At 40.6% G+C, this 125,722-nt stretch overlaps 9 protein-coding genes across 18 annotated transcripts; 4 read left to right on the top strand and 5 right to left on the bottom strand.

Moving 5' to 3' along the window:
* The first annotated feature begins 5,186 nt into the window (after positions 1-5,186).
* Positions 5,187-8,781, top strand: srp14 (signal recognition particle 14). Its single transcript, XM_039786804.1, has 5 exons — positions 5,187-5,323; positions 6,676-6,748; positions 6,864-6,976; positions 7,088-7,120; positions 7,729-8,781. The coding sequence occupies exons 1-5, from the start codon at positions 5,300-5,302 to the stop codon at positions 7,816-7,818; spliced, it is 333 nt and encodes a 110-aa protein (XP_039642738.1). The 5' UTR covers positions 5,187-5,299; the 3' UTR covers positions 7,819-8,781.
* On the bottom strand, positions 8,564-17,547 carry xgb (x globin). The gene is made up of 5 exons (XM_039786802.1): positions 17,189-17,547; positions 14,428-14,535; positions 12,604-12,724; positions 12,288-12,368; positions 8,564-9,053 (listed from the first exon to the last, which is right to left on the bottom strand). The coding sequence occupies exons 1-5, from the start codon at positions 17,356-17,358 to the stop codon at positions 8,934-8,936; spliced, it is 600 nt and encodes a 199-aa protein (XP_039642736.1). The 5' UTR covers positions 17,359-17,547; the 3' UTR covers positions 8,564-8,933.
* Positions 17,548-18,220: 673 nt separating this feature from the next.
* On the bottom strand, positions 18,221-54,522 carry LOC120549361 (pleckstrin homology domain-containing family G member 3). Of its 4 annotated transcripts, none has more exons than XM_039786229.1 (19): positions 54,308-54,522; positions 44,525-44,592; positions 33,055-33,590; positions 30,079-30,179; positions 28,152-28,221; positions 28,009-28,055; positions 27,756-27,906; positions 27,376-27,507; positions 26,597-26,779; positions 25,697-25,789; positions 25,350-25,436; positions 25,226-25,256; positions 24,894-24,995; positions 24,734-24,766; positions 23,937-23,947; positions 23,209-23,580; positions 22,323-22,439; positions 19,871-21,296; positions 18,221-19,760 (listed from the first exon to the last, which is right to left on the bottom strand). In XM_039786229.1, exons 2-19 carry the CDS (start codon positions 44,571-44,573, stop codon positions 19,078-19,080), a joined length of 4,224 nt encoding a protein of 1,407 aa, XP_039642163.1. In that variant the 5' UTR covers positions 44,574-44,592; positions 54,308-54,522; the 3' UTR covers positions 18,221-19,077. The 4 variants fall into 4 exon arrangements, with proteins under 4 accessions (XP_039642163.1, XP_039642164.1, XP_039642165.1 ...); XM_039786230.1 differs by having other exon boundaries at positions 18,227-19,760; positions 23,296-23,580; XM_039786231.1 differs by lacking the exon at positions 23,209-23,580 and having other exon boundaries at positions 18,227-19,760.
* A 2,278-nt stretch (positions 54,523-56,800) lies between these two features.
* Positions 56,801-64,962, bottom strand: spint1a (serine peptidase inhibitor, Kunitz type 1 a). Its single transcript, XM_039785533.1, has 10 exons — positions 64,165-64,962; positions 63,406-63,563; positions 63,068-63,209; positions 60,820-60,987; positions 60,126-60,173; positions 59,887-60,015; positions 59,700-59,750; positions 59,395-59,565; positions 58,203-58,262; positions 56,801-57,926 (listed from the first exon to the last, which is right to left on the bottom strand). The coding sequence occupies exons 1-10, from the start codon at positions 64,574-64,576 to the stop codon at positions 57,742-57,744; spliced, it is 1,524 nt and encodes a 507-aa protein (XP_039641467.1). The 5' UTR covers positions 64,577-64,962; the 3' UTR covers positions 56,801-57,741.
* Positions 64,963-67,480: 2,518 nt separating this feature from the next.
* On the top strand, positions 67,481-74,306 carry zgc:162989 (uncharacterized protein LOC100037351 homolog). The gene is made up of 4 exons (XM_039785540.1): positions 67,481-67,969; positions 73,279-73,359; positions 73,618-73,650; positions 73,823-74,306. Exons 1-4 carry the CDS (start codon positions 67,790-67,792, stop codon positions 73,889-73,891), a joined length of 363 nt encoding a protein of 120 aa, XP_039641474.1. The 5' UTR covers positions 67,481-67,789; the 3' UTR covers positions 73,892-74,306.
* zfyve19 (zinc finger, FYVE domain containing 19) lies at positions 69,231-80,287 on the bottom strand. Of its 4 annotated transcripts, none has more exons than XM_039785537.1 (12): positions 80,097-80,287; positions 79,879-80,000; positions 79,734-79,787; positions 79,489-79,655; positions 79,235-79,377; positions 78,867-78,975; positions 78,513-78,731; positions 78,278-78,354; positions 76,336-76,437; positions 76,075-76,238; positions 75,761-75,841; positions 69,231-70,421 (listed from the first exon to the last, which is right to left on the bottom strand). In XM_039785537.1, the coding sequence occupies exons 1-11, from the start codon at positions 80,148-80,150 to the stop codon at positions 75,763-75,765; spliced, it is 1,290 nt and encodes a 429-aa protein (XP_039641471.1). In that variant the 5' UTR covers positions 80,151-80,287; the 3' UTR covers positions 69,231-70,421; positions 75,761-75,762. The 4 variants fall into 4 exon arrangements, with proteins under 4 accessions (XP_039641471.1, XP_039641469.1, XP_039641470.1 ...); XM_039785535.1 differs by lacking the exon at positions 69,231-70,421 and adding an exon at positions 74,021-74,528; XM_039785536.1 differs by lacking the exon at positions 69,231-70,421 and adding an exon at positions 74,021-74,528 and having other exon boundaries at positions 75,728-75,841.
* An 81-nt stretch (positions 80,288-80,368) lies between these two features.
* bub1bb (BUB1 mitotic checkpoint serine/threonine kinase Bb) lies at positions 80,369-84,480 on the top strand. Of its 2 annotated transcripts, none has more exons than XM_039785538.1 (9): positions 80,369-80,490; positions 81,356-81,519; positions 81,643-81,702; positions 81,795-81,939; positions 82,025-82,221; positions 82,319-82,485; positions 82,621-82,814; positions 82,901-83,001; positions 83,539-84,480. In XM_039785538.1, the coding sequence occupies exons 2-9, from the start codon at positions 81,377-81,379 to the stop codon at positions 83,807-83,809; spliced, it is 1,278 nt and encodes a 425-aa protein (XP_039641472.1). In that variant the 5' UTR covers positions 80,369-80,490; positions 81,356-81,376; the 3' UTR covers positions 83,810-84,480. The 2 variants fall into 2 exon arrangements, with proteins under 2 accessions (XP_039641472.1, XP_039641473.1); XM_039785539.1 differs by having other exon boundaries at positions 80,384-80,490; positions 81,360-81,519.
* A 4,037-nt stretch (positions 84,481-88,517) lies between these two features.
* Positions 88,518-108,008, top strand: LOC120549002 (serine/threonine-protein kinase PAK 6). Of its 3 annotated transcripts, none has more exons than XM_039785541.1 (9): positions 88,518-88,975; positions 99,322-99,569; positions 100,978-101,640; positions 102,184-102,717; positions 103,503-103,636; positions 105,259-105,385; positions 105,470-105,595; positions 105,753-105,887; positions 106,481-106,648. In XM_039785541.1, the coding sequence occupies exons 2-9, from the start codon at positions 99,366-99,368 to the stop codon at positions 106,646-106,648; spliced, it is 2,091 nt and encodes a 696-aa protein (XP_039641475.1). In that variant the 5' UTR covers positions 88,518-88,975; positions 99,322-99,365. The 3 variants fall into 3 exon arrangements, with proteins under 3 accessions (XP_039641475.1, XP_039641476.1, XP_039641477.1); XM_039785542.1 differs by having other exon boundaries at positions 88,518-88,773; XM_039785543.1 differs by lacking the exon at positions 88,518-88,975 and having other exon boundaries at positions 99,366-99,569; positions 106,481-108,008.
* Positions 108,009-108,367: 359 nt separating this feature from the next.
* On the bottom strand, positions 108,368-110,387 carry LOC120548817 (ankyrin repeat domain-containing protein 50). Its single transcript, XM_039785310.1, has one exon. The coding sequence runs from the start codon at positions 110,271-110,273 to the stop codon at positions 108,663-108,665; it is 1,611 nt and encodes a 536-aa protein (XP_039641244.1). The 5' UTR covers positions 110,274-110,387; the 3' UTR covers positions 108,368-108,662.
* Between the last annotated feature and the right edge of the window lie 15,335 nt (positions 110,388-125,722).

Genomic DNA, 125,722 nt, shown 5'->3' on the forward strand with positions numbered 1-125,722 from the left:
AGGGATCTTTGTGAGTAGACCTGAAAGAGATGGAACTAAGAATAAGGTACAGCAGTCACTCAAAGAAATATGGAAAGTGGTAGTTGTATTTGAGCAACAGGGAGGGCCACATTTACACCCAATCCATATCACTAAAGCAATTGAGGAAGAAATAGGGAAAATTAAGCATGCACGATTCATGGGAAATGGGAGGCTAATGATTTTTGCAGCGTCTGAGGAACAAAGGGAGATGATCTTAAAGAAAGACACATTGAATAAGGTCAAAGTTACGTCGCACATTCCAGGAATAATGTCAAAACAGAGAGGAGTTATAACTGGAATTCCAATTTCAGTTTCTGTTGATGAAATTAAAGGTAGTTTGAAAGGGGGAGAGCTTATTGATGCAAAACGATTGACTAAAGGAAAAGAGAAAATAGAAAGCCTGTCTATATTGTTATGGTTTAAGAATGCCATGCCTTCGAAAGTTCAAATGGGCTACATGTGCTATCCAGTAAGAGAGTACATTCCACAACCATTGAGATGTTTTAAATGTCAGAGGTTCGGACATGTAGCTGCTCAATGTCGAGGAAAAATTAGATGTTCTAAGTGTGGAAGTGAGCATGAATATGGGCAATGTGGGGATAATACAGAGTTAAAATGCTGCAATTGTGGAGGTCGACACAGTGCTGCTTACGGAGGATGTGTGAAGCAAAAGGAAGCTAAGGAAGTTCAGAAATATAAGATAACCCATAAAGTTTCGTATGCTGAGGCAATCAAACACATTGTGAAAAATAAAAAAAAAGAAGAAGAAAAATCAGCACCTATCTATTTACCTGAGCAAAGGAGTACAGATAACAACAGGACAAACCCACTCAGAGAGAGTAATAGGACTCCTATAGGGAATATAGATCAACAGAACAAGACACTCAGGTCTCCTGTTCCAACCTGTTGTGAATGTAAGAAGAGAATTTCAGACGAGACACTTTTGATAAAGAAAAATGATTTTATTGCTTTCATATGTTCAGTGGTTAATGTTACTATGCTACATGTTAAGAAAAGTGATAAAATCAAATCAGTTGTGGAAGCTGCTAATGATATTTTGGGGTTAATAACGAAGGCAGATGATATTCATGAAATACTAAATCAGAGGTATGGAGGGTCTCAAATTGGTTAAAACGTTAATAATGTTTTTCATTCTCCAGTGGAATGCGCGGAGTCTGATAGCGAATGGTCAGGAATTTAAGAGGTATGTTCAAGAAATGGCAAATCAACCAGATGTTATATGTATCCAAGAAACATGGTTAAAACCGCATTTAGAGTTTGTATTGAAAGGATATTATAGTATAAGATTTGATAGAGGTAAAGAAAGAGGAGGAGGTTGCATTACATTTGTCAAAGAAGGGATAGCATTCAGACACATTAATACAGTGTCTGAACATGAAAATGTGGTTGTTGAAATCTTTAATGGTGACAAAGGTAAATTTACTGTTATAAATTATTACAACCCATGTAAAGCATTAACGAATGATTTGTTGAGAAGTATAGCTAAAAGAAGTCATAGAGAAATATGGTGTGGGGATTTTAATGCTCATAATAGTTTATGGGGAAGTAGACATACAGATTTGAATGGAGAAATATTAGAAGAAATGATAGCTGACAGGATGCTAGTATGTTTGAATGATGGTATCGGGACAAGGATAAATATTTTCAAAAATGAGACATCATGTATTGACCTCACTTTAGTTGATAGAACAATAGCCAGCAGGTGTGACTGGGAAGTAGATCAGAGCACAAGTATTGGAAGTGATCATTTTCCAATAATATGTAGTGTAGATATTGATTTTAAGAGGGAAGAATTTTATACCCATCATACATGGTGTTTTAAGAAGGCAAATTGGAAGAAATTTTCTAAATGGTGTATAGATGGATTAAATGACATGCCTGAAGAAATAGAACAAAGTATTGATGACATGAATCGAAGGTTGAGTATGGTTATCATTGCAGCAGCAAGTCAGAGTATTCCTAAAAATATGAGCCAAAGAGGAAAAACGGCTGTTCCATGGTGGAATAATAAATGTACAGAAGTTGTTAAGGAAAGAAATAGAGTTTTTAAAATGCTGCGTAAAACGCTTAATATGGATACTCTTATGGAATATCAAAGGAAAAAGGCAATGGCTAGGAAAGTTATTAAAGAAGCTAAAAAAGAATCTTGGAGACAATTTTGTTCGACAATTGGAAGAGAAACAACACTGAATAAGATGTGGATGATGGTTAAAAAGATGATAGGTAAATATAAGCCCCCATATATTCCTGTCCTAATTGACGGACAAAATACAGCAATATCAGATATGGACAAAGCTAATTTGCTTGGAGGCAAATTTGCAGAGATTCATCGAGGTAACCATTTGGATGAGTGTGTTAAGAAAAGAAAGGAAGATATTATGAATGCTAACACAGACATTCTTAATACTAGAGAGGGAAATATGTCTGTCTTAGATGTTGAATTTAGTTTATCGGAACTTAAAATGGCTTTAGGTAATACAGGATATTCTTCTCCAGGATGTGATGATATATGCTATGCAATGATTAGAAATCTGCCTGATAAACTTTTGGAAAAAATTCTTGAATTATTTAACAAGATCTGGAATGAGGGCAAAATACCAAAAGTATGGAAAGATGCAATCATTCTTCCATTTCCTAAACCAGGAAAGGATTCTAGCAATCCAGAGAATTATAGACCCATTGCTTTGACATCCCATTTAGGAAAATTAATGGAAAAAATAGTAGTGGCGCGTTTGAATTATTATCTTGAATATAAATGTCCTTTAAAAAAGTATCAGACAGGGTTCCGAAAAGGTAAATCAACTACTGATGCTTTAGTTAAGCTCAGTAATGAGATAGAGAAGACTCTAGTTATGAAAGAGGTCATGGTGGCAGTGTTTTTAGATATTGAAAAAGCGTATGACACTATGTGGAGAGAGGGACTATTAATTAAATTAGATATAATGGGAATCAGTGGGAGAATGTATAATTATATATTAGACTTTCTGTCACAACGTACAATTAGGGTCAGAGTTGGTAAAGGCATAAGTGAAGAGTTTACGGTTGACAGCGGAATTCCTCAAGGAAGTGTTATTAGTCCCATATTATTCAATATTATGGTAAATGATATATTTGAAAAATTAGGGGAAAGGAATGAAGGGTTACTGTATGCAGATGATGCTGTAATTTGGAAACGGGGACGCAATATATCATACATAACAAGAGTTGTTCAGAGGGATATACAAGCACTAGAACAATGGGGTAATGATTGGGGATTTAAGTTTTCCATACCTAAAACAAAGATTATGTTCTTTACCAGAAAGAAGGTCCCAGATAGGTATACAGTTATGTTGTACAATCAATCAATTGAAAGAGAGAAGAAATTTAAATATTTGGGCATGTGGTTGGATGAACGTCTTACATGGAAACATCATATAGACCATATTGAAACCAAATGTAAAAAGGTTCTAAATCTAATGAGGATGATAACTGGACAGTGTTGGGGAGCAGATAAACAGTCTTTGATGTATATATATAAAGCTTTAATAAGATCTACCATAGACTATGGATGTATAGTTTATAGTTCAGCATGCAAAACTTCTTTAAGGAAAATTGAGAGGATTCAATTCAAAGCTATAAGACTTGCTTTAGGAGCTATAAAAACAACCCCTACGTGTGCTTTATTAGTAGAATCGGAGGAATCTCCTCTTAGTTTGAGGTATGATAAATTGTCTTTGACATACTGGGTTAGGTTGCTGGGAAGTATTAATAATCCAGCAAGTTCAGTTCTTAATGTTTGCTGGGAATATCAAACAAAATCACAAGGGTTTGGGTGGAACATCAACAGTATAGCAGAACAGTATGGAATTAAAGATCTGAAATTTAGTCCATCACTGGCTCTGAGTGCTATTCCCCCATGGATTCTTCCATCACCACAGGTTAACAGTGAACTGTTGGAAGAAAAGAGAGAGTATCCTAATGAACAACGTTTTGCAGCATACTGCCAGGGTTATATAAAATCGACATTCTATGGATATGTTAAAATCTATACAGACGGTTCAAAAGATCCACAAAATGGTCATTGTGGGATTGGGTTGTTTATTCCGGAATTTAATAAAAGAGATGGCTATAGGTTAAATAATTTTCTTTCAGTATACTCTATTGAGATGACTGGGATAATAACAGCTCTAAGGTGGATTGAAGAGGTTAAGCCAGTGAGAGCTGTGATCTGTACAGATTCCATGGCAGCTATTCATAGCCTAGATACAGGTCATTCATCAAGAGAAGATTTGATTATAGAAATTAAACATTTACTATTGCATTTCAGGAACCTTGGAATCAATATTCAGTTTTGTTGGGTTCCAGCTCATATAGGCATAACAGGAAACGAAGAGGCTGATAAAATTGCGAAAAAGATGCTGAAAAACGAATGTATAGGAATTAATGTCCCACTGGGGAAGGGTGAAGCTAAATCTCTAATTAAGTCTGAAAATATGCAAAGATGGCAAACTGAATGGGAGGCTGAGGTTAATGCTAGACATTATCATAAATCACAGAAGACTGTGACCGGGAAAAGGGTTACTTCACTGAGTTTATACAGACGGGAAGAAGTGGTCTATACCAGACTTAGATTAGGTCACACAGGATTGAATGCTACCTTACAAATAATAGGTTCTAGCAATGGCTTATGCATAGAATGTCAAGATAAAGAAGATGTAGAACATGTGCTTTTTGTGTGTAAGAAGTATGATGATAGTAGAATACACTGGCAGGAAATGGAAGGAGAGAATGCAATACGTGATATTCTTGAAGAACAGGGTATGGCAAGGGAAAGACTTGAAGCTTTATTTATTTTTCTTCATAATACTGGTTTAGTAAAAAGAATATAGTTTATTTATTTTTTTATTTTTTTATTTTATTTTATTTTATTTTATTTATTTATTTATTTTTTTATTTTTTGTTTGTTTGTTTGTTTGTTTTGAATTAATTCAAGCCTAGACTCTATGACGTTTCTATGAAGTTCATGGTATACACTCCTGTACAGTTGGTGGCGGTATAATACAAAAGTAGTAATCTGCCAAAAAACTAAAAGAAGAAGAAGAAGAAGAAGGGATCTTTGTGTGGTATTCCCCTCCCTGACAATAGGCGGCCCTGTGACTTAACGCTTGCCTTGTTCCTGCAGTGAAGGCGCAGGGCGGGGCTCCGGCTTGTGTAGCTAGTACGTGTGCTTCACAGCAGTTAGGGCCAGTAAGCCAACGCTAAAGCCGAAGTCAGAATCATGGTGCTTCTTGAAAACGATTCGGTAAGAACAAAAAGTATATTGTTAATAATTTGGTTTGTCGACGTTATTGATGGTAAAGTAGACATTGACACGGTATGCTTTAGCTAGCTGTCTAGCTAGTTAACAGATAGCGTTTGCCACACGTTAGACTGACTCATTAGCCAGCCTGCTAACGTTTGGTTGTAGCTAACACTGGTTTCGCGTTAATCTGACGAATGTGTTACATTTTTGTACTTTCTAGAATTTTAAGAGCCATAAACTGGCTTTTCTAACGTGCAGTCTGTAGAAGTGGTTATCATTTCGTTCATAGACACCAATATAGTCAAACTTGGACTAGCTAGCTAGCTAGCACCAGGGTTATTAACTATAAGTTAACTAGCTAGTTAAACTATAAATGTAACGTTACTATAACGATACATTTTTATAAACTAAAACAAATCCGCAGTGAAAATGATTGCTAGTTAACTAGCTACAACTACTGCTAAATATAAACTAAACTGAACTCTGAAACTAAACTACAACTAGCTAGCAAACTCACTCAGAAAACGAACTAAAAAAAATTAAAAATTCTAATCTATTAGCTAGCTAACGTTGGTTAGCACTCAGTAGCGTATCAATATAACTAGCTGACTAAAGTAACGTTAACGTAAAGTAACAAATTAGTTCAGTTAGTCTGGCTGATTAGACAACTGCTCAGGTTGAAGGTGGGCGAGAGCTTTGATGCGAGTGTATTGGGTAACATATCTTCATCTACCAATAATAGTGATACATGTGTTATTTCTACACCTGCACTACCAGGCGCAGCAAAGCTAACCGGAGACTCAGGAAGATGGCAATCAGTCTATACACACAGGCCTGGGAAAAAGTCTAATCCGCCAAATTAATTCAAAACACCTGTGTGGGTGTTCGGAGACTTTTTGAACACTATGGTTTAGCTAGTTAAGCTAACCTAAATGTTAGCTACCTAAAACTAATGCAGTCTAATAGAGTAGGCTGAAATGTTTCTGATATGCTCTCCCCACATTAATGAGGGCAGACTAAAATTTCCATAAATGTTAGTAAACTCATATATCTCATTATACCCTTCATGGAGTTTGTTTTTCCCGGTTGTTGTATGAAGCCACCTACACGTAATATGCGATAAAACTGCTCTGCGCTGGCCGTTCCATTGGAACGTGTAGGTGACTTAAAACTACATTAGTTTAGGCAAGGTGTACCTAATACACTGACAACTAAGTGTATAATCAGTCCAAAACTGTGGAAAGCATAAGGATAAGTCTCTGTGTTGTGACTGCAGCCCCAAACACTAATGATCATTTTGGCAGGTCTGTTAGTTGTTGGGGCAATGATGTTTGATTTGCTCTGTTGACCAGTTTCTCACAGAGCTCACACGGCTGTTCCAGAAGTGCAGAACATCTGGCAGTGTTGTGATCACGCTAAAGAAATGTAAGCAGATCCCTCCTGAGTTTTGACATTCATCATAAAATTTTAGTCCGTAAGTAAAGCTGCTTTCCCATTTTCAACATCTAATTATCTGGAATGATGATAATTATCTTTCCAGATGACGGGAGGACCAAGCCAGCGCCCCGGAAGGGCCACACAGAGTCATTTGAACCAGCAGACAACAAATGTCTCATCAGAGCATCTGAGGGCAAAAAGAAAATTAGCACAGTGGTGAGCTTACTGTGTTTCCTGTGTTTTTGTTTGATCTAACAGATCTGATATTTAGCTGGAAATGTTTTTCACAAGCTGTTAATGCTTAATTCTCATTTCTTGCTATTTCAGGTCAGCACCAAAGAAGTAATCAAGTTTCAAATGGTGGGTTGAGCTAGTTTTGTGTGTTGAATGTCAGTGTTGTATGGAAGCTATTACCCTGGGTCACTGTATGCATACTTTCTTGATTAGGTCTCCTTGATGTTATCAAAATTATCTTTTGTTTAGAGATGTTCCGATACCGATACCAGTATCGGTATCGGCTCCGATACTGCCTAAAACGCTGGTATCGGTATCGGGAAGTACTGGAGTTTATGCACCGATCCGATACCACGTAATGAAGCCCTAAAGAAAATCTACGTTAAAGTAGTTTATTTATGTTCTTTTTCATTATAACTATAAAAGAAAGTTCTGGGGCATTCCTTGTTTGCGTTTGTTCATGTTTCACAAAGAGTTTAATCTGAGCCAGACCGACAACAAAGAAAGAAATCATATCACATCCATACAGAGATAGTAGTATACAGATGTTAAAACATAATGAAATATATGACTCACTGGTATCGGTACTCGGTATCGGCCGATACGCAAGTTCAGGTATCGGAATCGGTATCGGGAAGCAAAAAAGTGGTATCGGACCATCTCTACTTTTGTTTCATAGTAGTCTCTTTAATAAATGAGAGAACTTACTCATGCTTTTAAATCCTCTTTTACAGGCATACTCTAACCTCCTTAGAGCTCACATGGATGGACTTAAGAAGAAAGATAAGAAAAGCAAAAGCAAGAAAACCAAAGCCACCCAATGAGCAACAGACTCTTTAACATAACCATGGGTACCTAAACTGGCCTGTATGATTTGAGGCAACGGGAAAGGCCTCCACTAGGTCTGTCACCCCAATCGGCTTTCTTCCCATTCACCTGAGGCCTCCGAATCACTGTTCATTCACCCGGTGACTACTTTGATATTATGCCATTGTTTGCATGATAATGTCTCATCTCTGGCTGTTTGGTGCCACTGGCCATCTAGAACAGAAAACCTGAGGATTTCTCGCAACTCGTGCAGGACAAAGCAAGTCAACTTAATTCAATCTCCGCTATTTCTGCTTTGGAACCAGGTCGTCAACAGCTGTGTCACCTCTGGAACCACATACATGGAGCCCAATGATTATTACCTGCCTTTCATTCTATTTAATTGTTAGAGTCCATATTTATGTTATATTTACAGCTGACCTGTGAGCTGTGCATTTTTTAAAAAAATTTTTTATAATCAAATAAGCATTGAATTTACTGCTACGTTGCTTTGAAACACCGAACTAAACCAGATGTTGGAGGATTTCTTTAAACCAGTTTTACTGTTAGCTTGATGAAAATTTACTTTATTCTGTTTTTAGTTTAACTCCTGCTGTACAATAATTTGTATTTTAAACCAATTTCTACCAAGCTGATTAAACTGGCCATCTAAAATTTGTAAACACCAATTACATTTTGTAGTTTCAGTTACTGTGGTTAATTGAAAGGTGAATATGATTCTGAATGATGACATGACAAATGTTAAAAGTTGTAGATTTTACTGAAAGGCATGTTTGAGTTATGAATACATAGACGTTATTGGTTGTAATTCTAATAATGTCACACAAAGCAGGTTTAACTACAGCCGGTATATTTTGACCGCCATTTGTGCTGTCTCTTCGTGCTCCCGCGTCCTGATCTCATGAAAGAGGACTGCAGCAGAATTAAAGTTCAGAAATAAAGTATGTTGTTGAAAGTCACTGCAAGTTTTTATTTGTGATAAAATGGCAAACAATGACTGCAGTAAACATGAGCGATGTAGAAAAGGAGACCGTAAATACACTATATACATGAACACATTTCTGTGCTGTACTGATAAAAACAGTGAGTTTAAGTTGAGAAAAGACGCATCTCATAGCGCTGTGTTCTTCTTGTCTGGTCTTTCCTTCGGGGAGAGTGCTAGGTGGCGCTGTCGGTTGCTCTCTTCCTCATATCCCTTCTTCATCAGGCTGGTCACAAACTGGAACATGGTCTGGATCACAAACGACACACGTTGAACTGGGCCAGGGTCCCCACAGGGGAAGGACATTCATTCTTTTAGACAAAGTTTTGAATTGCTAGCCAGGGTTTTCAGAAAGCGCATGTGTGAATTAGTACAAAACGGTGCTATTAGACATTGTTTGTCCACTAATGTGCACCAAGGTTTGCTGGAGGTTGTATGTAGCTTAGTTATGGAATATAATCATTTTCCTTGATCAATATGAAACATTTAAATTAACCAGTTACTTGAAGAAAGTGTGGTAGACAAGAAAAAGCTCTTTATTGGGATAAACTTTAGGCTTGTAGCAGGTGTACAATTTATTAGAAAATGTTCACATCAATATGTTATTTGAAAGACTACAAGTGCCCATAATGTTGTATATAATGTTTTGGATTTGTGTATGTTATATAATTTTGAAAAAGTCACAGTATAGTATGTCAAAAAATAAGATAGTCATAGTATAGTTTGTCAAAAAAAAGTCAGTATAATATGTCAGAGTGATAAAAAAGTCAAAATATGTCGAAAAATTCATAAAAAAGTCATAGTACAGCATGTCAAAAAAGTGATTTAAAAGTCAGATGGTAGATCAAAGAAAGTGATAGTCATAGTATAGAATGTCGATAAAAAGTCAGTATAGTATGTCGAAAAAACGTATATTATGTCTCAATAAAAATTGAAAAAAAAAGTCAGTATAGTATGTCGAAAAAACGTATATTATGTCTCAATAAAAATTGAAAAAAAAAGTCAGTATATTATAAAAAGTCATGGTATACTATGTCGAAAAAAGTAATAGATGTTGAAAAAACACAATAGAAAAGTCACAATGTCGAAGTCAGTATAGTCTGTCGAAGAAATTGATTAAAAAAAGTCATAGTATAGTATGTCGAAAAAGTCATACTATAGTATGTTGAATAAAGTCATAAAAAAGTCATAGTATAGCATGTAAAAAAACTCATAATATTGTATGTGGACAAAAAGTCAGTATAGTTTGTTAAAAAAAGTGATTATTGTATTCTTTATTCCTATAAAAGTAGGTCTTGAAACTAATTGCACACTACAGGGTTTGAACACTCAACCTTCTATCCATTTGCTTATCACACTAAGCTATCTGACTTGACACATATTTATGGTTTCATCATTTTTGTCTCTTTCACTTAGTATATTGGCCCTCCATACTTAATGAAAGTAAGTATGTAAGATTGAAACACTCAACCTTCTGTCTTTCAATCATTCTCTTATCAGTCCAAGCTTTCGGACTATGTTTTTGGCATATTTGTCTCTTTCACTTAGTATATTGGACCTCAAAACTTACCAAAACATTTAAGATTTGAACACTCAACCTTCTGTCTGTGAAAAAAGTCACAGTATAATTATCGAAAAAAAAAGTGATAAAAAATCATAGTATAGTATGATGAAAAAAGTGATAAAAAAGTCTTAGTATAGCATGTCGAAAAAAGCAATAAGAAAGACAATTTTTGTCTTCATTATTTGTATTTTTTTTTCAAGATTATTTTTGGGCATTTCTGCCTTTATTGGATAGGAAAGCTGAGATATGAAAGGGGAGAGAGAGGGGGAAGACATGCAGGAAACTGTCACAGGTCAGACTTGAACCCTGGACCTTCTGGGTCGAGGAACAAACCTATACATATGTGCGCCCACTCTACCGGCCACGCATTGTTTGTATTCTTCATTCCTGATAAAAAGTCATAATATAATATTTGGAAAAAAAATTATAAAAAAAAGTCATATTATAGCATGCAAAAAAAACTGATAAAGAAGTCAGCATAGTATGTAGAAAAAAGTGATAAAAGGGACTACAACACTACTTTTCTCTTCATCTATTTGTATTCTTTATTCCTGTAAAGTAGGTCTTCAAACTACTTGCACCCTACAGGATTTGAACACTCAACCGTCTGTCTTCCAAGCATTTTCTTATCACCCTAAGCTAAGCAACCTGACACAAAGTTTATGTTTTTGTAAAAAAGTCATAGTATAGTATGTCTGAAAAAGGAATTAAAAAAATCATAGTATAGTTTGTCGAAAAAAGTGATAAAAAAATCATAGTATTGTATGTTGAAAAAGTCATAGTATAGTATGTCGAAAAAAGTGATAAAAAGTCATAGTATAATATATTGAACAAAGTTATAGTATAGTATGTTGGGGCAATTCGGGGCCTGATCACCCCCGACTGGGTCTCCCAGGTGAGGGTGTCTGATTTTTAAGACCCTGGGTTAATCACTGACGATGTGCCCAGGTTGCACCACAGTGTATTTTAAGAACTCTCATTGAAAGCGTGGAAGAACATGTAAACTCCTCAGCCCGGACTGGGAAAAAAAAAGTGATATAAAAGTCATAGTATAGTATGTTAAAAAAAAAAGTGATAAAAAAGTCATAGCATAATATGTTGAAAAAAGCCATTAAAAACTCAAAGTATAGTTTGTTGAAAAAAATTCATAGTATAGTATGTCAAAAAAAGTCATACTATAATATGACAAAAAGAGTCATAAAAAAGTTATAGTATAGTTTGTCGAAGGAAAGTCATAGTACATAGTGTCGAAAAAAGTCATTGTATTGTATATCGAAAAGTCATAGTATACAGTGGTATGACGAAAAAATCCATAGTGTACCATGTCAAAAAAAGTGATAAAAAGTCATAGTATAGTATGTTAGCATTATATACTCCTAATTGTGTAAATGCTGATTCTGCTGATTATTTGATCTTAGATATGTGTTTTGCCAAACATGTATTATGTCTTAAACCCCTTGAATTTTGTGATGCCATTGTTGTGGTCAATGGCCAGAAAGCTTTACACTAAAACTAAATTCCCTGGAGTAAAGAGACATATCTATTGTGTAATACGGAGTAGCAACACATTATTCAAGCGTCTAATAATCCAAGGGATCTGTAAGTGACATAACATGATGTGACAGAGCCATGTTCCATTTTCTTAATATGCTCATGTATGGTTCAGTGAGATGTGAATTCCTCATCAGTCAAGCCTGTGTTGCACTGGTTTCCATCTTGACATGTTGCATAGTGCATTAAAGAGACATGCAGAATTCTGACGCAAGCTGGAAACAAACCGTCACTACTGCTGACATGCTGATTGCACACATCAAGCCTATTTCATAAGGCATTTACCCAGAATTAGTCGCTAAAAAGCAAAGGTCTCTGATTAACGCCCACATAAGGAGACACACAGGTCACACAATGGCACTCCTTACCTTCCACGCCTCCTCCAGCTCAGCCGTCCACCTCTCCTTCAGGATGGGCTGCACGGCACAGATGAATTCTGCTCCGACGTACTGGAAAATAATTATGTAAGATACTTACTGATGTGCGTATGCCTTGTTAACAAGGATGATATCCAGTTGGTGTGTCACAGCATTCTTGTTATGTGCAAGAGTAGGTGTGTTTTCATTTTGCAGTTTTGGGTCAATTCATTCAGCCGCTGTGATTTTAGGAGCCTCACAGTATAATGGTGAGTCTGATAAAGAGCTACAGCTGAAAGTAGAACAAGTTGGATCATTGGGGTCTTACACTGTAGTACTTAGGTGGGGCGTTGTAATGATAATGGCTTTTTCCCAGCTCCAGAGCCAGAGCTTCCAGTCTCTCCAGCTGGTCCAGTCTAGCCACGCTTTTCTCGATAAAAGACATCACCCTGAAAAAGATGGAGAAAAAAAAGACACCCAGCCCGATTGATCCACCAGTCAATTGTGAATTAGCAGTAGGCGACTATCAACTGAGACATCTCCACTGTAGATAAGTGTGTGACACTCTTCTCTGTTGAAAGGCTGTATGGTGAGAGATGCAGTTTCACAAACTCAAATGTCCAGAAAGATATACACAATTGATTCTTATCACTCTAGCTCACACTCGACACTGCAAAATTGCACGACACTTTATCCCTTTATGTCCTGCACAAAACACCACGGAATTAATTTCCTTTGTTGCTTTTGCAGGTGTGTCTGTCACCACTGCAGAGTGTGTGGGTGACAGTTTTGAAGATGAATATGGAACAAAGGGTTAGAGTTGGTTTAGCTCTCTCTTTCCTCTGTCTCGCTGCCACCGAGGACATTTTGTACTAATGTCCCTGAGTGTGGTTGAAGGACCATTTGGCCTTATCACAGAATTTGAGAGCAGCCGGTTCACGCTGGGATGGGTCTGTGTGTCTCTGCTGCAATGCCACGCTAGCCTCTGTACCTTCAGGTCCTCAGGCAGTAATTGGCTGCTTTGGCCTTGTGCATAGAGGAACACAGAGAAGCCTGATGCACCCTGGAAACCACAGACAAGTGGCTGTGATAGATGCTACAAGCTCTATCTGCAGCAGAGTGGTAAGTAACCTTATAATGACACCACTACCTGAGGTGCCACTTATCTTATGATTTCATTCACTGTACTGTGTGCAACGTGGTTTCATTATGTACTGGTAAAAAGATGAGTCCGATGATATTCTTGATTTTTCCGATGAAAAGACCAAAACAACTACAGAATGTATTGATTCCACTAACGAGTATTGCCTGTAGCCAACGGCTGATATTCCTCAGTTGCCACGTAGCTCCGTCGTTGTCCAAAAGCTATTGAAAACACATCGAGGACACACTGTCCTGCTGCCGCACATGCTCACTGGAGCTGTGATTCCCAACCAGGGGTACTTCTACTTCTCCCAAGGGGTACCTAGAATATTTGTGGAGTGGCTCTGATCATTTCAAAAGGCAGAAATTATATTTCGGTAAAAGACAATCCACATATTTGTATTTAGAAGGAAAATACAATTGCTAACTACAGTACTTACAAATTAGTCTGATAAAATAAGAACACCACACGTGTATTCATCTGTGAAATAAATAGTCCTCCAAAAATTCACAATTCACACCTGTTTGAGGATTGTTTGCTACAAGCTACAGTGCTCAGATAGAGCTGTTTAAGGAAATTACTGAGCCTTATTTAAACATGAAACTATATATTTGTGAGTTGTTTTTAAAATGTACTTCTTCAGTAGGAACCAATGGGTGACTTGGGGCCACAGACACAGTAAGGAAGTAGATATTAAGAGAAGGACTAATGCATTGTTGGTTTTGGTCTTTTCATGGGATTTGTTTAAAACAAGAAAATATAGAACTAAGCCTGCCCTGTCCTTTTTTGCATAAAAACTAGGACAAGGTCATCATAATGACAGAAGCCAATGAATGGATGTCACACTTTGATCGTTAAGTGTTAGCAATACTAGAGTGTGTTGGATATCAATATGCTCTCCTGACCAGTGTATATCGAGCTGCAGTACTATGCTATGCTATCATTGGCTGGTCTGTTCAGTTTGGCTAAAGCGTTGCTGTGTTATGAGTTACAGAGTCGGTGACTGACCGTAGACCGTGTGCCCTGAGCTCCCGGCTGGTCCGCAACCTCTCCAGGTCCTCCACGTCTCGGAACAGGAAGAAGACATCCTTGCATTCCGGATGGGTCTCAAACAACCTGTTACCAAGACAACAAAAGCGCACGCCTCTGAGAGCTGCCTGTCACATTCATTCCCAGACCAAAACAAACCTATCTATCTATATAAATATAAATATATATAATCCAGCACATACAACCTGGACATTTGTGGTGCTGAACTGTAACACCGAGCTAGGCATTAATGATACATACAATATAGTTTCAAAGACGTGTGGGCGTGGCAGGTCAAACAGAAGCTTATTCTATTTTGTTTATTTTTTTTGTGCTTCTAACCTGAAAAAGATGACAGAGTCCTCATGAATAAATCCATTAGATGTCTGCAACATGTGCCCTCCTTGATAGATAAACTGATGAATAGAGGTGGTGGGTGAGGTGTTACAGAAGCGATGGTGTCTCTAATGGCTACAGTGCAAAACATGAGTAGCTCAGTGCACTTTGACAAGCAGATGATAATACAGAGAGAGGTCTATTGAAATGCTTGTTTTATATTTGTCTAACCCCCTAGTTTGGCTCATTAGTTTAAAAGTGTAATTTAACTATGTTACAACTGGCAGTGGAACAGTTCTGTGCTTATAGTTTCATTTAATGAGAAATTGTAAGGCTCTATTTATTTAGAAGAATCCTGAATTTGCACTCGATTGAATGACAAACTCAACGTGTAAGCCTACAACGTTTGCACTCTGGTGTAAGTGGCTGTGAAATTAGCTTTCTCAATATTCATACCTCCTGCTCACCAGCTTCATTGATTTGAGAAAAGGGGAAATTGGCTGCTCTTTATTTTTCCAGTCGCTGTCAACACAGCAGCAACCTGTAAAGAGCTGGTTATTTTATTCCATTGTGTGTTCTCTCGTTGCGTAGTACGTGCAAGTATGCATACATGCAGACAATGAAGCACTGCACTATATCGCTCAAGTGGAATTTTAATTGGCCCTGTTCAGAGGTTGTATTCATCACTATCGTGGCACTCAGGAATAGAGCCCATCTGAGTCTTTAGAGTCTCTTATTTTGTATAAATTGGACAGAAGAAACCTTGCAAACCCTTGCAAAGGAATAAGGTCTGTTAAATAAAAATAAAAAAGAACACAATTGAAAACAGGTGATTCATATTTGCTGTTTTACTGTAACAATTACTGTTCAGTTATGAGATACAAGCCCCGACACCCAGGGGGCCCCTGGGGTGGCCCTGACCCAGAAGAGGCCCATTAATATCCAGACTAAAATATAAAGGACTATCTTTTCAACTGCTGAGGTCACCCAGGGGACGCATGGCATGAAATGGGCTTCTAGCCATGTGCCTGGTAGTCTCTTTACTTTAGATGCTGCAGCCTGTCCACGACTCTTTATCACCATACACGTTCATTTGTTTTATTTCCCTCCCAAAGATGAAGATGTTTTCCTGGACGCTGGTCATCATGCTAATTGATAAAATAAATTTTCCTGATGGCTATAATGCCTTCAATTTTATGGAAGGCCCGGTGGCTGTGTATTATTTTGTAATGTTGTTAAGATGTTATAGGAAGTGATAAGAGGGGATGAGGGGTATTCCGCTCTGATCTCTAAATGAAAAGCTGTGGGTCAGAGGGCAGAGCACAGGAATACTGGATGTTCACTTTTCCGGCTTGTATGGAAAGGTCAGGCATCATCGCCGCAGCAGATCAGAAGAACTTCTGTACACCTTTTGTGCCAAAAGGTCAGAACACGATGCAGAGGTTTCACTGAGTTGTTTGATAAGGTTAAACTTAAGTTTGTCCTTCACTGTGCGTTATAATCAGGAATATTGGTCATTTAAACATATGATATGGGAAGAAAAAGTTGGACCGATTTTATGTCTTTTGGCTACAAAATTCACAATATTTAGGCTACATTTAACAAATTATTACATCCACAGATATATATGTATATATATATATATATATATATACACACACACACACACACACACACACACATACAGTACAGGCCAAAAGTTTGGACACCCCTTCTCATTCAATGTGTTTCCTTTTTATTTTCATGACTATTTACATTGTAGATTCTCACTGAAGGCATCAAAACTATGAATGAACACATATGGAATCATGTACTTAACAAAAAAGTGTGAAATAACTGAAAACATATCTTATATTTTAATTCCTCAAAGTAGCCACCCTTTGCTTTTTTTGATAACTCTGCAAACCCTTGGTGTTCTCTCAGTGAGCTTCATGAGATAGTCACCTGAAATGGTTTTCACTTCACAGGTGTGCTTTGTCAGGGTTAATTAGTGGAATTGTTTTCCCTTATTAATAATTATTTGTTAAGTACATAATTCCATATGTGTTCATTCATAGTTTTGATGCCTTCAGTGAGAATCTACAATGTAAATAGTCATGAAAATAAATAAAAAAACAAATTAAATGAGGTGTGTCCAAACGTTTGGCCTGTACTGTATATATACACATATATATATATACACACATATATATATATATACACACATATATATATATATACACACATATATATATATATATATATATATATATATATATATATATATGTCTCAGTGTGACTTGATAAAACTTTGAAATGTAGTGATAGCTTTACATTATCTACTCCCCTTCTAATTAGCCAACTAGACAAATTAATTTGAAGTTATTTAACCTGGAAAAGCACAGAAAAGGCTTAAGCATCCTACCTGACAAACATAATAATCCCAACTTTGGCTATATCGTCCTGGATAACTTTCCATGACTCCTTGATCATCTGAATCTGATCCTCGCTGGGATACGCAGCACCAGCAGCCTCCTCTGTAGTCCTGTCTCCAAACTCAGCTTTTGCTGCCAGACCTGATATTGCGCAGCCCATTCTTCATTAAAAAAAAAAAATAGAAAATTATGTTTTTGCGGCAATCCAGGAAGAAAGATCGAGGGTTAGTTGATTTTGTGTGACAGGACATCTAATGTTGCTGGCATCTGGTGTAAGTGAGCGACTGCTCCGCGTCTTAAACTACACGCCTCTGGTCGGCATCACCGATTGGTGTCAAGTCAGTAAATAGACAGACAATATGCAAGTTCTGGTCAATGGTTCAAAATAAAAATAAACCTTCGTTGATGACAACACATTACAGGGAGTGCTGAGCAGTATCCGCTTTTATGTTGAAGGATTTTAGGTTGACTTCCGGTGTGAGTCATGCCTGACTTGATGCAGCGTTTTCAGTTGAGGGAAATTGACAGCGCGCACAAAGCACAGTTACCAATGCTGGGCTCTGCAGTCATTTTAAATAAAATACAGATTACACAAATTAATAAAAGACATACACACGTGCCCACCTTATTATATTGCCACTAGCTGTTCCAGTCGGATTCTGGTAGCAAATTTAGATGAAAGTGCACTGAGCAAAGCTTTTAAGTGTCAATTCTATTTCAATTCAACATTTTAACCCTTGTTTCGTTGACATTGGGGTCCCATAGAGCTCAATTCAGTAGACCTATGTACTAATATTATTAATGATTAAAGTGGTAACGCTTCCGTTTGCCACAAACTTTCCTATTTGATAAAAGGTGACAAAATACAGAAAACAGCATAAAACAAAGTTATTAACCAAGGAAGACATATTTCATGTAGGCTACTACATGTTATACAGGCTACGCATGGGCAAATAATATTGTGTACTTTTCTGTAGCAGAATTCTGAAACATGTCATTAAGTTAGGCACATTTTAAAGCAATTCTCATAAAATTAGGAAAAGTAAAGGACCTACAGTATGTGGACCCTTACCACCATTTTTATTGAAAATATGGGAAACTTCAAGTATGAAACAATATATTTTCTGGAATGGGAAAGTAAAAAGGGTTGCTACTGGTCAGTATTTACATGAGGCCAATCTCCCAAATATACAGTTTTATAAATAATATTAAAAGAAAATATACAACTTATTGAGAAAAATAAAGCTCCAGTGATACAGTATGTGAAAACAGTTTTAGAAGCAGCTACAGTAAACGTGGAATTAATTACACAAATAACTGCTGTGACCACATGCATGAAAGTCAACAAATGTTAAAAAGGAAACCCTCTTTGGTGTACAGTCAGTCAGAGACACAGCTCTCTCGTCAATGACACTTTAGCTCCTTTTTGCTTTCCCCTAAAAATACATCGGACAGTTTACATGGTTAAATGGTAACATTGCTATAGTGGTTACACTGTAGCAAGAAGCATCAAAACAATGTGTGGGGGGGGACCAAATACATGCATATAACAATTGAGTTGAACCTAATCTTGAATTCATACAGGAGACTATATACAAATTTTTACATACACTTGTGCAGTCAAATACCCAATGTACAAATATTGCAACCCACCTTTTTAAAGACAATATACTTTCCCCTCATGGTCCTCACCGACGATCAATAATATCCCTTTGTGTTACACTGGTGCCAAACATCATCACTATGTCCTACAGTGAAAACAATGTGCAGACAAAAAGTTGCATTCTTTTCCTTGTTATTGTGTTTTTTTTGGGGGGAGGAGGAGATAGTGTTTCCACATGATAGTCCCTGATAATAAAAATGTACATAATTCACATGTTCATGAACTTGTGGTTAAGCTCTGGAATTTCTCTCGTAAGCTTTTCACAAGATTACTTTCTGTCAACTTCCCTGAAACCGGGGCAGCAGACTTTGTGGCACAGTCTAGGCCCCCATGGAAAACGCTGTCCCCATCTTGTAGTTTGTCAGTTTCTTTTGTTATCAGAGACACCTGACTGTCGTAGCAGCTTCTCACAGGTTCCTGAAGGTTCTGTACTTCATGGAGGGGAAGAGACCCAAGCATGTGGTCCAAGGAGCTCCACCTGCACAGCAGAGGCGGAAGCTGGGGCTGGGTCCAGTCCTCTACCACAGGACACCTTTCTTTGTATACCGTCTCAGACTGTGTCCTCGGACAGTCTGTCAGAGCTTTGTGAAGATCAGAGGCACTATTGTACTTGTGTGAGCAGCCATTACACCTGTTTGCACAGCACCCCAGTATCCCGTTTGGGACTGTGCAGCTACGGGTTACTTTTGAGGAGTGGGAGGTGTCTGTGTATTTGATGCGCAACTCCTGTACGTCAGGCCAGTGGAAGGTATCTGTCTCTGGCGGTGGGCTTTGTGGGAAGCTAACTGTGCTCTGGGAGCTAGCTTCAGAGCTGGGGGTCTGGCCCGGGCTCGGAGAACGCTCTTCGTGGATGACCGCCTGATCGCAAGTCTTTAAGGGCAACCTCAGGTTGGGTTTACCTGCACACATACACAAAAAACAGTCAGTTTTCAGTTTTCTCCATACATGAGCTAAAGAGGTAGGTTACTGCATAAGAAAGCAACATGGCAATCATTTGCATCCTATTTACCCTTTTTCCGTAATTGCATCTTCTCCTCGTGGACAGCAGGCATAGTCTTCAAGCCCTGTTGATTTGTTCTTTCTCGGTTCCTCTGCCAGACCATTGGTCTGTTATTTTTGATGCGCTGACTGTACTGACGTGCCAGCTGGAACACCTTGCTTTTCATCTTTCCCATGTCTTGTAGGATCTGGTCCTCGTCAATACTCGTTCGGAAGCTAATAATCTTGGGTAGTTGGCCATGGTTTACATGGCTCTCGTCTTCAGATGAGTCCTGACAGGATCCTCCCACTGCTGGAAAGGTGGTGGTGGGGGATGAGATGGAAGAGCCATCTGAGACAGTGCTTAATTCAGACTCTTCTAAAGTAGGAGGTGGTTGCTTACTGGTTGTAACATCTGAAGTGTCTGAGCTGATATCCTGCATCTCTTCTAATCTTGAGTCATTAAGTTGCTCCTCCGCAAAATGCAGGACTTCCTGGCTCTCCTCCTCCATTTCCATGTCTTGCAGAACCTTGTGCATGTCTGATGAGAGTCTGACCTCTTCTTCTGTGGTAGAGGAATCTGTGATGCTCTGAGATCTAGCCTTGACCTCCACTGGTCTCTGTGGTTCAGCCTTTTGAATCTTTTCCAAGCCAGGAAGGTCAAACACAGACCAGGAAGTGGGGCGGTTCCGAGAGAGGCCTTTCTTGTGGACTGGGACAGCCTGCTCCTGAGGAACACTGTTAAGCTGTCGGCTCAGGTGCCGGACCAGACCTGCTGGGATATAGGAGAGACTCTCCCTGCGCTTGATGCTAAAGTTAGCATCTTGGTGCTCAGCGTGCTCGTAGTATCTTCTGATCTTGCGGATGAGGAGGCGATCTTGTTTAGAGAGAGTGGACCTGAGTTCCCCTTCAATGAGGGCGTTCAGTGCAGGATCGTGTGCTGGCGTTGAAAGGTAAGCCTCTGAGGTCACCTGTGGCTCTGGGGAAGAGCTGGCCAACATTTGGGTCTGTTCCTCAAAGTCCATGCAAGCTGAGGGGCTTTTGAAGACGTCATTATCTATTGAGGGTGAGGGGCAGGCGAGGGAACCCAAGTCCTCTGAGACCAGACTGCTCCGTCTGGAGAGGCTGCTGATGAAGCGCTCGGCTATCATACTTGCCTGGTCCAACACAGAGGAAGGTAGGATGCTTTTATTGTCTAAAAGCGCCTCTTCTTCCTCCTCTGAGAGCTCCCCGTTCGTCAGTACACTTGTCTCCTCCACTTGGAGAACAGAGGAATCACTCTCGCCTTCATCTTCCTCTCCAGTTTCTCTTGAGGTATCCTGAGGTTCTGGTGTGTCGGCTTCTTCTTGCAAAGGGTAGACAGGAGACTCGTGGCACTGGGAGTAATGCATCTCCAGCTGATCGCTCTTCCTTGCTTGAGGGACACAGTCTAGAGGGCACAGCTCCTCCGCATTGACCTGAAACATGATAAGAGTGTTTGCAAAGTGGGATGTAATGAGTAAAAGAGATATTAGGATGGCAAGCACTCTCTGTTACCCATTAACGTAATGGACCTAGGCGGTTTAATCTAAAGCATCCACAATTTATGATGCATGTCTTTTGTCTAATGAGGCCCACTTGAGCTTTATTACAGTGATCTATTTCTATGCACAATATGAAACTGTAGTAAAAACGAAGGCGACATTGTGATTGTATTTGCAGCTTGGTTTCTAATGCCTCCTTGTTGGACCATTTCTATTACCCGTAGCGAATTAAACGGTGAACACTGCGATGTCTGCGGCTCCAACAGCGTTCATAGTGCTGATGTCACCCTAGTCTGTCATTAATCTAAATTTGTTTCCAAGTGTTGTCTGCCTCTTTGGGAGTGCCAGCAATTGCAAAAAAGTACAGCTTGGAACTGTGTGGTGGAGATAAGGTTAGGAAGAGCAACAACCTACACTCTGCTCACATGCAGGAGCAATTTCGCAAAGTTACTGTGAGAATCAGGTAAGAACTGCTCCAAAATACAATGTTGCCTTTCTCAGTGGGAGTGCTGACCACAGAACAGCAGAGAGTGAGTGTGTGAGTGTGAGTGTGTGTGTGTGTGTGTGTGTGTCATTTTAATTTCCAGGACTGAAAAATAAACATCGGGCACTACTATAGCTCCAGGCATGTTTTCAAATAGGCCTTACAGAAATGCTGTGCTCTGTGGGCAAAGGGCACTTATTAGGTAGGAACTTACTGAAATGTCTAATGCAGTATACATTCAGCTTGCTCTCATTCACAGATATACTTTATAACAACAGCAAATAGACTGAAAGTTTGTCATTCAAAATATACAATGGTTAGAAAATATACTTAACAAACCAAGCGATACCAGGGGCATGAGTATAGACGGGTATTCTTTAACACAGGAAATAAATGTCACAGGTGGCCTGAGAGACACGTGTGGAAATTAATGGATGAGTGTATAAACAAAAAATTAAAAAGGCTTTATTAAGTACCTGTGTGGCGACAGTTTCTTTCACAGCCACATCCACATGTTTTTCCTCCTGCCTGTGTGTTTCTACCTCCTCTCTCTGTATAGTTTTCAGTTCAGCCGTATCTCTGATCTGATCATCCTGAAGAGCAAAACAAAGCATTAAACCATGGGGGTTTATTCTAAATCATCCTAAAGGTCAGCCTTGACAAATCCACTACAATGGTTATATATGTATTAATTCATGTTCAGAAACATAACAATTTACCTTAACAAAGACTTTCTAATTATAAATATTCAGAGGGGAAATGCAATTAGGAAATATGATCATCAAAGAGCAAAGCTTTTGCTATTATAATGGTCATTTAATTAGATGGCGACATTAACCTTTGAAGTCAAATTATATTTAACAGGGCATTCCGCCTCTGGTTCTTCTGATAATGCAGGCATGGTTTCAACAGCGTAAGCTTCGACATCAATCATGTCCCAAAAAAAACACAATCATGAAAAAAAAGCACACTTTAGCTACATGGATGAGGGAAACATATAATCAGAGGATAACAGTGCATGCACAGTGGGAAGACCTCCAATCCCAGATACAACAATGAACAATAAAAGCAAAGGCATGCACCAAGTTTGACTTTAAGGGTTCGCCCATACGTATGTTTCAGAGTTCAGAGTTTGTAGTTTGGGAGAACTTCAGTCCATGCACTTTAATAGAAGGAATTCAACCTGAGGCATTCAATGTGCACAGTGCAAATGGTAGCAGGTGTTAGTTGGTTCTATCTATGAAAAAGAAAAAAGAGGGAGAAGGGCGAGAGCCAGCGTGGGAGAAAGAGTGGCAGGGAGTGTTGTAAAGCCAGTGGAATGGAGCAGGAAACGGGAAAGCCGTGGGTGGCAGAAACCCTCACCGTTGTGAAGTGAGTAGAAAGCAAAGCCCTGGCTCTATAGTGCCAGCAGGAGATGGCTGCCAGCACTGAGCTGGCAAAGTCGGCTACCTGGTCGTCTCCCATAAGTATATCTTCCTTGTAACTCTCCTCCTCCTCCTCCTCTTCCTCCTCTTCCTTCTCCAGCTCCTGCCCCCCCTCACTGGGTGAAGAGCCCAGTTTCAGGTCACTGTCAGTAGGACTTAGCTGCTCCAGAGAGTCCCTTCTGGAAATTACATCCTCCACACATGGACTCTCAGCCTGGGGCTCGCATAGAGTGGAGGCCAGTGTACTGACACTAGTAGCTGGCTGAAGGGAGCATCTCTCCCCCAGCAGTGCACCCTCACTGTCTGCATGCTGTAGCGTGAAGTCATAGACATGTGGTTTGTTATTGCAAGGCCAGTGCTAGAGCCATGATGTGATTGAAGGCTGTACATGGGATGGAATTATCATAAAGCTGCTTTAGCTCTGGGTGAGATATGATTTGTGTAATCCAGGGCAAGTCAAAGTATGTTCTGTGAAGATAAGGTCTGTACTTTGTCATTTTTGGATGAAGTTATTTTGCAATTAGAATAGAAAGTTTGAATTGCTGAGTCAAAACTGGGTAAACCATATCTCACCCCAGCCCACTGACCTAAAAACGGCATTCATACAACAGAATTAAAAAGCTTATCAAGGTTAATAAAAGACTACATTTGGATTTCAGCACTTACCTTTAAAACAGCTGCAAGGAGAACAAAGATAAAGAAGAGAAGGAGAGATAAACAAAAGAGAAAATCAATAACTGACAAAAAGCATGCTCAATACACAATATTACATGAAAAAATAACCTCAATACCACGTGCATCTTGTACAATTATGGTCAGGACACAATCTCTGCCTCCGCAAGCAGAGACTGAGTGAGGCAGTAGTTAGTCTGGCCCAGACTTAAGGGAGGCCTTGTGATTAGATAAATACCAATTAGAAACATCTTCCTCTCTGAAGCTCAAACTGGACATGATGCAATTAGCCAGGATGTGATGACCTACTCCCTCACTGAGATGGGAAGGGTGACATGAAAATTGCTTCTTCATTACATTGGTTCGAAAAAATTGATCCGTACTGGGAGCAAAGAAGAACTGGGTTCAAGAATACGGAGGTTTTCTCGTTCATAATGGCCAATTAGAATAGATGAGGGCAGGGAGATGCCATCTGAAGGGAAGGCTGAAATTGACTATTGAAAAGAGCTTGTGTATGACAAAGCTTTCCACCAATGTGGCATAGGCCAGTGGAGTGGGAGTGAGTCTTTTGATCTGGTTTTCCAGGTGTCTTTGACAGCGAACAAAGCAGAAGTGCAACAGAGAAGTGGTTAATAACCTTAGCATTGTAGGGGGCTGCGGGGCTGCTGGGCCACTGGACAGCACCCCGAACGTGGCTCAAAATGACCCACCATTGATGAATCTGCCCTTTTGGCTGCCAAAATCTTTCTGAACATCCAGTGATATAAATAAACTCCCCACAATGTACCAACCTCTTGTGCTCCTTATGATTTGTTTTGCAGGCTCTAAAAACGTAAAAAAAATAACAGTGTAAGTGGCAATTAATCATCAGCAATTCTATTCTATTAATTACAAATATTAATACATAATAAATAGACACAAATAGCTGTTAGATAGTTGTTTTTTTTTAACCTGATCTCCTTCTCCCATTTTGACCTTTAAGATGGAAGTCGTCAGCTTGGCAGGACTCTGCTTTCTTCAGCCTCTCAGGACTATAGTGGTACTTCCCTGGATCTGAGCAGCGGAGGGATATGTCATCACACTCAGAGCCGCAATTACAAAAACCATTCACCCGTCACAGAGATAGATAGGTTATGGGCTACGCCTTCCTGGTAAATTCGACAGCATTCCACATTTTCCAATGAAATTTAGCCATCCTCTTTTGTGAGCAGCATCTTTGGTTGCTATGGAAACAGTAACATTGGCCCTAGCATAACAAAAGTTACTCTATTTGTAACACTTACAGTTAGAATTGTCCAGGATGGCGTCTTTTGCCTTTAATGAAAAAGACAGAGTGTTTAAAATATGAGGCAACTCTTCATTAGCTGAGAAGAATAAAACTCCTGTAGGAGGGACTGTGTTGTTTACCTTCAGTGGGACGATGGTGTTGTGGTTCTCAAGAATCAGTCTCTTAATGTGATGGGCCCAGAGACGCTTCTCTTCTACTGACTTGGTCTGGAATAACAAGAACTTGCCATTTAGAAAAGTAATTGACGTTAATAAACACACACCAGATACACGCATGCTTACAGGATAGAGTCAAACTACAGTGTGAAACACCAGCTCCTAAGTTTTTGAGAAAAAAGGTTTTATTAACACAGAAATTATTCTAAAATGTCTAAGGTGTTTTGTGATATTGCTGCACAATTGATACAATACCTTGTAATTGTGCTACAGAAGGAAACAGGTTGACAGTTACTGGTGTTCCCATTTACCTGCACTGTATGGGGTTGCTTGGGATGCTTGAAATGGATGACACTGAAGAGCAGGGGATCCTTGGCACTGTCAAGTAGCATTAGGGTGGAGCACTGCAACCACAAAGAATGTAGTGATGTAGCTTAACCCAATTGAGTTGGCTTCAATTTGCTTCCTTATTAAAACTATGTTAAAGGTGCCATGACATGGTGCTCTTTGGATGCTTTTCTATAGACCTTAGTGGTCCCCTAATACTGTATCTGAAGTCTCTTTCCCGAAATTCAGCCTTGGTGCAGAATTACAGCCTCTAGAGTTGGGGCTTTGTAAATTATAGAGTGTGGTCTAGACCTACTCTATCTGTAAAGTGTCTCGAGATAACTTATGTTATGATTTGATACTATAAATAAAATTGAATTGAATTAGAGCCAGTCTCACAATGAGCTTTCCTTAGGATGTGCCATTTCTGTGCCTGTAGCTATTGAGGAGGAGAGAGGGAGGGGCAAGGTGGAGGGTGGGGGTGTGGCCTTGACCAACTGCCACTTTGCTCATTTGAAAGCCATGATGCCTCTCTCTCATGGGTGGGCCAAATTCTCTGGGCGGGCAAAGCAGAGAAAGGGGAGGTAACCTCCAGAACGGCCCATCTGAGCTTTCATTTTCTCAAAGGCAGAGCAGGATACCCAGGGCTCGGTTTACACCTATCACCATTTCAAGCCAATTGGGGACCATAGGCAGGCTGGGGGAACGCATATTAATGTTAAAAAACCTCATAAAGTGACATTTTCATGCCATGGGACCTTTAAATATTGGGTAATTTAACAGAAAATATGATATTTCTGTTGTACACCAATATAATTAGCTTCACCTACATTTCTTAAACTTTTAAATCACTAATCAATAAAAAGAAATGTCAAAAGACATACTAAGATGTGGGTCTTGTAGACATAGTGTTCCCCTCTTTTCTTGGTAATAAGGAGCATCTTTTCGAAGAGGAAGAGTGTCCGGGTGTTCTTGGCCCGCAGGACATGAAAGGTGCCCTCCAGCACCAGCTCTCCATTGGTGGTCAGGTCAGGACCCTTCCAGTTGATCAGAAGAGACTGTATCTCCTGCAAGATGCACATGAGAGAACACACACACACACACACACACACACACACACACACACACAGTCAGCCATGTTCCTTCAGTATGAAAGAAAATAAATGCCAGCCACGTTTCAGCTTTTATTTGTAATCCTTATAAAAACAAATGTACAAAAAAAAAAGAAAGAAAGTGAACCGGCCACTCGGTCAACGGCTCAAACGGAGGGAATCGTTTTAAAGCTGTAGCCCTCACTTTAGCACTCAATTAGACTTGAGAAAAGGTCAATACCAAATTGTGAAGGTTCATGGGTTGTTTCGGACAATATCTGCTCGGAAATACTTTATAATACATCTTATGCAAGAGATGAAAGCAAATATGTGGAATAAATTAATGAAAGAAATGAATTTGGGCCCTCCAGACTCTGCAAGAGCAGAAAGAGTTACAGCAGCGCTGGACAACAGAGGTACATCAGAAAGAGAGGGGGGGAAAAAGACAAACAGGGTGCAACAGAGCATCTTGCAAATGCACCTGAGTACATTTTGTACTGTCTGTATGGCAATGGGCATTAATACGCCTTTTAAGAGGGTGTTGGCATACATGCATGTTAATTGAATCTGACCTGCACTCTGACAGCATGTTCGTGTTTCCTCTTCATATCATTGATGTACCAGGCCACTCCGGTCATGGTGTCTATGGCCTCCTGAACAACCTCATAGCCTTCCTCGTCTGAGTCAAAGTGCCTTGCAATTTCCTTTAAAAGAGATCAGGGACAGGTACAATTTCTGACAAGTTCCCCCCTACAGGGAATTAGTTAAATCCTTCCCCAAACAAAGAAAGATGTGTGCCTGAATCAATCTTGCCTGTAACAGTTACAAAATGACAAAAGGTTTGAGAACTACTCGTTAATGGTTGATAAATAACCAGAAATCTACCAAAGCCTGCAGGCTGCATTTTGAAGAAATGTTGTGAAACAAAATGACCACTGAGGACATTCCGTACCTGAAGTAGCAGGTGATACTTCAGGATCCGCTGGACTGGCTTTAGCAGATAGGATCCCAAAGGCAGGGAGCGCTTCAGAGCAGCTTGTCGATCGCTAAAGAACTTGGCCAAAGTTTTACTCCTCATGCAGTCAGTCAGTGCTGCCACCGAGCTGGAGGACAGCAGAGAATTATATTAATCGTGAAAGATTTGACTCTCAAAGAAAATACTACAGCAAAAGTCCAATTAAAATGAATATTTTCTTGCCACTTACTTGGGATAGTTGGTGCAATACTGAGTGTATATTTCAAAGTATTCACTCTAAAGAAAACACAAAGACAAACACATCACTGGTATTTATTTTCATGAGGAACTGATATCCCTGTAAATCAGCATGAGCAAGACAGTTCCTCTCACCTTATTTACAAAACATTGAGCGATGGCCACAGGGTCGTTCTCACACATGTCTAAGGACTGCAGCAGTTCACTGAAACGCAGAACACAACAAAGAAAGAAAGGTGAGTATTAATGGACTTGCTAACCTAATTTCTTTGTCTAGGTCAGAATACAAAAGCAGAGGGAAAACACAAAAGAAAGAATAATAATGAGTGGCGAAGTAAATCCATTCTTAAACTTTTTCTTTGAGATTTGAACGTAGTTATGAAAGATCTCCACAAGATGGCAGCATACACCATTAAACATGAACCTTGTTGCATGATCAGACTGAGCGTGAAAGGACATGGATTTGACTTTGAATTCCCCATGCCCACAGTCCCATCAAAAACAAGCTTTATTAAGAGCTTGAGAAAACAAAACCAGAGAGCTGTACAGCATTTTAATACTTGACATAACCTCAATAACATGTGCATGGCTGAAGGAGGATACAAGAAGGAAAAACACAACTGCACAAAAAAAACAATCACCACAAGTGCCCTGCACGAAAGCTGCTCAGTTTACATAACACATGAAATTACGAGAATCAAAACACAATTCATCACACTGCATTCCACAACTTAGATTAGATCAAAGACAATGGGGCTTTACATAAAACCCTACAAGCAAATGTGTCAACATGTTCATGGTACAATGAGAGAATCTTGAATGTTGAAATTTGTTTCAGACAAAATGTAAATTTTGTTCATACTGCATGATTACTTTGTCAATATTTAAGGACGGGAAGAGGATTAAGTGTTAAAAAGAAATACAAATTCCTGGATAAAAGAAAGGCTGTTTATCAATTAATGTGCATGCCAAATGTGAGTTCATGACACTCCTAGATTACAAAGCCAGGCAAAGCCAACCAAGGGTTTGAATGACAGCAAAGTAAGTAACTGTTATAAAGACATTTACTGCGCATACTGTACAGTATGTGTAGAAAATAGTTTGTCCGTGTCAGTGTGTGGTCCCTGGACAGTGAATAAACAGGCATTGGGATTTTTGTTTTTTAAATTCCCCTAAAGAGACACTGTAGAAAAAAACGAATCCCTCTAACTTGTTTCCCCTGGGCAGCCTCCTGCAAATTGGTACAACTCTGTTGCAATATTAAGTAAATACGTGGCACGTGTTCACAGGCTGACACAAGCATTTCTCCACCTTAACAATGCTGTGATAAAAGACTAACACAATCTTCATTGCTAACATAAAATAAAACATCGGCCTCCTAGTGCAAGGTGACAAGAAGAAAAGCCAAATCTATTAAAAAAAGGGCAACACATGGCCCTTTGGATCCAAAATTTGTCAGAATCGGTCGTACAGCTGGATAGAATTTCATTAGAAAGCAATAAGAATCGAATCATCCCCATTTGTGGTTCAGAGCTGTAAGATAGCCTTGGCATTACCGGGGAGGCTCCTCGCTGTGAGAGCAGAGAGGAATGTTAATGTGTGTTTTGGCAAGCAGTGTGGTCAGCAATGAGTACATGTGGCCATTTCCCTGGCTTTCTGATATTTGAAAAAGTGTGTTTAGTGTAGTTGTAGAATGTGCCGCTCTTTTGTTTGTCATTGCATCCGTTTTGTGTCAGTGAAATAAATATCAACGGCAAGGGAAATAAAAGTAGTCATTCTTCCGTTACCTTACAATATAGTATCATATACATATAGTATCATATACATATGAAAGTATGTGAAAGAATTCCTCAATTAAAGGAAGTGGACACGAATGCAGTAATTTCAATGACTGTTGCATACTATTACTGCGTACTTTTGACTGTTGTGACCATTTTTAGTAAGATATACTTTCATTAATCATAAAAAAGAAACTTGGATGTGGATTTTAGTTTTGGTTAGAGCGTTATTTAGAACAGAAATATTGCTTCTCAGTGTGTTTGTATTTGTCGGTTTGACTTACCTGTTGAACTCATAGATGTCCTCTATGTTTCCAAACAGGGCACACACTTGCTCTGGCCGTATGGGAAGGTTACTCATATCAATAATGTGAGCCAAGTAATCCTGGAAAGACATAAGAGATGGAGTTATACATAAAAAGGTCATATTCGGTGACATATTAAGTCATACAGGCACTTTTAAATTCTTACCAATAGAGGGAGCATGTATGTAGAAAAACTATTTTGTGTTCCTGTTAAATCCTCTATGTTTTCATCTGACCTTTGGTTTGACCCAAGTGATTCCTACAGTTGTTGGGCTTACGCTGTATTGTACCTATACAGAGAAGTGCTGTATCATCATGATTTCGAGGCTTTTCAGTTAAAAGAAAATGGCAGGATCATCACAGTAATTCACATACAATTAATGAGATCTTTAGAGGATCCTTTTAAGGATTTGTTCCATTGACTGGAAGTCAGTGTGACTGTCTGGAAGAGGTTCTGTGGTACCCAGAGCATAAACATCAGCACAGCCTGTTCCCCTCCGACTCCCCCCGGACCTCAGGAGTATTCAGAAGTAGATAAAAATATCTAAAAAACACAGTAGCCAAATATGCCAACATCTGGATGATTATCCTCCCTCTTGGTCAATTACACACTCAAGTGGCATACAAACAACTCCAAACAAGTGGGGAGTAAGTTGACGAGAGACAACCACGCACACATGCAGCAACTATATAAAGAGCATACCGGTAAACAGCTTGTACATACACAGCCTCCCAGACAATGTGGTGTAGACACACAGACACACACACACACACACACACAAACACACACACACACACACACACACACACACACACACACACACACACACACACACACACACACAGACACACACACACACACACACAAAGACACACACACACACACAGACACACACACACTTAGCAAGCCTGCATGCAGTCCAGATTAAGAGTAGAGTCATCACATCGCAGTACTGAATGAACTGCAGCCGGTCATGGATGGAGAATTCCAGTGCAGTGAGAGCAATGCTGACTCGTAGTCAGCAGGGCGTCTCATAGTCTCCTATAGAAAGCTCGACCCCAGTGTTAATACCATAAACACGTGACCCTAGCATAGTGTGAGAGATTTAATACTATGCAGTCTAGTCTAGTCTGCTAGTTTCAGCTGTGCTTTATTGTAGAACAGGAACAGCTGTTTTGTCCTTGTAATACTGTTATTGGTCAAATCAACAATCATCATCAAGTGTCAAACAAGAATAATATTGAGTCATACGTTGGACCAGGTCTTTCTGAATCCCATAAGCACTGACCATGTTCAAGTTTCAACAATGGTGAGTTTGATTTTTCAGGGTGTGTTCAGGCCAGGTGTTGTATTTAGATGTATTTAGACATGCGAGACCAGCTGGGTCAAACAGCTGTTCTCAAAACTTTATTTCATGGACAGACAGTTGAGAGTGAGATTTGAGAGTGAGTGATAGATGAGATCTGAAGTTAGCAGTTGACATAGCTTCAACAGCTGCTTGAGAGTTCAGTGTCAATGTGGAAGCTTTGAATTAGTTTGCTGAGGAAACACTGCCGATATGAAGGACGAGTTTCACACGTCTCTGTCAGATTCAGGGCCTGGTGTGAAATTAACATGAGCTGCATGGGATCAATTTGATGGAAGCCATACTGTAATCATACAAGGATAGAGGATACATCTGTACTAGACTGGCTTCCCACACTGTAGCCTATAGAAAAAACAATTTCTCTCCTTTCATCTGTGATATTTCTACAGTTGGTGCAAAAATGGAGGCGTTTGTGTTGGCTGGGAGGGCCTGAGAGCTCAGGCTAGGCTTGAGCTCGCTGCAGGGCCTGTGTGACCGGGGCCAAAGGAGGCTGCTTGATGGGCTGCTGCTCCTGTCAACTGAAATAGTTTGAAGTCCTGGAAGTGTTTGTCCAGAGCAAGTCGTTACTCAAGCTGTGATGAGGGCTGCACTCCCTCCCACGGCAACTGCCAGACGCCAGCACAGTCTGAGACAAGGTGAGGTGCTGGTTTACTGCCAGTCAGTCTCAGAAATGCCTCACGTGTTAAAGACACCACCATAAGTGCAGTGGAGATTGTTTGGCAGCAGAGTGCTCCTGTTTCTATGCAGGACCCAGGAAGAAGAAGAGGACCAAAGAGGTTTCTTGGTCTGGAAGTTGTTTCCAGACTACAAAAGGTAAAAAATGTGATAAGATGTTAAGTTGCCTGTTGAGTGGAGAAATCATTCCTGGCCCATTTTCCATGCTTCACATCTCTGAGATAGACTTTCTGCTATCTTTGGCTATGATCATAAAGCCCATGATTTCTGTCATGAAAGACCTGCACTGTGTCCCAGTTTTGACACTGTTTGAACTCCAGATATGAGCGGAGTCCATAATCCCAGGCTACAGGCTGTAAACTTTCACTGCACTGTAAATATACAGAATGGTTTATATACAACACTATGACCAGATCATAAACTGCTCCACAGCCTTCATCTCTATGAACTACAAATCTATAAACAGAGCACACATAGTTGCCAGATGTCAGGCATGCATTTTTTGTCAACTGACCGATTTGTTTAGAAAGCAGGAAATCAGAATGAATCCTGGTAATGAAAAGAAAAGGAGAAATCCACTGAATATTACACATTTGTCACCACAAACAGCTGCTTGGAACAAAGCAGACATTATTTGTTCTCAATAGCCACTGAGTGTAATTTCCCTATTTTGGCTCCTAGCTGGCCAAATATAGTAAATCCCCTCCAAAAAGTGCTGCAGACATGAAGTCATTGCTGCACAATAATCCAAGTTAAACATGTGCTTTAAGTACACAGAATACTGATGATTTAGTCTCTATAATATCAAATGGTTGGCTCACAGTGAATACTTGGCTGAAAGTACAAGAAAAACACTAACCGTAACGGAAAATTAAATTTCAGTACAGTCAGCATAACCCTGACATCCACTCACCTCCACGATGCTGCGCAGGTCCTTGACGTACATGCGCTCTGTCTCAATGATCTCCATGACAACACGATCCACATAGGTCAGCTTCGGGTTGGGCGCCATGGCGTGAGTGACGACAGGCGGGGCGGAGATGTGAAGTGTTTCACCACTTGCCTTCCTGTTGGAGGTGGCGTTGTTCCACTGGTTGCTGATCACCCTGGGCTCCAGCCGTTCCTGCCAGCGGCCCCTGGTGCATGTGAGGGTGGGACTTCGGTCCCCTGCCTGCTCTCCGGTGCTTTCGGCTGGGCTTAACTCCAAGTCTATGTCCTCCTCGCTCTGTATGGGTGGGGTGGTGGAGGAAGGAAGGGCTACGGTGCTCCCAAAAAGGCTGCGACTATCATGGGATGAACCGGAAGACAGGGTGGACGCCAGGCTCACTGGACGTTCACCCTCTCCGTCCAATGGCTCCACACGTAGCCGGGTGTAACAGTCTGAGCCCAAGTCAATGTTTGCCTGGTCATGTTCACTGGTGGAGAGGGGCGAGGACAACTGAGGAGATTCTGGGACAGGTAAGAGGAACACAGACAGAAGGTAGGTGTCAGGATTTGAGAGATAGACCTTAAAACTGTCTATTTTAAGGGAGTTTGATCAGCACACTTGGATAGTCATCTCACTTTGACATCTTTAAAGAGACTATTCAAACTACAAGACATATAAAAGGTCTCTTTTTAAGCCTTAAAAGGTTGAGTGTTTCATATTTCAAAGACACATTTTGGTTTGAGAATAACTTTAAAACACCTGCTATTTTATGGGTCAGATATCAGTTTTATACTTTATTGTAGGAAACTCACCATGGCTGTTCTCTTGCAGCAATGTATTTAATCATATTTCCACTATTGCATACCTGGCAGCCGCCATGTAACCAGGTTTCTGTGCAACTGCACTAAGTTAACTTAAGAAGCTGATATGACACCACCAATAGTAAACATAGTCACATTGCTCATTTATTTAAAAAATAAAAATAAAAAATAAATAAATAAATAAATAAATATATATATAAATAAATTATATATATATAAAGAAAAAAAATATATATATATATATATATATATATAAATATATATATATATATATATATAAATAAATAATAATAATAAATAAAAATAATATATATTAATAATAATAATAATATATATATCTCAACAATGAAGTATTAGAAATGCTATCAAGGTTTATTCAATTTTCTGTTAACATTAAGTAGTGTAATGCTGTTATAAACCAGATGCACTCTCAAATTGTCTTTAGTGATGACTTTTCTCACCAAGTGGATAAATAACAGCAACTGCATTAAAACACCATCTGGGGACAACTTCAGATAAATATAATTATAACTACAATGAACAGACTACTATCCACAAATCAATAAAAGACAGCTCAGAGCTCTGTGTTTTTACTCCCAGACCGAGACACAGGGGAGTGGTTTACAATAAAAGGACTCGCTCAAATCATTAATGACATGGCCTAATTTCAACACTGCATATTCTATGGAAAACCCAGCCATTTCCTCTTGTTCTCCTGACTGCTGAAGGCTGAACCTTGGAAAAACAGAGAGGGGGGAAAACTGATGGGAAGAAGAAAAAAAAGGGAAGGCGACCAGCAGCTTTGTTTATATATCTTTATTGAGCTACGTTTGAATTTAGAAAAAAAAATATGGAATTCATATTCAGTTTCACATCCTTCCTGGCCAAATGGGGAATTTTCCTCACAAACGTTTCCTAAATAGGCTATATGAAGTCATGGCGGTGTGAGAATGGAGCACTGAGCACCACTGTGCAGAGAGCTCCATTTCCTTAGATATTTGCAGGGCAAAGGGGTCAAAACCGTTTTGCCAAGCTAAAGAAATGACACTTTGTCATGTAATTAGACTTCAGGCTAATAAATGAAAATCTACTAGGCACACTTCCATCATTAAGCAAATTGTTAAAGCTGGGGTAGGCAGTTTTTTTTTTTAGCGTCACAGATAAAAATTCCATTAACTTTTCAGCATATTGTAATTCAAGTGAACTGAAAGGAAACTAGACTTCTGCACCCGCTCTTGGCTCGGTTTTCAAGTTTTAGAAAATCTAGCCTGTGACAGGAGACCGTGGCCAATCACAAGTTATTTCAGAGAGAGGACGTTCCTATTGGCTGTTCTGCAAACACACGTTCATGTTCCTTCAGATGGTAAAAAAATCCTGCAGAAAAAGTTATTTTTTTAGCATTCGCAACAACTGCCCACACTGCAAAGGTAACTGGTAATCGTATCCAAAGGCTCACGGCTGCGGCTAATTCAAGTTCATGTTTATGTAGCTAGCTAGAGCCTGGAATCTCAGTATGTCATCTCAAAGGGCTTTACAGGAACAACAAGCTCGCAAAGAAAACATGACGGTAATTCTCATAGAATTGATACTATATAACACCATTGGGATCACAATCAAGATTGGGAGGATTGAAAGGTTACGTACAGGTTACTGTATGAAAGCGCATGCACATTTGCTCATGCTCGTCTGGTGAAAAGGGAGAGCTTCAGGAGGAGGGCTGTATAAATTCTGGTGGCATTTTTGGCCCTTTCCAGAAAACTGCCTACCCCAGCTTTAAGCGATATTGCGGGAATGGAGAACATAATTTGTTGATAGCCTACAGATGTAGCGTATGTCATGAGCCTGAAATACACTACTTTCACCAGTGTTGACAAGCTTATAACCTAAATATGTTCATCATTACATTTGCATCATTGGTCAGCAGCCCACAGGCTGGTAACACAAAACTGATGTTGTAGAAAAAAGGTATTTTGTCAATCTGTAAGAGGCTGCAACCAAACTGATCTTCTGGCATCCTCAAAACTTTCCATGACTCAGTACTGAGCTCATGAGAGTCTTGATCACGCTGAACAACTTGCACCACAATCCACACCAAGCCGCCCCAACAACACAGTTCCCATGCAAAACCTCACTGGGAGAAACGGATGAGCTGGCAAGCAGTAGCCGACAGTGACAAATCACAGGATTGATGGTTTAAAGGGAGTGTATTGCTGAGCTATTAGACTCACTACACCACTACGAATCAGAACGAGGCATCTGCTTCCTTTCTGTCTTTACATTTGGTTTTTAGCTTTACCGTGTCTGGCATGTGAAACTCTCTTCCTCCTTCCTTCTCTTCCTCACACTAAATACCCCCCTAAAATAAAGCTACTATGCTGCAGACTGCAGTCAATGCCAAGGGGGGATGGAACAGCACAAATCAACACCATGTTTGCACAGTTTCACACTTGTTTAGTTAATATATTAATGCTCAGAATCATAACCTATATCTCCTTAAGCACATCCTAAGAGCCAAAACAAGACAAGTCTGACTGAACTGTACTAAAAAGACAGTGGTAGAGTAGAAATACTATCTGACATATCTTAAGACTTGAGCACACACTTGACTCCAGCAACAGCTTAGCTTCAGACACAGATTCTACAGGCAGGCATTATCTGTGGCTGATACCACACACCACAGGCTTAAGGGGAAAACCGCAGTTGTGGACCGTGCACTGACATTGTTGAAACCGGTCGTGCAAAGAAATGCAAATGATCTGGTCAACGTATAAGTTCAAGATAAGCAGAGGGCCTGTTCCTGTACGATATTACAAAGCGTTTCCATTCTGCCTGTCGACAATCAAAGTGTAGTCTGCTTCTCTGTGACTCCTACAATTCATCAAGCATGTATGGAGAGGGAAGAACAGGTATCTGTGTGTCGTTGTTTTTCACCAGTTATGATGTAGTTCTTTTTTAATATCCTAAATAATAGGCAACCATTATCGTACAGACAGTGTAGAAGCAGAGTGTCTGTTCTTGCTTGGTGCCACAGAGTCTCTTCAGCATCTGCAAACATTCATCACTAATCTCTGAAGGATCTTAAGCCACAGTGTGCCGTACTGCTGTCAGAAACATATACGTTTTCACTTAAAGCAAGCATGATTAGGCTGTTTTTTATGTTGTTTGTTAATGTCATCTAATATTTTAATGTGATGCATGTCCTGTATATATATAGTGTGCATTTCTATGTGTCAGCTGTGTTGTGGTTTGTTTGCATTTGTTGGCTGTACAATTGTTAAAGACTTTGCAGTGTTAAAGCCATTGCCTTAATGGTTAACAATGGGAAAATGAATATACATACTAAACTAAATGTCTTGTCATATTCAAGCATTTTTCCCTTCAGCAACTGAGACTGATCAAAGATGAGCACAGCTTTCTGACTGCTTTAAGACCACATTTGTTACAATTAACTTTATTGGTAGGAAAAATATTTCTTGGAATTCATCATATAAAGCCCAAATACCAACAATGTGTTGGCAATAACTGCAGAGAAAGGTCTATAAAAACAAAACCACTGTAGCAGAGGCAGTGAGCAGCGCAAGCTAGTTTAAACCATCTTTTTTCTACAAAACTACCAATTGGCTAAGGCAGTCAAATGCAACATCTGCAAAAAAAACTACACTTCACCGGTCAGCGTTAAATTAGTATTAACTGACACACTGAAAATACTTGAAAGAGTAGAAATTTGGACATTTACACAATATAGCACACTGATTACAGCAACAACAGCAGCTAAAACACGTGCAGCTAAAAGTCAGATTCACCTGCCAACCACGCCATAGATTTTTCACAGACCACTATTTCACAGTCCACCACCTCGACTAAACACTCTCCTTTGTTTCACTACTGCATCAATACAGTTGTTAACTCACAGACATAACCATTAACAAAGTCAAGGCTAGAGAGATAGTATAGTATTTGGACTACATTTCAGGCAACCTCAATAACTCACGGTAGTTTTTCAAAGGCCATTTAGACTCAACAAAGTCACCAGAAAGACTGCTAAGGGTGTAGACTGTGTGGTCATACATGGATTACATTACATCAGCTGCTTGTGTGTGAACAGATTACAAATGTTGTTGCTAAATGAAAAATGGTTGGAATTCCAGATAAAAAAAAAAATTTAAAAGAAATCCCAACCCCTCATTGTCATTTTTTGAATTCCAGTTTCCTGGCTGTTAAGCCAAGGTTAACATTTACAGACAAAGGTGTGTTGATGCTACAAGCATGACCTTCCCTTCTCATTTGTTGCTTCTATGAATCCAAATGGACAGTGGATCATTTTAATGCAGTGCTGAAGTAAGCTAATACAACAAGTAACCAAATAACCATGTAGGGTTAATGTAAAGTGATTCTGCATGTTAAGAAGAAGTCCCTTTACTTGATGATAAAACCAGTGAGTGTGAGGTGTATAAATGATAAAGAGAAATGAGCATCAGGTATCTGACAGGTGATTTAGGGTAAATTCCTAACTGAGGGGCTCCATGACTAATCAGTCTAGAACTAATAAAGTCTACACTTGTTTCCATTTCAGTCTGAGCTTATCATGCAGTTAACAAAGCAGACAAAAACTTGTCCGCCTCTGACATCATGGTTATATGAATGACATGCAGAGCCTAATAAGGTGGTGCAGAAGGTGAATAGAAACACTGACATGAATTCCCCAGCACCTGGTTATTAACTTTTCTAAAAGGCTACAGACTCATGTACGACAGAGATGATTTTGTGTCTGTCTGAAGTTATGGGATGACAAAGCATTCCTTTATAAAGAAAATGCTCTGGCTTGCGTGAAAACAATCTTAGCATGGTTGGCTAATGGCAGACATATCTAAGAAACTGTCACTAATGTTCCTAACATAACCTCCAGTGCCAGGATTATATCAGAGCACATTTTCCAGCTGAATATTACCTCCTTCTCTGGAAACATGATGAGACACAGCATGTAGCTATGACGTTAGTGGTTGGTTGCAAAACCCTGTCTGACGATGTGACTCCCATTTCATTCATGCAAAACCAGACTCCATTCAAATTCTACCCAAGGCTATAGTTCTATTTCCTCCAAAGTCTAAAACCCCGTCCACATACCTGGCTTATCCAACTTCAGTTTTACAGCAAAAAGATGTTTGTATACAGTACAGTCTACTTGACTTAAGGTATTAGGAAACAAACTAGGGCTGGGTGATAGGGAGATAATCAGATATCACGATATTCTTGACCAAATACCTCGATGTCGATATTGCGGCGATATTCTAGGGTTGATAATTGGTGCTTTAACAAAATATCTTCACACTTAGATTTTAGATAAATAATCATCAGTAATGTGGACATACTGTAATAGGCAAATAACAGAACAGCTAGAACAGTCCGGTAAGTTCAGAAAAGTACATCACTTTACTGTAATGCAGCCTTTAAAACCATTAAAAGACAACACTTATGTCATATCACGATATTACGATATCCAAAATCCAAGACGATATCTAGTCTCATATCACGATATCGATATAATATCGATATATTGCCCAGCCCTAAAACAAACTAGACACAAACAAGGGTAATAGCAACGTCAGTCAGAAGAAAATGATGGTGTGCGATGGAAAATGTTAGAAACATCAACAAAAACAGATAATAATAATTCCTATCAAGTTGAATACATTGTCAAAAAAAATCACTGATCAAAACTACATATAAATGTACTGATTACGGTAATTACCTACATGTTCTAATGTGTAAATCCTCGCATACCTTAAAGTGTATTAGTGATGAGATTCGCTCACTGAAGCAAGAAACTTGAAAGAGTAAGGTGTCAAAGCCCTGCTTGATTTATCACCTTCTCCAATCCCTCCATCTCCTGTGACCAAACTTTCAATATGATGAATGATGAGTGTGCACTGCAAAGTTAAAGAGGGACTGTCTCCGAGAAAGACACACCTTTATGACTATTTCAGATGAACTTACTGAGACCACAAGTCAAACTTCTTCTAGATTTGCCTATCAGACTCCAAAAATAACCCAGAGCATGTGCTCAAGTTCCTCCTGTGCTGTTTGGTCTAGCTTGTGTCCTTTAGTTTTCTAACCAAATCAGTAGCAAAGAAACAGGAACAACATAGACTATATCTATGTTGAGCATGCAAATGCTTACCCTAAAGCTGCAGGAGCACTTAGTATCAGAAAAGGACTTTCTCTTTCCACTGGAAAACTGATAGCAGAAGCCTGTTGACATTAGCATCAGTGTTAAGCCTTTTTCTGAGCATAGAAAACAATAAAAGAAACTTGGACAGAACATCCCACTGAGAGAAACAAGCCCCTGCCTGCTTAGTAATACTTCACACAGCCGCTCCTGCTCGATTCATACTGACTCATGTATGGAAGGGTGATGAATTTGAACAAAACGGACAATGAATCACATCTTAAGTCATCTTGCAATATTCCACAAGAAGACACTGGCTTGATCGTACCTGCAACTGCATGATCAATAACTGTGAAATTTTGGTCATTTTAGTGCTCAGTTTCATCATGTTGAGTCATCTGGGACGAGCATTCCTTGTTTCCTGGGTGCCTGGCACTGTTTTGGCAGCGTCATACATTCCTTCAATCCCCTTAGGATAAAAGGTGTTTTTTTTCTTTCTCCAACATAAGTCTCATGAGTTAGTTTACAACTTTTTGTACAACATCATAGACTAAAAATATACAGTCTATGTACAACATACACAGATTTCTTTTTGCTAGCAGATTTTGTGGAGATTCCCAATGGCCATAAAGAGAACTCCCACACACACACACACACACATTAAAGCATGTAACAAGTTGGAAAAACCTAGTTCCTAATTGGCTGATTAGTATGTTCACTCACAAGCAACGACAAAAACCAACAACTTCAAACCAACTCTTGAGGCGACTGCTAATCTGCTAACTCTATTAGAGCCAAGTGCACAGTGTGTGACCCTGTTTCCCCTCGGGAAATAAAGATGGAAGGGAATTGTGTTTTGCAATACATCCCAATAAAGCCCTTCCGCCCCTCAAGATCCACTCTGAACTTCCATCTTCCACACCCCTCCACAACCTCCGGCACTCAATTCCTCCCCCGGCGGCTGTTGGGACACAGGGAGGTAGTTTTACACTGATCCCCTTGGGAAAAACTCCTCCCCACCTGGCAACGGTGAATGGCTGCCCCTCAGGAGGGCAGGAGGCACAAGCACAAGCACACAAGGTGTCTCCGAGGATTAGGCCCCGAGTTTCACAGACCATTATCAAAACAGCATGAGTCAGAACAGTGGTGATTAGTCACTGAGACCGATGGCCTGGATTGATTTCTTATCCCTTGATGGAGGAAAGAATTTAGGACACGTCAAGGGTTTTCTGCTTTAAAGAGTCCTTTATATGTACAAGATGGTTTGATTTTCACCTGCCTTTGGCCTTAAAAAAGGTGCTTTTAATGCTCTGTTAATAATTAGCCTGAAGGTTGGTAAATAAACCGCGTGGACAACAGAGGCTGAGTACACACATGCAAACTGAACCTGCATTCCACACAGACAGTCAAGGTCAAAACGTTATGCTGGGAAGCTTTGGGGGAATTCTGATGTTTAAAAGTGAAACTAACTGTGTTTTGTGTAGTCTACACATTTCACTCCTTTATTAAACATCAGGATGCTTTTGTTAAAACGTTTTATATTCCTGAAATGCTTGTGTAAAATATTTACTCTTGGATTAGACAAGGCTACTATAGCCAAATACTCAGAAAAGCTAATACAAAATGAAAGTTTGTGGATTAAACATTTCAACATACACCAATTTAAAACAGGAAGGGTAAAAGGACAAAATCCCTTCACCAGCATTAAAGGATGACATATTTCAGAAAGGCGTCTTGAAGTACCAAAAGGACAAAACTCCTCAAAAAGTTCAAATGTAATCCTGTATACCTTGCCTTCGCTGGGCCCTGGCCCTTAAAGGATCCAGCTGTGCCAGCTAACCTCAGTGCATAGGCATGTGGATGATCCACTTAGGAAACTCCTCCATAAACAAGTCCCCCTTAAAGAGCCCTTTAGGCACTTGCGCACAGCCAGCTTTGGATCCAATCAAAACTCACATTTCCTCTGGACAACACACACCATCTGTGCCCCGAGGTGCGAGTCCATTGTAAACTTCACCACCAATTTGACAGTCTACAACCAAACTATCCTCCTGTTAGCGCCTCTCTGCAGAGTCCACACAGGCTGGTGGCAGGACAGCTGTGTGAAGTGTGGAAGGTCAGGGTGGAACACTTAATTTACTTCACATTTAGCCGTTTATCACATGCAGTGCAATAAAGGGTGTGATGTTGTCTCTCCTGTAGTTTAGACCTTTATTAACACTTACTGTACACAGCAGTCAAATGAGGAATTTGACAGCTTGCTTTGGCACTTACTTCCTTGTTTGTTGTGTGCATTTACCAAATAGAGAATGGATAGGATTTTGTTATCGTATAATAAACAGCATTAATGACATATACCATCTACAATAACATGTAATTAACATTATTAAGCCAGCATTGTGTTTAGCATTACATCTGCAGCGTCACTCAAATATTCTTATGCACTGCATGCCTGTTTACAAAACGTCAACTGAATGTTAAGTGTTATGAGGAAGCTGATAAAGAGTTTTATTGATTGGCCATCTAAAGGGAACACCCAAAGCAGAGAGCCTGTAACTAATGTAGGTAATCCACCGGAAGTCTCTATAGGAGGAATGCCATTGTACGAGGCTGTAAAATCATTTACGTTGAACTACATTCTTTTGTTCAGACTAGGGAAACTGAACCAAACAATGAAATTAAATACAATGAGTAGATGTGGAATTCTATCACAATAGAGGCTATGTTACATAATGATTTAAATTAATGTTCACAACACTAGTAAGATGTGGACATACAGGATGAGGGGGTGTCGGGAGTGGGACTTCAAAACTTGAACAGGAGTTGCTGCAGGCTAACCTGAGGCTGCCTGTGATTAACGCTACAGTCGATTAAGAAGAAAGAGAGTTCCAGTCCAGGAGCTCCATTGACAAGCCCACTCAGAGACGCAGCCATCACTGCCATCATACATCTATATCCACACAACCCTATGCCCACTGGTCTGGAAAAGCTGCAGTGAATGGAGATGATCCGTCCGTCCCCCAGAATCCCTTTAAAGCTGTATATTCTGCAGACACAGCTACATTCCTGCCTGGGGTTAAGTAGGTCAGAGGGAACCCTTATCTTTGAAAGAGATGCTTCATGCTGCCTCAGGTCTGTTGATGCCTGGCTGAGCTACTGTCATTGAATTGACAGGCTAGACTTTTTAAGCTAATATATTTCCCACGTGGTGTTGAAAGTTTAGCTTAGGTGGACATTATGATGGGTCTTATGTAAGTTCCTGTCATACAATTATTCTGGAAAAGGAATTAAAAGTGCAGAATAACAAAAGAAAGTATTGCATGATAAAGCTTAGCGCCATCCAAACCCTGCTGGTGGTGAAAATTATCAACATGGCTTCTTTTCACTTCAAAACTCTTTGAACCTTTAGAAGAATTGGAGCTGGATAGGCATCACAACCTTTTTATTGTTTACCTTGACCAGACGGGGGAGGGGGGCCTTTCCTTTCACCATGTGCATTCCTCCTGCCTGTTCACCACATCCACTCATCACCTCACACACAGATAGCGCATTACCAGCAGCCCTGCCCCTTAATTACCATCAACCCATCCACAGCAGGAGGGGGGGTAGGTCAGTCACACTGTAACTCAAACAAAACAAAAAAATAAAATGTTTCTACTGCAAGTGGGTGTTCTGTCATGCCAAAGTCATTTCACACTGCATATCTGAGCTGCAGAAGGAGCTTTGAGAACGTGTAGTCGGTGCAGAGTGGCCTTTTGAGGAAATAGAGACTCACATTTTCATGAAGGTGGCACACGTCTCCCCCAGCCAAAAACCTCCTCTGGCTAAAGCTCAACCAAAGGGACAGGCGCAGAGGAAAAAGGGAACAATTGACACACTGGTATTCTTCAGCCAAAGTGGAAGCCAAGCGCCAAATGTGTTCAGTAGAGAAGAGCGGAGGCGTGGGGGGCGGCGGGGCGATTGAGGGACAGAGCAGGCAAACAGATACAAAGAGGCCCTGTGTCAATGCTGTGGCTCTGTGACTGAAGATAATGAACACTAAAATAATATGCAATTTGAGTGGCCCCCAACATACAAGGTGAGCACCGCTGGCTAGACCAACCATCTTGGCTGTCGGGGATTCTGACACATTCTGGTTTGATGTGTGAGTGTTCAGGGGTTTCAGCTATATGAAATGGGTTGGCTGAGCTCCAAATCCACACAAAGAGCCTCTCTGCTAGTCTGGACTGTAGGTGGGGAGTTCACTGCTCTCTCAGCTCAAGCTTCTATATTTCCTCTATTTCTCCATTTTTCCATTTACCTCCGCTCTGATGTACTTCTGTGTTATGTTAGTACACTGTCCAGGGTAACAAGATATACCATTAGGAATAACCGTAATTATTAAAACTCCATGTTATAAGACTGGTCAATTCATAGGCAGCAATTACCAGAGCATGGGTCATGGTCAATATCATTGCATTGATCTTACCTTCCCCCATTGGGCCCTGGTGGAGAGCAGAATGGGACCCCTCTGGCATGGCACTCAGGCCTCTGAAGCTGACAAAACAAAACATGAAGGGTCAAACAGAATTCAGGCACTTCATGTCAGGGCTTACAGTACATATCACATGGCACTGTTTATCATTATTGTTGGGTTCTCATTCAAAAACACCCTGTGTTTCTTTAGGTTATGATAGTCTTTATGTGTTTTTCAAGTGTGCCATGCTTTCTCACAGAAGGCAAACAGTCTATTCGGGTCTTATATAAAAAGGAAATTCTTCCCATTCCCTTGCTCTGTGCTGGCTCATACCAGCCACTTGCAAATATACAGCAAAGCTGGGACTGAGGTATGTACAGTGGAGGCAACTGTGACATGAGTTAATGCTAATCGTAGAGAAAGGTCAGGAGGTTAGACGACAGCCTAACTTAACATAAATGGACACCCAAGAGACTTAGCAGCTACAAAGTAAATGTTAAGTTATTTGAGAACCTCAGAGACTGCCATTTGAGCTATATAAATATCAATTAGGCATCTTTAATTGATGTGTATTTCAAAAACAGAATTTGAAATTGCTTTACAAAAAGAAAGGTGACCACTATAAATATGAGTGTTTGCTACATAAAATTACTGAAGAATGAAACAGGTGAACCCAACAAAATATTATATGTCTTCCTTGTTTATTAGTGTTACAAATAAATCCATGTCACATCAAAACAAAACTCTCATTATCATAGTAACTGTCAAGTGGGATTACAGGTTCACCCCTGGTGGCATGTATTTTTCTAATCCCTCATGCCAGGCTGCGGTGCCGTTAATGATGAGGTGTGTCCCCTCAGAGCCACTGTGCTGCCAGCTTCTCACATCACTGCCTCACTCTGGCTCCTTATAACAAATTAACATGGAAGACATGCGTGCATGAGAACTCTTCTCCCTGTGATTCCTGGTGAGCCTCCAGCCTTTTAAACATTACATTCTTGGGCCAGCTAGATCAGAGGAGCAGGAATTCTTCAGGGATTAGGGTGGGCATTGTTCATAGTGCGTTTGCTGGCCACTGTGCCGAGCTGACAGCCAGGCCAGCCGAGGCAAAACCGAGACCACTGCCAGGAGGTTCACCAATTAAGATGTGCAGGAATGCAAGGAGGAAAGCCACAGCGCTGGATCCACACATTAAGATCACTGCTTCACTGTAGGGTCCTTGCAGCTGCAGCCTGGACTCAAGTAGAGCTTATTTACTGGACAAGAAAGTCAATAGCCAATACACTATTATTATTGTTTGTTCACTCTACAGCAAAGCACAAGGGAATATAGCAATACAATCTTTCCAATACATACACCTTATAAAAATGACATGTAGGTTCTTTTTTAGACTCATAAGCCAACTACGTTTGACTTATTTACTTAAAAATGTGGAGTTTTTGACCATTAGTAGCACTATGGTGCACTGTTTTGAGTGAGTGGTGCCCTTTTTGTATCTAATGAGCACGAACAAGGACACACATGCACGTGGTTAACAGGATACACATTTATTTTGATGGTTTTTATCATATTCCACTGATAAACAGTTCAGTGTTTCCTCTATGTTGATGGCATAGTGGCAGTGTGCCACTGTAAAATTTCCAGCGCCACGGTATCAGAAATAGGGCAGACACACAACAGGGTTTCTGCTATGTACACCACGCACCACCGTTCCTTCGGCTGTTTATGAAAAGTAAAAAGTCGTAGATCCGTCTGCTCTACTGAACTCAAGCGAACGGTCATTCGCTCTCTCTCCCCCTAGGGTGAGCAGAGCAACTGGAACAGTGACAGGTCGTCATCACTCGCGAAGTCATGGCAACCAAATAAACAGGGCGAGTACTACTTCACTCAATAAGTGATAAACAGCGACGAAAGCCGCGACATGAAATCCGCACTCACGCAGGTCCCGTGAAATTTGACAGCTACAGTTTATTGGAAAATAGTGTTGGGCACGCTGACTTTGATGAATTTACCATTTATCAGACCCCAGATGAGACAAGAAGCTAACGTTAGCTAACGCTGCTGTGACGGCCCCTCTGCCTCTGACTCACGTTGCAGGAGAACGCTGTATTCCTCCGACACGCTGCATTAATGTTACGGTTTTAAAGGGGTGATAGAACGCGAAACCGATTTTACCTTGTCATAGCTGAATAATGACAGTTTAGTGGGTAACTAAGACATACATAGAACCTCTAAATCCCATTGACACCTCATTCCTCAGCAAATCTCACAATTTCAAACTGCCTCTAAAAATAGGCAAATCTCAACAAGCCGCCTAGTTGACGTCAACTCGGCAGCTCCTCCTCATTTGGCTCTAGTCTCTCTCTTTGTCACGCCCCAACATTTGCATAGGCTACACAACTGACCTGAGATCATTTAGTCTTCTGACTCTAGGTCGGGCAGATCTCAGAAATTGTATACATTGTTCATCTGCTATTTTACCATTAAATTCACTTCTTTTATGCGAGAAATCAACTATGTAGAGGTCAAATATGGGCCGTTTTACGAAAATGTATGTCTAATTGCAATTTTTGTCCGACTGTGTGTCGGAGATCAGCGGCCGGTGCTGCCTGTGTAGCTGCCTCGCCTGCCTTCCTTCAAAGACCCCGGCCTGCTGTGAGCTCGTTTGAGCTCCGTCACGGCTGGCAGCCCACGGCAGCCCTCCATACCCGTGCAAAGTCACCGTTTTGTGGGTTAATGGACTACCAAACGCCGCTGCCTGGACAGAGCTCCAAGGCCTGCAGCTCCCCTCTTCCTGCTAGCTAAATGCCCGGTGTGTGTGAGTGAGAGCGCGGTCAGCGAGCTTGTTACACCAGCAATCTGTTACCACAGGTTCCAGTTAATCTTATAATGTGTGTATTCATAATGTGTTGAGTTATTTAAACAAACGATTCGGGAAATAAACGCTTGTTGTCCGCAAGTCTCATTGATAGAGCCCGCGGTGAGCTGGAGTCCATCAATAAGAGCTAGCTAGCCTCCTCCTAACGAGACCTCTGAAATTCACAAAAATGCATTAAAATTGAAATCGTGTGTTAGCTAAGCTTTATAAGACATTGGGGTAGATGTTATATAAGTGGTGTGACGAAATTCAAACTGTAAATATACTATAGTTATGCCGAAAGTGTAGCTAGCTAGCTGCAATCGTTTCCCATTGTATTGAATGGGACATATAGCTAGCTAGCTGCTCGTCCTAACAAGACGCCTGGCGTTCATAAAAATGCCTTAAAATCAAATCGGACACAACGGTTAGCTTTATAAGACATTGAGGTAGATGTTATATAAGTGGCGTGACAAAATTCAAACTGTAAATATACTATAGTTATGCCGAAAGTGTAGCTAGCTAGCTGCAATCGTTTCCCATTGTATTGAATGGGACATATAGTTAGCTAGCTACTCGTCCTAACAAGACGCCTTGCGTTCATAAAAATGCCTTAAAATCAAATCGGACACAACGGTTAGCTTTATAAGACATTGAGGTAGATGTTATATAAGTGGCGTGACGAAATTCAAACCGTATATATATTATAGTTATGCTGGCAGCCGGCCGCGGAGCCCCGGTAGTGCAGTATCCACAAAGGGTGACTTTGCCCTGGGTATGGAGCCCAGCAGGCTACCGCTTTCTCGTCAGACTGTGTGGAGCTCCTGAAGTCCGACACGTCTTACCAAATTTGCAATTAGCCATCCATTTTTGTAAAACGGGCCATATTTGAGCTTTATGTAGTTGATTTCTCACATAAAAAAGTCTCACAAGTGAATTTGGTAACGAAACATTGCAGTGTCTGGAATATGAGATTCTGTCGCGTCTCTAATGTGTGTGTTTTGGGGATTCGCTCAACCAATCAGCGCGTGTCTCTAATCTGTGTGTATGGCGATTTGCTCAACCAATCAGCGCGCAGCTCATCTAAATATTCATGAGCATACCATATTTGGAAGAAAAGCTCTTGTTACAAATAGGGCCAAAACACAGGGATGCATAAGGGCCAATAAAATATCAACCAGGCCATTTTCAGCCCAACCAATGTTACATACCCCATTAGGAGACCTTAAGGAACAGTGTGAAATACCATATATAATCATTCTATCACCCCTTTAAAACCTTTTTCCAGGTTAGTGGGGGTGCATACCGCTTAAAACCAACATGAAAACCGTAGCTAGCTAGTAATGTTCACTCAGCGTTTAGTTTTGTTGATAAACTGTGTGTAAAATGAGCGGTGACGTTAAATCACCCTACGGTACCGTCTATTTGCTGGATGGTTTCAAGGTAACGGTCGGCAGACCCCCCCCTCCCCCATGTCACTATTTTAATCTGTTGTGCCTTCAACGTGGATCTGACTGAAATTAATTTTGTTGCATTTTTTTTTAGAGTAAAGAAACAGATTTGAGCTTAGTCAATGCAGTGCTGCTACAGTGACATTCTTCAGTAATAAAGCCTCCTTAGCATGTGTACCCTGCAGGAGTAGTATTCATGTTGAGGGTCATGCTTTGAACTTGTCTCAGTAAACAGTGAATTTATAAAATCCTGTTAATCCCACCTACTATTACCTCTTAGCTAACCCCACTTAATGACCAGACCAAAACTATGCTAATCTGTCTTTGGTCAATGAGAGGCTAGACTAGGAATAATGGGCTCAAAACCTAGATATGCTGTAGATGTCTGGGTCTTAAAAGTGTTTTTCCTATGTCTTATCAAAGGCTGTCAATAGGTGTAGAAATAGTTTGAGTGGAGAGAGTGAAAATGTCTAGCAGGACATGGTAAAGCGGCCGTCTAACCCACAATCTTAACACATCTGGACAGAATTCAACAATCGTAACTCATTAACTTTCACCTCTTTGTTTGCTGACATTTGGCAATTACAAAATCTTGTTTTCCTAGGGAGGGGGCACGGCCAAATATATAACACTATACAGGACATATAATAATAACACTATACAGGCTTAACATTCATGCCAAGCTGGCCACCTGTGCTTGAACTAGCTGCCATTTCACACAAATGGAGAGCATTTGGTTCCCACAGCTGATGACTGCATTACCCGCAGCATGAACCTCCTGCATGGGAATCTGCAACTTGCCCCTTAATTGAAGACAGATGCTACCAGAGCCAATCTGAAGGTTATTAAAAGAAAGACCTGCCATAGATCACTTCTTCAGTCCTTGTTCATCTAATTGCCAGGCATGACACTGATCCAGGCAGCAAAAGCCTGAATTCCTCTCTCTAAAACACAGCAAACAAATAATTAAGGGGAGCAGATGCTGGCTAAGATACAGCACTCATGCAAATAAAGATAACATTTACACTGAGTCATCACCGCAAATGTGTTAAAAGCCTCGCTCTGAGAAAATACGCAGTGACAAACATATACCTTGAACCAAGGCCTCAGGCCTAACATGTCAAAAGAAAAGGGTCCTCGGGGGAGGTGTGACTATCTGGAGCATTTTTGTTTTTACTAGTAACAGTCTGTCAAGGTTATGAGAGAAGCGAAACCACTGAACATGTCTACAAAAGAAGCCAAAGGAAACCAAGACTTCTGCTCTGGGAGAGACAAGCCACTTTCTATGTTTCTTCAAGAGTTATAGGGGCGCAGACAAGTCAGTGAGGATGTGACATAATATTCAACCAAATAAAGCTTTATCAGATGCCAAGCTTGCTGCCAATTAATGGACTGTGCTTACATTCAAATCTCCAAAGAAAACTCCGATCCGCCACCAGCTGCCCTATTGCCAACTGATGATGCTCACCACTGATTATATACAGTTTTGATCCAGCATCTGAATCCAGAAAGAGAACTTTATCAACCTTTTGTGCAACAATTAACAGCACAAATAGATTTTTCCTTGTGCGGAGCAAATTGATGGGAGGAGAAGCTAAAAATAGTACAGAAAATTCCGGCTGCACTTCTCTCTCACAGTTGGAGACCTACCGGATCACGTTGCATGCACCGTCTGCCCCAACTAGGCCCACGGGAATCTGGAAGTATGACATACGCCCCCTAGGATGTCTGAAGTCAGACACTGTGGTACGGGTTTCAAGACACCATCAGTCACGGATGTTTACGTTCAGAACATATAAAACTCAAACCTGGCATGACAGGACAGAGGTCCAGGGTCCTACAGGCTGACTGAGACAGCCTTTACTTTTTCAGCACTGATGCTATGTTTATCTTGCAAGACCTCTCTCTTACCCTCTAACCCAGTCTACCCGGGCAGAAAATATCCCCTGATAAACAGCCTTTCCGTTAGTACCCTCTTTCCCACATTATTCCTGCCATTTGTCCCCTGACACAGAGTCCTTAAGACACTAACAGCTTTTCATTCACTGGGGGAAACAATAAACCCTTACGGTCTCTCTCTACCTCAATCAAATCCACAGATTTTACAAAAGCACTGCCCTAACCCGTGACTTCCCACAGACACACAACATATGAGCCTCTTATTTTAGTCTGCTGCATCTGTGAACATGCAGATGCGGGGATAAGTGATCCATCCCAATGAACACCCACAGAGCACTTGTGAGAAGATTTGCCCATATGGCGCACGTACATCCTGGCCAAAATAGCCCTTAATGGGAGAATAATCATTCCCTGCTGTGCTGAAAAAGGAGAAATAGCAATTTTCACCTTCCATCAATGACCTATAACCACAGAATGCGTACCTGGAAAGTGAAGTTGGCAAGTGCCATCTTAATTTGCAAATGACAAGTGAAGATTTCCAGTTCTTTAAAATTATAAATGGTCGACAACGAGAGGGAAAGCAGTCCTCCATAATGTCCCCCAGTGTTTGGAGGGAAGAGCAGAAGACTGCTGGGTAAAATAAGATGGCAAGTCTACAAATAGAATTGGAGAGTACCCATTTAAAGGTGCATTACACCACATCTGCAAGCAAACAGCTCCCGTGTGCCTTTGTCGAGGCTTGTGAACATTGTAATAACAAAAACAGTATCTGGCGTCCCTTAGGTGTCTGAAATGCTAAATCACTTATGGCACACACTCTTCAGTTTCAAACAAACACAAAGTTGTCAGGTCTTGTTTAAAGTAGACAGTCTCACAATGTTAGGGGCCATCCACACGGAAACGCTTTTTGTTTTGCATCATTTTGGCCGATCGTCGAAACGAATCCTGTTAACGCACTGCCTGAAGACGCACTTTATTGAAACCTGGTCCCAGGGTGAAAAAAAAATTCAAAAACGCCGCCCTCGCGGCTTTGTTTGGACGGTGAAGCCACATACTTGCGTATCGATGATGTCATCGCCACACCCCTCGACATCTAGCCTTCGACCTCTTACCCCACGACAACGTCTCACAACAACAACACCACCAACATAAACATGCATCTGTCCTAATGCCCACAATGACATGACACTGTAGCATATAGCTAGCTGGCTTGTGTTTGGTTTCTTCTTCTACGGTCTTATTGTATACAGCGCGCAAGCTTTATGCGCATGCTCTGCCTCTTCTTCTCCGTTTTTGGTGAATTTCTGTAGCAGAAACAGCGACCAAAATGGATCCATCTGGATGCTAATTTTCTTGGAACGATGCCAGGGAAGACGGGAAAAAAAAAAAAGATTGTTTTGGTACATGTGGACGTGGCCTTAGCTGTAAAGCAAGAACTTTATGGTCTTATAAGATCCAAATCAGAATCGCTTTATTCGCCATATGTACAACGTACACAGGAATTTGACTTGGTGATACAGTGCAGAAAAATAAGTTTAAATGTTAAGGTAAACAGTTGACATTAAAGACCCAGGTCTGTCCTAAGCTGCATCAAATAAGCGCTCAACCGGTAAATGACAAATAATGAATGTGACTTCTGAATAGGCCTGCACGATTCGGGGAAAAATATGAATCACGATTTTTAAACTTAGAATTGATATCACGATTCTCTACCACGATTTCTTTCTCACGAAGTATTGCACACATGAACCATGACAAAACAAATTGGCAGTACCAAACATATATTCTTTTTGGCACCTATGGCACATTGCACATCACCACAAGCCTGTAAACATAGAGGCTTCAATGAATAAAGAAAATAAAGTACATACTGACCATTTAAGTACAGTAGGCTACCAAAAATAGTGACATGTAACACATTGAACTAAATACGGCCCTGATACAGGCTCTATCTGAACTCCTTGAACATGTCTTAACATAATTAAAACATGTCAATGTCAAATGCTTTCAATAAATTAATTGAAGAAAAAAGTAAAATAAAAAAAATCGAAGTCATTTAAAAATTGAATCGCGAAGAGGGGTGAATCGAGATCGCGATTTATAACGATTTATCGTGCAGGCCTACTTCTGAAAAGCTCAGAAGCAGGTTTTCTTTTTTCTGTTCAACAATGTTTTTTTATTGATTTTTCACTGCAATTACAACCTTTGGGACACCCTGTCCCTGCACACAACTACATTTCTCTCTTAACCTCTGATGTACAGATGTGACAGTATCACATCCGCACACAGAATAATGGCACCTCCAGTAAATTGAAGCAGGTTTTTAAAGTAATGGTCTCCATAAATGAAACCACCTTTGCATTCTGCAGCTCTGGTCATTTTATCACAGCTGCAGCTGCACCAAGACTAGGGAAGAAGGAATAAAGTGCCAACTCTGAGATCCAAGATACACTTGGGCTGTTTCCTGTCTGGACCACCTGAAAGAGAGCGCTGTTCATCACATTAAGGCAACATTTATCTGAAATGATGTTGAGACTTATTGTCTGAAAGGTCAAGTGAGGTCAAAAGGAGTAAAAGATGGAACTTTTCACTGGCAACTGATTGATTATTGTGCCCCATTCTTCTTCAACAGCTGGTGGGGAAAGTCATTGACCTATGAACAGCCTGCATTTGAAACCTCACTATGTCTCACTGGGGTGCTCATTAGAAAAAAACAATTGGCTTTTGTTGGGGCCAAGTATGGGCTCCATAGGGGGGGAAATGGGATGCAGAGAAAGAGGAAATAAATGATTCAACGGCAGCATGGAAGTTGGTTTGTCTCACAAGTTAAATCTGACATCATTGCTAAGTGGAAAAATCTCATCCTCTATATATATATATATATATATATATATATATATATATATATATATATATATATAAAATTGTCTCCAGCAGCTGATCAAAGTTCACCCAACTGAGAGTGTTTTGTTTCAAAGACAAACACTACTTATCTGACAGAAACTGCCCCCCTCCAGGGCTACAGTATATCTTGGAGGTTGTGAAATTATATGAAGCACAAATGCCCTAAAATCTGTATGCAATACCTGCATCGATCTATCTATTAAAAAAAACTAAAAAATAACTTGAATTTCCCCTTGGGGATCAATAATGTATCTATCTATATATCCATCTATTTAATGCACGTCAAAAAGTTGAGGGGGTTCATCATAAGGAATGTGTTGAAGTGTAACATAACTCCAAAATGCTGCTTGGCTGAATCCATGAGCACAAATACACGCATGCAGATGTATAAGTTTATGTGGCAATTGTATTACGTTAGTTTTTTTTAGCTGAAATAGAGCAATGCTAAAATGGTCAACTCGATACACCCCTTGGTCATTTGTTTAAACGACAGCCCAAAACGCGCCTGACAAAGCTAATAACATGTTTAGTGTTTTTTATAACAGCCCTCAAAAACACAAAATCAATGACGACAGAATAACCACAGAAGAGGAATCCTTTGACATAACGTTAGCTTAACTGAAATCATAGCTAAATTAACGTTGAGCTAAGATTTGGTAAAGTTGTCAAAAGCAGTTCACGTACCGAATTCGACAACGTCTTTCCTCCCGTCGACTTTTGTCCTCAGCAAAACTTTTCTCTGCACTTTCTTGATGAAAATCTTAAAATTACTCCGGTAGTTTTTTTTTTCACATGTTAAAAGAGGCTCAGACAGACACACACGTCCCAGCGCAGGTCTTCAGCTTGTACTGCTGCAGTCCATCTACCAAACAAACACTGCGGCATGCATCTTTGAAGAACTGCAAGAACTGATGCTGCCTTCAAGACCTGTCGGAAATATAGCAACTACGATTTGGTAGTGAGCCGTGAACACAAGTGAACACCACAACAAGAAGACGTGAATTTTCTCTTTCTTCTTGTTCTAGCTTATCTCGACTGCAAATAGTAAAACATACAAGATATGTATGTGATTGCCTTATGTTACCGAATGACCCTCCAAGTTAATTAATAATATTGGTTACAGAATAGCTGATGCATTTCGTTGTTTTGTTCAGATTTCTCACTTCCCAACAAAAATACACGAATAGATACCTTAAAGTAAATCAAAACCTAAGTCGTTTTACATATTTTTTTTAAAGTTGTTTTTAAAAAAAAAAGCAAGAAAGTTGACCGGTTTTAAGAGAGTCTAATTTACGAGGGATACTTAAATGTAACAAAAGACAGCTTGTTTTTGACAGGCCAGTGTCTGTTGAGTGTCAGGGGTGCACCATAGTGTTCCCACATCTGAACATCTGGCCTACATAGTTCGGTAACTTTCAGTATGAGATCGTTTAAAAAGGGAGGGAAACAAACGTGTGAATGTTTTCTATTAAAGTATCGTTACTTCCACTCTTGGAAGAATACATGGAAACCAATGACAGGCTCCTGAAAGGACATAACAAATTGTAACCCTGCCAATTACATTTATGACCGTCAGGTCAGTTGACTGGGGGGCTCACAAAGGATGCCTTCAGTGAATCAATTGGGTGGGTGCTAATTTTTGTGTGGTTGATTAAATAGAGAGGGGCGCTTTTGCTTTGCACAACCCCCTCTATGCCCTTATTTAGGATGCATGTGAAGAACAACATGCTGGACGAGTTTACTGAAAGAGTCAACACAATACTTGAAAATGCAGCTCTTATTTTCATATACAAAGAAGTCTTATAGAATTAACTTTCTCCAGCACAATGTGCAGTTTTATTCTATTAATTCTTAATAAGAAACATATTTTAAAATCAAAGAAATAGTTTGTGTAACCCATATTAATCTGATTTAGCTGCACAAGTCTGCTTAGTTCAATATCTAATAAACCAATGTCGCCATCTGGTGGTAACAAAGAGCAATGTCTCTGTCCCATGTGTAGGTAACACTGGATTATTAATCTAGAGAAGGATAACAATGTAATTCCATTTATCTGATCAAATATTTGGAAAAATGTCGGTAACTGTATTGTCAAAAGGTCAGTGCAGGACTATTTCTTATTTAGAGATAACAAAACTCTATAGATGAATGTGTAATATAAGATCAGTTGCGGTGTCCTGTAGAGATCACCTAGATGTCACTGTATCTGAAGCTAAACTTTAACCTGCTGTGGCTGTGCTCTATATACAGTCATGGTGTTCAGTACAAAGGGGAGATTTCTGCAGCACAAATCCTTTGAATAATCTAATTAGTCACACATGGTGAATGTCCAGATACGGCAGGAGACTATAAATAGACAGAATTATTATTGTATGGACTAAATCAGGGATCTTCAACAGGGGGTCCTGGACCCCCAGGGGGTCCTCAGAGTCAATGCAGGGGGGCCTCCAAATTATAGTTAATTGTTGTGTTGTAATGTGTTGTCTTGTATTGTTAACATATTATTAGCAAATATAACTCCCCTCTGATGATAAGCTTACTGGCCTATTAGGTATAGTCACTAAGGTCATCCACGCCAACACGTATTAGGCTATTTTAATAGCTTAGTATTATATGCAAAAAAGGTATGTATAAAGGCTTTAAGCCGCCCTACACGTTACTGCAGGCCCAGTTTATTATGTAACTTAATTTTATACAATATATGTAGGGGGTCCCTGCTCTATCTTCCTCTCAGTTAAGGGGTCCTTGGCTTAAAAAACATTGAAGACCCCTGGACGAAATGTTCTATATTTTGATGTAAATTAGGTATAGTGTATAGACAAACAAAACGTGAGCAACTACACCAAAGATAAAACATGCAGTGCATATTGTTCCCATAGACTGTTCCAGCAGTATTTCTTAATTCTTTAAGTAGTGATTTGATATAGTGATATGATGTACATGTACTTTAGATTAGATTATTTTCATTGGTTAGTCACACCAGTGTTGGTGTAGAGGTTTGGAAAGAGTTGCATACTGGAAAAGCTACACCTGGAACTCCTGAAGTTCACCCTAAAGTTAAAACGACCAACCAGTAATTATTTGTCCTGTGAGAAGCTTGGATTGGATAGATGTGTTACAGTTAAAAAGGGGAATTGACTTCTGAGGGAGGTCGCTAGAAAGTAAAGACAAAAAAAGTTCATTTTGAGTTAGTACATTTATTTAGTCATGATACTGCTACAGTTCTAGAAACCTATAGAAAGGTCATATGTACAAAGAAGTGAAGTTGAATACAACAGCAAGGCTGCTTTATAAAAGGTATCGATAAGCATTATTTCATGTATGCATTATGCTTTCTGAAAACACTTAAAAAATCATTGAGGAAATAGCTTTAAGTAAAATATTTTCTCAAAATACTAAGATTATTTACAACATCACGCATGTATGTGTCATTTGATGTAACAATGGTTTTAGAAACAGGATAAAAACACATCTAACATGAGTGAAGAAGCTGGTGGACTTTGGGAAGTTGAAGGGATCTCCACATGACATTATGTATCCACAAAATTTCCCAGAGCTCAGTTTTAAGAGGACGTGAGGGGATCTTAGACTCTTACTATGAAGTAACGGACCAGTGTGGACCTGGTGACAATTGTGATCTAACTTTTTAACTGACTTTATTTTTATTTTTTTTAAAGAGCTATTCACTAAGAACTATCAGATTGTTTAATGGATGCAAATACAACAAAGTAGAAAACATTTAGGAATATAAGCTGATCCAATAATATCCATTGGTTATCTACCTCCACACTAATGAAAATCCTTCCCTGTTAACCTGAGTACACACGGATATCCAACAATTCATTTTAACAGGCCACTGCATTGAAAAAAAGCTAAAAATCTAAATACAATACATCACATTTCATCATTGAAGACATTCTAGTTCTGCCTTCTATGTACATTACCTCTAAATACATCAATATATGGACCAAATAAAAAGAGATCCCCTCCAGCATTCATACTTTGTCAATGGACATTGTTTCCTCTCTCATCAATGAGTTTGTTCAATGTACAACACAGCTCTGGCAACCGGTGTCATTCACCACCAGGACAGGGGTCAAAAGGTGAGGACCGAGGCGTCAGATGGGCTTGGTGGTGCTGTTGTAGACCAGACGCTCTCTGTCCTGCAAGCTGACTGGGGCGGTGTTGACGGGCACACGGTGGTGCTGTGAAGACTTCTTCTTTCCCTTCATGAGGCAGTACACCAGGATGACTAGTAGGACGAAGATAGCCACACCCAGGAGGGCAGCTATCGCTACAATACCTGTTAAAGAAAATAAAATGTGTTATTTTAGTCATTTTAAAGAGCCTACATGAAAGGCTGCAAAGCTGAAACAGCAGATCACAAAATCAAATACTGCTCTCAGCAACACAGGGAACTTGATAAGTGTGCTGGAAGAGAATGAAGCTTCGACAACATTACTGAACAGCAATAAACAGGAAGGCAATGCTGATGGAGCTAGCTAGCTACCTACCTACTTTTTTTTTTTCCCCAAATTGTAACTTTTTAGTCTAGACTGAAAAAATAAAGTTAACATACCTGTGTTGCCTTGAGACATTTTGTCTGCAAATGAACCCTTTCTTGAAAATAAGTCCGTTTCTGAAATAAAGAAAAATACAGGACATAGTTTTAGACTTAATGTGATATACAACATATATCTACCCTCTGCTATGAGGGGGGAATTAAACCTGCAAGAACAGAGTTTTTGGCCACTTGAGGGCAGCTGTGAACACAACACTTACATCACTTTTAAAAGAGTACTCCCATCAATTTAGCATTATATTACGAAACATTGTCAAACTCACGGTGGACAGTTTTCTTCTTTTTTTTTTAAATCAAAATCGATGCAGCAGAGCCAGAGATATTTTCTTTTATTTCTTCTTCCTTGTCAAAACCCGGCACCTACTTTACCCCCAGTGCAACGTGCCCGCCGTCAGTTTGTTTGGAGATTCAGGTATGTTTTTCGGCTCTAGCAGCTAAATATTTCGTTGGAATGTTTTCACTAACCAGTCGCTAAAATTGCCCGTTAGTGTCTGCCGTTGCTTTGACTTAAAAAGACACCGTGAGCGGTAAATCAAACAGTTCTGTCTGCTTTCCTATTACATGTAGTCATTTGTTCAATTAGATTTAAGCAGTTTAAACTTATTACTGCATATTTACATATCCTTTGCAATGTCATATCCTTGGAACAACATCACTTAAAAAAACAAAACAAGTAACTAACACATTACATTTGTTTGTAGTAGTTTCATATCCATTTTGGACATTAACAAAGAAGCAGAACTTCCTGATAGATTACATATTCAGAGTTTAGATTGACATTTCACCCTGTTCACAGTTTTTTGTCCCGAGTTGTCAACTGTTCCCCCTGGACCACCGCAGGTCATAGTTGATTAGGAAACAATGTGAGAAAACAGCCTGAGGCAATGGAAAGAGCTGGCACCACTTAGACAGCAGTAGAAAAGAATGACAACCTAAACGAAAACACTGTATCAACAAAAAACTAAATAACATTAAAAAAAGAATGTGTGGAAAAGGGACTGGCTGGAGAATGAGTGTGGGGAAAATGATACATTCTTAAGGTGCCTCATATGGGGCCTATCACCAGTGTGTCTGTCTGAAAGATGTCTGGGATGCGTGGTATTCTGCTTATTTTAGCAGCACAGATAGGATGTCAATTTACCAGGACTGGATATCTGTAAAATGACACTTAACATTGATAATAACCCACCTGTTACCCCATGGCAAACTATAGAACACTGCTCCTTCGATTCAAATCGGTTCTCATTTCCTTGGCAGCCACCGTAATTGAAACGGAAACAATCCTTTTGGAGGGGATTGTAGTACCACTTGGTAAAACTGTGCCTGCAGCTTCCTGTGTCGGGCACCTCTGTGCAGCGCACTGTGTATGACAGTAATATTATTAGTATTAAAAGAAGGCAATGGCGTGTTTTTTCAATCACAATAAATTCACAAATGATCATGCCCAAAGGTTTGAAAAGCACACAAAAAATAAAGAATAAACGTTCAAATCACCTTTTTGTTCATCAACTGGAATCTGCAGCAGAATCCGAAATTTGTCACCCACTAATAAGCACACAGGACATTATTGAAGTTAGCATATCTTTCAAGGAAACATTTTATCAGTGTCATACCATTGCTGCATTTATATTTCCATGGGCCTGTTTGAAAATGAAGCCCAGTTTGCATAGTCACTGCTCACAGTCCTCGCACTTCTGCTCATCTGAGCCGTCGCTACATTGTGGGGATTTGTCACACTCCAGGGCCCGATCCAAACAGCAGCCGTTCGCACAGGTGAATTCCTCCTTTGTACACGGAGCATTACATCTTTCTGTTGACACACACACACACACACACACACACACACACACACACTTGCAATGTCAATTGTTTAATGGAGTAGAGGAAATTGTCAGGAGCTACAATACATAGCATTTGTACCTTGAGGCTCGGTAACCGGCAAACCTCTACTACTTTTACTTGTTTTTTCTGAAAAGGAGAAAAAAGAATTTGATTAAAATTGAATCATTTTAAAAATGACACGTTTACCTGGCAAACATATTGTTTACCAGGAAACCACTGTAGACATCAGGAAATTACTGACCCAGTGAAGAGGTAGTCTGATAACACCACCCCCCACAAAACAAAAATATCTAATTTTTGCACTTTGGTTTTTGTACAGATTAAACAAACAGGATATACCATGTTCCTTAAAGAGTTTTAGAGGTGCCGATAGGCATTTTGTAACCTTCGGACATAGCCAGGCTTGTCGTTTCAGGTTCTCTCTGAATATTTGTGTTAGATAATTGCTGATGATATTAATGCCACCATTAGCAGGATTTGAACATTGGTGGCATTGGCAACCCCCAGTAGGATCGAAAAGACACTGTAGAAAACGGCAATGCATGTTGCCACCCCAGTGAGATCATTCTGAAAGCAACACCTAGCCCAAACCAATATTCACCATGATCATAACATTTTTCAAGAAAGAAATCCCCCTAGGCATCCACAAAAAGGGTGCTATAGTCAAATAGAAATTTGACATGCAGCCAGTTACCTTAATATGTAATGTCTGTGACCAAATAAAACATCACACCATAGAAAATTCAAGTATAAAAGCTCATAACACAGATACCTGAGCCAGCGCAGGCATTGGTGCACTCCTCCTCGGAGAGATAGTTGTTGCGATTCTCCCTGCAGCCCCCAAATTTGAACTCCTCACACTTCTCTGAGGCTGCATTGTAATGCCAGCGAGGGAAGGAACCGCGACACGGCCCAATTTTCATTGGAACCATACAGTGGTCTGGTGGGAAACAAAATAAAGGATTATGTTTGACAAGGACGTAAACATGAAGTGAACATTGGAAGTGAAGAGCACAAATCTGGCAACGCCACTTGAACAAACCAAGTAACGTTAGAACTGCAGTAGGCTACACATAATAGGCCAATAGAAATGGTTGTAATAATAATTGCCTATTTTAGTTATGATTATCATACAAATTTGCTAATGATTATTCCGGACAACAGTGCATAGTTGCCTGTCGTAGAATAGCAATATATTAGCCTATCAATATATTGGGGGGGGCGGGGGGGGGCGGGAAGTGTTCCCTCCAATATATATTATGATTTCTGCCTTGATGTGCCTTACTGTTTAACAATTAATAGTTGTTTGACTTACAGTCAGTAAAAACAGCTTCCACCACTTTAAGAATTCTTAACTTTGAAAGTTAATAATTTAATTTCCCCCCCTCACACAAACAATCAGTTCAGTGAAGTGAGAAATAGCACCAACACTCTCACCGAGGCTTACTGATGGTAAAATACAGTTAAAATTATCAAGGTTGTTTTATGTACTCAGCACACTTATCAGTTCAAAGGCTGGAAAATACTGCTTTTGTGGTTTGTCCTCACTTCCTGCTTTCGGTGTCTGGCTCATGAGTAGACAGACACATAATTGCACATGAAATTCAGAAAAATAGATGGTGTGTTGTGTAGATAGACAGTGAGGTAAGAACATGTGATGTAGGTTGTCTGCATGTGGTTGATGATAGATCACAGTACACTATAGCCATTTCAAGAAATTATTCAAGGAACTGAGAGCTGCACTTTCATTACCAAGTTCTCATGTTATCATGACCGATTGCCATTCCAGATTGTTTAGTTGGTATTCAATCCATTCATTGTGGTGGTGTAAAAGTGGCAGCATTGACATGTAGTCACTGCCATGCCCAGGCTTACTCCACTGAAGCACATTCTTCACACTATTCAGGACACAAGCTGTTAATCTCTAACTGAGCAGCTGAATGGTTAAAAGTCTTTACTTGTCCTTCAGTCTACAATCAACCCACAGGCTGCAAATACAGCCACAAGTTGAGAGTACTTTTAAATTATAAAACTTTAATCAATACAGAAGAAGATTGGTGGCTGAAATCTTGTTTGTGTAACCCACGCTGAAACCAGACTGACGTGTTTTGTTGAGTCAGGGGTGGAGAGAGTGGGATGGTACTAAGAGAGCAGTAAAAACCACACCAACTGCACTACGCACTTCCGTTTTTCTGAAGTAACAAAGCGTGCCAAGATAACTTTATTGCGGCTTTCTCTGAAGTGTTTCAAGGGAAGTGACGGGAATACTCCACGACAAAAAAAAAAAAAAGTTATAATTTACCAAACTGCTTTACCAAAGACCAGTTCCATATTTAAGTTTTATTTCTATCAACAGTTTCGCCGTTACAAGATCCAAATCTTGTCTAACCAACATGAGCTTTCTTTATCTCTCTATCTCCATGCTGTCATGTCATTCAGTCCACAGGAATTAGGCGAGCATGCCTCGACAGATTTGATCATCAACTAACACCGAACGACTCATGCATTTGACAGACGCCAAACAATGGGTTGAGTTCCTTGGAATTGAAAAACAAAAGAAAACTCAGCCGGTCCAGAAATTTAGATTTTGATATTTAATTTATACTGTTTATTGATCCCCAGTGGGTAAATTATAATTTACACTCGTTTTTTTTTTTTGTTAGAAATCACTACACACAGGCCTGAAACACACACACACACACACACACACACACACACACACACACACACACACACACACACACACACACACACACACACACACACACACACACACACACACACACACACACACACACACACACACACACACACACACACACACACACACGACTCCTGTTTATTACTGAAACTCCACCATTTCTTCAGCCAGGTCTATATTTGCAGAGAAACTAATGTTGTGCAAGTTTTGGCATACAGGACGAAAATGTTTTCCACGCATTCCAAGAAAACCTGAATGAGTAATGTCCTGTATAAACGTATACGTTCAGATGATGCTGAGGCTCAGTCTTGATACTCACGCTCAGACTGATCAGGAGTTAGGACCAGGACGGTGACCTTGGTTGAGTCTGACTGGCCGATGGTGTCTGTGACGGTCAGCTGGAACTTGTACACCCCAGATGTCAGATTGGACACAATAATCTGGTCAGGAAAGTTTGTTTTCTACAAGGCACGGAAAGATAGTGGTTGTATTTGTTATTATCCACAAATGTCACCAGTAGACTAAAAATAATACAACAGTGGACATTTGAAGGGAATATCAGACGCAGGATTACTAATGGTTCAGAATCAAGAGTGTTTCAAACTCTCAGAAAGATTTTAGGCGACATCAGTTTTGCTTTGCGGTCTCTTCACTCACCTGAATGACAGCGTACGGATATCCGGTGAGCATTTGCCAGTGGTAGGACTCAATCCCATTGTCATCTTTGCTCCCTATGCCGTTCAGTGTCAGGGTGTCCTGAGGCTGGACCACTCGGTCGTGGCCTCCGTTGGCCACCGGCGGATTGTCAGCTTCATCTGGAGAGAGACCATGGGATATAGGTGAGCAAAAATTACACATCCTCATACAGTTTGAGTCCTGCCTGAAGAAGCAGAGGAATTCTAAAATCTATACCAGGGGTCATAATGACCTGGAGATGTGAACATGCCGAATTGAGGGTTTCTACCCTCAGCCTGTGGCCTCACATTGCCTCATTACAAACTGTGTTTTAACACAAACCACTGGAAGGGTTTGAAAGAATTTATTTGAGCACTTGATTTTATTTTCCTAGGTAAATGAGCCAAAAAGATGTAGGCCTCTTTAACTGCTATGTCCACATATACCCTGTAGAGGGAAACTTACTGTTATTTCTTTCTGAAGAAATTAAAAATGTAGGTTACCATGACAGTTTTCATCATACTGAATGATCCAAACACATAACTATTCAGTTCTACAGAAAACATAACAAAAAGTATTACCACAGTGATCCTAAAGATAAAAGTTTGAGGGTCCCTCTTGATAATCTAAGCCACCCAAACTGCGACATGCATCTCTACATTGAGCTTTTTGATATAAAACACTTGCCATGCAAAGTATAGGCCTTTCTTAAGAATGGTGTTGTAAGAGTTTTGGTCTTACCTGGGGGGGCATCCACTTGAAGATAACTCTCATAAACGGAGCCCAGGATGTAACTCATGTATCCTGGCTTCCTGACAAAACGGCAGGCGTATTTCTTTTTGTACAGACAATCAAAAAGAAAGCAAGAGCTGATCAAGCCTTCACTGGCTCCTTTCTCCATGAAGGCGACATTGCAGTTGGGCTCTTTACAGCAGGCGTTCACGCAGTCCTTGTATCGATCCAGTTTCGGCGACGATAGAAACGTCGCTCCGTATTTCACAGAATCGTCGGCATCGAGCACAAAATCCTCCCGACCTTCCTTGAATCGGTCTAAGCATGCCTCGCCAGACTCCTGGCCAGAACTGGAGTCTAAAAGTAACACTAAGAGCACGAGCGCAGACGCTCCCAATTGTCCCATAAGGAATGAATTCATTTTGGAAGTCGTGTAAAGATTACCACACAAATGAAATCCAGATATCACCTGTTATGACAGTAGAGAATAAAAATAAAATACCACTTAGCCAACCAGGCTATTTAAAACGGGCAACTTCTTCGACGAGTGTTTAGGCCGCAAATGGGGCAACAACACTTTGCGTTTTCTCACAAATCAACCTTAAGCTCCCGACTTCCTGCTAGGACCCCAGAAATGGTTCAACCTCCACAAACGCTCTCCAGACGGATCTGATCCTCTGATCCTTTCCAACTCTGAAACTCTCAGGAAATATTCAACATTTTGATGTGGACAAAAACCTGCGAGATCGACGACATTGCCCAGGTGACTCACCTGAGAGATACAGGAAGTGAAATTCCACCCATGAGATGCCACTCCCTTCTGGTATGACTGGGGCGAACAAACAAAACAAAACAAGGACAGAGCGTGTGTGTGTGAATGTAAAGCATCATTGTTAACACTTGGAGACATTGTAATTTTTCATATTGTGACAGAAAGGGAACTGAACTGCTTTCACTGACAATTTCAGAACATGTAATCCATAGTAGGCTGTTTTTTCTTCTTCGTTTTTCTCTGGTATGATACATTTCATGCCCTTAAGAACACTGGTTTTGAAAAGTGCTATATAATTAGCTTACTTACTATTTATCCGTTCAAAAAATATATTATAAGAATATTATCTTTTTTTTATTTTGTCCATATTGTTGTTGGTTTGCCTTGTGCAAACTTTTTATTTGTGTGCCCGTAAAATTGGGACAACTTTAACCTTTTCAGGAAGTGAACTGAAAGTAATTTCCCAATTCTACAATGATCAATGAATTTTGATTTAGTCATAATGGATTTCACTCATGAAAAGGTAATCCTGAGGAAATAGTACAAATAACACAACAAAGGAGGACAATGGGAATGTTTTACCCAATAGGAAAGGTGATTAAAAACATAATGTACAAATAGCCTACAATGTAATAATGTTGAATATAAAGTGTAAATAAAAAGGATTTTTTTACTTTGGTATTCCTGATATATAAAATAAACTGTCTTCATATCATAAAACCTTTATTTTTTGAATGTTTAAAAATAATATAAATAATCATATGTGTGTTTGTGTAGCACTGTTAAAGTGCACAAATTGCTTGCTAGTATAAAACCATCAACAAGATAAAAAAACAACAACATTACAATACAAACCAATAGAAATCTGGCACATGAAAAACAAGAGCAACAAGAGAGAAAAAAAGAAACAAAACATGGTGGTAATATGAGCAAATAAATAGTCCCCGTGCTCAGAAAGTGTTTTAGGCTAGATTTACTTGTCACAGCTTTCCAAATTCCAAGCTTTAATCCAGAAGGTGGCAGTATGATCTCATCTGCAGCTCAAAAAGCAGCTGAGGGTGAACACTTTTTTTTTCCTCAAAGCATTGTAAAACATGCTTTTTGGCAGACTTTTCCTCACATACAGTGTAATCATTAACACGCCTTATCATTAAAACTCACAGGATCACCAATCGTCTTTTCGCAATTGTAGTGATACTGATGATTCATGCATTGAGTCATCCAATTAAGGTATGCGATGAGTCATGAAGTTATCAACGACTAGACGAAGCAGGAAGTGGTCGCTCAAATTATGAAATGTACTGTAGATTAATTGGTTTTATGATTTAGAATGAATCATAATTGCAGGCAAATTTAGCAAGAGGATAACAGATTTTTAGATAGTATCCACAAACTCTACAGCTTCCTGCCAAGTGGATCTTACATCTTCATCCAGCTCTGAAGATTTAACAGTAGAGGTCAAGCTTATTTAGGCTACTGCCCCTGCTGTCCTTCTCTCCCACCTAGAATGCATCACCTGGCCGGGGCCGAGGTAAGAAGGCCTTAGACAAGTCTCTGGTACACGTCCCCTTTTTTTTAGACAACCCTGATGGTGCAGAACCAAGCAGCAAAAGACAAGATGAATGAATTTGTTTATCTGGAAAGGTGAGCTGATAAAGGCACTCAATAATTCAGTGTTTGTAACAGACGGTGCATCAGTGGGTGAACACGCACAGCTATGGCTGATTGATAGTCCCTGCCAAAACAAAAAACTGAACCCCATTATTCATATCGTAATAGGATCTGTGGAAACTCTGCAGCCCGTTGTCCCTGTGTCTCAACTGTAATAGTTTGGCACTGGGAGGTACAGCTATGAATTTTTGACCTTGGGTTTATGTGCTACTGTTGATATTTGACTTCACAAACATTGAAGGTTTCAAGACTTTTATTTGACATTTGACTTCTAAACACCCATAAATAGTCCTCCCCTATGCATCCATTATTAATGGGTGCGTAACTGATGATGCCAATTTGACTTCAAGGCTTATTAAACGTACACCTGATAATGCCTGTTATAAAGGGCAAGGCAGCCATCACACTAGAGAAACCCTGGCTCACCTGTCAGGGGGACCCAGCTATTGTTGGGAGTGTTTGCGAACACAAGAGCCCGTAGCATGCCAAACCCTTTTGACTTTATGGGCAGACAAATACGTTAGACACTCCTGCTGAAAATGTGGGTGGTGTGCTGGTATGTAGATGTTTCTGATAATATAGGTCTACAAATCATTTGATCAGAGATAAAAAAGAACACACATTTCTATATTTTGTGATGTCAGTATCACATGTTGGCATATTTTCAGCCAGAGTAATATTCCTAATTTGATTGCTGTGGTTGCCCTCTCACCCTCTCTCCAGTTTTTATCACTGCAATTGAACTCTGCTCTCCCACCTGCTATAACACAGAGAAAGAGAGCATAAAGCAAACACACACTCTATGAAGTGCATGTGCGCGCGCACACACACACACACACACTCAAATGCATGCACAGACTCACATGCACGGAGGCATATCTCATTACCATCCTCCTGATAGTGCAGCCAGTGGGTGTTGCAAAAGGAGGGACGGAGAGCAAGACAGTGAGAGAGAGGGGAAAAGAGAGAGGACAGGCAAAGGAACATAGCCAGCGTTATAGAGAGGGAGAGCACGAACACTCAACAACATTACAGGAGATACGCGTGGGAACAGCAGCCCACTGGAAAAGCAGAAGCAGAGTAGAAGACAGAAGAGGGTGTGCAAAACGAACGTATCAGAGCCTGTTGGTCTGTCTCTGTGTGTGTGTGAGCTCATTGTGTTTCCACGGTTCTCCTGAGGCCGTGGCAGCCATGGCGTCAGAGCCTAGCACCCAGTCCAGGGTGATGTTCCAGGCAGCGGACAAAACACAGGAGCCGGCACACCGCAAGCTGGGCAAGCTGACAGTCAAATACAACCGCAAGGACCTGCAGAGGAGGCTGGATATCGAGGAATGGATCGACGGGCAGCTGCACCTGCTGTTTGACTGTGAGGTAGGGGTAGGGCTGGCTCACACAGACACACACTCATGATGCACACTGTGTCGGGTGCCTGAGGATGTGGTGAGGGAAAGGAGCAAGGGAGGCACTGAGCTGGTCATAAGTGCCTGTGGTGGGCTATCCATCATGTATGAGAGATTACAGCAACCTAAAAGAGGAGTGGGAGGCAAGTAGATTTGCTTCATGGCTGCAATTTTTGGCACACAAGCACTCATGTGTCATCAACATGACTGCAGTATCAGCTGTGTGGTGTGCTCCGTGGTGTTCTACCATAGTAATAAGATTATTTTCCCAATGATGTGATATGATGTCTGATTTAGTCAAGTCAAGTCAAGTCAAAGTTTATTTATACAGCACTATTTATACAGACAAGCTGACCAATGTGCTTTACAGAGCAATAGAATATCACACGACAGACAAAACAAGAAAAATTAAAAACAAATTAAACACTATTAAAAGCAATTGAATAGAAGTGTGTTTTCAAGAGTGACTTGAAAACTGACAAGTCAGAAGCAGAGCGAATACGAATGTAGGTCATTAGGTAGCATTTGCAAGCAGGTTGCGCAACATCTCGATCACTTCAAACCTATGGTTTCCATATGGCTACATTCACGATTAAGGCGTTTAGAAATTGGTTTTACGCAGAGGGAAGTTGAATTGATTCTAGGATCAGTTACATCAGAAGCAAACTATATCAAGGAGGAACAGAGTCAAAGCACCAAAACAATATCCCATGTAACTCTGTGATAAAGTAAGTGCCAGAGAAAGTTTTACAAAATAAAAGCTAAGGACCAGGATAGAGAGGGTATATTTTTTTATTTTTCATTATGTCATCATTTTAGTGTCATTTTGTGTGTGTCCTGCCTCTCTGTTTGCAGACACATTCCTGTTGACAGTCACTGAATAGCCATGCGTGATAGAAACTACACACTTAGATTGCCCCTATATGGATGATAATTAACGATGACAGTGATTAGACATTAGAGAAATTTGCTGTATAAATAAGCAGTTTTTTTCAAAACCATTCAGGATATGCAGTTTACATGAAAACAGTGCACATGTTGTGTAAAAACAAGAGTTATAGTGTGGAAATGTGTGCTCATTATTTCCATAGTGTGCCTAATTAGTGGCCTCATTGCATAGATGTTAATGTTTAATATCTGCATGGGATTATGTTGAATTATGTTGAATTATGTTGAATTATGTTGAATTATGTCTCATGCTCTCTCTCTCTCCCTCTCTCTCTCAATCTCCTCTCTCTCTCTCTCTCTCACACACACACACACACACACACACACACAACGCAACCTTCATAACTCCGCTCCTGTATGGTGGGATACAATCCAATTATGTCAGAGGCTCCATATTGATTTGCTTGGCATTCTCTGAGGGGGAACCATGGCAACAGATGTCTCAGCGCCCACATGAGGCAGCATGGTACAGCAGAATTAGAGCTGTCTGTTAAGGAGCATAACCTTTCTAATGACGATGCAGATAAGATGACAACACCGCCTTGGTTTCATGCCGGAGATGGCAGAGACAAAATGTTTCTCATTTAATTCTTGAACCACACAGCACTCCTTGGCTGCAGATGGCCTGTAGCCACCTCTCTGTCTGGCATCCCCTTTCACTGCCAGGGAGCCCTTTGCATATGGCATAAACTAATGCTGCAGATCAGCTGCAAATCTAGTGATAGACAACTAGCGTCTCCAGTTTTGATCATTTATATCTCTTTTTCTAGACCAGAAGATAATGAGGGTTAAGTCTGGTAGGGTTAATTCATTTTAATACATTTTAAATGCCAAGAATTTTTAATATTGTGCTACTATATTCCTCATCCCAATACTTTATTAGCTTTATTCCATTTACATCATCAAGCCTTCTTCCCTGTGGTAATATATGATAATATGCTTGTAAAGATGAGGGTGGAATAAATTACATTAGTGGAAACCAGGACATGTGAAAACAGATCTGAAGTCTTTCTCTGTGTTCTTTTGATCTTGTCCTAGAAACAGACTTTTATTATTTCACGTTTGCAGTACTCAGCCTTTCATGTTCTGGTTCTAACATAATCTAATGTGAAGATACATGTACAGCCAAGATAGTGGATGTGCATGTTCCCCAGCAAGCTGAATAATTGGATGATGAAAGATAGCAAAAACAATAGAGAGCGCCTGATGACGTCGTGAATTCAAGTTAACAGAAGTTCTTCTATTTGCATTAACCACTCGAGAATTAGTTGGGGCTCATCCATGTGCACTGGCCAGTGTAATGAATTTTGCATGGGCTCAGGGGAAGGTTACTCTGTTGGTTCTCAGAGTCTTCCGCGTGGAAGCATTTACCATCAGTCCCTTGTGTCACCACCTGAATTATTTAGCCACATCTCTAATTCACACAAGTGCTGCCCCAGTCTGGAGTGGCTGCCCTTCGTTGCAATCTTCACACCCTTTGAGAAATGATAAACAAAAAAAAACAAACAAAAGTGTGAAAAACTGCTCTCAGATAGACTTAAAAATGTTGAGCAAAGTTTATGCTTGTGTTACGCTTGTGTGTGCATATTAACCCAGATCAGTGTTTCCCTACCAGTGACTCTCAAACTATGAGGACTTTTCAGTGAAAGTTTGTAAAAAAAAAAGTTTGGGGAGATTAATCTCCAAGATGCCGCCAACCGCGGGGGATTCGGTAGTTTGGTGCTCGTTGTTTCGTCTTGTTTGTCATAAATTCAGTTTTCTGCTGCAATACCCGGAGCTCTTTCACCAGAAAAAACATCAGCGAACTTAATTCCCACTTATTAATTTAATATGTTTGTTTGTATGTATGCACCCAATCGCCAAGGCAAATTTCATGTAGTTCAACTACTGTGGCAATAAACTGCTTTCTGATTCTGATTACACAGAGGCAGGCAGTACAGTTTAACCACGATGTGGGAGCACCGTAAACATGTATGCTTAACCCAAATATGTCAGCACAAATGGATGGTGTTATGTGTTAACTTCCTCCATGACCTTGGCAGGATGAGGCAGCACTGTGTTATACAGCTGTTACGTCTCCCGTCATCTATGAGGGCACAGAGTTGAAGTACTCCTCTGCGTGGAAAGGTTATAAGATTATGTTGGACATTGACCTGAATGAGACCTGGGGTACAACTGTCTCAACTTACATAGCATGAGTTCTTTAGCTGGAAATTCCACCAAAGGGGGTCATCAAAATCATAAGGAACTATTCATTGATAAGGAACTCAATTTCATGACAGTCTTGCTAGTAGTTAGGAAAGTTTTGCATGGGATGAGTGAGAAGTTTTAGTAAACTTTGTTTACATAGCACCACCCTAAACAATGTAACAAAGTATTTCTTGATGAAATCAAACATATATAATGATAAATAAATACTTCATGTTAAGAAAAGAAAAATGAAAATGTATATCGGGCTGCTACTTACTAAAATTTGAGTTTCAAACCAAAGAACTCCAAGTCACTCCAACTTCCCCGATTCTGAATTATATATTCTACTGGAGGTCATCTTATCTTGACAAAATCCAACTGCTTATCCAGACTGCATCTGTATTGCCTGTCTAAAACTGCAATCCTCCAAGAACCACTTTGATATTCATGAATTCCAATATTAATGCCAACATTCATTTTAGCTTCAGTGCTTTTAAAATTCAAAAAGTGCTACTGAGACATTTCTGCCCAGAGGCCTCATTAAAATTCTGTTTTCCTCTGACAATGAAGGTAACTCTCAACAAGCTTAAATTTGCAACTGCGTAATATGACTGAATATGAAATACTAAAAGGGTACTGGAATGGTCATCGTAATTCTAAATGATAAATGCACAGGTTCCTCTTATTGACATTCAGTGGTGCTCTGCATGGCCTTGCTGTCACATGCAGACAGAGGGAAGTTTAACCTCCAAAAGGAATATAGGTTTGTTTATAAAATGATGTCCCTGTTCATGCTCATCGCTAATCTAGTACTTAGGTAGGTTTAACTTTCATTTTCATCCTTTACTTACTGAATGTGCCGTTCTAGACTCTAGATAGAGCCATTTAAGTGCAATTAATGTAAATATATTAATAATCCTTGTTTATTAAGAGTTAATGAGCAGTGACCTTTAAACAGGGTAACAATGAAGAAATCTGAACTATTATATTAACACCAAACCGTTTAAGTATTTGGCCACAACCATCCACAGCCTAACACAGTAGAACTTGAAAAACAAAGCCCGCACAGCACCGACATGTTCAGCATGGACAACAACAAAAAAAACAAGCGCTCAGTCCTGCATATGTCTTGCAGACATCAGCAGAATCACACAAGGTCCAAACCAGCAGCATGTATCAATTAGAGGGGGGCACAGGGGATTCTGAAGGTGGGCCCATCTATTCCGCTACTCAGCACTTCCGCACTGATTAGCTCTCTCCTCATGCAGAAAGCTGTATGAGCCCTATCCTCACCAGCCATGAAAAAATATTCCTCTTAACCCACTTGTCAAAATTGAGTGTACACCTGCTGACTCACTATGTCTTATGATTCATCCAGTGAACACTGTTCATTTCCTCTGAAAATGTAGTTAAAAGGTGAGGATAAAAGCTTGTGACATTAATTGATTTCTTTGCTGTATTTGCTTTTTATAACCGAAGACTATGTGCCCATGAGGTTGGCATTAATCTTTCAATGTACTGTCAGCCATTGGCTAACATTTTAGATATTACAGTTAATGTTGCTCTTGGATTTGTATTTTAACTCGTACTGTATGTGGGACAACCTAGTTGAGATGAATATATTCTTTTGAGAACATTTAAGCTGGAAGTAATCTCTTAGTAATGGCTGAGCTAAATGCTAGCTGGGTAAACCAACCATGAAATCTGATGGTGTCATGTGGCAAGTACGGCCCCCTGGAGCCTTTTTGGTTCTGCCTCAGTGCTCGTCAGCGTTGCTTATGTGTGCGACACATCAGCAATCATATTATTGTTATAAGAAATTATTATGGAATCAAAGCAGTGTTTTCTTATTACTACAATACAGCCAACACTATAACTCAGGTGATCAGCTACTGATAAAAGTGCAGTGCCAACTCTTTAAAAAGTATATTTAATTAAGCGTTTATAGCACTGTGCTGCTATGAAATTCTTGCCACGTTGCATCACATCCTGCATCACATCTTACGCTTTCTTTTCCTACTGAATGACTCCGCTCATTGGTATGGACACTGCGAGTAGAAGGGACAGCAAGAAGCCCAAATTATACTTTTATATAGGTTCAGGCAACGGAGTAATATTGTTTGTTTGTTTTTGCTTTTACAGGAGGAAGAGATTCCAGAGCTAGAGATTGACATAGATGAGCTCCTGGAGCTGACAGACGAGGGGCAGAGAACCCGTCTGCAGGTAAGATTGCGCAAATTGACATGTTTAGTCATTATGTGGCATCACTAGTTAGTTATATATTCAAATACTGCCATTTTTCAAATAAAGGACAACCCAACATTTCAACACCTTGACACCTGGGTACATACTTAACTATTTGCAATGTGGGGAAATAGCTTAACAAGTAGCTTTGCTGGAATCCAATGGTGCAATGTTTGCACAGAAAAAGCAATGCCCAATGTTGTAAGTGAGCCTATTTTTGTTATTTTTCTTTGTTAGGAGCTGTTGCAGGAATGTGGAAAGCCAAAAGAGGTGAGGCAAAAAAAAATTTTTATGAAAACATTTATGAAAACTACACACACATATATAAACATTTCAATGTTTAACAGAGAAAAAAAATATTACTTGTTTATGGTTACTGTTGTCTTGTCTGTTAAAGTTACATGCAGAAAAAAAAAAACTATTATCTCAATCTTTCCCATAGGATTTTATCAATGGGCTGCTCTACAGGATAAAGGGTCTACGCAAAATGTCCGGCCCCTTGAAGAAATAATTATTAGGTCAAATAACGAATGGAGACAATGTGGAGCCTCTTATCTTCCCATCTCCCATGCGTTAACTGTAACATGTCAGTGGGACTCTCTTCCTGCCCTCTGCCACTCCTTTTTGGGTCTTAACACCAGAGCAGACAAGTTTTGAATGGAATTTTTTTTTTCACTTTAATTTATGAACTGCTATAACATTTTGTCTTAAACATACATACCAATATTGCACATGTGATAAAAGCTGTACCGACTATCACTCAGACGGACTGTTTTTTTTTGTGGAAGACTGTCACTGTACATTTTCGGTTGCCTATTTATGTACATAAATATTTTTGCCCTGATAACAGTGTTGTATGTCGAAATAAAATTGAACATTTTCAATACAAGGCTGTTGATGACTCATCAAAAAAAAAAAAAAAAAAAGAAGTGAGTGACCAACAGTATTATCAGGTATTACTCATTTCACACAAATAAATATTGACATGTCCATTACACCCATCAATTTACAGTACCCGTTAAAACACATATTTGCATTAAAAGAATGATTATGTCCTGCTGTCTAGAGACGATGGTAAGATGTTACTGTAGCGCAGCTGTCAGCATATGGTTCCCAGAATATGAAGCTTCAGTTTTCTGGCGTTAAATCTTTCAACAGAGTGATGAAAACAAAGGAGACGTTGACATGTAAGTCTAGGAGTAAACACAGTGAAATCAGCAGCAGGAAGGTCCATTAAGTATGCATCCATTATCATCATCCATTTCCTGTCTGTGGTGCGTGTATGACACGGCCAGACAAGGCACAACACAGTAACAGCCTCCATACAACCCGTAATGGAGCAAGCCCCCAGAGGAAAGTGTAATTATGGTTTCTCCTCAGCTTGACAGTAATGCACACTGATGAAACTGCACACTGGCCTACTCTCTGTCATACACAGAGGGTCTTTTGGCTGAGGCCTCCATCATAGTAATTTGCTTGGTTTGCCCCCCACTTCCACTCTTGCTTCTCTGACACAGAGGCCATCCATACTGTAAGACTACACTTTAGACAAGGCCTGACAGCCAGTCAATGTTTGTCAAGTGATGATATCAGTGATCAAAAAAAAAAAGAGGCTTTAGTGTTAAAAATATGACTAAAAAGATGTGACATAGCACTTTTGCATCCTTTATAATGCAATTACACATAAGTACAAGAAAGGCAACACTCATGTGACACTTGCAGCCAAACGTTGATTACAAGAGTGACTACAGTGGCTGCCAAAAGAAAACAAAGCCCTCAGTAATCCTTTTATACTGACTCCTGTGTACTTCTTCAGTCCAGAGCTGACAGTGGTCTAGGTTTACACATCATCCCAGATGAGCTTGTGATGTGGTTGCTTTCTGTATGTGCTGTCTTTCTTTTTTAAATAATCAAATGGTGACAAGGGCAAGTGACATAAGAAAACACTTCAAGCTTCTTATTCAGCTGGACATTTTAAAACATTTAATGTGCAGAAGCTGTGCAGTTTGCTAAAATGCCACAGAAGAAATATATGTTTTTCATATATTGTACTACATTACAGTGTGAGTCTATTTCTAGGCTTTGCCAAACATGTTACCCATTGTTTTTGATTTGTTAAGTTAATTTAGATCCCTGTTAGCAATTACAGAAAGAATATGCTGCTCTTCCTGTGGTCTACACAGTAGCATGAATATAGCCACTTTGGACATATTAGATAAATTAGGGTTAAATTCTGGCTTGTTTTAAATATTAATAGATAGTGTATTAATCTTCTGAGACACTTACATTTATTAACAATAATAGGTCACTTTAAGTCTAAAGCACAAGTCTAACTGTGATGACTGACCAGAGCCTGATAGCACCAACAGCCCAGTCTCACCATCATGTCTTCCTCTTCTTCTTTGGTGCAGAGTAGTTAGTGGTGCGATGCTCCTTCCGGTCATATTTATCATGGCCTTCCCTGGAGGGGGGAGGGGGGGGAATAATGGCGAGTGGATTGAAAATTCATCACAATAAATACTTTATATTCATGCTGCTTAACAGTATGGCACCAGCCTGGCTCCAATCTATCTGGGTCATGGTATGCATTCCAAATCACAGCCATCTTTCTTGGGCATCAGAGCAAATATTTCCATGCAAAGCTCGACTGTGCGTTTCTATTGCACTTATTAGAATGAATGTATGTTAAGCTACCTGAAGCAGCGGTTGCAGTATAGGTCTCCATCACAGGTGTGACAGCGAATAGTGGCATCATGGTTACAGATGCAGCACCATGGAAGCTCCTCCTCATCACTGTCTGATGGCTGATGTGCAACAGCAGCTGGTGAAATCCTACTCTTGGATGCTGGAGCCTGGGTCTTTAAAAAAAGACATCAGGTCAACAAGGGATTAAATGTTATTCTCTTTAATAGCTTAAAAATGTTATGAATTTGTATTTTGGATGTGGTTTAGTACCGGATTCTTGGAAGTTGTTTTCTTTTCTACATTCCTTGGTCCACTGTGTTCTAAACGTATGTTGTAGCCGCTGGCCTCATCCAATGCAGCTTCTTCAGAGAGCTGGAGCAAAAATATAGGAATTTCAAAAAATTCACATTACAAATGACTAAAATGGCAAATAGCAGCCCCTTGTGGCCATCCAAACTGGTCTAGATTAGTTCACAATCATCTTTTAAAGGTGTGATAGGCACAGGTTTATCATGTAAAATGTGATATAATCTACAGTGCCTTGCGAAAGTATTCGCGCCCCTTTGAACGTTTCGACCTTTTGCCACATTTCAGGCCTCAAACATAAAGATATAAAACTGTAATTTTTGTGAAGAATCAACAACAAGTGGGTCCCAATTATGAAGTGGAACAAAATTCATTGGCTATTTCAAACTTTTTTAAAAAAAAAAAACTGAAAAAAAGTGGGTGCAAAATTATTCAGCCCCTTTACTTTCAGTGCAGCAAACTCTCTCCAGAAGTTCAGTGAGGATCTCTGAATGATCCAATGTTGACCTAAATGACTAATGATGATAAATAGAATCCAGCTGTGTGTAATCAAGTCTCCCTATAAATGCACCTGCTCTGTGATAGTCTCAGAGGTCCGTGTAAAGCGCAGAGAGCATCATGAAGAACAAGGAACACACCAGGCAGGTCCGAGATACTGTTGTGGAGAAGTTTAAAGCCGGATTTGGATACAAAAAGATTTCCCAAGCTTTAAACATCCCAAGGAGCACTGTGCAGAAGCTAATATTGAAATGGAAGGAGTATCAGACCACTACAAATCTACGAAGACGCCGCACGTCCCTCTAAACTTTCAGCTCATACAATGAGAAGACTGATCAGAGATGCAGCCAAGAGGCCCATGATCACTCTGGATGAACTGCAGAGATCTACAGCTGAGCTGGGAGACTCTGTCCGTAGGACAACAATCAGTCGTATACTGCACAAATCTGGCCTTTATGGAAGAGTGGCAAGAAGAAAGCCATTTCTTAAAGATATCCCCAAAAAAGTGTCGTTTAAAGTTTGCGCAAAAGCCACCTGGGAGACACACCAAACATGTGGAAGAAGGTGCTGTGGTCAGATGAAACCAAAATCGAACTTTTTGCGCAACAATGCAAAACGTTATGTTTTGAGTAAAAGCAACACAGCTCATCACCCTGAACACACCATCCCCACTGTCAAACATGGTGGTGGCAGCATCATGGTTTGGGTCTGCTTTTCTTCAGCAGGGACAGGGAAGATGGTTAAAATTGATGGGAAGATGGATGGAGCCAAATACAGGACCATTCTGGAAGAAAACCTGATGGAGTCTGCAAAAGACCTGAGACTGGGGGGGAAAACTTTGTGCCTTCCAACAAGACAATGATCCAAAACATAAAGCAAAATCTACAATGGAATGGTTCACAAATAAAACATATCCAGGTGTTAGAATGGCCAAGTCAAAGTCCAGACCTGAATCCAATCGAGAATCTGTGGAAAGAACTGAAAACTGCTGTTACACACGCTCTCCATCCAACCTCACTGAGCTCGAGCTGTTTTGCAAGGAGGAATGGGCAAAAATGCTCGTCTCCGATCTGCAAAACTGATAGAGACATACCCACGCGACTTACAGCTGTAATCGCGAGCAAAAGGTGGCGCTACAAAGTATTAACTTAAGGGGGCTGAATAATTTTGCACGCCCAATATTTCAGTCATTTTATTTGTTTAAAAAGGTTTGAAATATCCAATAAATTTCGTTCCAATTCATGATTGTGTCCCACTTGTTGTTGATTCTTCACAAAAAATTACAGTTTTATATCTTTATGTTTGAGGCCTGAAATGTGGCAAAAGGTCGAAAGGTTCAAGGGGCCGAATACTTTCGTAAGGCACTGTATATGACTGTATGAATATTATTTTTCCTTAAGTCTCACACCTGTTTTAACACTCTCATTACAGCTTCTTCTTCAGTTTCCTCCTCACTGTCAGGGTGCTGAAAGTCCTCCATAGTTACTAGAAGTGACATGACAAATACAATAATGAATTCACACTTGTGCCACAGTGTTTACAGCTAGAGCTCTTGTCATTATTTCCTGACATTCTGGTGTGAAAGTAAGGACAACCAATAAGGTTAAGAAAGTGGTACACCAAGATCTTTGTGTGGGACGCACCTTTGTCAGGGTCCTGCCCCTTCAGTGTCGCCATCCTCTTGGCCATGTGGAGAATCTGATCCTGGGAATGACGCTCCTTCCTCAGCTCCTCCATGGCCTCCTCCAGGACACGGGCCTTCTCAGTCTCCAGCTGCTTGTCCACCTCCTGGTTCTCCTCCAAATTCTCATCCAATGTCCCCCCCTCTCCCTTGTTGAGATCATTCATGCGGCCATCTTCACCTGCAGAGGGAACAATGGGTTTGAGCATGTTTATAGCAGCCGCGATATAATTATTATGACTGTGTAAGACCATGATATGACTGAATCATTCATTAGTAATTGAATGTGGTGGAAATCAATAAGACAAATAATTACTGCATTCAGGATTTGATTGCTGGTCGTCTATGGCAACTTCCTCTGTCATCTGAGTAATCAGATCATTGGCTTGTTCAGTCTGAGTCCGGTTATCTGGAGGCTGGTGCACCTGTACGAATTTGCACACAAGTACTGGTAAGCAATTATAGCAAACTATTTAGCATACAGGTCCTTCTAAATAGCCTCTTAGGCAAGTAAGTAAGTAAAACATATTTATAAAGTGCTTTACATAAGACATACAAGCTAATAAATACAAGTATTTAAAAAAAACAATACACAATTAAAATGACAAATTCTTTAATAATTTAAGCTGTCCTGTATTGTAAGGCCCAATATGTTAGAAACAAGTGGGAACAGGTTTAGCTCACAGGTGTAGGAGCTTGAGATGGTGGAGTCTGACCCCGTAGAACTGCCAGGCGGTCCTCCATCTCCCCTGCAGAAGGCACTGGCCGGCTGGGAGCCTTCAGAGCAGCAAGGCGCAACTCAAGTTCTTTCTCAGAGGGGATAGACTCTGAAGAAGAGGTAAAAAGCTTACAATGGCTTTTGCCAAGAGAAAAGATATTATTACTATATGTGTCCGATTCAATCAAAACGGTTAATGCTAAAAATCTAATTTAATTACTTGGCGCAGTGTCCTCCTTCAGCTTTTGAAGTCTTTCAGCAATAGCCTGATCTTCCTTACTCAGGCCTTTGGTTGGTAGATGGCCTACTTTACTGTTACTATTGGCCCTTTGTGCAAGAGGCTGTGTTAACTGTCCCTGCTGTTTGGCCTCAAGTGCAGCAACCCGTCTATAAAAGAAACATGAATATTAGAAATCATGAAACTGCCGTGTTGAAGTGTCAAATTCAACCATATAGCCTACTGACCTTTTGTAATTTTCAGGAGGAGACCATTTTCCAGCACTGTTTGAAGATTCTCCACTAAAAATGAAGAAATTAAGATGAGCAACAATGCTTATTAATACTAATTAATAACCACATGTGGTATTCGTTTGCGTGGTTTGACCTTTACCTTGTCAGATTACCATGGCACTGTTTGCAGACCTTCTGCTGGGTGTTGCCACAGCGAGGCACCACAGCACTGAAAGTCAAACAGCTGGAGCAGAAGGAGCGGCCGCAGCTCTTACAGCCCAGCTGTGAGGATATTACAACGTAAATTAAATAGTTTGCTTTCCTTAAAACGTTTAATGTGTATAACTATGTGATTTATATGAGTCAGCAAGGTCTTACCTCCTTCTTGAAGAGACTGAACTTTGATGCACAACAATAACAACGGTTGTCCATGGCGACACGTGTAGAGTCATGAGACAATTACAAGTTGACCGATATTGCTCTAGCGGGTAAAGATGTGAAGAAAACGAACTCTATTAACAATAATTTGGCAGCTAGCTACCTATTTCTCCTTTCAACGTTGCTATAATAACAGGAACCATCCCGGAAGCTGCGATGTGACGTTCATTTACGTTTTCCTGTTTCTGGTTCCTCCAATCAGCTTTCTCCAAAGTCTCTAGCGGTCTGTTCAAAACACAGAATCGACCGCTGAACAGCGTTCCTGTTACGACGGTGTAACGTTAGCTAGCTAGCTGTAACAATCTGGAAAAGATACGAAGGAAGCTTGTGAGCGGTATGAGAAACGACACTTTGTAGTTCACCAGTTTCGTTTTTATATGTGACTGGTAAATGTCGCCAATATTGCGGACAGCAACCAAAACGATCGAGCTAAAGCTAATTTTAGCTAGCTAGCTCGTTAGCCCCATGGATGTTAGATCCATAGACAGTATATAGACTTCACGTCATGCACTAGCTATCTAACTAGCTAACTTTACTAACGTTAGCTAGATAGCTAGCTAGTTGATAGGACACTGGAAACATCACAGGTGTCCTTCAGACGTGGATGTAAGATGATAGCTACAAATAGCTAGCTAGTCATTTGTTTCTGTCAGATATTGTGTTGCGTAAGATGATAACATTTTACTAACGATTGAAACGTTAATTATTAAATCATAATCATAACATTAGCTATATGATGACGTAAGATCATAGTCCGGTGTCGTTATATGATCAGCCCTAAATGCTGATCATAATTATACTATGGAGTATATGGTGCAGTTTAGACATGAACGTGTTGTATTATGTGGGGTTTTACATCCTCAACAATGCTATAAGAAGCTAAAAGTCAAATGGCAGGATTAAAATGCAAGATAAATTGTAAAAAAGAAAAGCTACAAATATTCACATGGGAGAGAATGTAATGTTAGGAATGTTTCCTTGATAAATGGCTTAAATTGTTAATATATTATCCTATTATCACAATTGGAAGTCAGAGAAAAATAAGCCTACACAAATTATATTCTGTGAAAAAAACCATCAGTCTAGACCAGAGCAGATGTAAGAAGAGATTTTAGAAATGATTAAGAGCACCTAAAATAAATTAACTTTAAGTGTGTGTGTGTGTGTGTGTGTGTGTGTGTGTGTGGGCCTGTGGGCAGCCAGTTGTTTTAATTTCCTCAATGGCAGAAGGAGGAGATATGGAATGGGAGCTAAGCAAAGAAAACATCCAACCACTGCGACGGGGCAGAGCCATATCAGCCTTACATGAGGCGCTCAGTCTACAACAGGATGGACTCAGCTCTGCTATCAACCAGCAGAGACAGTATGGATGATCTTTGAAACATTGTGCACAGTTTGGGTGACAGCAGTTTCTCTTAAATGCTTCTTCTTTTTTTCAGCAGTTTTTACATGATGATGGAGGTTCTGTGGCTTTTTGTTTCTCCAGGGCCTTTGAGTCTGAACTGCGTATGTATGACGGAGATGATCCACTTGATGTTTGGGATCGGTAAGTCAAATATGTAAACAATAGTGTATTTATATGTGTTGCTCTTAGTCTAATCTAAAATCTAATCCACATGTGGTTCTGTCTTTTTAAAGGTATATTAAGTGGACTGAGCAAACCTTCCCTCAGGGAGGAAAAGAGAGCAACCTTGCCACACTGTTGGAACGAGCTGCGACCAGATTCACAGAGGAAAAGAAATATCATGACGACCCTCGCTATGTTGAACTCTGGATCAAATTTGTACGTGTATTATTTTAACCTCTGATTATTTTTGCTACTTTAACACATGCAGTACTATTAACTTTTGCCATAAATGTGTATTTAGGCAGAAAACTGCCCGGAGCCCTTGGACATTTTCAGGTATATGCAAGCACAGGGAATTGGAGTGACACAGGCATCCCTCTACATCGCTTGGTCTGAAGAATACGAGAATCAGGGCAACTGTCGCAAAGCAGACCTGGTCTACCAGGAAGGATTCAAGAAGTGTGCGGAGCCGCATGATAAGCTCCTACAGTTTCACAAGTACGGATTTATCCAGTAAAGTTTGAGATATAGTTTCAAAATTCAAAATATTATAATACCATACCATAATCACAATTTTCCGTATTGTTATTTGTAGGGCTTTGCAGGCACGCGTGTCCCGACAGGTGATGATGAATGTGGAGGAGGAGGAGGATAGTGATGATGAGCCTAAACAACCTGAGAGAGTTTCACTTGCTGAGCTCAAACACAGAGGGAAGAAAAAGGCCATCGCCCCCATCAACAGAACTGGGTCTGCAATCAGAAGTAAGCTCAAGAATATTCAAATAAAATCTGTTGGGGATTTTTAAACTGATATTACCATCCATCCATCCATCATATTACTATCCATCACCTTTTAAATATCAGCATTATCATTAAAAAAGGTGTTCAATTGAACAGGTATTTCTGGAGGCATGCAGTCACACGGTGCCCCTGTCCTGGGCAATGCTTCAAACAGTCGGTTGGTGGTCTTTGATGAGAACAAGACTCAAAGTGCTGGCCCTTCAGAGCCCAAGTTAGAGGCGTGGGCAGCCCCTCCCACTTCCAGGGCAAAGGAGAATGAGCGGAATCCTGAAAAATGGTGTGGCGTCAAGGTATGAGACGAGGAGGTGTTGTCTTAGTTGATGTAAATGTGTGGAGTGTAACCCAGTGATGTCATTTTAATGTTTATGTACTACAGGTGCCCCAGAAGTCCAAATTCGGACATACCGTTATGGCCCCACCACCTCCCAAACCCACCTTCCAACCATTTGTTGAGGAGTCGGACCAGCCTCCAACAATGTGAGAGACCAGACATGACAAGAATTCTAGCTTTTCTCTTTTTGCTTTGTTGCTTTAATTTGCTGAACATTTATTTTACATCACACGTTCAGGTTCATGAAATAAGAAGCAACATATTCCTAAAATTGATGACTATCACTGAAATGAATGCTTCAACAATTTGGATTATTAAGTAAAGCACTTCCTGTTACAACCTCTCAATTGTGACAATTTTTGCTGTTTTTTTTCAGTTTCGTATCATTGCAAGTTAATTAATTAAAAATCTCATGTTTTATAGATGTTAAGAAAAAGCTATCACATTAAGGCTTGTGTTCATTGGGCAGTACATAGTTTTGGTCTTTTTTTAATTGACTGTACAATTCATTGAAAGAATAATACATAGAATAATAAAATTATAATAGAATATATTCAATACTTAAAACAAATGTAAGTTGAAGCACTATTCATGACTTATTTCCAAGTTCAGTCTGTGATCTAAGTTCATCTAAGTTAGTCAATTTTTTGATTTGATTTTGCATCTCCCTTCTACCCCCACAGGACTCCTTGTAAAATCAACCCGGCAGTGAACACCGTTTTATCAGCACGTAAGCCCCACCGAGAGGAAACTCCTCTAAAGAGACTACAGGAGCACCATCAGCAACAGAAGGAAGCAGAATCAGGAAAACTACAGGAGCAGAGCATGTACTGTAAAGAGCTTCTGCTCAGTGGTGCCACTGAATTCTGCTTTGAGGAACTGCGTGCTGAACGCTACTTCAAAAAAGTGACACCAGGTCAAATGGATCATGCTTGCGCCAGTGCTTCAAACTGATGCATCTAAAAGTTGACACTTTTTTTTAACGAATTTTTGCCTTCATTTATACACGATTTATCTGCAAGTATCATGTAGTTAGTGACTGTATTGTGTGTGTTATCCTGCTGTAAATATTTAGTTTTTTTTCCAGTTACTCAGAAAGGTAAAAAGACAAAAACGCTAGTATTTTAGTTGTTTGTTTCACTATAATACAGTGGGGAGACAAAGAACCTGTATGATGTAATTTAATCCAGTACAAAAAAAACAAACAACTGACGATAGCGTGGAACATTTACACAATTTCAACAAACAAATGAAAATAACAGTATTTAATGGCCTACTGGATTGTATTATATTATGTGTCTACTCCTTGTAAATACTAAACACGTTTGTTCACCACAGCTAGTCTCTGCTGCAGATATACTACTCACACGTATTCCTAATTTTCTGTTTACTCAATTTATCTATCTTTATTTTATTGTTCTTCAGAACAGTTTATAACCATATAACAGGTTTATATGTGTGCTGCCTTTTCAAGTTGATCTGTCTTGTTTAGTATTTTCTTGAGCAGACATTTCAGCACAATTCAAACACTTTCAAAAGAGGGTTTCAGTGAGGTTTAATGTCTGTCTGAGTGTAATGTCCCTCCTAGGCATATGTCACTAGTGTTCAATAAACTGGTGAAATTCTTTGTTTTGTTGTTTTTCAGACCGAGGGGGTTGTAGTAATGCACTGTCAGCAGGGGGCATTCGAGGGAAATTATGGATTGAATTCTGGTAATGGTATTTGGATTACTAATGGAGCTCAAGAACAATTTAGTGCTGACTGTGATCTGTTGCTGCAGTTTAAAGACTCAACACTGGTGTGCATACATAAAAAACAATCTGCATTTAAATAGTCATACATATCATTATTGCTGCTTATTCTAATGAAGTGACAAAATTTTACTTTCTCACTGCAAGATCTATCTTAAGGAATTCCAACACTGGGCATCAGACGTTTATGAGCAAATCATGCATTCGGCTGGTCAAATGTTAATCATTGACCAGGAGAGGTTACCCAGAAGCCCGCTGATTAAAGTGGTGGGAGTAAACCTAATCTACTGTGATGATGGGATGTACTTCACACGCAGGCAGCTCCCAGGGCAGAGTTTGATGAATGGCTGGAAGATAGGTCGTTGGCTCATTAGCAAGTGAAATCCAGCCTTTGCAGTTGTGGGCAGAGCAGGCCTTGGTTATCCCCAAGAGGTCACTACACTGATGTACTATGGAGTGTTGCTGCTTTTACATGCACATGGACCACTGGAGGAACAGACTTTAATCTCATTTTTGGAAATATGATGCTGTCAGCCAAGATCCTTTCAGCTGGTGAGTTCCCAAACTGTCTGCTTTATATTTTGGCTTAGCACTGAGAGCAGCTGAAATTCAGTGATAAATGATAAGCAACATGAAGCACTCCCATCATAACAGCATAATGCATCCTCTATGGCTCGCTATTTGGCAGGACTTATTAAAAGCTCATCCCATGAAAGCAAGCAGCCAGTGACTCCGATAGCGTCTCAGACAGAAAATCCATAGCTCTCCCTTACTGCAGTGGACAGATGGTACAAGCAAGCTACCTTTTCTTAATGCTCTTTGGACAGGCCCTCAGAGAAGACCTTTTGTCCAGCACTGTTACTTTGATGGACAAGAAAGCCAAAGACAAGATGAGCCATGTTTTAAAGTCCGAGCTCTTAACCTATTTGTTGTCTTTACACGCACCTGTTCACAGAAAGTTGTCTCAAGCCTCTACAGTACCTCACTTAGACATTTTGCATCAAGATGAACTGCACTTGGCCAGCCAGGCATGGAGAGGAAAGAGTCTCTAAAAGTGCATCAGTAAATCCTGAGAACAACTAAAAGTATGAAAGCCCATTCAAGCCAGGAAAAGAAAAAAATATGGAAATAACTTCACTCATAGTAGCTCATATTTCTTTTACTTAGTATTCCATAATGCTGACCTACTATATCATAACTTCGACTTGGGAAATCAAAATTATGACTTACCTCATAATTGTGACTTTTTTGTGTCACAATTGAGCATTTTTGTTTTTTTATTATAACTGCTTTCTCATCTACTTTTTTCTACTCTGGGCAGAAATGGGCTTGGTTGAAATACAGAAATGACATGGAAAATAAAATATTCAATAATATAAGATAAAAGAATTAATAAATAAGACATGATGAAAATAAAATAGTGTGGTCAGATTAGTAAAAGGCTCTTTTGCAAAAAAGTTTTGAGAGGTGATTAAAACCTGATTCTGCAATATATATCTGCATATATGACACTATTGGTGAGCAAGCAGGAGAATGACACAAGCTTTGTCTTAATTTCTCCTGTAGTTGCCTCACTCTTACAGAATTAAAATGAATTTATAGGTCATCTGGAAATGTCAATGGATTTTGACAAGAAATTACATTTGCTTTAGCTGTATAGACTGAACCCTTATAACCCATTGGTGTAATCCTTACATATTCATCCTAAACAATAGAATGAATTGAAATGCAAATAATTAAGGCAGTATCACTTATATGGCCCCTGGGCTTTCATTTTAATGACACAGTGGTTAAGACTGCTCATTGTAAGCCCTTTTTTACATTACAAGCTGTTTCCACTATTTATCCAAATGGGGGGTAAATGTATTCAGGAGAATAAAAGGCTTTAAAAGGTCCTTAAGTCTGACAGTGAAGCTGACAGATACATTTGAATTAACCTCTTTAGTCCCCTTTTAGTTTGAATCTAACAGACATCTTAGTTACCATTATAATGTCTCTCCATAGAGACATGCTTTAAAAAAAAAAATCAAATAATCCTGTCATTACAGAGACAATATACAACATATAACTCACATATCCTGCAGAAACAAAACAAAATCACATAATGATAGAAAATAATAGCAACATTTTTAAATATAAAAATATGTATATCTACTAGGGATTGACCAATACTGTTTTTTTAAGGCCGATACGATACCAATTATTAGTAGTTAATGAAACCGATAACCGATTTTTGGAACCGATATGCATTGACAGTGAATATGAAAATAAGATTTTGGAATGTTACATACTCCAACACAAAAGTTTGTTTAAATGCTCTAAGCAATTATTTTGAATAAATTAGCAACATTCAACACAATACACTCAGATAGTGTAGTGGGCGGTACATTAGTGAAACCGAAGCAGAGGGACAAAGCTGTAGCGGAGCCAAAGTAGCGCACTTTTTAATAGATTTACTTTATCGGTTATCAGGCAAATAAAATGCCAATACAGATTATCTGCAAACTGCCAAAAATATCTTTCCTTTCCTTTCAATCTTGTCGTTAAATAAAAAATGAATTTCTTAGCCAATTGTACAACAGTAGGCCTACTTATGTCAGGGACAAAAATATGTTCTTATTTTTCAGCAAAATTTACCCGAGTCATATATTTTTATAATGCATTTGCTGTATTTGTTGAAAGAAATGGTCAGGTTGAGTAAAAGCTATCATGAAAGCAGAGAGAAGTTTTTCATTAATTAACCTTTTGACTGCTTAAGTTTCCTTCATACGGGCCAAACAGAGATATGAGTTTGGGTACATAAATGGCTCATCAAACAGCACTATTTTTGTGACAACTGCCATTTTTTGCATATAAGACACTTATTACAAGACCATTTTATTGCTGTTCGCAGCTCTGAAGTCAAAAGAAATCAGGAAAATAAGTCATGCGAGGCAGTAAAATATTGCCAAGCCAATAAATATCTGTGACAATAATGCTGACAGGTAAGAGTGAAAGAGAGGGAGGGGTCGTGTCTGCTATACCCCCAGCAGGCAAATCTGTCATTGTTATGTATTGGTTCAGTGGAGCCTTTTTGATGTGTAAGGAGGAACATCATCATTTGAGCTTGTTATAGTGCCTTTGCAAGCGTCTCCTCATATCAAAACGCCATGTATAACATGTATGCCCCAAATCTGGCTCACTCTGCGGCGAGCAATTTCTGCACAACTTGACCCTAATACATTTTCCTGCTTTGTGTCTGGTCTTAGCTGCTGTATAAATTATTCAGGAAATGATTGTGGTGGAAAGAGAGGGGAATGCTTCAGTCAAATAATGAGGATGCTTAACTGGGGCAGTGTTGTAACTTCAGTTTCTTCACCTACAAAGAAGTCACATTGGATTCAAAAGAGATTGTGAGGATAAGGATTGCACCCTTTACAGAAATAGCCCCACACTGTCCACTGTCCACCCCCCCACCCCACTTTACACACACAAATACAACAACCCCTCCCGCCATCTGCCATCCCTGACCCTGTCATTCCATGGATAATGCATTTGACTGAACAGCAGCACACTGGGCGAACACAGCGCCCTCGCGTTCTCATGTCACCCATAAAATATGTGCAATAGAGACAGAGGGAGAGATGGAAGGCAGGGAGGTGGGTGAAAGGTATCCCAGGTGATGTAGCTGAGCTCTCCTCTTCTTACAGTCACTGGAAACCAGCTTAAACACACACATACACACACACACACACACACACACACACACACAAACACACACATGCACATGCTGCTATCAATTCTTTTGCAGCCCAATGAGGTAGTGGGAGGAGGCAGAGAAGGAGGGAAGTGATAAAGAGAGAGAGAGAGAGAGAGAGAGAGAGAGAGAGAGAGAGGTGGGAGGGAGTGTGTGTGTGAGAGAGAGACAGTGAGCCAGAGAAGAAGAGGGAGAGGGGGGGATGGAAGGAGCTGTATGGGGCTGTGATATTCTCTCCTCCTGGATGCTGCCTTTCCTCTTCATGGCTTTGTCCCTCCTTTGTACGGTCACCCTGTGTCCCCAGGAGCAGGCAGCGGTACACGGACCAGCACTCAGCCACGGAGCCGGGGTTGAATCAGCCCCAACAAAGAGCCTTTGAGATGGCAGTGTGTGCTTCTGCCTGGAGGGAGGAACGCATCAGGCTTTCCCAGGCAAGCGGCAGCCTGCAGTGTGCGCTTGCTTGAGAGCCAGCCCAGTGTATGAAAGAGAGAGAGAGAGAGCGTGTATGTACGTGTGTGAGTGTATGTGTGTGTGAATGTGAGTGTATAATAGTGTATGTGAGTGTGTATGTGCGCACTCTCGCTTCCAATCCTTCCTGGAGGAGAGAGGCTCTCCTCTTCACTAAACGGAAAGGTAAGGGGGGTGACTGATTTTTTTTCCCCCTCTTCTTACAATTATTATTATCCCCGTATCCTCTCTCCACGGTGAGGAGATTGGGGTAAAGAGGGGGAGGTGGTGGGGAAAAAAAAGGAAAAGAGGCTTAACGTCATTGTTAAAGAGCAGGCTATGTATGCTGTCGGTAGGCATTAGCCGTGGTGGAGGTTGAGAAGAAGGAGTTGGAGAGGCTGTGAGCAGAATGCAGTGCAGCCAGGTCCTGATGTGGGGGAGAAAGGGTAAAAAAAAAAAAGGGAAGAGAGTGGGTTGCTGGTTGTATTCAGTGATGGACTGCATCTCAAAAGAGCCTTCACCTTATGCTCACCCTCCTCCTCAGATTCCCCACATCCCTTTTCTTCCTCTGTCGCTTCTATCCTCAACCTTTATTTCAAGAAAAAGGATACAACAATCCCTAAAATGTTGTCTTCTTTGAGATGGATCACTCTTGACAAATACAGACGCTGCCATTGCTATGTGCACTGTGGACAGACGCTTCCTGTTTTTACCATTGTGCATCCTAGTGTGTGTGCGTATGTGTAGGCTGAGTTCTCAGGTGATCTTTCTGGTCATACCCGTGCATGAGGAATTAAGCTGCTACTGTATACACTTCAGTTGATGGATGCTGGCACAGGAGAGTAGACTGACATGACATATTTTGTTAACAGCATTTACCTTCATCTGTTAATGTAATCATTAGAAAACCTGTTGTGCAAGAGCTTGCATGAACGTGGGAGGCGATGTTTGAACTGAGCTCTGTTTGACTTTATTTATTTAAGACATTTTAAGAAACAAGGAATCTGCCCTGTATTGTTGAAAACAGCTTTGTAAAGTCTTTATTTCAGTCTCTAGATTAGATGCTAAATCCCCAGTGAAAATCAATTTGAGGCTAAGGTGTTTTAAAAGAAGTGCATAGATTTTAGTTTTCAGCTAGTGCTTAAGCATCGCGTCTGCACTCATTCTTATTGACAGGATCTAAACATTCATGCAGTTGCTTAAGAATTGTGACTGCAGACATATACTGTAAGTGATCAACACAAAGGACTTTTTCAGATCGACAGGATTTTGATCCAAACTGCATTCTCCGTATTGGTGTTTTTAGTAGTGCATTTCATGTCTCATTTCAGTCTGATGATAAAGTAACTGAGGCTCTTCTGAAACTACCATGTGTTTGTGTCTCAGGTTACTCAGGTCACTACTTGATATTCAAGGAAGAGGAATAGAGGAGGGAAAGGAATAGAGGAGGTGGCAGAGAAGGTCTCTTTGGTGCGCACACACACACACACACACACACACCTGGACATCTGGACATCTGCTTCACTGAGGATGATGTGTACGTTCCAAAATGTCTAAAGTTTTTCAGCGTTTTTCTGGAGGCCGTCTCATGTCTCCCATCTTACTTTCACGCTCTCAGTGCAACACAAACTGGCAGCACAGACTCTAGTCCATGTACTGGGACACTGACAGGACAGGAAGTGATAGGGTCCTCACGTATGAACACAGCACACTGGTGTAGGCGGTACATCATTGTCATGTGCCCCGCTGTGCTCGTGATTGTTTGAGAGGAATGCTCGTGTCATGTTCATGTCAGCAGGAGGGGACAGTGGGCATCAGCAGCTTAGCATTGCCACCAGCCACGAGACGTCAAGCACTAAGGATTAAAACAGAGCCCAAATTAGGACAGCATGCCATGATTCCCCTCTCTGGGCTGAAACAGCATCCATGCTGGGTGACGGAGGAGGGTAGCAGCGTCGGTGCAGATTGATACTCAGTGGTTAAAAATGGTTGGTTGCTTTGTCCCTGGGAGAGACACGCTGAGGCCTGGGCTAAAAAATATATAAATCAAAGCTTTCATAAGCACATGCGCGTACAGTAAAGCTTGCACAGAGGCCTGGCGCATCAATAAATTAGACCCAAGAGAGAAGAGTTGGGCTCGTACCATTGGTCCAGGCTGATCATAGATCTCCATCAGCACAGCGTCAAATTGTTCAAAGCACTTGTGAGAGCCAAGAGGATCTTTAATTAAACAGAGTGTTGGTCAGTGCTGCATTTCTGTACTCTCCTCACTAGCCCTTAGTATACATATTGTTACATTGCATGAAGAAGCACTCTTTCTTAGTTCAGAGTGGTTTTCTAGTGATGTGTCAGCATCAATAGAACATCCCATAAAAGCCCCAGGACACTAGAAGTGTTGCCTTTACAATGTCATTATGTTAAGGTGTTTGGAGTAGACAGAGGCTATAGCTTTTACTGTGCACTTATGTCCACACTCATCGCTGCGAGACACAACAAACTAGTTTTCTTGTCCATTATCTTGTCTGGTAGAAACTGGCCAATATGTCAGATGACAGAATGATATACACACTCTGTTGATGCAAGTGTCCTGTCCTTAAATCCCCTTTACTGTGGCTTGTTTACTGCAGACAAAGCTGCCCAAGATGACGGAGAAAAGAGGTTACATCTTCAGAACAAAGATTGCGGCTTGCCACAAAACCGTGCCACTAAATTTGGCAAATAAACACTGACACTGTAAATGTCCATCTATTCAGCATCTTTATTCTTTTCATTTCTGTCCTCTCGCTTTCTTCCTTTCCATCTCTTCTGCAGTCACATCTGAGTGTCCAGACTCTACTTTGCTCGCCCACTCTTTCTCCTCCTGTCCTGACCTCTGATTTCTTGTTTCCTCCTGTCAATATTAACACAAGACTGATCCCCCCCTCCTGCGCAGCTGTCTGCCCTTGAAGAACTGACAGCCAACATTGATGAGCACGGACATCACATTTTTCTATACATTTCCAATCCTGCGGCCTTTTGTTACTGATTCAGTGCACAAGAAAATGACAGACAAGCTCTTTGATTGTTTACTCTCTCAGAATCGCAGTGCTCTGTGACTTCAAACCGTTTCCGACTTGCACTACTTCATGCAGAGGTTTGAGTGAAAGCCTATGACGCATCGCTGCGAGTTATGTGACATTAGAAATCTTGCGAGATATGTCACTATCAATGAACTCTCTGTGTGGATAGGGGTCATCCCTGCTTAATGCCCAATTTATAAACTGAAATTCAAATGCAGAATATGGATATCATTTCATTGAATATTATTTGCAGGGCTGTAGTCAAGTCCACCTTTGTCAACAAGACAAGTCCAAGACCAGGACTAGTAGTGAGACCGAGTCAAGACCAACCCAAAAAGGTTCAAGTCCAAGTCAAGACCAAGTCCAAATGAGAGACAGTCAAGATCGTAGAAAGAAAGGGTCAAATTAGGCCACATTATTTACTTAAAATATAAATTTTTCCCATTCTTGAACTTATTACTTGTCCTGAAGAATTCATAGTAGAAAGTGCTTGCTGACATTGGGCCTCATTCACCAATATCTTCCTAAGTTTTCTCTTAAATATGTTCTTAAGAAAGTTTCCAAGAGAAGTCTACGTCGGATTCATGACGTGTTCTTAAACAGCAAACATTATTCAACTGTGTTGTTTTTAGGATTGATGAATTCCACGTCTTTCGCAGCGTGCCCCAGTTGTTCCTAATTAGCATAAGATAACGCCCACGGAAATTCCCATATAAGGACATACAGCTTCACTTGCACCTCCTGGGAGACTGCGCGTATTAGAGTATTGGGAGGCGGCTGGAGGAAGTACTGAATCTCAGTACTTAAATTAAAGTACAAATAACCAAGAGACATATTTACTTTAGTAAAAAGTAAGATGTCCACTACCAAAAACAAGGCCTGGCTTTTAAAAAGAAGTTCTATCTCCTAACCAGCATAAAAGGAAATGTTAGCATCGGAATGCGGGTTGGTTTTATTCATGGATGTATTTTAAGACAGTTTTATTTTCTTTAACCATGCAAGTAAGCAAATAAAGTGTGGGGAGAAACAGCGCAAATGAGAGAGCTTGGAGAGAAATAGATGGCAACTATGATTTAAAAACGGGAATAATAAAAAACAAACATTTTCATTTTCACTTTTACCGGAGGCATTACCGAGGGTCAGCGGCGCTGTGCCCGGGCTCTGGAGCACCGGAGCCGGCTTGGATCGGCGGTGTCCCATATATATCTACGGCAACAAAACTTCACTGGACGTGAGACAAACGTGTGACGGTCAGGAAGACGTTTTGGCAGGGGGGAAACTGATCAGAAAATGTAACGGAACATTGTAGAAATGTAGTGGAGTAGAAAGTATAGATAATTGCTGCAAAATGTAACAAAGTAAAAGTCAAAAGTAGGCTAGCACTATTGAGTCTACTTAAGTAAAGTACAGATACGTGAAAAATGTACAGTTACGAAGAATTTGTACTTTGTTACATTCTACCACTGCATTTTGGCCATATAAATAGCGAGCAATCACCAAATAACGCAGGATTTAATCAGTTTAACTGCTAATGTAAATTGCAGTGTTAGTGTTTTTTTGCATAATATGATTTCTTTTTCAACAAATGATCAGAAATACATTACAGTACAATACCATCATTGTAAACGACTGTAGAATTAAATAAAATGCAGTAACCAATCATTTGGAGCAAAATGTCATCACTCAAATGTGCGTAAGAGTGCTTTTCAGTGTTCGTAGATTTTGTTCTTAGCTAAGAACAAATCCAAGTTAAGAAAACATTAGTGAATGCCAGAATCTTCGTAAAAAGTTCGTAAGAAGGGTTTAAGAACACATTTCTTCGTAAGAACGGTTGGTGAATGAGGCCCATAGTGCTGGACTCAGTCAAGACCAACTAGAATATTTTGCCAGTCCAAGACGAGTCCGAGACAACAGAAAAGCATTTTAAGTCTTCCTTTAGTGCTTCGCTTTTCATAAACTATATACTGTAACTAGTCCACGACATTCACTTCACATGCCCTTGGGTATGGTCTACATTGTGCCCTCCTTACCCCTGAGTGGAGCTTTAATCAGAGGTAAAAATACTTTGAGGACTGAGAAAGTTGTTTTTGACCACTTTTGGCCACTTTTTTTAGACAAAAAAAAAAAACTGGCATCTTCACCTGTATTTTCTCTTTGCTGCTGAATCTCCTGGTTCTGAATAGCTCCTTCAATGTCATGCATATCCTGGAGCAAGAGTCTAAAGTCATGCTAGTGGCTCTGTGAGTACTTAGGCACAGCAGTGCTTCAGAGCTCAATGCTAAGGTCAGCATGCCAACATGTTCACAGTGACAATGCTAAAATGCTTATGCTATGCAGGTATTGTGTTTATTATCACCATCTTGGTTTAGCATGTTATCATGTTGACATTTGCTAATTAGCAGAAAACAAAAAGTGCAGCTTAGGATAATGGGAATGTCCTTATTTTTAGCATGTATTTGGCTTAGGACTAACTGAAATCAGGACCTGATGAAAAGTCAGGGGATCACCAAAACTATTGCATTTATTTATTTATTGCATCCTGAGGGGGACATTAATTTGTGTAATGAATTCAAGGCAATCCACCCAATAATTGTTGAGACATTTACCAAAAAAATTCAAATGTGAACCTCACAGTGGTGCTAGAGGAAATGCAAGTGGGATTCATCCTCTGAAGACCTCATGGCAATCCATCCTGTAGTTGCTGAGATATTTCAGTTTGGACCGAAGTTGTGAACTGACCAACTGAACAAATAACCAACCAACTAACAAACCAACCAACTGACATTGCCACCCCGAGCTGCTAGCAGTGCTAAAAAAAAGCCACATTTGCACAATGGGAGACTTTACAGAGGCAGTAGATGTGTACCATCCTCTAACATTCCTTGTATTTCAAGTGCTTTGTCATGCATGATTTATCAGACCACTAGCATGAAATATGCATGACAGCAATGCGTTATTCCATGTCATTGAACACAGCTTATTACATCACTTGTCATCTCCTATTGACAATCCTTCTTTGTCTGCAGAGGTGACTTCAAAGAGAAAGCAGACAACTTAAGTCATAAACACTGCTATTGTACAGTCCGATCACGTCCAGCGCTCGTGTACCTTTTTCATGCCCTCAGATGCCGTGTGTATGTCTGTGTGCGTGTGTGTTTGTGTGTGGGGGTTTTACGAATCACAAGGAAAAGGAAGAGATGACCAACCAAGACCCCCCTTTCTCCCTCTCCTCCCAGTTTCATTACACTCAAAGGGCAGAACGGTCATCATAATGAAGCTGATAGGAGAGCAATCTCTAAACCCCCCGCACTGCAGAGTCCAAAAACAGCAGTTAAGACCTTGATGCTATCTACTGTATGCCACTATGAAATAGATGTAGCACCCTGTAATTCAGAATAGCTGGATTATGCTTATACGTGTATTGTCTCCCACCCTCACCTCACTATTTGCTGTACAAAATAAACACACGCCTGGTGCTAGAGAGGACAGAGGGGGGGTGGGTGCATGATGTGTCCTAAAATTAGATCAGTGAAGGACTGAACACCATACTAATCCTGCGAGCACAGTCACCTGCACACTCACTACATTCCTGCATGCATGCCAACAAAAAAAAAGAAAAGAAAGGCAGAAATCAGGGCAAATAGGAAGAAAAAAATCATTCAACAGAGCTCGGAGCACTAACATCGAGCAAATCCAATATCTCGCTTATCTCTCGATCCCCTCTCCCACTCATCCACAACACAACCTACTCGGGGTGATTTGAACATGAGGGGAATGCGAGCATGCCCTCTCCTCTTTTGTCATGTTGTCTGTGGGAAACGTATAGATTGCCTGCTTGCATTTCTACATGGCATGAAAGGCCTGGTTGCTCTATCTTTATGCTTGTGTGATTTTCTGTGACTGAGATTTTAGTTCTTACTGATTTGTGGATATTCAGATCACGCCTTAAATTTTTTTGCTCATGCACACAATTGTAGAGATGGAAATACCTAATGTAGCACAATTTCGGAGTGACCTCATCCTCTTTGGCTCTTCACATTCCTGACAGCAGCCGGCTGAGTTTTTGCCTCAGCACTTTGATAGATTCAAGACAAGCCACTGAGGCATAGGGTCAAGTCCCTGCAGTTTAGAGGGATGTGACTAGAAAACGTGATTATGCACCGTGCAAGTTCAGCTCTGTGCATACGTATTATACGAGGGGCTTAGAAATCAATAGCATATTGTTATCAAGACAGTCATAAGCTTGGCGGAGTAGGAAGGGTCACTATAAGGCCAGTTGCATGTGATTAAAGCTTGTAAATCAATAATTGCATCAACTTTTCAATTTCTTTTGCCCAGGCATGAATCAACGCAGTCTATGTGTGTGTTTCAACTTGCCACTAATATCACAATAGTAAGAAAACTGAGAATGAATAATGAATGCTGTGACATGTTCTGTTCTCCGCTGCTTTGAACTAATGAAGCTTGATAAAGTACTATACAAAGCAGCCGTCCCATTTGTGCTGTTATCACCCCATTATTGCTGGAAGTGGAGGACTGTAGCAGTTTGCATTTGACTCATGAGTAAATATTGATCGATCTGCTTGTAAAAGGATACATATGCGCTATGTGTAAATATTTGTTTAGGCAATGCCAACAACTGCACGTTGAACAGCTATCAAAGGAGATAGTCTCTTGTGCAGCGGAAAAAAGAAAAAAAGCAGAGATTGCAATATTCTGTTTTGCAGCTTGTTTACACAAGTATTCCTTATTGAAAAGCAGCCACAATTGGTGCTTAAAAGCCTTTCTGTGTCTGTAGGAAGGAAACTGGGTCTGTGTTTCTCTAATACCTAGGTCTGGCTGTAATCTTGGTCTGGCTGTAATCTTGGCCCCAATGTCTCTCTCCCTACCTCCTGAGAACCCTCACACCATAATGTCCCTGTCAGATGGAATTAAAGTCCTTCCCAGCACCACATTATGTACATAGGGAGAGCACAAAGTGATACGCTTATGCAACACTTAGCATATTAGCCTTGTGATTGAATTATCCTTGGAGGGTGATACCCCCACATCCTTACCCCGCCTTTCTTTAATGAGGCAGGTTTAGCTGATGTGACCAGTGGGCCTGATCTCCTTTTACCCTCTGGTGATGCGGTGGGGCGAGCGATGGGGTAGCGACCGATACAGCTCACAACAGTCGTTGTTAATGCCGATTAGAGCTGTGCTGCTCTGAGGACGGAGGTGGAAAGAGGAGAGACTGCCAGTGTGATCGCCTGCTGAGCAGCAGACAACTGCAAAACTAATTTCCTCAACTCCCACCATTTCACAGTGCATTATGGGAGATTGTATCTGATATCCTAGGGGCACCTTGTAGGGCTCTGCGTTGGCTACATGCACCAGGGCCTTTTATTTGCTACATTCTGGTAAAGTAGACAATGAGGCTCTTTGAGGCTGTACTTAACACACAGCAGTGCTTTGGTGCTTTGAGCATTGTGGTCACGCTAGCATGTACATGTTAAGCAGGTATAATGTTTACCATGTTCAATGGCTAAGTTTAGCATGTTAGCTTACTCACATTTGCTAACTATGCTGTGTTCCATTTCATTTACTTTAGACAGAGGTCAGAGCTGGGAATGACATCACACCTGAGTTAGTCTATATCCACAACATTCCAGTTTCGGGATTGCTCCGTTGCCGGGTTTCACTCTTTTCGGCCGGCTGTCCGTTACCTTCCGCTTTCTGTGTGTTGGAATTTTAAACTCCATTTTGCAGCGGCACCGGTGCTTAGCGCTTCCCATGACGATTATGAGTGGCTTAAAGAAACGCCAATAAACCAGAGCACATTTTTCTCCCATCCCGGAATGTTGTGTGGACTAGCCAGACCCTCCTCCGCAGCACTGTGGAGGAAGGTCTGGCAAAGTGAGACTACACCTGAGTTGACTGCTTTCCAGTACAACAAGTCGGAAAACTATTATATTTAACTGGGTGGTGGAAGTATGGTTTGCTCTAGCTGGGTTTGCCCCTGTTAGCAATACCAGTTGATAACAATGCATTATTTAGTAATTACGCATACAAACACTGTAGCAGCATATCCACAGATAGAAGGACAGTACTGTGTGTGTACGACTGATTTAATGAGACACAAATAAGACAGAAGTGTTGGTAAACAGTAGGCTATATTACTACATCAGCTGTTGATGCTCAGAGCAGCCATCTTGGATTTTGAGGTCGGGGTTGTTGAGGTTCTCCCGACTTTCTGAGTGGGAAATCCAACTTCATGGAGGTGTTCCAGTTAAAATTTCCGACTGAGAACTCGGAAATTCCGACTTCCCAGTTCAAATGGAACCAGCACCCCTGACTACACATACTGTAGACACTTGATGCACATGTTAAGGACTGAACCATGAAACTGGAGTACTATTACACACTCAAGTAAACTCAGCACAAATTGGCAAAATGTCTGTCAATTGTCCCCCTTACGCTAATTTTGACATTGAATACGGAATAAAAGAAACAATCTATGTTCCTCCCTACCTACCTGCATATTTCTTGACTTTGGCTACACGCACCCCAAACGTGCAATAAAAGATAAGGGGATCAATCAGTCACAGACTGAACAGAGCAGCATTGCCATCCCTAGAGCCACGCAGCTATCATGGCTGGCCGGAACGTCCTCCATACTGAGAGCTACATGAAACAGTATAAATCCAAATCATGAGACTTAAATTTGAGTGATTATCTCCCAGTACAGCTGCGCAGCTGAAGAAATTAGATGTAATGTATTTAATTATTTCCCTACACTTGAATGGAAAATAAAGCTTAACATTCAGTAAACCAGAGTTAGTGTCTCGCCAAATGCATGGCCATCCATCTAAGGATTAAGTAGTTACCCTCCCTGCAATCAAGGGCACACAAGCTACTAATTAGGACGGCATATGAGTTATAAAGGGTTTATGAAGGATAGCCTGCCATAGTATATTTGTGTTTGTTTGTGTGTGTGCGTGAGCGTGTGTTTGTGTCTGTGTGTTGTACTCGTCCTGCTAATGCACTGAAAGCCTGTGGGCGCTAGCCAGACGGGCAACGTGCTCATCAGTAAAATGGCACAGAGAATGAATAAGCCTTGATTGACCAGATATCCTTCATTACACATGTGCTTACAAATCCATCCACTCTCCTTGGAGCCATTCTTAGAGGCACAAGCTTGTGACAGCCAGCAAGGCAGTGTGCAGGGACATACACATCCCAGACAGGAAACAGCTTTTAGATGAGCCATTTGAATATTTTCTCCCACGTGGAAAGATCCTCGGTTGTCAGATTTTATTTGAATACACAATAGATAATAAAGGAGAGTGGTCAGTCAGTAGCACCATCGTTCTGATCACTGGGGCAGAAGCGATTTGCCTAAATTCAAATGTCAAGATTACAGTTACTGGAACATGTGCTGTATGCAATATTGAGTGCAGTTTATTAAAGGCTGAATATTTTTCCCTACAGGCACTTTTTGAAGCGGGCAAGCTGTCGCCCACGTGGACCTGAGGATGTTTCGCAAGAAGAAAAAGAAGAGGCCTGATATATCAGCGCCCAAAAACTTTGAGCACCGTGTCCACACCTCATTTGACTCCAAGCGTGGCTGCTTTGTTGGCCTGCCGACCCAATGGCAGAGCCTGATAGAGAACCTGCGCAGGCCTAAACCCATGGTGGACCCTTCCAGGATCACAGAGGTGGAGCTGAGGCCAAAGAAGGTACACCACACCTTACATTCAACTCTTTATTGATCCTTTAACCTTACCTTGAACTGATCACCAATGACTAGCAGCACACCATTCAACCAGGCCCTCATTAAGCTTTCATGTGTTGCCATTGTAAAATAATCTCTAAGAGACTAATGCATAAAGATATGCAGGCTGTGGTATTGATGCCAAAGTGTCCTTCAGTGGTGCAGAGGCATCCTGCTGTCTCAGAGAATGTCATAATCCTCTGATGACCACGCAGAAGGAAGGCCTGCTCCCCTCCCCATCTTTTTGCTTTCTTATCTATCATGGGGCTGGGCTAATGACCCTGCTGTGTACACTGACTGTACAATGTTGAATACTCAGAGGGGCCACAAGATGTATTACTCCATGCAGGCAATTAATAACAGTCCACGGTGCCTTCCCACAGATGTCAAGCATAAGGGATAAAAAGTGCAGGTACAGAGAAGGAAACGCCAGTTAATGATAAAGACTGCAACTCTCAGGATTTCTATGCTTCACGTAGCATATGGTCGATTCTGTTTGTGACCCTCCAGAAAAAAAATTAGAAAAAACAAACATTTCATTTATTCCCTAATGTGATTAGTGCTGTTCAATATGAGAACCATCATGTCAGCATTTAGGTCAGATTTATGTTTCTAATAGTGTCATCAAAATGAGTGGTGTCACCCACAATAACCTCATAATGCAAAAACAAAACATATGGATGAAAATACAGTACATTTCAGGTTATTGCTATTAAAATAAAATATTATTCCAGCATGTTTTAGAATACGATATCTCACCAAGGCCATTATCACCTGCCATTCTCTCCTCTTGGAGAGGTGCTACTGTAGGTGAGATGTCATCTGACCTCTACCCCCTGTGCAGATGTAATGGCACCGAACCAGGGAAACAGGAGAGGCTGTTGACTGGCTGTAAACTGAACATGACTCTTCCCTGGCTGAGAGTGACTAATGAGCCAGCATACAGTTGCAACAGTATCACTATTCTGGCAAAAGATCTTAAGTTTGTCTGATCATTTTCTGTAAGGGCAGGTTTGCCTTTGCATGCCCGCTAACTGCATGCCATCTGCAAAGTCATAGGAACAGTTATCTGTAATATCTAAATTTGGCAACATAGGAACAGTTGTTGAGGCTCTGACTTTGTAGTATGTCTCCTGATACATTTGCTTGGTATATTTCTCAGTGTATTGTCAGAATGAGCCACTGGGGAAATGATTTAAGTCGCTGTCTTTGAAGAATGACAAAGATGTCCTTTACAGATTCTCAAGTCTAAATTTAACTCGCCTCTGAGCAATGATTATGTCACCCTCATTATTTCTTTTGGTCCAAAATCTTTCTATGATGTGATCATGGCAAGCGCAATGTGATAAAGATAAACGCCTCTCCTCTTTCAGACCATTGTGCGGGGGAGCATGATCGGTCACGGAGACTACATCGCAGCTATGATCAATGATATGAACCGTCTGTCTGTGACCAGTTCTAACTCTTTGAGGAAGAGCAGCCCATCAGCCAGAAAGAGGGCCCAGTCACTGGGAAGACTGGGGGAAGTGAACGAGAGAGATACTTACCAGTACGAGGACCTGACTCAGGATGATGAAGACGACGAGGATACGGGTCAAGACCAGTGGAGGGACAGGGCCAGGAACATTCACAGTGAGACCAACACCCCCTACTTGGGCATGAAGAAGAGCATCACTCTGCAGCCTAATGGGATCTTGCCAAAGGCCAAGTCCACCTATGAAGTCAGCGTCAGCTCCCTGGAGGGACCCCCGCACCCAGTTCAGTCCCAGAACATCCCGGTGCTAAGTCACGGGGCTTATGTGAGCGGTGAGGTGGGCAGCCCTCAGGAAAGACTTATATGGAAGAGAGATTTTCAGCTGCCCAGGGGAATGCCACCAAATCAGAGACCTATAGCTTGTTTTTACAACCCAGCTATGGCTTTACAGCAGCCCCATGGTGATCAAGCGACAGTCGCAACGGAGCTGCGGCCCAACGTACCGATGTACATGCTCCCCCAGAACAGCCCTGGGAGGCCTTTCTCATCCTATGACCTGAAAGTAAGCCTGACATTACAGCAGTTTCTTTGCACATCTTTCTCGCCATTAAGTGCACTGATAATACATTATTCATAGAATACACAATATATGCATATTTCTGCTAACAGTATGTACATCATAATAGTCCTCCACTGTTTTTGCATGAGCTCTGAATCCATTTTTTGTCAAGAAATAATTGTTATGCTTAGGGTGTGGAAACTTTAGCGAGGCAGCATATTGATTGGATTTACACTAAATGTGATTAAACCTCTGGGGTTGACTATTTTTTTAAATTCTAGAGTTGATTATGAAATGTGGGTTTAAAGTGCCAGTGGGGTTGTAAAAGTTGAGAGATGGTGTGTTTGGCAAGATCTCAGCGGGACACTTGGGTCCTTATAGCAACATCTTTACATGGGTCGTATTAGGTGAAGTAAATGCAGAGTGAAAGGGATGGACTTGATTTACATTCACTTTTAAAGCAGATCTTGAACCCCAGGCAGGCAGCCAACTCTCTTTCAGCTCCTTTCCTTAATGTTCCCCACCCTTTTCTCTTTTATCATGCAGGCAGAGTCGACAGTGAGGTACCACTCCGGCTTCCTGCCCACTGGCAACAGCAGTCCACTTGTGGGCGGCATCAGACCCCAGCGAACAGTGCGCTCCTCAGCTAGCTACACGCTGGGCCTGTCTCCCAACATGGGGCTGAGGCCCAATGGGCCTGACCCCTTTCTCAGGCACTCTGGATGCCCCAATCCTCCCTACCCCCGGCAAGACAGCCCTTCCCAGCCTCGACCCTCCCCTACAGGCTCACTAGCCACAAGTCCTCCAGGCACCTGCTCCCCTGCTTTCAGGCCCCCACAACATCCTTCACCCAGACCACCACCAGACCCACCCAAGGTGACCCATGAACAGTTTAAGGCGGCCCTGCAGATGGTGGTAGACAAGGGCGATCCACGGTCTTACCTGGAGAACTTTGTGAAGATTGGGGAGGGCTCGACGGGGGTGGTGTGTATTGCTACAGAGAAGCACAGTGGCCGGCAGGTGGCCGTGAAGATGATGGACTTGCGGCGGCAGCAGAGGAGGGAGTTATTATTTAATGAGGTACAATATCCAACTAGGTACAAAGTGATTCTCACAAACAAACATAAACCAATGCATTTAAGGTTACAGCAGCAAATTTGAGGTTTCATGCTTGCTATTCTTTGTGGTCTGGCATTTAAAGGATTAAAGGTTTATTTCAACCTGGCGTTTGTCCCATAAATGTGGCTTTAACGGTCATGCTAACTTTGCTCTCTCCATCATTTTAAACCACCTGAAGAATCCATTATGGCTCGTTTCCCCAAATCTCTACAACAGAGGTGGCAAGTGCCAAGCTAGCATGGCCCATAGAGCCATTATAGCCACATTTATGGGAAATATGCCAGGTTGCAATAAACCTGACTTTTCCTTTAATGCTTACTTAAAGGGGTACTCCGATGATTTTACACATGGAGTTCAGTTTGCTCGTCATTGGGAGAACTACTCAGCCTGTAATAACAGTTGTATAATGTCTTCTGTGGCTCTGGAGGGAGCTTTCCAAAGTTTGAGAAAATAACCCCAAATGATGTCATCAGGGTTATCTCGGCTTTGACTTGGAGACGTTGAAAGACGTGGGTGTTTACAAGACGAGACCTCTGATGAAAGACACTATTTAGTTGGATAGTTAGAGTCTGATCCATACTGAAGAGTAAAAGTCAGGATATCTTGGACTTACACTAAAATGTTTGAGTACCCCTTTAACATTGGAGAACCAAAATGTGGCCACTCATGGGTCATGTCTGTGGAAAATTATCATTTTAATAAGATTAAAAAGATTTTGATTCTAACTTGAATGCTTTGTTTGGCAGGTGGTTATCATGAGGGACTATCAGCACAGAAATGTGGTGGAGATGTTTAAGTCAGCCCTGGTGGAGGAGGAGCTGTGGGTTATCATGGAATACCTGCAGGGTGGAGCACTGACTAACATTGTGTCTGAAACCAGGTATGAGGACCACCGAGATATAATATTGGCCCTTCTTAAGAAAGCTGCATTGGCGCTTTTCTGTTTGGTTATGATATCATCTTTAAGAACTAAATCAACCACAAGGGGGTAGTGTGGTATCGACTGCTTAGGGATCTGTGTTGATACCAGCAGCATAAAGACTCACAAAGACTGTCATTCAGCCCTCTCTCTCTCACTCAAAGCCTGCTGCTTTTCTCTGGGGAAAAGTAATAATTCAATAACATAATTGAATATGTGCATGTTTAGATGACATGTGGATAGTCAATTTTGGTTGAGAATTTGATTTCCTGATGCTGTCCTGTTGTCCAGCAGCGCATACATCAAAAATAAGGAAAACATATCGACCAGCAGAAGGGAGTTGAATTTTGTCGGGGCGTTTAGATTTGCGTTTAGATCTGTCAATGTATTGTATATTATTAACAGATGGTTGGCTCTATCTCCATAGGGTGACATCAGGGTTAGATCGCTTGAGTCAAAGCGTTGAAAAAATTATTCTCTCAAGCCAGATGACATATCAAATGAGCCAACTGTCACAGCCACTGTTTGTCAAACACTAAGATGATCAGTATATTGGCAGAGCAATCAAGAATAAGGGTCCTTTTTGTCTTCTGTTTTTCCTGGCTGTAGTCTAAGTCTCTTAGGGTGACTTATAAAAGTGTCCCTAAATTAAAAAACCTAGTAACTGCCGAAATTAATTCAGGAAGTTTTTTTCCTAATATATGTGTCTTTTGAATATCATAAGAACCATGTGTGGGAGAATACAGCACTTTGTTAGGTAACTCTACCTTTGTTTTCAGTGGGCACATGACCTTAGCCTGGTCCTACCAGACTCGTACATTTCATTTGTACAGAGAGTCTGGCCACTCTCCATTGACACTATTGGATCTGCCCAGAGCCACTGTGGACTGTCGCAAACGTTTGGTCGTGACGTCGGCTTAGCATCGCTAGCGTTCGCCTTAGCTAACTCCTTCACCACTAACGGAGCGAGCTGGAATATCAAACTTTTCCCGAACCCCGTAGGGAGGAGGGCTACAACATTATGGCCACCAACAAAACTAAGCAAAGATTGTTCTTGCTTGGGCTTTAACTTCTGGATATTTGGCAGCGTTGCCACAACGGACTGAATGGCTTTGCTCGCATGTTTGTCCGCCGCCATTACGGAACTACAACTCAAACTAGCGCAACCTCAACGTCATCATTCTCAGCCACTACCTCTGTTCCCTCTGTTCGCTGATTGGACCGGTAAAGATTTGGCAGGAGAAAACCCAAGAATATACCGCAAACCCAGCACGGTGTACTGAAGGAAAATGAAAATGTGAGCGGAAGTACGGCTAGCATGAACTTGCTTGTTGTTTGAAAATGGCCTTTTGTCTCCCGGCTCTTATGTCTTTATGTTGCACTTGTAAAATATCAAAGTAACATTAACATTGTGGAGGAATGAACATGTTTTGTTGGTCATGCTGCTGTGTAGGAGTTATTGTTTTGAACCTTCCACTCGTTATTGTTGCCTTTAATGCGCTGTGATTTACCGTTACTCATAATGGAAGTGTGAAATTTTAATGTCAATTTGTGTGTGTGTTTGTGTGTGTGTTATCCTGCAGGCTGAGCGAAGAGCAGATTGCCACAGTGTGTGAAGCTGTTCTGCAAGCCCTGGCCTATCTCCATTCGCAGGGAGTCATCCACAGAGACATCAAGAGTGACTCTATACTACTCACATTAGACGGAAGGGTATGATATGTTGTTACTCTTTCGTTTTTGTTTTTTTTCTTTCTCGCTATCTCGATAGTAAGGTCTTTTTCTTGTTCCCCACAGGTAAAGCTTTCAGACTTTGGCTTCTGTGCTCAGATCAGCAAGGACATCCCTAAGAGGAAATCTTTAGTGGGGACACCCTATTGGATGGCTCCTGAGGTCATTTCCAAATCACCATATGGCACTGAGGTGAGGAGGCACACATTCAAATGCACTCACGCTGAATAACAGTGGTGATCTCTCTCATATAGCGTAAATGCCAACAGTGGCAATCTGTGCTGTGACACCTGTTACATAATTTAAAACTAAATATTAACTAATATTTAAACATGTGATTGTGCACCAGGTGGACGTTTGGTCAATGGGTATCATGGTGGTGGAGATGGTGGATGGAGAGCCCCCATACTTCAGCGAAACTCCTGTAGCAGCTATGAAGAGACTGAGGGATGAGCTGGCTCCTACTGTGCGAAATGTCAGCCAGGTACAAGAACACTCACAACATATTCTGTCTTTAAATAAGCTATGTTTATAATTTTTATTCATGCTAGTGGCGTGGCACTATGGGATGGCAATCTCTGTCTGTCAGTCCATCACTTTGGTCCAGACTGAGTGGACGGATATGAAATTTCATACAGAAAGTCATGTCACTCTCTGGATGAATTGTAATAACTTTGATCATCCCCCGAGTATTCCTTTAGTGCCATCGTCAGGTCAAACCTTTGTCAAATACTATGTTAATGACTAAATACCTGCAAAGATGGCATTCCCATCACCCTCAGCTGTACTTAGTGTGTAATGCTAATAAGTAAATGCTGGCATGCTAATACACCAAACTTAGACTGTGAACATGGTAAACATAATACCCAAGAAACATTGATACATTATCAACAACAATATTTGATACAAACCTCACATTTTCATTGTGAGCATGTTAGCATATTGATGTTGGCATTTAGCTCAAAGCACCACTGTATCGCAGAGCCACTAGCATGGCTATAGACGTTTGTTAATTTTCATAATTATTATAATTATAAAATAACTAGAGCAATGTTTGCTCATTACTCTCTTGTCCAGATCTCCCCAGTTCTAAAAGACTTCCTGGACCGTATGCTGACTCGGGACCCCCTAGAGCGGGCCAGTGCCACAGACCTGCTGGAGCACCCCTTCCTGCTGCAGAGTGGCTCACCTCAGTGCCTGGTCCCTCTGGTGGAGCAGTACCGCAAGCGCATGTCTCGTTGTTGACCCTGTGGGTCTCCCGCTCCCCAACACCCACCTTCAGTCTGACCTGTCCAGGTGAGGACCAGCACCGGGGTCTAACTGCTCTAGCACCTAAGCCAACTGGAGATCAGCTCCAGAGAAGCAGACCCAGACAGCATGTTGCTGCCAGAGTGATGGTGGCAGGACGGAAAGTTTGGCTCACAGACACCGCATGGTCTCAGGCATGAGAGAAGCACTTTAGGAGTGAGTTAAAGGCAGCATGCAATTCTTCACCTCTCGACTCGGCTCAATCTGAATATTGATTGGCTTCCTGTAACATTCAGTGGGATTCAACACAACACAACATGGTGCATATCAACTGATAGCAAAAATCAATATTCCACGTAACTAAATGTAATGAACATATGCTACTCTAAAGATCCTTTATAGTGTTCATAGTGGGCATTATTGCTAACAGTGTAAAGCTTATAAAGCTGGTGTTAGGCTTAAACCACAGTAGCTCATTGTGACATTAAGGACGTATAAAGTTACCTCTGCACACTCACACTCTCTGTTGTGGAAACTGGACAACAACCTGGTCAGTACACTTCACAAAAACTGACAGTAGACTCTTTGCATGGCCAAATGGAGGCACACCTGGCCTGATGTGAATGCTTGAATATGAACCAAACCGGGAAGTGAAAGACAATTCTCCTTTGTTAGCATAATAAATGGGTAGATGAAAGCCCAGCTGCTACTATTGGGCTATTGGAAAATTTACCAGTACCGTATTCCTCTTTTTCATATTTATTCTTTATTTACAAAAGGTGTTGTGGGTTGTTTGTATGATGTGAAGTTGCAAATAAGGTTTAATTATTATGTATGGAATTGAAACAGAGCAGCAGATAAATTAATAATGTAAATATAAATACAGAATATCAGGTCCTTGTCCCTGCTACTGCAGTAAATTATATATGATAAATTCAAATTTTTACTTTTCTTTACTGAAATGTGAGTGTATACTTGTATGTATGTGCGCATGTGTGTATGAGCACATGGGCACATGGATGTGTGTGAGTTGACATCTCAGTGTTTGCTTCTGATACAACCCTCTTTGTATTGTGACAGACTTTTTAAAAACCACAAGACGTGTGTGTTGCTCCTCCAGAAGTTGTGTATGACTGTATTTGCATTTGTTTGCCTAGATAAAGCACACAGGCCTGGCATGTGATGCTGCAGGATGTCCACCTGCTGAGAAACACTTTGCACATAGTCTTTGTATTCTGACACGGATACATGTTCACGTGTTTCATGTATTTCTATCTCTGTCTTGATCATTCATGAAAAAGAGAATTACACATTTTAATTTTGTATAAATCAATAAATGATGCATATTGAATCAGAATTCATTTAGTTCTGCATTTCTCTCACACACACACACACACACACACACACACACACACACACACACACACACACACTTTAAAGTGTTTATTAGGTACCCAGCATGAACCATACAGTGCACATTGAGTCTTTAAGCAAAATACATACAATATTTCTTATAAACAAAGAAGCAATATCAAATACATTTAATTCCATACAATATAAATATATATATATATATATATAGTAGTAGTATATATATATATACAGTACAGGCCAAAAGTTTGGACACAGCTTCTCATTCAATGCATTTCCTTTTTATTTTCATGACATTGTAGATTCTCACTGAAGGCATCAAAACTATGAATGAACACATATGGAATTATGTACTTAACAAAAAAGTGTGAAATAACTGAAAACATTTCTTATATTTTAGATTCATTTTTTTTTTAGATTTATTTTAAATAGCAAAATTGTATGCAGCTGTAGGTCACTGAACACTTAGCTCTCGTTTTAATATTGAGGAACATTGAAAAAACTAATATACTGCAATATAAGCAAACGATTGTTATTTCTCTCAATATATAGAATATATCACCAAGTAATCAACCTGCATTATCTGAATTTGAAGTGCTGTAAAAATGTCCATTTGCAGCCATATCTGTTGCTTAACATTCTAATTGAGGGCAGACTGAGACGAGCAGCTTTCAAACTCACACTTCACTCCGCTGATGCTGTCAACGCTCGGCTGGCTGTTGACCTGCTGATGTGTGTGAGAGAGAGGAAAGGTTTCGGAGCGCGAAATCCGCCCTCGGCCGTTTGAGGATCCAGACGAACTGTCTATCACCAGCCTCATGAACTCTGGTGCGGTGAATCGACGCAGCAGTCTGTTCCCCAGGCCCATGAACCCTGGCGTACGGCTTGGGATCTTCCCAGACTCAAGCTCCTCTCTGGCAAACAGCAGTTTGTTGTGTCTGCCGGTCGGGCCAAAGCTTCCCCTCTTCTGCTGCTCTCTTCTGCTTGGTGGAGCTATGTCATTAGCCTCTTTTCTCTGTGATTTAACATTCTCCTCGAGTCCTAGCACAGGCTGACTCTTGCCGTTTAAAAGAGGTTTTGGCACCGAGACAGTTTTGTCGGCATCGTTTGTCATGCCCCGGGTGTTCCCTTGACAGTCCATCTTGTCTATCAGGCATCTCTCATCCTGTAGCGATGCTCTCTTTAATTTGCTGGCTGACAGGCTGATATCACGCACATCTCCCTGATAGGACTGCTTTCTGCTGCTCCGAAGGTCCAGGTTAAATGACTTTGCTTTTCCCCAGAGAGGAAAACTTACTAGTGTTTTCTCTTGGAGTCCAGTGTCTCGACTGACATCTTTCTGGCTTGGCTCAGGCAAAGAGTTCAGTGTTTTAGCTCTTAGTTCTCTAAGCTGGCAGTTTTGTAGTTGTTTGGCAGTGACGCGAACGCTGTTATCCCCCTCAATCTTGCTTTTCTCTATCTGAGGAGGCAGAGCCCAGCTGTGGTGATGATTGTTGTCTTGAGACTGGCTCCTGGGACTCCTGGAGCTGTTCCACAGTCCGCTGCTGTCTCCAATCTTCAGCTGTCTCTGAAATATACCAGGCAGTTGGTCTTCATTATTATTCAGCTGCTTGGAGAACCTCTCCACAACATGCCTGGGGAGCCTGTTGGGCAGCCGGCACTCTCCTTCATCGATGGTACCCGAATCAGCAAGTGGATCATCAGTGCCAACACCCCTCCTGCAAGGAAAGTTCAGAATCTGCACACACTGGTTGTGTCCGAAGAAGTCGGCCACCTCAATGGCTGAGTGACCAGCATTATTAGTTTTGTTCATCTTCAGTCCCAATCTTTTAAAAGCCCGGACCAGAAACTCCAGAACCTGGCTGTGCCCAGAAAAGGCTGCATACATCAGAGCGCTGTTACCCCAGGCGTCAAAGATGTCTGGGTCAGCATTGAACTGCACTAAAAGCTTGACCACGTCCAGGTGACCCATCTCACAGGCATGGCTCAGGGCAGTGCGACCGTCCTCATCCTGACAGTTGACATCAGCCCCTTTCTCCAGCAGCAGCTGGGTGAACTTGGCCCTACTCCTAGAGTCTTGCAGGCAGACAGCGTGCATGAGCGGGGTGCGGCTGTTTTCGGTCTTAGAGTTGATGATGCGTCCGTCCAAGGCGTCCAGGATGAAGCGTGCGAGGTGAACTTTACCACTGTGCATGGCATCAAGGAAGGTCTTGGTGCCAGAGCCCTGGCGTAAATCTTTTGGCCGCATCATTCTTAAACAGCTACTTGTGAAGCTGAGCCTTCAAGTGAGCTGAGACAGAAGGTGACGAATAGGGAGAGAAAGTGTGTAGCAAGTTCTCTGAGGCTTTCCGTGTTGACAGTGAGTGTATTTACCTCAGAGTAAGACTCAGAGAGGAGCTGCCAGTGTTTTTATACCTCCCTCTCCACATGCCCTCCCCACGTTGCCTAGGAAACAAACGTCTGAGGACCATTATGCAGTGGCAGCATCCATTCACCACAAGCACTCTCTGCCTGGAGAGAAATATATGCTATTTGAACAGAATAATTACTCAAGGAGAAAAACATGGCCAGTGTTTTTAACTTGAGCTCTGTGAGGTTAACTTAAATTAACCTTTTTTTACTTTCCTTTGATACAAATTAACTTAAAAAATGTCTGCTGCTGATAGAATATATAGATATCAAGGGCAATCCAGCATTATGTGAAACCTATGATAATGGCATAATGTTGAGTGCCATTTACATTTAAGGCTATACTGTTATCAGGACACTTACCAATGGTCTGAGGGTAGATTGAAGACTTTGAGAGCTCACTTCAAAAAGGAGTGAGGTAAAATTAACATTTAGATAATTTTTTCTTCCAACATGCTTTTTAAATACGGCATCTATCAATCCATCCATCCACCCTGCGGTTCTGCTTGCAGTTTGCTTCATCCACAAATCATAATACATTGTATTGTTATGCTACTCTATTGTGCCTTGACTTTCTCAAGGTTTTACAATAATGACTTTGCCTGAAGGTCTTTTTTTGCCATGGAAAATAATAAATCCAAAGAAAAAGGCAGTGAAAGCCTTGTTTTATTAGCTTATTGAATGTATTCAACAATAATGTTGTTTTTATGAGAATAGCAGCATAATTATCTGTTGCTTTCTGAAGTAACACTGAAAATAAACGTCAAATGCCCTTGTGTTTGTGTGTATTAGAGTATGTCTATCCTGGCCTTGTAAGCAGGTAATTCTGCTCTGCTTCATGTAGTTTTGCCTTCATACTTACTAAATGCACCACTATTAACAACAAAAGCTTCAAGTTTAAAAACTTTTTTCTTGAATTTTTTGTCAAGGCTTCTGTATAAAAAGCGACATGGACCCCTTTACGCAGGGGTTTCTCCTCCACAAGACCAGACTTTCATTTTAATTGCTAATATTAATCGCAGCAGGGCCAAAACTGTGCCAAACAGTAGAGGTGAGAGAAACATTACCTTTCTCGCTGTTCACCATCCGGCTTCATCAAACCCTCAGCGGGTCTTTTAAACAGCATCGAGAGCCATTCACTCATTTAAACAGGACTGAAATTTATCAACATAAACCAACACTTCCTCCTTGTTGTCTTTCAGTGGATGGAGGCTATTCTTTTAATACAGACATGTCTTTTTCATCATAAAGAAATTTCATCGCCACATCTTTTTATAACAAGGTCATATCATGGCAAAATCTTCGTAGATTTAAGTACTTCTAATGCCAGAGATGCCACTCTAGATTTAGCTTCACAATGCCCGGATGGCTTAAAGCCAGCATGTAAGCCAAGTGTTACGCTTTAGTGCGTAACTTTTTGATATTAATGAACGTCCGTTACATTCAAGCCATTGCCAAATTTGTTGGGTTGTACCATCTTCATATTGCCTGTTAGCATACTAAGGGAACCTGAATGCCTGTAACAAAATAAATGGCAATACATCCAATAGTTGTTGAGTAATTTCACTCAGACCAACAAGTGTGGACCTCATGATGGTATTAGAGGAAAAATCAGGAAACACCAAAGTAATTAGGATTCATCCTCTGGTGAACATAAAAAAATTCTTAGCAGTCCATATAATAATTGTTAAGATATTTCAGTCTGGACCAAAGTGGTCCGACCAACCGGCAGATCAACATGGCCATTCTTAGAGCCACGGCTGGTAGGCAGCGTTTTGTTAAGTTGATTGTTATTGCACTTGTATACAGTAGGCTATACTATTTTTCTGTAACCAACCTCCCATTCCTCGTCATTCCAAAAGTTGTTCACCTGAGTTGAAATCTGGAGTAAAAGCTGTGAGCGTAAACTGAAATACCTGTCATGTTCCTGGAATGATCACGCTGTGATGAGCACATAGTGCATTATAGGCTACTGCTGGATAGTAGAAAGCCACAGTCGGTTATTGTCCAGTAAAATTTTAATTTTGTCCTCCCGGGTCAAAAACTTTTTTCGACACTTGACATTTTCGTCCCTTTTTCCGACACCAACTTACTTACTACCACTAGTTTTACACTACTTTTTTGAATTCATGGTCAATAAACCATTTAAACCAATTATACTAGAGCTGCTATTTTGACTATTTTTATCATCGATTAAAGGCGCAGTAGGTAAGACTCATAAAACAAATTTTCTGTCACATTTGCTGAAACTTACCCTATCCATATCCAGTAGAACTACATGAAGCAGGTCATTAAAAAAAAAAATCCGGCTCCTCTGGCACCACCTACAGCCTGTAGTGCGATTTGCAAAAATCCACAGCTCCCTGTTCAGATGCACCAATCGGGGCCAGGGGGTGGGTCTATCACTGCTAATGCACACACATTCATTCTCCCTTGTGGGGGGAGGGATTTAGGAGACCGTTTTGGGCTTTAGCAGAAAGGGGGGAGGGACTGAGAAGTTGTTGATGTTCAAATTTTTTGGCTAAGTCCTGGAACTTCGCAATCCTAACTACAGCACCTTTAATCGGTTTGAGTAATTTCTTATGAAAAAAGTGTAAAAAATATCTGATTCCAGTTTCTTAAATGTTAATATTCTCTAGTTTTTTCACTCCTCTATGACTGTAAACTAAATATATTTGAGTTGTGGACAAGACAAGACATTTAAGGACATCATCTTGGGCTATGGTAAACACTAATCTACATTTTTCACCATTTTCTGACATTTTATAGACCAAACAACTAATCGATTAATCGAGAAAATGAATGGCAGATGAATTGACATTGAAAATAATTGTTAGTTGCAGCCCTAAATTATACCTAATATTTTAGTTAAAAAACAGAAATTATGAATCATTTTGACTAATAGTTAAGATCAGAGGAACGTATGTTGAGTGGATGAGTTTAGTCAGGATACTGATTTGAAACCATTTCAATTGTCACCCAAAATTCAATGAAAGTGATCAATTATATTTGCAAAGAGCATTGTATAGAATCCATCCTTTTTTGTGGTAATTTGGTTAAAAAAACAAACATATTTCTGATATTTTTAAAAGGGGTCAAATTTGACCCAAGGACAACAAGAGGGTTAATCAAATAATGCATATTGTGCATACAACCACACGACCACCACCACTACTAGCTGTACCTTTGACATAAAAATGGATTTTAGCTAAAGAGTAGTGAAATGTAGATCCTGGTTTGGTCTTCTGCGATTATAGTCCAATCACTTAAAAAAAAAGTGTGTCCAAACTTTTGACTGGTACTGTATGTGTTCAGCGATGCTAGTGAGAACACTGCTTCTGTACTGAGCTTTTTTTAATTACATGGCTTGGTTGAATTCTAAGGCATTCTGTTATTTCTTAATAACAGACAATTGCTAAGTATAACACACTGTCGCCATGCATAGCAGAGCATTGCCATGGACGCAGTTCTGTTCACTCCGGAGGACAGCTATCAATCTGCTGAAAGAAGTCCGGATAATTTATCAGCTGTGGCAAAAAGTGGGGAAACGTGGCTCAACTTCTGTCCTCCAATCCAGGAAATGACAGCAGATCTGGTGAGCATCTATTGCTACATCTTTATATACGGTCTATGCTACAGCTGTAGGGACAACAACGCTATTAGTTAGCTTACATTGCAACAAGTTTAACGTTACAGGTGTGTCAACTGCAGCGGCTGTGCAAAAAGGAAAAAAGATTAGTGAGGACGTAAACGTCAATATAAATATTCCAAAATAAGTCCCATTCACTGTGTCTCACTTCATCATCAAAATGTTCAGTTTAATGTGAATTAGAGCAGCCGATAGCCCGCTAGCTCACTTAAACAGCAGCTTCGCGTCGGGGTCCTGATCACTCTGTCAGGGTTGTATTCGCTATAACAACCGCTCTACATTATCCCTGACGTAGTCATCATGTTCTCACCATTCTACTCTGATCTCACACTGTCAAGCAGTCATACCACATTCAAAGTCTCTTACAGAGCATGTGTCTTTAATATAACAATAATTGAACCTCTTTGCATGCTTTATCTTTACAAAAAGGGACAACTTGCGGAGCCCTCGCTTTATGCTAAATATATGATGAAGTCATTTTTGGCTACACTACAGCAAGCATTAACCTATCTTAGTGAAAAGGAGCATCATTGAGGCATTTTTGGACACAACAAAGATGGCTGCAGTTGATGGAACTTTCTGTTGAAGTAGTATCTTCAAATTCTGATGGAAAAAAACAACACTCGTTCACAGCTGATCTCTGCACGCTGTAGTCAAATAAGGAAGTGTCTAAGTTATTTGTTCATAACTAAGGTCTATTTCCACACACTGTCCTTTTTGATGATATCCTTATAATATAGTGCTGTGAATCCTATAAAAATGTGCCGCTTCTAGAGGTGCGACTTAAATTAAACAGGACGAGATTTCTCTCTACTATACAATTCAAGTACAAAACAACTAGTCCCAACTAGCCTACTGCCAGAAAATGTTTGGTTACGTTGTAACCTTGGTTCTGAGTGAAGAGACTCTGGCCCAATCCCAAAGTGAGCCCTGAGGACTAAGGACTAAGGACTCACAGACTTAATTGATCTCAGGTACTAAGTGAGTGAGTGTGTGAGGCCACATGGGCTCAGATAGGTAGAAATGGGATCGGGACAGCACTTCACGAGATCACGTTACTTGGGCGACGTTTAATAACAAAGATGTTGCTGACACTTGCCGGTTTGGGAATTTTCATTTTAAGTTTGTTGCTTTCCACACGGCCAAGGCACAGGAGACGGCTACCTGATTCCAAACTCTTGTTTTACAAGCTGGACAACAGGTTGGTCCGTTCCGTGGTCGTGTGTCGTGCTGTTGTTTACCTTCGTAATTTCCGGATTTCCGTATCGTCTCCGCGGTAAACATCACAACGCTTTGAACTGTGGGTAATTCCCTTTGGTGAAGTCTGCATCGATGCAGACTCACGGAAAGGGCTCGGTAAGTGTGTACTCAAACCCTCACGCCCTTTGAAATTCCACATTGGGACAACCCTAAGCCCTTACGAATTTCGCGTGAACGCGCACCAAAGTCCGTGAGTCTACGAGTCCGGACTTTGGGATTGGGCCAATCTCTCCACTCATTGAGTTTGTGGTAAAACCTTTCAGTGCTCGGTTTTCATTTTGTGACTTTTGATTGAATAAAAGGACTGTTTTTCCAGTCTTAATTCGTGACTGAAGTTTTCTTTGTTAATAGTGTTAAAATCTCGTCTCGATCTCGTGAACCCAATCTCATGTCTCGTCCCGTCTCGTGAGCTGGGTGTCTCGTCACACCCATAGCCGCTTCTAAACATCGTAAATGAGTCTCTTTATCAATGATGACTGCTGACTGAAGGGAAAACATAGATTTTGACCAATTAAAATAGATTGGACGTGGAGCAAGTGTGTGAAACTTAGAAAAAAATTTTGCCAGGCGAGCGTTTTTTCAAACAAGCGAGGTGTCGCTTAGCATGTTCCCTGACGCACCAAGCAGGTTAGGACATCCTTATTAAGAAAAACTGAAACAATCTGATGTTTTGCTCGTTCGCATTGCGTCCAGTGAGGAAGAGGTGTAATTTTTAATATGGTCTGGCGTTAGCAGGCTAGCATTCTGCAATGTCGTGATCGCGCCAATTCACACAAATTCAACCAATAACCGTGAATTTGGTGCGACTTGCAATTTTGACCAATCATTACAACTTCTGCGCAAATTTGACCAATAACCTGAAGTTTCCCGCAACTTCAACCAATCCCAGCAGTCCCACGTGCACTCTGAGAGCCACTGATCAAGCGGGAGGGAGAACGGGTTGATAATTTCCTTGTTTCTGACATGAAGACGAGACGTGTGTGACATCTCACATTTACTAACAAAACGTACAGCAAAATACATTTCAGACCGTCCTGCCAACCTGTATACATGTTTTTTTGCAACTTTCACTGTCTCCCGCAATTTCATTGCAACAAACATACAAAAGACCGCAACTTTATCGCAATTTGTTACAAAAGCTCCCGCGAAATCAGGCATTTTGGGCTGCGACAATCTTCAAAAAAAAGGCCACAAAATCCTGGAGGGACTGAGTAGGTCAGGCTAATGTCATAACTCTTTGTCTGTCTTCTACACAGGAGGTTAAATGTGTTTTCTCAATGTTTACATCAAAAACATGAAACAAGACTCCAGCATCAGGTCAGTACTGTAGTATTAATTGGAGGGTAAATATATAACAAAAATGAGGACACCTCTAGGATACAAACTGATGAAACAGACATTGAATGTTGCAAGAGAATAATAACACTTTTTATTAGGTGTTCTAGTTTGAACGCTCTTTGACTTTGGCTTTTTTCAGAAGGCAGTTCATCCAGAAATAGATTTGAGCCGTCTGGACTGCATGCATCCTGGCAGGCAGGTTGCGAGCTACACTTGAGTTATTGTGTTGGCCCCTGGCTACTGCTGATTATCTGTATGCGGGGTGACATTTTCTGCTCGAGCGGTTTGGTTTTATAAGAAAGAAAGAGTTCTGGATTGATAGATAGTCCATTTAAAAAACAAATTCCAGGGGGTGGCTGTCTACCCTATGTATAGCTTTTTTTAATTCTAATCTTTATTTTTAGCAGACGGCAAACAAAATAAATATAGTTAATATTACTATCTCTGTCTGGACGTGGATCATTTTGTGGTACAGTTTAGCAACAATTACCTGAAAATACTTAAAGTTCCACATTCTAGTGTGTAATTTCTAATATCACTTTTAAATATACATATAATAACGTGATTTTGCAGTTGTATTTACACCTTGTAGGCTATACCTTGTGTCATACCCAACATTATCTTAGTATTCATTTATCATAATAGCAAAAGTTGTTTTATAGCTACTTAACATCAATATCACTTCAGTACCAAGAAGAGTGCACACCATGGGTCTGAATGTATCAATAAAAAACATTTTACCGTGCAGCAACAACATTACATCATTGTAAACAGTTTGTATGAATATGTGTGAATAAAATCAGCAATTTTCCTAGTAGAATATGTTCACTTAGCTCTGGTCTGTGTGTTTCTCAAGGACACCTGTTTCAACTTCAAGATAATGGAGTTATGCAGTTAAATACAAGTTAATGTCCAGTTGCATCTACAGCTGGACATTAATTTGTATTTAACCTTCTGTGTTTCATACTGACAAACCTGCAAATGTCTTTCCATTTTTGCAGTGGCTTACACATGTAGACCGTAGCACAGTGGAGCCAACTATCCCTGAAAAAGATCCTGCTGGGACTAAATCAAAACAGGACACACTTTTTATGGCAAGCCCTTTTAACCTTTAATCAACAGGGCTGACTAGTAGCGATTTAATTTTCTCTAGTTGAAATGACATTACATGTCAAAATCACCCAAATTACCATATTAGTTTTGGATATGTACGTAGGTCACTGAAGATATCTACAATGCCAATTTCACTAGTAGAAATTCCATTTTTGATATATAAAATTCACTTATCTTAAATATAATTTTTACTAGTATGAATATAATTAACTACTACCAGACAGACATAATAATTATAGGAACCATATAAACACTACAATGCCACCAGAATAGAGAGGTCCAGGAAAACATCAGATGCATAGCCTATTGTATGATATTTAATCTGACTTTTTTGCCTTTCAGTGTTTAAAACCAGTAAAGAGAAAACCGTAAAAGTAAAGAATGGTAAAAGAAAAGAAAAATATGCCTCTATGCATGACATAAAACCACCACTCTACCATCCATTCACTGAATGTAAAAAATGGGCCAAGCAGAAATGAATGAAATGTGGATGAAATATTCAGAATGTGAATGAATTGGTACCATGAGACTTGCTAATTGGGCAGATGTATTCAATAAAGCAGGGATGTCATGGTAAATACCTGATCTCCCATTCATTGCAGGCCAGGCCCAAGCAGGAGCCACTTTGAATGCCTGATTAGAAATTAAAGCTCGTGTCAAGTTAAGGTGTTATCGGCAGCCCTAAACGTCTTAATTATACACTGGGGAGAATGCACTTTCAGTGCCACAAAATCAACAAGTTCTTTTGAGAAAAATGGAAATGGAAACAATAAATGGAAACAAACCACTGAGCTGAACCCCCTTGGTAACTCCACTTAGCTATTAACACCTGGGACTAAATTAGTGCATGAGGAGAAGGTAGGAAATGAAGTTCATCCGGGACCAGAATCAACAAGGCTCATTCATTCGTCAACTAAAAATGTTTTCTTACCAGTGACTCAACATGTCCTCATCCTCCATGGACTACTTCATCTTCTGTCTGCTAATTGAGCACACCTGACAATGACATGGTTGAGGCTATCCCCTGCTCTACACTGTGAAAAACAGGATGCAACTCTGACCTTCATTTTCCATGCCCTGCACAAATGTATAAAGAGAAACATATTGGCAGCTAAGGCATAATTAACCTATTCAAGTTCAAATCTGTAACCTGATAACATGTCATTTTCCTAGGACATGTCACCATTTTTAGAGACTCCAGACTTTCTCGACTTCTCTTATGTTCTAATATCAAATTACAACAAAACACAATTGGTTTGGTTTGTTTCCTTACAGTTATGTAACATCTTAACACAGGTAGCTCTGTCATTTGAGCAGTGGGGGATAACAGCTCCTGCTGGGACAAAAGCACTGAATTGATGCATTTATATTCAGCAAGAACAATCATGTGTCTGTGTGTCCATTCAGTTCCTCTAATGCCCTTTGATTTGATACAAGGACACAGCAGTCTTAGGTTGAATGGAGATTTCACACGCCTACCGTTCCAGGAAAGAGGCACCAGCTGGCCTGCTGTCACTGTGTAACCATGGTGTGCTTGTATCATCGCTAAGGTGCAGGCAAGGTCACTGTGGCTGTCCCACAGCAGAGAGAAAATGTCATGTGCAACGGCAGAATCTCTTTAAATGAACTTCCAACCTTAATAAAAGTCACTTTTCTGCTGTTTTCAGTGTTTGTTCCCTGATTATTATTTTTTAAATCAAAAGGCAGGTATTGTTATATTTTTCATTTCTGTCACAAGACTAAGGACAGATAGCAAGGCAGAGCTGGAGAGAGGACAATTACATATAGTTACAGGGTTGCAGATAAAGACTCTGACAGCAAACCAGGAGCTGCCACTCACAGGGGCCACTGATATGTTATTGGCCAGGAGGCAGCCCCCTCAGCGCCGTTGCTCTCTCTGCTCACAACAATTATCTCCCTGACTCTGCCACGACCAGATGGTAAACAGTAGGCTGTTCCCTCAGCCTTTGGATTTAGGGGGATCTAATATCAGTTCTTATACGGAGACATTTTGGACAACAGAGAATTAGCACCTACAGCATGACTGGCCTGTGTTCTTTTACCATGGCAATGGGGGTGGGGGGCAATAGTTTAAGAGGAAAAGAAGTACTGCAAAGTGGAAGTGCAAAATGCAAATTGAGACCGAATGTTTGCTGTTTTTGCATAGATGAGCAAATCAATTACTTATTTAAAGGGGCGGTACTGGATACATGTGAATGTGGCCGTAAAACATTTTCACATATCAGTCTGTTAGAGCCGTGTGGAGGAAATCCCAGTCCGCTGTTTTTTTCCCAGTATTCCGAGTACAGCCCCTTTAAAGCAAATGGTACCTGCACACTGCATAAAATATGTTACAAATGTTTAGCCACACTAGCAGCAAGTCTCTAGGGATGGTGGTCGGTGGGTCGATCCACCACTTTGGTCTTGATGGAAATATCTGTTGGATGGATTGTCATGAAATATCGTACAGACATTCATGTTCCCCTCAGGATGAATTGTAATGACTTTGGTAATCCTCGTCAGGTCAAAATTTCCATTTTGCCATTGGGTTTATGATCAGCCTGCAAACAACATAACTAAACTAATAACAACATAAACATTTTCAAAAATTCCCATCAGCCTCAGCTCTTCTTTTTTGTTTAGTATAGTAAACATTATACCTGCTAAACTTCAACATGTTAAAGGAATAGTTTTACATTTCTTCTTCATAGCAAGCTTACGTAAACATTTAGTTCAAAGCACAGCTGTGCTAACACATTTGACTGCTGAAGACAAGGCTGGGTTAAAATGTTACTTGGCCTAAATACAACACTGTATTTGCACTTAACTATCTCCCTGCGCAATCAATATTCATATAATTTTAGTTTAAAAGTCAGGTTTAATATGTGCATATGCTGTAACAAATTCCAAGATAAAGCAGACTTGTCAGCAACATTTCTTTAATCTGAAAATACACAGTAACAGACATAGCATGTCTCAGATGTACAAGGAATCAAACATGTCACTGGTTTCCTGTTGAACAAGAGGACTTGAATCTGTGTCAACAATACGTTTTGCCATGCTGAGCCTCAGTGCTGTTTCCCATGAGCCACCTGTACCCCCTCTTGTATCTATCAGGTCTGATGGAAATTCCTTTCCTGCAATGATACGGAAGAGATGAAGGGCCAGAGAGCTCCCTCTCCATCTCCCACCTGACAGGCACTATTTGTGGCCTTGCGGGCACGCTCACCTCTGACAGCTCAATAAATTGTTCAAATGGATAACAAATGTGTATGGCCACATCGTAGGGAGATGGGTAACACTCAGCCGCACCTGGAGTAAAGGTCTGCCACACTTTTACATCCACAAAGGAAGTAGCAGCAAAAGGCAGGTTTGACTGGGTCAGAGAGAAAACAGAAAGAAAGCACCTGGAGGGTTTAAGACAATAACAGATGCCAGGTTTTATTTCACCTGGTGTCTCAACTGCTGACACTGTTGCATCATCGGTCTAGTTTTCTTAGCCGATCCATCTTTTTTTGTGATCGTTTTATTGATTTTAAATATTTAACACACCATATCAGTCACACCTCACCTCGAGACACAACAGCTCTGTAAATGGCAACCCTCCATGCTCCCCTCAAGGAACTCCACTTCTTTATAAATGTATCTATTTTCTCCTCCACATGCTCTGCCACTGACATTGTTTAGTGTTCACCTTCTAAATGCTCATACTGGCTCCTGTTGCTCTTTCTTTAGCTGCATGCAGTATACAGTAAATGTAGCTTTGAGTAAGAGCATAAGTTTCACATCAAATGAGCCCCCGGCATGACTTATTTCTTTGAAAAGAGCCACTTTGTGCCTCACCTGCCTTGAGTGCATAACATAAAATGAATGCTGCCATGACATGGTGGGTGTTACTGCGGCTCTTGACATTTTCCGCATACATTTCTGTCAGTTGCTGCCCCATGGAGCAGATATGTAAAAAACTGACATCTGTTCATATTCTAGCAGCTTCAAACAGATTGAAAAAGCCTCCAGGTGAATGGATTTAAGAATAAAAAGACTGCTTGGTCAACAGCACGACTTTCCAATTCTCATTGAAGTCCCTGCACTCAGAAATCTGTTTTGCTGATTGTTACTTTAGTTGCATGTTTGACCTTTGTAGTGGAAGTTTCCTTTGCAGCAGGGGGGGGGGGGATTTCAGAGTTTAGTAAATTGAAACAAATAAGACAGACTGAGACTAAAACCAAGTTGGGTTTTTGTATTTTATTAAAAAAGATATATTTGCAAATATAGGAGCAACATGATTTCACAAAAGGCCGCAGCCCAGTGTGGAGTCAGTTTCTCAAATGAGTGAACAGAACACCAGGATTTTATGCATCTTCAGAGTGACAGCACACACGCACTTGGAATATTATGATGCTGCAATTCTTACAGGCAATCTGATACACATGAAGACAATCAGAAAAAACACAAGAGACATCTCGGAGCCATTTCGCCTCCTCCTCCCTGTACGATAGTTTTAGGGTGACCTTGTAGCCCCTATCTGTTTAGACAAACAGTGCTCACATTATGTTCCAGACTGGACGTCTCAGCAGTTAGAATCAAAATCTGCATGTGGGAAATGAGATCAACTCTTTCAGCATTTGTGAGAGAAGCAAAAATACGAATTAAACATAAAAATATAAGGAATTAGGCTTAAATGTAATTTTCCCATTACACCTTCATTGTGTAAAATCTTTTTTTCTTTCAATCAAAAGGAAGAAAGCAAAACCTTTGACTTTAATTCAAACTGTTAAACCTAAATCAAAGCCCTTATTTGACTCTGATGCCATATGATATACCGGTAAGTCAATTCCACAATCTTTCACATCACTTCATGCCATGGACCCATTAACTCTGCAGACACAGGTGGACTGTGTAGATCATTACGCACGGTCATTTGCTGTACGAATCAGACATCTCTCCGGTTATGTAATGGTGCAGCGGCTGTCAGGTTTATGATATGACTCTTGAGTCTCGGTTGTAACTCAGAGTGAGACAGATGCTCTCACCCCAGAGAGGTTGGGACTGTAATGGAGATATGAACAGGCAACAGTGTATCCAAACCTTGCAAAGAGTCCGAGCTAGAGCAAAATAAACCTGACTTGAGCCTGATGGCATGAATTTTAGGTCCAAAAATGACTGGGGAGTATGAGAGTATCAGTCAAGTAGCCATGAGAGTGCTGTCTAGCACAGGCTTACTGTGTGTGTGTGTGTGTGTGTGTGTGTGTGTATATATGTGTGTGTGTGTGTGTGTGTGTGTGTGTGTGTGTATATATGTGTGTGTGTGTGTGTGTGTGTAGGTTTGTCTAAATGTAAGTACCATATCCTCAACACACGTAGGAAGTTGAAATTTGCATCCCTGAAAAAGTGAAGGCGCTCTCACAGGCCCTCGATGCTCATGTGACACACAGGAGATGAGCCTCCTGGAGTACTTATCAGCCTCCTAATCCCATGCCATAACCATTATTTTAATTGGATTTTTTAAGTGAAACAAAAACATCTTCCTGCATCATGGTGAAAGCATGCATGCAAATAATGTATAAAGGAATCAGTATTTAATTGCAATCTTTTCTGCTGGCAATGGCCGACGTTGTTGCCCGCGACAGGAAGATACATACTTTATATGATATTTAATATCTTCAAATCAATACAGTGTAAAGGCTTACTTTTTTTTGTTGCTTAGAAGCAGAGCAATACGCAGTTTTAACGAGATCCTCTAAGAATTGTAGGCCATCCAGAAGCTTTTTTAATCCATTGTGGAATTACAGTGTCTTTGTAACATAAATAAATAATTACGAATCCAAAAATCAACTCACAAATCTCGGTTTTGCTTCACGACCTTTCCACCCAGCGTCACGTCTTTGTTTTTAGCTTCCTTAGCTATTAGCTCCAGCTTTCCAGCAGGATGTTTGGTGTCTTTGTAGCCCTTCCAGAAGTTTAGTAATCCGGCCGGGAAGACAGTGACTTTTCGGAGACTAATTCCAAAGCAATAAATCCACGACTGAACGGCTATTTAGTTATTTGTGATCTTTCTGTATGAAAATAATAACAAACCTCCGCTCTCTTCGGGCAAGTTGGGACTTCTATGGACCTTTTTCACACCAGACATCTTTGACTTCTTGTCATAGTAGGAAAAGCACAGCTGAAATTGATAACCTTAACGATGGCGCAATTTTGGATAAAAGCCTATGGACGTTTCAGGGAAAAAACCTAAATAGTTTAATCTTTTTGTTAGTTACAGAGTTTAATTTTGTTTCCCCTGATTGCCAAGACTTGGGAGAACAATTTTCAAAAGCCAAAAGGTTTAGTTTTTTATGTTCTCTGTGTGATTTCAATACATTTCTGTGAGCTTTAATTTACGTTTAGTCCTTTTCTTTATCTTTATAGTCATATAACAACTTATACATTTATGTGACATCCCTGCAGCATCCCTGGGAGCCCAGTTTCTCCTGAAAAAATGATGTCTATAACTTGATTGTGCATAACAGGGTTGAGGTTACACAAGTATTAGTATGCAAGGAGACCAGGGTGACCAAAGATGGAAAAAAATGGCTTGGACCTGGGAGGGTTAAAGGCAGTATAAGTACCATAAGTACACACACACACACACACACACACACACACACACACACACACACACACACACACACACACACACACACACACACACATACATACACACACACACACACACACACACACACACACACACACACACACACACACACACACACACACACACACATGCAGCCTGTGACAGTGCATCCTCAGCAGGTGGTGTGTATGTGGGTGGTGTGGGTGCTTACTGTAATATTCATCCTGGATAGCATCCATTTCAAGTCAAGATGGACTATAGATCATGAATCTCCACCTCCTGTGGGTCAGGCCTGCTTCCTCACACAGGAAACAACAAGAGGATAAGAAAAGTAGTTCAATCTTCACCTGTGCTCTACAGTGTCCTCATTCTTTGTGCTCATCTGACCAAAAATACACCATTTGTTTTTTTTACCATGTTGTTTTAATCTTGCATTTTAGAATTGTGCTGAATTCAGTCTTTCAATTGCTGGGTTTTGTTTGTTGTTTTTCAGGATTACTGTAAAATAGACAGACAGCAAATAAGAAAAGCTACTGTACTGAACTGTGTTTCAGCTACTGCCAAGATTTAGTGGGACTGCATTGATGTCTGGTGTTAACAATTTTTATGCTTTTCATTTGTTATGAAAATCTCTAAATACATTCATTCGGAAAAAAATGATTTAAACGTTAAACGATGTAAACCCCTTTTAGGCAAAATAACATAGACAGTACTTGTTTGTGCTTTACGAATACCAAAAACATGCACCATATCGTCCATTTCATTCCATATTCTCATGTGTAAAACATATGTACTGCATGTTAAACACTAGCATTTAACGGTTTTGCTTGATTATCTTTTGTATCCTCATTTAAGCCTTCATCCACCTTTTGTGTGCGTTCGTGCGTGCATGCATGCTCATGTGTGTGTGCTCTTTGTCCGGTGTGAGCAGCCAAGTGTTGCCTGGTGGCAAAGATCCTGCTCAGGCCATCCCTCTCCAGCTGGTATGAGACAGAGGGGGAGAGGGAAAGGGGAAAAAGATAAAAAATTTTTTTTTTGGGGGGGGGGCCCCCCGGAAGGGCGTCCATGATCAAATCGACTCTCCTCCACTTTTAAATGTCAGTCATGTCATTTGATTCAGAAGACGGGAGTCACACAGAAAAGGAATAAGCGATACGGACAGATTGCTTTGAACGGTGAGTCAGAGGAAAGCTGTGTTCATTAATAAATGCATGCACGTGTAAACACTTGAAGAAACAAGTGCCTCTGATTTGATATGACAGATTTCCCCGGTCTCTGTCATTTAATACAGCATATATGGAGTCGACATTAG

The sequence above is a fragment of the Perca fluviatilis genome, chromosome 20 (genome assembly GCF_010015445.1).
Source record: "Perca fluviatilis chromosome 20, GENO_Pfluv_1.0, whole genome shotgun sequence".
Classification (NCBI taxonomy): Eukaryota; Metazoa; Chordata; class Actinopteri; order Perciformes; family Percidae; genus Perca; species Perca fluviatilis.

What these genes read in the sequence shown, in the direction of transcription:
- srp14 (XM_039786804.1), top strand. Translation starts at nt 5,300, where the DNA reads ATGGTGCTTCTTGAAAACGATTCG. An exon ending in TGTGATCACGCTAAAGAAAT is followed by an intron (nt 6,749 to 6,863) that starts GTAAGCAGATCC and finishes TTATCTTTCCAG; the next exon opens with ATGACGGGAGGACCAAGCCA. An exon ending in AAAAGAAAATTAGCACAGTG is followed by an intron (nt 6,977 to 7,087) that starts GTGAGCTTACTG and finishes TTGCTATTTCAG; the next exon opens with GTCAGCACCAAAGAAGTAAT.
- xgb (XM_039786802.1), bottom strand. Translation starts at nt 17,358, where the DNA reads ATGGGCTGCGCAATATCAGGTCTGGCAGCAAAAGCTGAGTTTGGAGAC. An exon ending in GGGATTATTATGTTTGTCAG is followed by an intron (nt 14,536 to 17,188) that starts GTAGGATGCTTA and finishes TCTTGGTAACAG; the next exon opens with GTTGTTTGAGACCCATCCGG. An exon ending in CTCAGGGCACACGGTCTACG is followed by an intron (nt 12,725 to 14,427) that starts GTCAGTCACCGA and finishes CATCTTTTTCAG; the next exon opens with GGTGATGTCTTTTATCGAGA.
- LOC120549361 (XM_039786229.1), bottom strand. Translation starts at nt 44,573, where the DNA reads ATGCCAGAGGGGTCCCATTCTGCTCTCCACCAGGGCCCAATGGGGGAA. An exon ending in CATCCTGGACAATTCTAACT is followed by an intron (nt 24,996 to 25,225) that starts GTAAGTGTTACA and finishes TCCGCTGCTCAG; the next exon opens with ATCCAGGGAAGTACCACTAT. An exon ending in AAATGGGAGAAGGAGATCAG is followed by an intron (nt 24,767 to 24,893) that starts GTTAAAAAAAAA and finishes TTACGTTTTTAG; the next exon opens with AGCCTGCAAAACAAATCATA.
- spint1a (XM_039785533.1), bottom strand. Translation starts at nt 64,576, where the DNA reads ATGAATTCATTCCTTATGGGACAATTGGGAGCGTCTGCGCTCGTGCTC. An exon ending in AACTCCTGATCAGTCTGAGC is followed by an intron (nt 60,988 to 63,067) that starts GTGAGTATCAAG and finishes GTTTCCCACCAG; the next exon opens with ACCACTGTATGGTTCCAATG. An exon ending in AGTTTGCCATGGGGTAACAG is followed by an intron (nt 58,263 to 59,394) that starts GTGGGTTATTAT and finishes TCTTTATTTCAG; the next exon opens with AAACGGACTTATTTTCAAGA.
- zgc:162989 (XM_039785540.1), top strand. Translation starts at nt 67,790, where the DNA reads ATGGCGTCAGAGCCTAGCACCCAGTCCAGGGTGATGTTCCAGGCAGCG. An exon ending in GGCAGAGAACCCGTCTGCAG is followed by an intron (nt 73,360 to 73,617) that starts GTAAGATTGCGC and finishes TTTCTTTGTTAG; the next exon opens with GAGCTGTTGCAGGAATGTGG. An exon ending in AATGTGGAAAGCCAAAAGAG is followed by an intron (nt 73,651 to 73,822) that starts GTGAGGCAAAAA and finishes TCTTTCCCATAG; the next exon opens with GATTTTATCAATGGGCTGCT.
- zfyve19 (XM_039785537.1), bottom strand. Translation starts at nt 80,150, where the DNA reads ATGGACAACCGTTGTTATTGTTGTGCATCAAAGTTCAGTCTCTTCAAG. An exon ending in TCAGTCTCTTCAAGAAGGAG is followed by an intron (nt 80,001 to 80,096) that starts GTAAGACCTTGC and finishes ATATCCTCACAG; the next exon opens with CTGGGCTGTAAGAGCTGCGG. An exon ending in TACTGCAACCGCTGCTTCAG is followed by an intron (nt 75,842 to 76,074) that starts GTAGCTTAACAT and finishes TCCCCCCTCCAG; the next exon opens with GGAAGGCCATGATAAATATG.
- bub1bb (XM_039785538.1), top strand. Translation starts at nt 81,377, where the DNA reads ATGGCAGAAGGAGGAGATATGGAATGGGAGCTAAGCAAAGAAAACATC. An exon ending in CCACTTGATGTTTGGGATCG is followed by an intron (nt 81,703 to 81,794) that starts GTAAGTCAAATA and finishes GTCTTTTTAAAG; the next exon opens with GTATATTAAGTGGACTGAGC. An exon ending in AAGCTCCTACAGTTTCACAA is followed by an intron (nt 82,222 to 82,318) that starts GTACGGATTTAT and finishes TGTTATTTGTAG; the next exon opens with GGCTTTGCAGGCACGCGTGT.
- LOC120549002 (XM_039785541.1), top strand. Translation starts at nt 99,366, where the DNA reads ATGTTTCGCAAGAAGAAAAAGAAGAGGCCTGATATATCAGCGCCCAAA. An exon ending in TCTCATCCTATGACCTGAAA is followed by an intron (nt 101,641 to 102,183) that starts GTAAGCCTGACA and finishes TTTATCATGCAG; the next exon opens with GCAGAGTCGACAGTGAGGTA. An exon ending in AACATTGTGTCTGAAACCAG is followed by an intron (nt 103,637 to 105,258) that starts GTATGAGGACCA and finishes GTTATCCTGCAG; the next exon opens with GCTGAGCGAAGAGCAGATTG.
- LOC120548817 (XM_039785310.1), bottom strand. Translation starts at nt 110,273, where the DNA reads ATGATGCGGCCAAAAGATTTACGCCAGGGCTCTGGCACCAAGACCTTC.